At 49.0% G+C, this 144179-nt stretch overlaps 1 protein-coding gene across 4 annotated transcripts; it reads right to left on the minus strand.

The window, feature by feature from the left end:
- Nucleotides 1-24299: 24299 nt before the first annotated feature.
- Nucleotides 24300-107822, minus strand: SYK (spleen associated tyrosine kinase). 4 transcript variants are annotated; one of them, XM_041746494.1, is made up of 14 exons: nt 107697-107822; nt 75882-76341; nt 73748-73908; nt 61008-61146; nt 57355-57436; nt 56977-57026; nt 55186-55254; nt 47790-47871; nt 46271-46448; nt 43394-43603; nt 42207-42396; nt 31406-31546; nt 30631-30743; nt 24300-26503 (listed from the first exon to the last, which is right to left on the minus strand). In XM_041746494.1, exons 2-14 carry the CDS (start codon nt 76293-76295, stop codon nt 26431-26433), a joined length of 1902 nt encoding a protein of 633 aa, XP_041602428.1. In that variant the 5' UTR covers nt 76296-76341; nt 107697-107822; the 3' UTR covers nt 24300-26430. The 4 variants fall into 4 exon arrangements, with proteins under 4 accessions (XP_041602428.1, XP_041602430.1, XP_041602431.1 ...); XM_041746496.1 differs by having other exon boundaries at nt 75882-76337; nt 107697-107791; XM_041746497.1 differs by lacking the exon at nt 55186-55254.
- Nucleotides 107823-144179: the final 36357 nt, after the last annotated feature.

Consider the following 144179-nt stretch of genomic DNA (forward strand, 5'->3'; position numbering starts at 1 on the left):
CGTTGCACTCCCTGCATGGAGCCTGCTTCTCCCTCTGCCTCTGCCTGTGCCTTTCTCTCTCTCATGAATAAATAAATAAAATCTAAAAAAAAAAAAAAAGAGAAGAAGAAGAAAAAACAACAACAACGGCAGGCAGAGTGCTGGATTCGGCCCACAGGCCCACAGGCTTGTGAACTCCTCTTGTCAGGAGCTCACCAGCTCCTGCTCTGTGCCAATAGGTAATACTATTTTCTACGGGAGAAAAATGTTGGGGAAACTGTGCTGAATTGTTCTTGTGTCTTACTTAATTCGCTATTTTTTAAAAAGATTTTATTTATTTATTCATGAGAGACACACAGAGAGAGGCAGAGACATAGGCAGAGGGAGAAGCAGGTCCCCTGTCGGGGGGAGCCCCATGTGGGACTCAATCCCAGGACCCTGGGGTCATGACCTGAGCCGAAGGCAGATGCTCAACTGCTGAGCCACCCAGGTGCCCCTTAATTCGCTATTTGATCTAAACACTGGTTCATGAGATTTTTACTTCCATTTTTAGTAAACATGATGCATTACATCTTAATCTCTTTCTAGTTGGCCAACAAAGGAGAAAGGCAACCTCAATCTTCCTCCCCACCATATGAAACACCTGCTCTTCGGGTCCAATTTGCTGCCTACGTTAAGTGCACCAGAAAATTTCCAATGGAATGACACCATGGGTTGGCCAGACTGAGGTAGCTCTTTCTGTTCCTATTTGTACGATCTCTGAGGGGACTGTGGGCCTTCCCGTTTGTCACCCACTATCTTCCTATCCGCCTGGCCTTGCAGTTTTCCCTGGCACCCAGAGCCGGAGCTCCTACACGGTTCTGAGGTGTGGTAAGGGTGCTGACTGAGCGTCACTGAAGTAGAACAAAAAGCCCGCCTGCACCATCTGCGGTGGAGAATTATATTATGTTTGAGCCAGAAGCACCATACTGTTCGTGTGGCAACAATATTTAAATCAAAGCTGGATGTTTTCGCTCAATGAGAAACACCCTCTGCCTCTCCCGGCCTGTGGTCGGTCAACATTTGAGTGGATCCAAGTCGCTGCCATAAGTAGAGGTGAAGAGGTGAAGAAGGGGAAAATACTTAGCCCTCAGCTGCTTGACCAAGAAAGGGCAGGGGACAGGCTTGTGCTGGGAAGGGCAGAGTGAGATTAGGGGTCAGTAAACTCACGTCTCAGGTTGAGCCCTGGGACCCAAGTCACTCAGTGTTCTCTGAGCCTCTCTTTGCTGTAAAATGTGAATGTGAGGGATCAATGGTGAAGTTGACCCCAACTGCCCCTCCCTTGGCTGTACCTACGCCCTGGCTGGTATGACTTTTCAGCTCTGGCCCTGAGAGGTACAGCCTATCTCCCTGCAAGCTGCACCGGGGAGGGGGTGGGGTGGCGGGGGCATGTGGCTGGCTCTGGTCCACACAGTGCCACAGCATGACAGGGAGCCATCTGGGAGGCCGGGACCTGAAGGGCTGGTCCCCTTATTCACCTCTGCTCCATTATCATTGCCCGAGAGCCGGCCTGGGCCAGCCTGCTAGGAGAGGAGCTGAGGTGCGTGGCTGGCAGCTCATGGGCCCCCCCAGCACTCTGCTCAGTGGCCCACAGCTTTCCACAGATACAAAGGAGAGAACAAGTGCTGTGACCACCCGGCCACTCCCAGCCTTCGATGCCAACCAGCTCAACCCTGAGCTAAATAGATGCTGTTTGCAGCTAGTAGAGTCTGGGATGCTTTGTTCTTCAACAATAGCTAGCTTATGCTTGCTCTGTCTCATAGATGTCGTGAAGGTCAAACGAAGCCTTGTTCATTAGAATCCTTTGTGCATGATAAATGGTGCACAGGTACAAGCTGTTTCACCAACCCCACAAGTTTTGATCGGTGTCAAGATGGAGCAACATAAACAGCCCCTTCATTCTGCTCCCCTTTCTGCTCCAACACATGGAAGAGCTGTTTTTTTTTTCTCATCTGAATACTTTGGACAACCTCTCACCTCCCTCAATCCCTCAACCAGCACTCACTGACCAGCTGCCCTGTGCCAGGCACTGTTTCAGGTGCCGAGGATATGGGGGCGGGTGAGACAGTGAGGGAAATAAATGAATGTATACAATGAAAGTATCAGAAAGGCTATGGAGAAGACAAGCGTGGGGAGGAGCAATCAAGTAATTGAGCATCTAGAAGGGATAGTGTAGGAAGGAGGTGGCAATGAGATGATGACAACCAATGGATGAAAGAAGCCTGATGGATGGTCTTTCTCATCACAAGCTTGGAACTGCCAAGCCCCTCAGGGTCCGGTGCTTTGATAACGAGCTGGTGGGCATGTTATTTGCTCACCATTTAATTTTACTGGTGGTATCTCGCCAATGCCTGACATCACTGTATTGCATATCTGGAAATAAAGAGGTTTAGATGTGTATTAATGATGTATTGCTGTGCCAAATGTTACCCCAAACCTTAGTGGAATAAAATGTAAATGGTGTAAATAGTTGGTGGCTCGGTTGGGCTCCCTGCTCAGCGGAGAGTCTGCTTCTCTCTCCCTCTGCTCCTCCCCCTGCTCGTGCTCTCTCTCACTCTTATTCTCAACCTCAAATAAATAAATAAAATCTTTAAAAATAAATAAGTAAAATGCAAATGTCATTTATGATCTCATACAGTGTCTGCAGGTCAGGAATTTGGGAGCAGTGTGGCTGGTTCTAATTTCCCTCTTGTCATTGTGGTCAGGTGTTGGCTGGGACTGCAGTCATCTGAAGGATCAAGCAGGGCCAGAGGCTGCCCTCCTGAAGTGGCGGGATCCCCGGTTCCTCCCCCATGGACCTCTCCACATGGCTGCTTGAGGGTCCTCATGACACGGTGGCCAGCAGCCCAGAGCAGAAGGTTTGAGAGACCGGGGAGGAAGCTGCTACATCCTTCCTGAGTGGCCTTGCATGTCACACACCATATACACACCAGCCATGATTCATCACAGGACTAGTGGATGACAGGAGGACAGGGTCTCGGGGATTGGCTACCAGAGTAAAGTCTCATTTCTCTAAAAAAGCAAATGACATTGGTGACTGCTGGGGGCAGGTGGATGTAAGTCAGATCACTCATGTCTCATGTAGTTCCTCTCGTCAGAGGAGGCGTGCAACCTGTGTCTGGCCCCTTGTCTGTATATGGGTGACATGAGAATCAGGTCCAGAGCTTGATAAGGGCCCCTTTCTCTCCCTCCTCTTAGCTGTCTCCTAGCTGCTTGGTGGCATGCACTGGGGCAGTTGTTAAAGAGGGTACTTGGATTATCAGAGACTTTGCCTGCCACCCTTTGAGTAAGTACACACTGGAGACAACTCCACTCGGGGTGACACCACGTCCAGTGCAGAGGCAAGCAGACCTGCTGACCTGGTGTCCACCTGTGCTCCACTCCTGGTGTTTGCTGTTTAAAAGTTAATGCCCACTGCAAAGTGGGTGCTTCTTACGGTTCATCTTTGGCAAACCCCCTCACCCCACAATCCTCTGTGTGTGGCCCAAACCATGTACTGACGAGCCTCCAGACAGGTGTATAGATGATGCACATCCTTGTGGGCAGCCCCCTGAAAATGCACTTGGGACTCTAATCCACATGGGGAAGCTAGCTCTGATTTTTGGCAAGTTTCAGATATGTTTACAAGTTAGATGTCAGCATCATAATTTGGTTTAAATTATTTTCATTTTTTTCTGAAAATCAGCTTTATGTTTCAGAAGTAGGGAGCCACTGAGGCTGCTGGCCTTCTGTGTTCTGCAAACAGGAAACAGTTCAGGGTAATGTGATGAGTTGATGCATCCTTGGATGGGGTGCTCACTGGATATGCTTCTCTATAGCAGTTTGTCAGTAAAGCTCCCCATACCAGAGGCTGGATTTCAAACACCTGGCCTTGGCCCATGTAAACGAGGTGGAAAAATGCATCCTTTTCTCCAAGTCAGCAATACCAGAATGGGCCAATTTCAGTGGAATGGGACTCTGGGGTGGACAACTAAACTTTAGGGGTTGTCAGCTGCCCTCTGGCAAGCTCCCCCACCCCCCAGCCCCAACAGCTTTCCTCCCCATGGCCTCATGAAGCTACAGCAGGGGACCTACAAGGTCTCACTGGCACTTTGGGTTTCCTAATGAATTGGTTGTGGTGACATGGCTTCCAACAAAAGTTCGGATTATGCAGCCCTATCACATCTTAATGTTCTCAGCAAATATATTCATGAATCTAAGGATAAGCTATCTGATCTGGGGGCCATGCCTTCTTAATTTATTTAATTATACGGTTGAACTCATTGTCCAAAGTGGGAGCAATTATGCGTAAGTTGTCCCTCTGCTCCTGGGTTGGGTAACAGGTGCTTCTATGCCATAGGTGTGGGACCTGTAGGCTCATTACAGCGGGCAGACATCCTCATCATATGTGGTGGTCAGGGACACTCTGCTCCCTCTTTTCTTCAGATATTATTTAACTTGGAAGCTCCCTCTTGTGGAGTATTTTGCACATGGGAGTTCCCTGTTACAAGGCCAGTGGGTGTTTGCTGTGTGGCATGTTGCCAGGGCTCCTGTGACAAAGGACTGTAGAAGGGCAGCTAAAACAAGAGGAACTCATTCTTGGGCCCTTCTGGAGGCTGCAAGTCTGAGATTGAGGGGTTGGCAGGGTCAGTATCTTCTGAGGGTTGGAGAGAAGCATCTGAGCCAGGCTCTCTCACTGGCTTGCAGATGGCTGTCTTCTCCTGGTGTCTTCACATTCCTGTTTCTCTGTGTCCACATCTCTTCTTCTTAAAGGACACCAGTCATAATGGATTAGAGCCTATTTTAATGAGCCTCATTTTATTTTAATTATCCCATTAAATGTCCTGTGTCCAAATACAGTTACAGTCTGAAATTCTGGGGGTGAGGACTTCAACATGTATATTTTTGGAGGACACAATTCAGCCCGTAACACTCTGCTCATTGTGGTCCAGCACTGTTTTGGGAACCATAGAGGGTGTCTTCCAGGATGCAGATAGTAGGACCATTGCACCTGTGTGATGTGGCTTCCGATGGGGTCTGTAGCTAGGTTATTGTAGCACGAGGAAGAGAGGGACTTGTGTAGATCTCGGGAATATGAACAGAGGCCGCTGTGGAGGTGAAACCTTTGCAGCCGTGAGAATTGCCCCAACACTTGTTAAAGCCCAGACTTCTAGGCTCACCCCCAAAGTTTCTGCCTCAGGAGATTTGGGAGAGGCCCGAGAATTTTAATTTCTTTCTAGTTCTTGACATTGATGCTAATGGTACTGGTGATACTGGTGCCTTGGCTTGAGAAGCCTGGGACCATCCTTCCCAGGGACCCTGGGAGGCCCCAGTAGAGAAGTCATGGCAAGGGGGGGGTCTTACACAGGGTAAAGCAGTGGATTTTCTTCCCCTTGGGGTATTGACTTCACAGTTAAAAATCTTGTTAGCATTGATGGGCAGGAAAGATGCAATGAGATAGGTCCAGGAGGTGGGTGTCCCTGAGCTGAGCATGTTTCAGGCACAGCCCATTGAGACCTACAGTGGCATCTGTGGCTCAGTCCTAGTGGGTTGTAAGCTTCACTTTCATTGTTAAGGGTCCTTGGCCTGAGCTGGGAGATTTATGGGTTCCAGGTTCCTGGTGGAAGGAGTACAAGGCGAACCCCACTTGGTACTTCCCCTCAGGTTCCACCCAGCTCCACAACTGCTGGATGCAAAGATTTTGGGAAAATATCATCCCCACTGAACTCAGGGTTTCTCTCCAAGGGCAGCTAATACTACTGACAGAATTATTCAGAATTTCTTTCTACTGTCTGCTAGCCCTTGAGGGGGTCAGTCCAGAGAAGTGGTTAATGAACTTTCTGCCTGATTTTGCCAGAATGTTGTCAAGCAGGTGCACCTTTCCTATCAGTGCCACACCTAGCAGTGTCCATGCAAAGTGTCACCACCATTGAGCTTCACTTGTGGGGTGCAGGTCCTGGTCTGAGGCAAGAGAAGACAGTGTCCACCCAGGACCGTCAGGCACCAAGCATTGGCCCTTCCTCTGCTTTTTTGTTGTTATTATTTTCCAGGCATTCAACTGATTAGATGTGGCCCACCCACACTGGGGAGGACGATCTGCTCTACAGAGCCCACTAGTTCAAATGCTAATCTCTTCCTGAAACACCCTGGCAGATGCACCTGGAATCACATTTCATCCTGGCATCCTGTACGAGGTCAAGGTGACACATAAAATGAATATCACCAGGACTTTTCTTTCCTTCCATAGCTCAATCTTGGGGCTCCACCCATTGTTCTGGGGGCTTGGAAACATTCCAGACTGCACGGGATTATTGAGAAATGCTGACCATGGTTTGGACGCCCCCCGAGAGCATCTCCCATGGGGTAAGCAGTGTGAGGGCAGCTGAAGTGTCTTCATGAACCCTCGAATGTCAGGCTCTTTCAAGTGATTATTATTACTTAAAAAATATTTTATTTATTTATTCATGAGAGACATGCAGAGAGAGGCAGAGACACAGGCAGAGGGAAAAGCAAGCTCCTGCAGGGAGCCAGATGAGGGACTTGATCCCAGGACCCCAGGATCATGGCCTGAGCCGAAGGCAGACGTTCAACCACTGAGCCACCCAGTTGTCCCTCAGGTGTTTATTTCTTCAGGTTAACATGCTCTTTTCTTGCAGAGGAAAGCTTTGGCTGTGGATGCTGTTGTCTAAAAGTGGGCTTCCCAGTGGGAAGTCAGAGTCTGCCTGTGGCTCTTCCTTCTTTGGTAAGTTCCTTCTGCAGTCGCCATCCTGGAGACGGAGAACCTCCGTCTGGCAGGCGGAGGCAGGGACAGGAGATGCGGGTAAGGAAAGGCCACCTAGTAATACAAGCACGTGCTCTCCCTGCAGGAGGCTGGGGCTGGGGACGCTTCTGCCACCTGGAAGGGGAGCATCTTCGAATGTACAGCCAGCACTCTGCCCCCCTCATTCCCCTTATGTATTTCGTGTTTTTATGAAGCTCCAATCTTGTGCACAATTAGATAAAGTGCAACCTGGCGGGTTTTCTCCTCTCTGACGGGTCTACACGTCACAATGCATGTCACTCTGGAAGGGATTTCTGCACTCCCCCCCCCAATCCTTGTGTTTCCGCTTTCACCCCATTTACTTCCTCTTCTGATAATGCTTTTAATGATGGGAGCTTGAATGGTTTCTCCAGATTCTTCCGTTCTTACATGGTGGGTGGTCTGACGCTGCTTCAGTTGTTAGACTAAAACCGGTATCCTTCTGTTGCTTTTCCTCGGAGGCCTTCCATCCACTAGGTTTAGAAGGAAAGAGGCTTTTCAATCCTCCTGCGGCACCACCACCCTGCCCCTTAGCTCTCACTGTTGGCTTGGAAGTCAGGAACATACTCCAAACATGTTATTTTGCAGTCTGAAAACATGGCTCTCTAGAGTTGATCATTTTGTACTCTGGCTTGGGGTCAGCGGAGAAAAACAGTGGTGTAGCAGAGACAGGAGCCACGGTGGTTGTGAGTGACGGGAGGAGGCTTGGACAAGACGGGCACTGACCCAAGGACAGCAAGCCCATGCCCGCAAGAGGACAGCGGGACTCCTGTGTGAGAATGGGGCACATCCTGGGAATAGATCAGACCTGGCCGTGCCCCTGGGACTGCATGGCCCTTGGAGTCGGGAGTGAATCACATCCTGAAATTCAACCAGATTTCCAGCTGGAGGCCAGGTGAACCTGCGAACATAAAGTCCCTCCCTCATTAAACACATCCATTGACTTTTGGGTTTGCTGGGTGAATTGACAAAATGGTGCTTTCTCGGGGGGCCGGGGGGGGGAGTAACCCACCCTGGAGCCTGCGAATACCACATAATAGCATGTGGCTAGTGTGCGTTCGACAGCAGTAGTAATAGAGGGTTCTGTTAGCACCAGACCAAGAATACACCCGCTCGGAATGGGAGTTCTCCCCTGTGGAAGCCTCCCGTGACTGCCTGCCTCTTAGCGCGCCGCCCGGGCTTTATCCTCCTCCTGCGCTGACAACCGGTCACTTGTGGGACTGGATTGGCTGGTTCCTTCCGTTCTGGAGACAATATTAGCCATTTCAATGTGAAAGTACCCTTGAAACTGCCAGCCGTCGCCCGGCGGAGGAGGAGTCCACACACGAGCGCCACCATCAGAGGAATGCACCGCCCACCGGAGCGAGCCCCAGGGACAGCGAGGACACGGTGCCCTACAAGTGCCCGGCACGAACAGATGGGGATCCTGCAGGCGCCATCCGAACCCGAGGAGCTGGGAGACGAGAGTGAGGTGCAAGCTGCATGATTCCACTCACACAAAGTCAGGGGAGACCGTGTCCCGCTGTTAGAAGTCAGGGTGAGGGTGACCCCGGCGCAGTCATGTGGCCGGGCGGTGGCCTTCTGCGGGGCTGCAGCGTGGGATAAGCAGCACCGAGCGAGCCCCAACTACCTGAGCGCTTGGGAAATGTGTCTTAGATTTAAAAATAGGAAAAGCGAGGGCTGCCTCTGTCGGGGGGTGGCGGGGGGTGGGGGGGTGGCAGGCAAAGCAGAGCTGGAGAGGCCTTGGCCAGAAGCCACCTTCCTCTGCCCAGCCCTGCTTCTCTCCGGCCTGGGCTCTGGACGGTGTCTCCTTCCCGCGGCTGCACGCGATGCGCTTGTGATACAGGAGAGCTCGGTTCTCGTCCCACGGAGGTGAAGACTGAGTTCACGGGCGACAGAGAGCGATCAGAGCCATAGAGGTTGATGGAGCAGAGACATGGAGAAAGCTCTCTCAGAAGTGAGAGAGGCCGGACAGGGCTGCCACTGGGGGCTTTTAGGGTCTGTCTTTTATAGGAAACTGACCAGGGAACTTGGTGAATTTCTTGTCCATATCAGGGTGGATCATAAATATCATGTCTACATTTAGAACAAACATGGTGACCTTGGAACCATCATAATAACAAACAGGATGTTCTGGTAAATATCAAGGGCCAGGACCAGGTGTTCCCTTCCCTCTGGTTAGTTTCTCCCCTATGCTATGTTGCTATAGCCAGGGTTTCCCTGAGCCTAGTCAGGGAGCCCATGGCCTTGAGATTCTTGGGCCATCTGGGTGTGAGCCGGGACTGCTGATAACCCCTTAATGACATATTTCTGTGATTACTTAGTAACCATTAAAGGGGGAGACTCCCTCACATTTTGGAGCTAGGGAGCCAGGTTTGTTTTTTCTGTTTTTACTGACTTATCTTTGTCTTCTTGGGATGGGTAGCCCTTCTCTTTCCCTTCCTAGCCCTGTCTGCCCCTAACTCATTCCTATATCACTTGGGGACAGGCAGGGATGGCCAGCGTACACTGAGGTGGTGTCTCTGATTGCCCCCAAGGTGGGGTCATGGCTTTGAGGTCCCCAACATAAGGGGTATTTCCAACAGGATAACCCCAGATTGTCCAGAGCAATGAGCACCCCCAAGAGCATCTTGGCACTTGAAGCGGAAGATCCAGGGTTCTTCTAGAATGTATGTTACCATACAAAGAGAGCAGCATGTGAGAGGAAACGGAGGCATGAGGGGCAGCCCTGATCCCACGGCTCAAGGAGGAGAGACCTGGGGGTGGGAAATAAAGCTGGAAGCCAACCAGAGCCCAAGAAACAGGTTTCCTGCTGCAAACTCTTTGAGGTTTATATTCCAGTATTTGCTATTATTAGTAGTGGTGGTAGCAATAGTAAGTTGTAGTAGTTTGGTTCATGCAAAACTGATCCTCTTAAGAGGAAGCAATTCAATTTCTCTCTCAGAAACCCTTAAAAAAAGAACCATGCTCCCCCGATAAAAGAAGACAAACCAATTCAAAACTCTCACTTCCTCATCCCTCTGCCGAATTTCAAGTAGCTTAAAGGAAAGGAAAAGAAAAAAAAAACCCACCAAGACACACAGACCTATTTTAAGAATAGCAGGTATTTGCACATTGGTGCTTTGACTTATTTCTAGATCAGAAATGGGACGGCAGGTCCATGATCCCACCCCACCTGGCACTCGCTCTGCACGGTGGCTGAGAAAAAACAGCTGTGGGTCCAGCAGAAAGGGCTGTTTCATCCTTCTCATGAATAAAATGCCAAGAATTGACTAATTTATAGCATCTACGTTGATGTTATATCCAGAGGCCAAGACTGGAGCTTAGCCCAGTCTTTTCTGGAAACGATCCCTTTGCAATCAGGAGGTCCACTTAAGGAAAATAAATGTGTGACTCGGCCCCTGGTGACATGCATCACCACTGCTATGTGTGACCTCCTTTGCTGAGACTTTATCTGGGAACCATGGATGGGAGTTCTGTTCCCATCCAGAGTGCGAGGGTGTGTGAGTCCCTTTCTAGAATCAGAATGCCAGAATGAATGTGTAGGATGGGATTTCATGGACACTCAAGTCTGGGGATTACCCACAAGGAATCAAACAGTATTGGATCTGTTGATCCATTAGCTGCACAGGGACAGGGTCATGGGCCCAGCAGCCGTGCCACCAGGGTTGGCACCTGCCCTGCCCTCCTACACATTGTCTTACAGTGCTTCCACAGATATGCTTACCCTCAACAACATTTACCAAAGCTAAAAAGAGTGGAGAACCGCCGACCTCCCCGAGGTCTGTATTTCACAAACGAGAAAACCGGAGGACATGCCAATCGTGGATTCACAAACCAACAGGTGAGTGGAGCACCAAGGGCCTCCAAGCATTGGAGCAAAAACGATTGCCGTGAAAAAGCGGCAGCCAGATTCAACCCATGGAAAAGGCAGTATGGCAGGTTGAAGTCTAACAGGTAGTTATACTTAGTATCTCAAAGGGATTGGAGACTGCGCACTATGCACAAACCCAGAAGAGGTTGGTATGAAAAAGAACCAAAGAACTTTGCACTTGAGGGAATAAACCGTTAATGGAACCTCAGTTCTTAGGCTCGCCAGCTGGATAATGCGTTCCAGAGCTGGCTGAGGACTTCTCGCTGCATGAACAAGGAACGACATAGGACATAGACATAAAGACATAGGATGTAGACATAGGACAAGGACACAGGACGTAGACATAAGGACATAGGATGTAGACATAGAACAAGACCGGGGACATAGAAATAGGGACCTAAGGACAAAGAAACAAACATCAGAGAGAAGAGCTGCCATGGGAGGAGAGCTGGAAGTCTCATCGTGTATTTGCCAGGATTTGAGAAGAAGAAGAGTCTGGATGGAAAGGATCGAGTAAGGAAGAAAGGAGCGCTCGTGAGAATGTCGTCTGTCCTCGGCAGGGCCGGCCTCCCGCTGTGTGGCCTGCGGGCACGTGCGCCCTACGCTCTCGGACGGGACCCGCTTGGTTAGATATGCTGAGGTCAGCATCTCGGGATCCTTAGTAATGTGATCGTTGAGTGTGTGTTCACAAGTGAGGTTCCTGGGACACCGGAGCACGTGCAAGAACAGAAGAATGTGCAGAACTGGTGTCTTCGGGTGTCACATGGCCTCGCGAACACAGCGCTCTGTGGACCCAGCATGTGGGGCGCTCCGAGGGACTCAAGGCAGGTACAGGGGCGCGTGGCACCCGGACAGTTGCGCAGGTGGACCACTGGAAGCTCTTAGGAGCCACACTCTGTCCTTGAACCGGACATAGACAACGAGACACACACCATCCTGTCCTTCCTCACCCTGGAGGTCCCTGCGTCAGTGACTGCTTCCTCTGAAGTCATCAGAGCAGGAAGGATGAAGAGACCCATCGCACTTTCTTCTTTGGTCCTTCTTACCTCCCGGCAAGCTGAAGGCTGAGCGCTGGTGAGATGTGCCCGGCTCGGGGCGCTCATGAATGGAGTGGGGGGGAGTGTCTCTGCTGCCTTGGGAAGGGTACACGGACCAGCTGCGAAATGCAGACTGCGCCTTCCGTCGCTCTTTGTACGTGCCGTGGAGGCTGGCCCCGCACACTATAAGGGTGAGAGCTGAGATTCACGCTAGGCCTTTAAAACATTCGTCTTTCTGTGTCGGGGCTGGCATTCCATGACAAATGCACTGTGACAGGTCGGGTAAGCCTGGGGGGGAAAGGCAAGTTTTCTACTTTGGAAGCTTTAAATACACAGTTGTCCTGCTTTTTTGAACGAGGGTACCACGTCGAATTTTGCCTGGAGTCCTGCAAATGAGGTGCGTGGCCCTGTTGTGAAGGCCTGGCAAATTCACACACAGCAGAACGAATCTTAAAATTCCTGTTTTGGAATTCCAGAGGTAAAGAGGAGCTTTTGAGGTTTCCAGAGACAGAGGAGTCCGTTTACAAGAAATGGAAGGGACTGCGGCGAGGGTAGGCTGAGCGAGGGTGTCCTGTCACTGACAGCACTGAGCCACGTTGGGTGTGGGAGCTGGGGGGCCCCTCCCCAGGGCTCCCCAGGGGAAGCAGAGATGGTGGAGGAGTCAGCAGCCTGAGGGGGGAGTGGGCGGGCTGGTTGTGTCCCCCCTTCTGCTCCCCCAGGGGCATCGCCTAGGAGAACCGGCAGGGCAGGCTCTGGAGGGAGGCCAGGCTCTGGGACAGGTGGAGACGAAGCTCCTCTGCTGGGCTGTCCCGCTGGCAGGCCCAGCCTGACGACTTGTTGGGACACAGCACCCCAGTCTTCGGGCGCCCGGGCCCCACGGCTCAGGCCAGAGTGGAAGGGGCATGGGGAGGCCGTGACAGGCCTGGCCAGGACTGAGGGACACGCAGGCCGCCTGGGGGGACCAGGTTTCCTGTGTCTGAGGCAAGGCCAGGACTGTGTCTGTGTGCCCCGGATTGAAGAGCAGGTGGGCAGCACATGCAGATACACACACATTCACACTTACGTCTGTAGATATGAGGACAGACACATGCACACGTGCAGACACCCATAGGAATGGAAATGTCACCTCTGGCTCTTCAAATGCAGACATGCATGATTTGCTCCAGCCAACCAACATCAGGGGTTGGCAAAGGACGCAGGGAGCCTGGGTCCTGCCACACATCCCTCCCCTGGGTCCCCTGGCACGGGTGCTGATGAGCAAAGCCACCCTCGCCATCCAGAAGGAGAGACACCCGGCAACCGAGTGGGGGGTGCCCCAGCCTGGCCCTCACTCAACTCCCGCTCACTGCCTGCATCCAGCGACTCTCACCCTCACAGGATGTGCAGCCCGATGTCCACCAAACATGCAGATGGGAGGGGACACTGCAGTCTAGGACCTGCGGAGCCAAGGGAGTGTCAGGGAGTGGACGGCAGCCGTGGAAGGAGGGGAAGGTGCAGGGCCACACAGGAGAGAGCAGCCAGGGTGGGCACATGGGGCACCCTCATGGGCAGGCTTGCAGGACAGCTCCCGGCCAGACACCCCGGACACTCAGGGTAACAGGACCTTGCATGGGTTTCCGCGCTGCAGGAACGTTGGCTGCTTTCTGGATCTTCTGGGGGTGGGGCAGGGGGGCGGGGACCATGACCTACAGAGGTTTCTGAGTATTGAGCTGCGGACGTTTGCTTGTCCGCTCAGCAGAACATGGTCCAGAAATGCTGATGCGAGTATGTGGCACAGGCTGTGAAGTTAGGGGGCAGATGCATCTGGACCACCCCCTCCGTGGGGGAGCAGGTGAATCGGGTCTGCCCCCGGCCTCAGCCCGGTGCACAAGCCCTAACCGCAGACTCTCGTGCCACGCCGAACACGAGCAGAGGTTCCGAACCCCGTTCCCCTGCCTGTGGCCGGGAATGTTGCTGGGAAGTGAAATGGTTGGAACTCAGTTCTCGTTGGGGGTCGCTTGGAATGCGGCACAGAGGGGCGCCGGAGGGTAGGCGGGGCTGGAGACGACACATTTGGGGGCTCTGTGGCACGTCCCTGACTGCCGCTACTTAGCTGCAAGGAGGCGAGCAGATATGCAGAAATACATAGCTTTTCAACAGCCACTCTTCTCGACCTTTCTCAAATCTTTTCCTGGGGGTTCAGGGTGGATCGGCCGTGGCCTTGCTTCCTGTCTGGGAATCCAGAGAAGGCAGGTGCTGGCCTGGCACTGGGATTCGGGGCAGGTGCAGAGGGCCCGGGCAGCCGCTGCTCGTGAGGCCCACTGTGACCATCCATCCCTGTCATAGGGTGCCTCAGGTTTGGGGAACATAGTTGCCTCCCCTGGAAAACAAGGTGTATCGGACTGGAGCCCCTCATGCTCCTGCTTGAGGCCCCATGTTCAGAAAGGGCTGGTCCTCCATATGGTGTTGACCACAGGGTCACAGTCTGTGCTTCCAGATGTGCCCTTCGTCAGGGCCTGGACTGCTCAAGTCCCATTAGGTGCCCCAGTATTTCTGAGGTCCTGGTGGCTTTCTCCAGGGACATGGAATGTGTCTTTCACTTTCCTTGGGGCTCCAGGCAGGAAACAACCAGGCCTGGACGAGGGGCCCTTCCGGCTCAAACATGCAGCATCCGCACTCACAGTGAGCACATGGCCAGGACCGGCTGGCAGGAGTGAACATGTGCCTGGCCGCTCTTTAACAAGAGGGGATAAAGAAACCTTTCAAATCCCCTTTACTGGCCAACATCTAATGGCAAAGATTAGCAATTGCTTCCCCGAATCCAGTAGCCAGCTGCCAGCTGCTTACTTTGAAAATAAATCACTGACTACGGTCTTTTCACCCCTGTCGCCATGTGATTTCCAGGAGGGGATCCAGTTGGCGGCTTTCACACGTATGTGCAAGTAAGGCCTAGTCTGGATGCATGGCCAGGACTGGAGGGCCGCTGCCCGGGTGTCGACTGCCCCCCAGTGGGCGCTCGGGGAGGGACATGGCGAGCTGTGGTCGGACCAGCCAGGCTTCCCCTTCCCCTTGTCTCCCTCGCCTTCTGCCTCCTGGAAGAGGCTCAGCCCCTGAAATGAAGCAGAGGCGGAGGCAGTTCCTATTGCAGGGGTCAAGGTTTCTCATTGCAGGGGGGCTGCTGCCCACTCTCGGGCACCACCCTGGGGAATGGCCTGGCACAGGGGGACTCAGCTCCAGGACTCAGGGTCACTCTGCTCCATCCCAGAAGGCAAGCCCCCTCCCTGCCAGGATCTCGGGAATAAGGCTCACCTGGAGGCTGTGACTTTTCCCTGCTCCTTCCTCCAGCCCATTAGGTCCCTATAACAAGGCCCCAGCACTTGGCCTAACCAAGTTGTCCCCTGGTGGCTTCAGAGGGACCCACCTGCCAGGCAGGTGCCATCGCTGAGCGTGGTCACTGTGCAGAGCCACCATCTGAACCTGGATGGACAGGCTGGCGGGGGGCGGGGCAGGGATGGGCGGGCTCTGGGGAGGGACTGAGGGTCCCACCCGGGCTCCCTTCCTGCCTTGTGCCCCCATCAGTCTTTGCAGACAGCATCCCATCCCGCCCCGCCCCCCCCACCGGGTGCCCACAGACGCAGGTGCAGGGATTCCAATTGGTTTACCTGCCAGGGCAGGGAGAGCATGGTGTCCTACAATGAAGTGGGAACGCCATTCCACAAGCCACAGATGGGACCCCGAGATCATGACCTGAGCTGAAGGCAGACACTTCACTGACTGAGCCACCCGGAGACCCCTGTCTTCTGTAGTTCTTTGTCTCTGTCTCACACACGCACAGGGTCTTTGACCTCCAGTGCCTTCAGGTCGTATTACGTAGGAGGGGCCGGCTGCAGGGCAGGGGGCTGCACCCCAGGGCCTGCAGGTGGGGTGAGAATGAACAATCTCCGGTTTCTGGGGCCCTGCGGGTCAGAGGGCAAAGCTGGAGCACACTGACCAGGTCGGGGGCATAATTGCTCCACGGACCTGGCTGGACACACCCACGCAGAGACCATGACGACACCAGGGAGCCGCGGCGTGTGGGGACATGGCCGTGGGAGGAGTTGGCTGTCCATCTGGTCATTACTCTTTTGTCCAGGCCTCCACCTGGGTAATTAGTCCTGTCTCTAAAGGGGCCCGTGTGGTGTGGGCCAGACCCGAGGAAGCAGGAGGAAGCATCCTGGATTCCAGCAGAGCCCCCTCCTCATCCAGGTCACTGTGGCACCTGCCTCCACTCTGTTGGCTGCACCTGCACCGCTGTCCCCTGCTGGCTGAAGGTGGATTGTGCCCGCCGGGGTCCAGTCAGGGCCATCTGGCTGTGAAAGGGTGTCTCTAGCTTGTGAAACACAAGTGTTGAAAGATCAAAGCCTTCAAGGGCCTCCAGTTCTCTGGCCATGAGCACCCGGGACCCACCTGGGGTGTCCTGGAGGGCAGGGCCAACCTGTCCTGCCAGAACTTTCTAGCTGACAGTCATAAGCAACAACCCCTGGTGAAAATGCATTTATTCACACAAGTGGAATCATGTCGGAGGTGGGCTGAATCACAGACTTTCTGAGCAGAGATCAGCCCCCGTGGAGGGGGAACAGAACATGCGGGACATGGTGACCGCACTGGAAACCCCCAGGACCGCCATAGGGAGCGCTTACAGTGGCCAGCAGCCCTGGTCTGCACAGGTGGGGATGCCTCTGCCAGTTCTGAGGGCAAGTGAGGAGACGGGGTGGGAGGGGGTGGCAGGGTAGGGACAGGCGTCCTGGCCTGCCTGGCTCCCAACACACGCCCCAGCACTCAGCACGATGCCTTGAAGCTGCCTGGCACTGGGCATTGGGATGCAGGGGTGGGCAGGATCCTTGCGGCGTGGTGCTCCACCCCCACACCCCTGACCCAGACCCTGACCCAGACCCTGACCCAGACCCTGACCCTGACCCCAACCCTGACGCCTCCAGGCTCAGGGGCTCTATAGGAACGAGGTCATTTCTTCAGTTTGCTCAGGCTGCTGGAAGCCCCCACGTGTGGGAGGCAGTCAGGGGGACAGACCAGACCCCCTCAGTGACCAACTGTTGGGCAACAGCTCTCAGTATCTAAATGCATGTGCCTATGAGCGCCCGGCACTGTGCATACTCACTGCCACGCGGGGCGCATGTGAGTGAAGTGCTGTGGGTACTGGGGTCTTCAGAAGGAACCTCCAGGCAGGTGGTTCTCTGGGAGGCTGACCCTGAGAGGGAGGGTAGGAGCGGGCGCTGACGGCGAGGGCCGTGGGCCCACTCGCATGGGGAGCATGCACAAGAAGGTGTGCAGCAGAGCTGTCCCCGGTGGGCCGACGCAGTCAGGCCTGCACAGCCCCGTCTCCGTCAGGCCCACCCCAGCCTCCCTCACGCACCAGATGAGTCCAGGGCCCTGGGAACCTACGATCCAGCCTCTAGGCCCTGGGATAACCACAGGTGGTGGTGGGAGGGGAGCTGGAGAGACGGAGTGCGGGTGGAGGGGCCTTCTGAGACCCTGATGAGGACTACGGACCAGGGCCTTGGGGAGCAGACAGGACGGGGTAGGGACACAGACAGAACTCACACTAGCGCGTGGGCATGGACCTGCAGGTGACTTCTGTTCCTTGTTTTGGACATTTCCCATCTGCCTCCGCGCCCGCCACCGACACTCAATTCCACCCTTGCCCTCCTCCCCTGTCCCGTCTTCCTCCCTCCTCACCACCTCTCTTTCTCCCTGTCTGTCTCTCTAACAATACTCAGGTTCTCACTCTCCTGTTGGCCGTTGGTGGAGACGATTCTGTTGGCGGAGACGATTCACCAGGAAGCTAATACAAGGTATCTCAGTGCTCAGGGTTGGAAAGGGCTGCTCCGAGGTCCTGGGAGAGGACCTAATAATGCAGGCGTGTTGGAAAATAAGATTTCCTGGAGGACATTGCTGCTATAAACAAACCGTGGAAGGAGCCATGACGTCTTCCGACAATGGATGGATAAAAATGTGGCCTGTATGTACGACGGAATATGACTCAGCCAGCAGAAAGGATGAATACCCAGCATTGACATCTACGCGGATGGAACTGGAGGGTATGATGCTGAGTGAAATAAGTCAATTGGAGAAGGACAATTATCATATGGTTTAACTCATAAGCTGAATATAAGAAATAGTGAAAGGGATTATAGGGGAAAGGAGAGAAAATGAGTGGGAAAAATTAGAGGGAGACAAAGCATGAGAGACCCCTAACTCTGGGAAATAAACAAGGGGTAGTGGAAGTGGAGGGGGGTGGGGGGTTGGGGTGACTGGGTGACAGGCACTGAGGGGGGCACTTGATGGGATGAGCACTGGGTGTTATACTATGTGTTGGCAAATCAAATGCCAATAAAAAAAATATAAAAAAGAAAAAAGAAAAGATTTCCCAGAGGAAGATACTGTATCTGCAACCTCTCAAGATGGCTGTCTCCTTCCCCTCCATGGTTCCCGGGGCAGCACTGCTAAGATTCTGAAAAGGAAAGATGTGCTGGGGGTGTGGACCCCTAGGCCCTGGGGTACAGACTGCCTGGCCCTGGATGCAGAGCGCCTGATCCCTGAGGTGCAGAGTGCCTGAGCTCTAAGGTGCAGACCACCGACCCTGGGGTGCAGGGTGCCTGAGGCCTGAGTGCAAAGTGCCTGGCCCTGGGGTGCAGATCACCCGGCCCTAGGATGCAGAGTGCCTGAGCCCTGAGGTGCAGACCACTGGGCCCTGGGGCGGGAGACTGCCTGAGCCCTGGGGTGCAGACTGCCTGAGCCCTGGGGCCGTGTCTACCTGGCCTCCTGCATCTGCAGCTTCTGCCAGCTGCTGGGTGCAGCCAGACCACCGCCCACTTTCCTGAGCACCTGGCTCAGGATGGGCAGGTGGCATGCGCCCTTGTGGACGTGCGGGAGGAATGCGGTGGCCACGTGCAGGGCCGGCCTCGTGACTGTGGACGTTCCCTCAGGGTGTGAGCAGGGACGTTCTCACCTGGCATCGAGAGCCCCCTGGCGGCCACACACCTGGCCCGACACAAGTTACACAATCCTAGGCGCACTGTGCTCCTGCTTTTCTTTTCCCATGGAGATTGCAAAGAATGGAATCTACCAGAATTTCCATTCTCATGAGCCAAACCTGCAGCCGTGCCGCACTCAGGGCCGTCTGTCGGGGAGGCGCACACTGTCTGTCTCCGCAGGGGCCAGGCCCTGTCTTAGCTCCGCGCGTACCTGCAGCCGGCTCTGGTGGCTCCTGTGGAAGGGGCTTTCTCAGAGCTGGCTCTGCCATCCTGTGCGCGCTTCAGACTCCGCAGCCTGCCCCTGCCCCGGCCTCTGGGGAAGCCGTCGGAGATCCTCAGTCCCTGCTCAGGGGAGTCTTTCACATGAGGCTCCCAGGACTGGTGACGGCTCCGGGAGATGTTTGTGAGAGCATGGCTTCAGGTACAAATTACCTTGGCCTTTGTTCCCTGCCGGGCATCCCCACACCATCCAGGGGCACGGGTGCTGGTTGCAGCTTTCGAGGCTGGTGTCTCCTGGATTCTTCTCCCGAGCAAGGCCCAGGTCCCAGAGTTTCCTTGGTGTCATCTTGGGCTGAGTGTGGTTCCGATGCCTTCTCCCCTGAGGGTTTACCCCTCTTGTAAGACTTTGAGCTTTCCATGCTATACCTTTCCCTGTTCTTCCACGAAATGTTGGAACTTAAGTCACCGACAGTGATGAGGTTTAACAGTGAAAATTAGTGATTTCTAGTCAATTTCTATCAGTCAAGAGAACCCAAGACCCTTATTCATTGCTGACCTGTGGTGGAACTGCTGCGGGCCTCACTCGAGGACCCAGCATAAAAATGCTGTCAGCACCACTTGGCTTCCAACAGAGAAGCCAACCTACTGGAACTCAGGTCTGGCTGTGACCCTCACCATCCTGCCCCACATCCCTGGTGGCTCTGTGTGCCCCAGGTCAGAGCCCCAAGAAGAAGGGTGGTGAGTCACCTACCTCTTGGTGCCTCTGTGTAGACCGTCAGGGCCTATGGCCTGGGCCCCACCTGGACCAGCAAGGCCATGCTCTAGGAATAGAGCCTGGGAGCCTGCACTCTTAAGGTTCCATTTAAGATTCTACGGGGCGGTCAGGCCTAAGAGCCAGGGGTGTGAGATAAGAGATCTGGGTCAGCCTCTTTTCTGAATCATGGCCTCTTATTTGTAAAATGAGGAATTAATGACAGCTGTCTCAAAAGTTGGTTGTTTTCAGACCTCAAATAAACCTGAAAACACTCTGCCAGCTGTGGAATGTACAAAGGAAAGATCCGTGACAGAGTCCACCACACGGCATCCATGGGTCCAAGGTCTCAAACCAGTTCACGGTCGGCATGTGTGGGCAATGCTCGGGCCTTCACACCCTGTGTGCTGTTTTGAGCACAAAGCCCCCTGCTCGCAGGTCTGCCGGTGGTCAGAGCCTGGCCCACCTGCTGAAGGGCATCACGTAGGCATCCCTACTTCTGACCCCCGAAAGCTCCGCCGGGTGCTTTCCGGAAGCTGAGAGTGGAGAGAGTGTATACTGTGGCATCCACAGATTCTAAGGCCACTCTCAAGTGCCGTGGTCGAGGGTGGGTGGCTGCTTTCTCTCCTGGTGAAGCCTCCAGGATCCACCGGAGGCCTAGGGCTCGGGTCCAGCCCTGGGAGGCATCCCTGCCTGTCAGCCAGCAGTGCAGGGAGTGCCTCTGGGACTCAGCGGCTCAGGGGAGCACGTGGGGGATGCAGTATTTGTTGTAAAGCCTGCTCTGCCAGTTAGGCTGGTTTCTCTGGGCCAGGAGGGCTGGTCCTTGTAGGGAAAGTCCAATTCCTGCAGGTGTGCAGAGAAAGGCCCCCTGTCTGGGCCTCTGCGTCCCACACCCACACCCTCCCCGGAGCCAGAGCGGGCGGTCAGTGTCTGAGCGGCACAGGGAGGCAGCCCTTGCATAGGAAGACCTGCCCTGGGGAGGGTTACCTCTGCAGGGCGGGGTGCATGCCCCGTTCTGCATGTGCTGGACTGACCTGGGGGCATAGGGACCAAGGGGGTTCACAGCAGAAAGTGATGGTCACGTTGAAGGGGGTCCTAATATGGACCACCATAGGCTTAGGAAGAGAAAGACAGTGCTTAACACGGTCTCATACACGCACGCACACACACACTCGTTTGTGTGCATGTACTCGCCCACGCACATGAGCACACACATGCTTGTACACACACGTCCACATACACACAGTCCTGAGGGAGCAGTGCAGAAGGACGGGGGCCCCACTGGCCAACTGGGGTTTGCAGACAGCGACCAGCAGAAGCAGGGAGTCTGAAGGGAAGGAGGCGGGAGGCGGGTGCCCATCACAACAGCCACCTCCAGGGAGGACCTCACTGCAGAATGTGAAGGGATGGGTTGTGTTACCCCTTTTAATGGGAGACCGTCCCCGAGTGGACAAATGTGTAAATGCTTAGGAGGCAGACATAAGTCCATCGAAATGGCTACATGTTCACTGCCGCTGTTACCAGCAAGGCTTCCCTTTGGGGGAATCTCCCCAGGGTCTCCTGGCCCAGCCTGGCGTCTGAGTCAGTGTGGATGCTGGGTGTGTGTGTGTGTGTGTGTGTGTGTGAGTGTGTGTGCGTGTGTGGCTTTCTGCCTGGACTCTCCTGCCCTGTGTGTGTTCGCACATGGTACCAACTTGAAGAGCAAGCATCTGGCTTCTTCTTTCTGCAGGGTTGACGTGGGGAGCCTGCTTATGGGGCGGTGCGGGTCCCGTGGCTGTGACGGCGGCCTGGATGACAGCGTGCGGCTGTGGAGGCCTGCGCAGGTGGCAGCTGTGCGAGCACGGCCAGTGTCCAGAAGTCTGCCCCACCAGACCCTTCCGTATGTGGGCGCTGTCTGTGGATTTCCAGGGGTGCCATGTGATGGGAAATCAGGGCCTGGGTGCAGGTGGCTCGCCTCCTCTATGAAAATCACTGTCTTTCTGGCACAGCCACGTGGTAAAGGCCCCAACTTAGCCAAACGGTCCCCCACCCTGTCCCCTGTGTGCGTGGCTGCGGCCTCCTCCCCTCTGCCCTGTGTCCGGGAGGGAAGGTCCCCCTCCCCTGCAGCCAGGCCCGAGCGGGGAAGGTTTGCAGCCCCGGGTCGCCGGGTCCCAGCATGCTCAGCAGAATCCTCAGTGGCTTACGGAAATGCGTGATGTCACCTGGAACCAGTACCACACACTAGCACTTTATTTTTATGAACGAGGAAGAGCTGCTTATGAACATATGCATTTTCCATTCATTGTTCCACAGTTTAATGACATGGAAAACTGAGTCATCTCGAGACCTCAAAGACTGCCAGGCATAGCATCTTGTGACTCACGGCTTTGGTCAAATAACGCCTAGCTAAACAAATAGCTCCTGGAACCGTCCCCGGCCGAGCGGCATGTGGGCAGAGAGCGTCACCTGGTCATCCGACGCCCTGCAAGGGGGCAGGGACCAGCAGCCTTCCCCACCCCCACCTGCCAGAGAGACAGACGGTCGTCAGACAAGCACAGACCTGTGGAATCCGCTCGGGGTGTGCAGGGCGTCCAGGCGGATGTTACTGGATTGGGCGGCGGCTGTTCCAGAAAAGTGGTTTTTATTTTTGCCCCCTTTAGGCTAATTCTGCAAAACTCTAAAATCATAAGTGGCCCACGAAAGAGCTCTAAGCAGTGAAACACCAAGTTATGTGCCCTGGGCAGCCCAGGTGTCTCGACATGCTACCATTTCTTCTTCTTCTTTTTTTTATTTGAAGACATGATTGATTGTTATGTGTCCTGGGGGGTGTGCATGTGTGTAGATGTGTGTGTGTGTGTGTGTGTGAGAGAGAGAGAGAGAGAGAGAGAGAGAGAGGATACGGTGCATAAACAACCAACATTTGAGATCAACGGGGCTGGTTCTTCAGCTCCTAGGACAGCTAACTGCCTCCCCCACTGACACCCGGGACAGAATTACCTCCATACCCACGGCCTGTGTCCCCCAATCTGTGCGGGGCTGTGGTCAGAGAAGCCGGGGAAACATTGAGCTGGCGAGAATGCATGAGGTGGTGTCTATTAGGGAACTCCTCCAGTCCGAGTGGGCTACGGGCTCCCGGGGCCCTTCCCGGGGCAGGAGTGACCCTTGCTGCCCAAACTGCTCTGTTGGGGCAAGTGCTGGCTGCACCACACAGACTCACGGGTGCGGGTTGGCCCCTCCGGGGCCATGCCAGGGGGAAGGGGCTGAAGTAGGGCTGGGGCGCTGCCTCTGTCTGGCTCACATCACCCGGGAAAATGCAGAGACTCCGGAGGGCCCGCTGTCCCTGGCCGCCCACGGCCACAAGCAGTGTCCAGGAGAAGCACGACGCAGGAGCCGCCAGCACCGTCCATCCCTACTAGGACAGCACACGCAACAGCAGGACCCATTCCTACTTTTGAAAAGGCGTCTGCCTTCCCTGAACCGAGGGCGCGTTTACGGACCTGGGCATGACAGGTGCGAGCCCCAAGGCCCCCCTGGCCCGAGCTCACTCAGCCACACAGCTGCTTTGCGTCCTGGCTGTGGCTCTGCCCTTTCCCTGGTGTCGAAGGCTCAAGGTCAAGGTCCCTGGCTTCCTGAGCTCCCACCCCGCTGGCTCGCGGGTCCCCACGCGGTGAGGCCTCCCCTGACATTTTCAGAGCTGGGCCCCCGGTCTTTGCGTCTGCACTCACGAGTGCAGGCACAAGGTGGCGGGTGAGCCTCCCCTGCGTGCAGGGGACCCACCCCTGGCCGGTGCTGGGGACAAGCCGACCGTATTGCTCTGTGCCCCTACGGCTTCCAGAATAACAGATGCGTTCTGTGTTGACCCCATCTCTTGCTGTCCTGGTGTCAGGGTTGCCGAGGGAGCGTGAGGTCAGCCCACTCCAAACCTCTGCCTGTGTTGGCAGGAGGCCCATCAGTGGGACCTCAAGGGAGGCTGGGGCCTAGAGAGGCACCGACCCTTGACCTGTGGTCCCAGGCCTCAGGCGGCGGCAGAGAAGTGAGTACAGCCAGCAGCGCGTCCCCCGTCCCCCCCGGCAGGACACCTGCCCCACGCTGGCACTTAGGAGGTCCCTGGAGGTGAGGCCCAGTGCGTGTGGTGTGTGGGTTCGTGTGCTATGCGTGTCTGTGGCATGTGCATATGCACCTGTGACATGTAGGAACATGTGTCATGTGTGTATTTCTGTGCTGTGTATCCATGGTATGTGAGTGAGCCTGCGTGACCCCCTTAAAACAGCTGGAGACGGGGGGTGTGATCTAGAACTCCTCCACTCCCCACAGAGCCCCGTAAGCTGTCCTCACACAGAACGGGAAAGCCCACAACCCCCAGCCGGGCTTTGGCACTTGCCAGGATCTGTGGGATCATCGTGCCCCCCCTTCCCTGGGGGTATGAGGCAGGCTGTGAGGCCCTCCTCGGGCAGACCCCCACCCCGCCCAGGAACAGGGGTGACAGCCAGCCAGGGCCCTCCTCGGCATGCCTTTGCACAACAGAAGCTCACGGACCTGCTCCCAGGGATCTGTGTGCATCCAGCTTTTTAGGACTCACCTGGGCACCTAACACTAAAAATAAACAAAAAAAACCACACCTCGCATTTAATGATGCTGTTTAACACTGTTTATTTGACGGTGCGACCTACAGCATTCTAGTAACACCCATGAAAATCATCACAAAGCTACTTTAAAAACTTTTATTTAAAAAAAATCATAGTTAAAAAAAATGTGGTTCTTCTGAAACGGTGGTGCGTGCTCTGTGGGAGGGAGGGGAGGGAGCCCCAAGGACGCAGCAGTCACCCCTGTGCCGGACACCCAGGCGGAGCCGTGGTCGCTGGGCTGGGGTCAGTGGGAAGCCGCCGTCCAACAGGAAAGCCAAGGCCCGTGACAGCCCCTGAAACAGTCCCTGTGACCCTGTCACCACAGCAGGGATCACTGCTGTGTTCCGGGAGCCTCCAAGCCCACGGTGGGGACATGGTGTCTGTGGCATCGGCACTGATTGGTTCTGGCCTGAGTGGCGCATCTGTTGGCTGAACGAGGAGTGGGCAATGGGCCCGGGGCCCGGGGGGCGTGGGGGGCAGAGAACCGTCGGGTGGGCGGTGAGCGTGGGAGGTCCAGCCCTGGCCAGCGCCCCGTGAGGATCCGGACCTCACAGACGTCGCCCGTTCACACCGCGGAGCCTCCTGTGGCGGCCTCGGCCAGAGACACGGCCCGGCGGCAGCAGGAAGCCATTCAGAACACGGCCTCTTGCTCGGCTGTCACCGGTGCTTTGTCCCAACCCTTCCGGGGCACGACTCCAGCAAATCTACATACAGCCTGGCCGCAGAGATCCGGTCACTCACCTTTTTAACTTCAGGGACTCCGAGTGTAGGTTGCCACTGTTTTGAGTACGTGCTCGGCACGCCAGGGCTTCCTATTCAGCAAAACGATTAAACTGCCAGGGAGCTTGACCCCGAAAAGTCTGGGTGGGTTCTAAACGCTTCTTCCCACCAGTTTGATGAGTGGCTCAGGTCCCTTTCTGGCTCAGCAAGGGTGCCAGCTTCTGCCTCTCCCCCTGCCTGGCCCCCGGGGTGCGAGGAGGGACCAGTCGTCTCCCCACAGCACGGACGTGCACATTACGATGTCCAAGGGCGGCCCAAGTTTGTGGGGTCAGGGACCTCGGAACGACGGCTGATTCTTTCAAACTGGCGTTCATGAGCCAAGGGCACGTATGAGCTCACTCGCTACTCGAGGGCTCACGCCCCCTAGGAGACTAGCACCGGACTCCCAGGCATGTGGCTTTGCCCCAAAGTCCACTCGGGCATGCTCGTGGTGAGGCGCCGGGTCTGTGGCTTTATGATGGATAGAAACAAGCTTAGGAAACTCATCCGTGGTGGCCGTGGCCACAGGGCTGTCCCCTTCACCCCCACACCATGAACACAGAGAGAGTCGGGGGGGTTGGCGGCACCGTCTCTCCAGGACACGGAGCTGGGGCCTCCCCAAGGAGAGGACAGCCTGCTGCACGGTGCCATCTGTCCTTGCTCAGGCCTGAGGGGACAGACGGCCCCTCTCCACCACCTCCATGCAAGCCCTGACCGGGGAGGGTGGGCTGGGCGGAGGCCCTCAGCGGGGAGGCACACCAGGTCAGCTCACGCCGACGGCCCCATCTTCCACGTGGATGGGCGTCTTGAGTCTCTGGAGGCACAGAGCGAAGGCGCGACCCGCACCTGTACTCCCCGTGAACTGGCCCCACGCTTAGAAATCCTGCTGGTCCAGCCTGAATTTTTTTTTTCTTTTTCTTTTTTAAAACCTCAAAGCACTTTCATCGCCAGGAAAGCTGTCCTGCGGCAGGACTCCATCTTCAGACCTGCTGGAGCCACGTTCTGGAGGCAGCTGAGCCCCCGTCTGCTCCCCTCTCGTCCACTGCAGGCGGCGTGGGCGCCCGGGACACCTCCAGGCTGCGGGACGTCAGGAGGCAGACACACAGCCCGAAGGGAACCAACCTGCCAGGCCAACCGCACACACAGGGAACACAGAGCCGTCCACGGGCCCCCGGGCCTGGGGTCTGTCTGTCTGCCCAGGCTGTCGGGGGAGGGCGAGTTCCAGGACAGGCTCTGGGGGCAACAGTCAAAGGGCATGCTGTGCGCAAGGCTGGCTCTCCTGTGGCACAGAGAGGTGGCCGCTCTCAAAATCTGTTTGCTGGGCGGGCTGTGCTGTGACGGCTCCCCTCACCCCTGGCAGCCACGGAGGGTGTGGAGCCATTAGTTCACCACGTCGTAGTAATAATTGCGCAGCCGCAGCTCCACGGCTTCAAACCCCGGCCTGCGATCCACCCTGCAAAGGGAAGAGGTGCATTAGCGCTGGTGTCTGCGCTGCTCTGGAATCCAGCCCCCCAGCCCCCAACAGGGCAGCAGGTGCCAACGGCCATGCCCCCTGAAGGTACCTTCTGTCCCTGCTCCCCACACCGGGTGACCAGAAGCCCCTGCAGAACAGAGTCAGGCCCACCCGACCTGCAGGGCCCAACCTGCACACAACGGGATCGCCACGCGATGCGCGTCGGTCTTCACCTTGGGAGATGTTTTGCTCTCAAAGCTAGGAGCTCTGACCCGCCCAGTTTGGAGACTCTCTCCTGCTGATCCAGCAAAACAGAAAGCACCTAAACATACCTACTGGGTCAGTGGGCCCCAGGCCCATATTTCAAGTTGGACTCCGACTCTTGTTAAAAATGGATGGGCACAATTTGAACTCCCCCCTCTCCTTGACAAGATAGCTCCGGATCTTCTGAAAACGTGCTGTTGATACGGGATTGTATTAAACTCAAAACTTGGGATGCCTGGGGGTTCAGTGGGTGAGCATCTGCCTTTGGCTCAGATCATCATCCTGGGGTCCTGGGATCGAGTCCTACTTTGAGCTCCCCACAGGGAGCCTGCTTCTCCCTCTGCCTGTGTCTCTGCCTCTCTTTGTGAGTCTCTCATGAATAAATAAATAAAATCTTAAAAAAAAAACCCACAAATCTCAAAACTTGCCATGGCAGACGCAGAGGTGGGCCCCCTATTACAACGCTCAGCACAGCAGGGTGGTACTTTATGTCACTGTTGGGGGCAGGTCACGACCTAAGCAATGATGTGCAAACATTTCTAACAATTCGTAACTTCTGAATGAACTTGTATGGACTTCTCCGCTTGCTCCCCCATGATGGGACTGGCTGGAAGCAAGTATGTCTTAAAATTGTGAGAACCTACTCAGGCATGGAAGCTATTTTGCTGACATTATGGCATTTGGGGCTTTCCTGCTAGTGGGTAGAGTTGCCCAGTAAGTGAAACAGAACTTGGGGTTCCACGAGGTGCCGCATGCACATTCAGACTGTGATTTCCAGAGGTGGAAGGCCCAGCACGGGTCTGGTAGGGCAGCCCAGGGGGCCAGGCTCACGGGGACCCAGAATCACTTACTACTGGGAGGAAGCTCTGTTTCTACAGAACCAAACTGGGTTTTGTCAAATGGCATCAAAATAAATGGTTTCACCTACAGCTTTCAGGAGCTCCCGAAATCCAGGATGAACTGCGGGACTTTGTCAGAGGTCTGTGGTCATGGCGGGGGACGCGGGCCACCCCAGGCTTCAGGGTGGGGGCTGTGACTCTGGCCACCAAGCTGTGGTCAAGGAAGGTGGGGTGGCGGCTATGCCCTGTGCAGGAGCCTGGGTGGGACCCATGTCGACCCAGACGGACAGCCTCCCTCCTTTTACACAGAACACACCCCATCATCTTTGCAAAACCCAGTGTCCCTCTCCCACTCTGGGGACCAGATGTACAGAGCTCCCGAGTCTCTGGCCACTCAGCAACCAGGCACTGAGCACACAAACCAATATAGGGATACAGGCCAGCCCTCAGCAGAGACACCCTGTGAGGCTTCCTGAGGGTGGGGAGGACCCTCCTCTACGCCCCTGGGATGATACTGAGCATTAGTCAGTGTGGCCAAGTGCCCTGTACGTGTGCCCGCTTCCTTCCCGTCCCCACTTGTCTGTGTCACCTCCCCAGGCCTTGGGGGGCTTTCTTTGCTCGGGCCCTCGTGCCAGTGGCCCCTCTTTCCTCATTGCCTGCACCCCGCCCCCAATCCTGGGGTCCTCAGGTGGAACACCGCTCCCTAACGCAGGCCCACGTGGACCTCTAATGACAGCCCCCGTGATTCCTGACAGTGGCTCTATGGCCATCAAATATGTAATCTTGGGCTAAAGTGGGGCTGACGTGGGGTAATGTGTGGTATGTTTGCCCCACACACCCAATCCTCCAGCACAGCCAGCCTAGGGCTGTAACCTCCACCCAGAAAGTGTCAACGGGTGGACTGGGGGCGGGTACGTGGAGGGTGGTCAATGGGATGTGTCAGTGATAAATCTCAAAGTGTGCACGTATATGTCTGTCTAAACATCTCCCAATCTGCCCATCCATCATCTGTCTATGCAGCTATCATATGTTAACCAACTCATCTATCTAGTTGAATGTTTAGAACAACAACAAAAAAAAGCCTCAAAAAGCATGAAGAATACATAGGGTTTGTTTGTATTCATGTTGGGGACCCCACCAGGTTCTGGAAGCTCACTGTGCTTCTGTGAGCCAGGCGGGTGCTGCATCTCTTTGTGTGAGAAAGTGCTTCCCCACAGGAGGTGTCCTGGGACACCCCCATCCCCACCCCATGTGAATCACACCCTCCAGGGCCCTGTCCTCAGCGCTGATGTGCCATCGGACCCATCACCTTCTTAGAGGGCATGGATTCTTTAGCTCACTTATTGCCTGGTCGTCCCCCACCCCAACTGCAGGCTCTAGCAGGGCAGTTCCGTGAGGCTTGCTGACCCCTGCCCCAGGTGCAGGGATGGTGGCTTGCATGCATGAATGCTGGGAGCTCAGGGGAGCGGCTCTCAGGGATAGTGAATTCAAGACTGGGGCTCTTAGGGGAGGGGGCATTCGGGATGGGGCATTCAGGGATGGGGTGCTCAGAGGACAGGATGCTCAGGGATGGGGTGCTCAGGGATGGGGATGCTCAAAGGATGGGGTACTCAGGGATGGGGATGCTCAGAGGATGGGGATGCTCAGGGATGGGGTGCTCAGGGATGGGGTGCTCAGGGATGAGGTACTCCGAGGATGAGGTGCTCAGAGGGAATGGACTTGGCACTGAGCAGAGCAGGGATGCAGGGGCAGGCCTCATGATAGTCCAGGCAATGTCACCCCGTTGCTCATGTTTACTGATCTTGAAGCAGCATGTTGGGCCCCATCTAGAACATTCCTGACCTCAGAGACACTCGTGTCCATGCTTTTCTCCATTGGGCAGAAGTCCATTTTTCAGGGTAAAGAGACCCAACTTCTCCTGATTCACAAGGGCTTTCCCCCTTGGCACCCCTAATTACAGGGCAGGCGCTGACTCTGTAGAACATGACTGAAGCCCCCAGCCCTACCGCTCCCTGTTTTCGTGGGGGCTCCTCTTTCCTGCCTGGCTCTGTCCGTGCACCTTGCCCTCCGTGTGACCTCTGCAGGTGCTGCCTCGAGTGCCTTATTCTCCTCTGGAAGGGAGTCACAGAATCAATCCCAGGCCACATCCGAAAGCACTTGGAACATTCTGGAACCATCAGATGCTCCTGCTGCACCGGCGTGTGTATCTGACAGCACAGCTGACCCCGCGGCACTGAAGCCAGGACACAGCATGCACACAGGCTCCTCTAGATCACACTCCCGCCACATTTCAGAGTTATGGGGAGGGGGGGCTCACCGGCACACACCGGGGTCAGACACACAAGGACCGGGGCCCACGATTCCCCACAGCCAACTCACAGGCTGCCTGTTAGGCAAGGTCAAGGCCACTTCCCTGATTGGCAGCTGGGACGAATCCCCGACTCTCGTGTGTGACGTGTTTCTCTGGCCCGCTGAGGTGCCCTGCAAGACACCTGCCCACCCCAGGCCATGGGCGACCCCCCCACCCCCCTAGCAGGATGTGTGACGGCACCCAGCAGACTGTGAGGGCCACTTCCAAGGGCTGAGTCACCGCTGGGGCAGCACTCCCTGGGCCGATCCCCCGTGACTTGGAAGACACCCAGGGTCTCACCTCGACAGCTGGGCAGGAATCGGGCAAGTATGACATCCCCTTGCTGAGGACCCCTGCCGTTCACGACCACCACAAGTGGGTCATGGACCGGCCCAGACTCCCACGGACACCTTTTGCGCTGACCACCCTCACCCCCCGGTGATACGATCCACGTTTAAATGTTGATACACTGGATTAGAGTTAATTGTCTAAACTTATTTTTTGGACCAAAGAATACGAGTGCATGGTCCAGGGAGCAAGCCACCTCCACCCCTCTTTGTTTAGAAGAGAGCACATCCCTGGTTCATGAAAAGGCAGAGGCGGAGCTTCTTTTCCGTGCCTTCCCATCTGCCCCAGGGCCTTAGCGTGAACTGCAGGCCATGCTGGGTACTCACTCATACGTCCAGCACAGCTTCATCAGCTCGTACATCTCCCTTGGACACCCCGCGGGGCACCCCATCCTCTCTCCTTTCTCCAGCATAGCTGAAACTTCACTTCCTTTCATGCCCTAAAATGCAGAACACACCCGAGCTTGTTAAAGGCAGCATTCAGCAACACAACATAACAACCACAACACAACACAACAGAGCAAAAGAACAGAGGGCATGATTTCACGAATAAAAAATACAAAAGTGGGAGCACCTAACCCATGACCTAGAGGTCATATGGGGTTACCCTTGTGGGACAGGCTATAGGTGCCTGGGGTGCTGTTGTGTTTCATCACCTGGGGGCAGGTTTCATGGGCACACCTCGTTTGTGAAAATTCATCAAGCTGTATTCTAGCACATGTGCACTTTTTGGCATGCATGTTTTGATTTTTAAAAATCTAAAATATTTAACCAAACTATAAATTTAATCCTGGAAATAGCCAGGATGAAATATCTCTATTTCCACCCTAATGAATGCTGACTTGGATCTATTTTATGCATATTTACAGGTGTAATGGACAATGAAAAGAAGTACACTGTGCAATTAATATCAAATATATACATTTTTCCAGTCTATATTAAACTGAGGTCATATTAACCTCTCAGGGTCACCAGACAGAGAAAGTCTCCAACAGAGAGCCCAGATTTGATAATTTTATGAGTTTTCAGCACCTCGTAACAACAATCGGGTGCTTCTCTGTCCCGATGGCCACACGGCTGGAATGAAAGAGCAGGGGCTCACCCGATAGGGCTTCTGCCCGTAGGAGAACGCCTCCCACATCAACACCCCGAAGCTCCAGACGTCACTCTTGCTGGAGAACTTGTAGTAGTTGATGCACTCCGGGGCGTACCACTTCACGGGCCACTTCCCGTGGGTCTGGGCCTGAAAGCAAAGCAGACAGAGGCTCTCCATGACACCAGAATTGCGGACGCCCATGCTTAAAGCAGCAACAGGTGCGCGCCACCAAGCGTCCATCACCCGAGGAACCGATGAACAAAGTGTCAATATCCATGCAATAGGGTATCATTGGGCCTTAAACAGGAAGGGGACCTGACCCTGGAGGTCACTCTGGGAGGACAGACACCAAGGCAGGTCTCTAAACGACACACACATTGTGCCGTGGATGGAGCTTGAGGACATCACACTCAGTGAAACAAGCCAGTCAAGTCCCTACAGCACAAATAGTGCATGAAAGCAGGCACCTGAGGCTCCGACACGGGTCTTATTCACAGAGACGACTGCCAAGGACCGGGGTGAGGGGGCTCACAGGGGGAACGGGGAGTAGCTGTCTAATGAGGACACAGTGTCAGAGAATTCTGGAGACTGGTCGTACCCACAGGGAATAACACTTAATCCAACTTAACTTACCATGAAGTTAACATTACTCAACTGCACCCTTAAAAATAGTTAAGACGGTGTAATTGAGGTTAGCAAATGAAATTAATGTATATTAACCACAATTAGAAAAAACAGGAATAAAATGACTCACAGAATGCCCTGTGCACGTGTGCATGTATGTATTTGTTCTGGAGCTTAAAAATATGTATTTAAATCTTAAAAAAAATAAATTTTAAGTTTCAATTGTATTTTTAAAGATTCAGACTGTATTTCTTGTACTTTTTTGTCTTTTTCTCTTACCTCTTCTTTTGGCTACTCATAGCTTCATGGAGCCTGTTGTAACTACTGAAGAGTCAAGCCCGAATATTACCTTCATGGTTGCGCTCCAAGAAATACTAGACTATTCCTAAGTATATTTAACTATTACTATGTATTTGTCTATGATTTTATGCCAATGTTAATTATTTTGTCACAGGCTATTAGTATCGCTGGAAAAAATGTTTTAAACTTTTTTAAAAAAGATTTTTAGAGATTTTATTTTTAAGTCATCTCTACACCCAATGTGGGGCTCAAACTCATAACCCTGAGATCAAGAGTGACATGCTCCACCAACTGAGATAGCCAAGCACTCCAAGAATGTTTTTAAACTTTCTAATTTAAAAAAGTAAGTGGTAGTAAAAAGATTGAGGCTATGTCCAGCAAAAACCCTTTCCTCCGGGGTTTGGAGTTCGGTGCACAAAAGTCCTGCTCTGTCCTGTGGAGGACATTCTAACCAGCACCCTTGGGGCGGAGGAGAGATGGCCTGCCCTATGGTAAGTCAGTGGGGTGCAACCCTGGGACGTTGCTCTGGGAGGACAGGCACCAAGGCAAGTCTCTAAATGACACACTGATTACACTTCTGTCTCAATCATGTAATGCATCATTTTTAGATTCTGATTTTTCAAAAGTTATGAACAATATAGTCATGCGTGCTATTTCCATTTTAATTTGAATTTTGAGGTGATACACATCTTCAGCCATTGGGATGGCCGCGTTTGATCATCTTTTCTGAATCCCTCCAGAAAAATCTATATCCAAGTACAGGGGGGTAATATATACCTTTGGGGACGTAGAAAAGCTAGGGATATACGTTGTCCACTTTTAGAAGCATTGATTGCATGCTTCCTATAAATCTACTACGACTTAACCAGCCTCCTACTGAGAGCACATTACGTAGTTTCCTGATTTTTGCTGGGACGAGTGTGATCAACAGTGTGTGTCTGTGCCGCATGCAGGGCAAAGACCTGTGGGATCAGAGGGCCTTTGTGTCTACGGTCGTGGTGTGGTGCAAGGTCATGGGGCCACATACAGATCTGCTTCGATCAGTATCAGTATCCTTTCTCTTTAACACTTTTTACTCTGGATTCTGTGCCCCTTCATGTTGTTTTCTTCAAGAAATCCCCCAAGTCCCCATCTTTTCAGTGATGTGCATTCTCTCTGCTCCTAACATGTACGGTATGATGACTGAGACACATACATATAGCAAAATGTTAGGATTACACACAATAAGGTTAGGTAGCACATCCTTCATCTGACAAAATGACTGTTGTTTGTTGTCATTCTGGTGAGAACATTTAAGATGTATTCTCTCAGCAGCTTCCACGTATATAACACAGTCCGTAGACTATGGTCACCATAGGATACAGAGACCCCCCCATAGGATACAGAACTTATTCCTCTGATAAATAGACGTTTATGTTCTGAGGCCAACATCTTCTCATGTCTGTTCCCCTTGGTCCCCGACAACACAAATCTACTGTCTATATGAGTTTGGCTTTTTAGTTTGCACATATAAGTGGGGTCATGCAATAGTGATCCTTCTGTCTGACTTTTCACGGAGCCTAATGCCCTTAAGGTCCATCCATGTTGTCGCAAATGGCAGCATCTCCTTCCTTTCTTATGATTGGTATCCCATATATTTGCCTACATTTAAAAAAATATTTATTTAAATTCTATTCAGTTAACATATAATGTATTATTAGTTTCAGAGGTAGATTTAGTGATTTCATCAGTTACGTATAACACCCCATGCTCATCACATCACATGTACTCCTTAATGCCCATCACCCATTACCCCATCCCCCCTAACCATCTCCCTTCCAGCAACCCTCAGTTTGTTTCCTAGAGCTCAGTCTCTTATGGTTTGTCTCCCTCTGTTTTCATCTGACTTTATTTTTCCCCTCCCTCCCCCTGTGATCTTCTGTTTTATTTATTAAATTCCACATATGAGTGAGATCATATGGTGTTTGTCTTTCTCTGACTTATTCCACTTAACATAATACCCTCTAGTTCCATCCATGTTGTTGTAAAAGAAAAGATTTCATCCTTTTTGATGGCTGTATATATGTACACACACACATCTTCCTTATCCATTCATCTCTCGAAACATCTGTGCTCTTTCCATATGTGCACTATTGTGGACATTGCAGCTATAAACATTGGGGTGCAGGTGCCCCTTCAGATCACTGTGTATGTATCCTTTGGGTAAATACCTACAAATGCCATTGCTGGGTCACAGGGTAGCTGTATTTTTAACTTCTTGAGGACCCTCCATACTGTTTTCCAGAGAGGCTGCACCAGCTTGCATTCCCCCCAACATGTAAGAGGTTCCCCTTTCTCTACATCCTCACCAACACCTGTTGTTTCCTGAATTGTTCATTTTAGCCACTCTGACCAGTGTGAGGTGGTATCTCATTGTGGTTTTTGATTTGTATTTCCCTGGTGTTGGTGATATTGAGCATTTTTCCATGCCTACATTTTAAGCCAAATACATACATATACACTCCCCCCCACACACACATCACATCTTCTTTATCCATTCATCTATTGCTTGGTATTTAGGTTGTTTCTATATCTTAGCTATTGTGCATAATGTTGCAATAAACGTGAGAATGCAGATAGCTCTACCAGATAGCGATTTCATTTCCTTCAGATAAATATGCAGAAGTGACACTGCTGGATCATATGGTAGTTTTATTCTTAATTTTTTGAGGAACCTCCATACTGTTTTCCACAGTGGCTGCACCAGTTTACATTCCCATCAACAGTTCATGAGGGTTCTCTTTCCTCCACATCCTCATCAACACTTGTTATTTCTTGTCTTTTTGATACTAGCCATTCTGACAGGTGTGGTTCTGATTTGCATTTCCTGACGATTGGTGATCCTTTATATTGGCCTTTGGATATCCTGTTTGGTTACGGAAATATAGAAAGAGAATAGAAAATGTCTAGTCAAGTCCTTTATGACTTTTAAAATATGATGTTTTCTTTTTTTGCTATTGTTTTACAAAATATATTTTGGATATTTATCCCTTATTTGCTGGTTTGCAATTTTTTTCTCATTTCATAGGTTGCCTTTCCACTCCTGTTTCTTTTGCTGTACAAAAGCGCTTTAGTGTGATACAATCCCACTTACTGATTTTTGTTTTTGCTGCTTTTGCTTTTGGTGTCAAATTAAAAAAAATTATTGCCAAGACCAATGTCGAGGAGACTTTTTTGTATGTTTTCTTCTCAGAGTTTCACGGCTTCAGGTCTTATGTTTAAGTCCTTAATCCATTTTGAGTTGATTTTTATGAGTGGAACAATATAGAGGTCCAATTTCATTCTTTTGCATGTGGACATCCAGTTTTACCAGCACCATTTATTACTGAAGTGAGTGTCTTTTCTTCACTGAATATTCTTGGCTTTCCTATCAAATATTAGTTGGCCATGTATGCATAGGGTTATTTCTGGGCTCTTGGTTCTGTTCCATCAGCCCACGTTTCTTTCTTTTTTTTCTTATTTTTTATTTTTATTTTATTTTTTTCATTTCTTTCTTTACATTGGTACCATATTGTTTCAATCCCTATAGCTTTGTGGTGTAGTTCGAAGTTAAAAGGCATGATGCCTCCAGCTTTGTTCTTTCTCAAGAATGCTTTGGTTACTTGGGGTATTTTACGGTTCCATATGCATTTCAGAATTTTTTTTTCTATTTCTGAGAAAAATGCCATTGGAATTCTAATAGGGATTTGCATTGAATGTACAGGTGGCTTTGAGTAGTATGGACACTTCAACAATATTAACTCTTTTGCTCTATGAACACAGGATATCTTTCCATTTTATTTGTCTTCTTCAGTTTCTTTCACCAATGTCTTACAGTTTTTGGTGCATAGATCTTTCACTTCCTCATTTAAATTTATTCCTAAGTATTTTGTTGCTTTGGTGCGATCATAAATGAGTTTTTCTTTATTTCTTTTCAGACAGTTCATTGTGGATACAAAGAAATGTGGCAAATTTTTGCAAGTTGGTTTTGTATCTCGCTACTATACTGAATTTCTTGATGAGTTGTAATATTTTTTGGGTAGTGTCTTTAGTGTTTTCTATATGTAAGATTGTATCAACTGCAAATAGAGACAATGTTATTTTATTTAAGGCATGGATGCTTTTATTTATTTTTCTTGCCTAAATGCTCTGGCTAGAACTTCCAGTGAATACCATGTTGAATAGGAGTAGTATGAGTGGACATCCTTGTCTTGCTCCTGATTTTAGAGCATGTTCCTTTTATACCCACTTTATTGAAAGTATTCATCATGAAAAGATACTGAATTTTTTCTAATGCTTTCCCTGCATCTATTGAGATGACCATATGATTTTCATCTTTCATTCTTTTAATGCAGAGTACCATATTTGTTGTTTTGCAGATGTTGAACCATCCTCCTTTTTCCATTTTTGGAAGAGTTTGTGAAGGACTGGCATTTATTCTCCTTTAAATGTTAGATAGAATTCATCTGTGAATTTTGTTAAGGTCCATTTGACCTAAAGTATAGTTCAAGTCTAATGTTTCCTTATTGATTTTCTGTCTGGATGACTTTTCTATAGTTAAAAAGTGGGGTCCTGAAAATCCCTACTATTCTTACATTATTGTCTATTTCTCTCTCATATATGTTAGTATTTGTTTATTCAGGTTATACTAAGAAAGTTCTCCAACGTTGGGTGCATATATATTTAAAATTGTTATATCCTCTTAATGAATTGACTCCATCATTATTATATAGTGAGTTTCTTTGTTTCTTGTTACAGTTTTTTACTTAAAGTCTGTTTTGTCAAAAAAAAAAAAAAAGTCTGTTTTGTCTATAAATGCATCTACTTCTGTTACTTTTTGGTTTCCATTTTCATGGACTATCTTTCTTTATCCCTTTACCTTGAGTTTATGTGTGTCCTTAAAACTGAAGTGAGTCTCTTATAAGCAGCATGTAGTTTAGGTCTTTTTTTAAAAAATTTATTCTGACACTCACTATTTTTGGTTGGAGAATTTAATCCATGTACAATTAAAGTAACTATTGATAGATAAAAACTTATAAATGTGTTTTCCAGCTGTTTTGTAGCTCCTTTGCTCTTTTATTCCTCTCTTGCTGTCTTCCTTTGTGGTCTGATGGTTTTCCATAGCAGTATGCTTAGATTCTCTTCTATCTTGTGTGTATCTACTGCAGGTTTTTTGCTTTGTGATTACCCTGAGGCTTACATAAAACATCTTACGTATGCAGCAGTCTGTTTTCAAGTGATAATAACTTCACTTTGATTGTATAAAAAACTCTACCTTTTCATTCCTTCCCACCATATTTTATATTTTTGATGTCACAATTTTTATCTTTTTATACTATGTATCGGTTACAAATTATTGTAGCTATAGTGATTTTTAATACTTCTGTCCTTTAATCTTTATACTAGTTAAGTGATTAACACAAAACTATATTACAGTATTGGGGTATTTTGAATTTGATTATATACTTACTTTTACCAGTGTGTTGTATATTTTCATATGTTTTCATGTTACTAATTAGCATTCTTTTATTTCAGCTTGAAATACTTCCAGCATTTCTTCTAAGGCAGGTCTAGTGGTGATGAACTCCTTCTGCTTTTGTCTAGGAAAGTCTTTATTTGGGTATCTCTGGGTGGCTCAGTGGTTTAGCGCCTGCCTTTGGCCCAGGGTGTGATCCTGGAGTCCCGGGATCGAGTCCCGCATCAGGCTCCCTGCATGGAGCCTGCTTTTCCCTCTGCCTCTCTCTCTCTCCCTCCATGTCTCTCATGAATAAATAAATAAAATCTTAAAAAATATATATATCCTTTAAAAAAGAAGTCTTTATTTTACTCATTTCTAAAGGAGAGCGTTGGTGCATAAAAGTATTCTTGGTTGGCAATTCTTTCTTTTCAGCACTTGGAATACATCATCCCAATCCCTCCTGGCCTGTAAGGTTTCTGCATAATATTTGGAGAAGATCTATTTGAACTGAGTTTATTTGAGGACCAATGAACTTCATGAACTTGGATGTCCAAATTTCTCTCCAGATTTGGGAATTCTCAGCCACAGTTTTTTTCAAAATAAGCTTTTGGCCCCCTTCTCCCTCTCCTCTCCTCCAAGGACTCTAATAATATGTGACTTTTTTCTCTTAATGGTGTCCTGTAAGTCCTGTAGACTTTCTCCCTTTCATTTTTTCTTGCTTTGTGTTCCTCTGACTGGATGATTTCAAATGACCTGTCTGTGAATTCACTGATGCTTTCTTTTGTTTGGTCCAGTCTGAAGTTGAAACTCTGCATTGAATTCTTCAGTTCAATCACTGTATTTTCTAGCTCCAAATTTTCATTTGGTTCTTTTTTATGCTATCTCTTTATTGAACTTCTCATTTTGTTCTTGTATCATTTTCCCAATTTTTGTTTTAAATTTTTAAACCTATGTTCTTTGTAGCACTCTGAACATTTTTAGGACTATTGTGAATAATTTTTCAGACAATTTAGGCATCTCAATTTCTTTGGAGTCAGTTGGGGGTCAGTTACTGGAAGTTTACTGTGTTGCTTTCATGGTGTTGTGTTTCCCTGATTCTTCATGATCCTTGTAGTCTTGAGTAGGTATCTGCACATCTGAAGAAGCAGTCACCTCTTCCAGACTTTATGGGCTGACTTTAATAAAGACTTTCACCTGCAGGTGGGAACATACTAAAGTATGCTCTGACTCTGGGTCTCGTGGCGCAGAGGTGGCAAGTGTAGGTTGAGTGATAGGTCCAGGTTGTGGTCCGTGTGTGATCTCATTGACTTAGGTCTCTGAGGTCCACAAAAATAATAATTGCATGATCCTTAATGATAGCTGTGGTTCTGCAGTGCCTGCACTGGTTGTTGGGGTCCCCAGCACCACCTTGAGACCCAGCAGGTAGGGACCAGGCTAGGTGGTGATGGTGGCTAGAGTCAGTTCTATGCACAAACTCACCTGTGGAGGCCACCTGCAGGTGCCCATGAAGTGATGGCAGCCAGCTGTGGACACATACGTAGTGGGGCTGGGCCAGCAGTATGGGCTGGGGCCAAATGTAGATGTACTAGCAGCTATGGGGTCTCTGGCTATTGGAAAGCTCTTACACGGCTGCAGGGGCTTGCCATTAGTACATGCATGGCTGTAGAGGTTGGTGATGGGAGCTGGGCTGCAGTATGCAGGCGCTAGCGGCAGGTGAGCCCAGCACTGCAGCCCAGTGACAGGGAACAAGGCCAGATCTAAGCCCACAAAAGCCTTAAGGGTGTTGGCTGTCTGTGTGTACTCCTGCAGCTGCACGGGTTCATTCCAAACACAGGCACAGCAGGGAGGCCAGTGAGTGGACGTGGGCTTGCAGCATGCAGGTGCAGAGATGCAGGTGATAGCAATGAATGTGTGCATGGAGGTGGAGGTCAGCTGTGGGGGTCTGGGTTGGTGTTTTGCACCCATGCAGCTGCAGCAGACAGAGCTGGCTGCTGATGTGGATTCCTTGATGGGCTGGGGAGCAGGGAGGGAATCAGGCATCTGCTCTCTGTGAATGTGAAAATATGTGGGGTAAAAATCTAAAAAAAGAAAAAGAAAAAGAAAAAAGAAATATGCCAGGAGTCTGCAAAGGCTGTGCTTGCTGTTGGTTTCTTTAGCACGGAAAGCATCTGGGGTCCTCTGTGGAGCAGTCTGTTGGGGCCCATAATGGGATCCTCAGTGACAAAAGCTGGGGACATCCATGACAGCCACAAGTCCTCAGCAGTGAAGGCTGCTGGGGGCCTCTGCAGATTAGGTTGCCAGGAACCATGGTTGTTCCCACTGTGTGGCTGACAGGGGTAGCCCGGGCATTCCTCCTGGCTCCCAGCTGTCTCCAAAAGGCCTCAGCCTTGTTGGTGTCTGGGTGGGATGACAGGAAGCGAGTCCTTCAGGCCATGCCCCTAAAGGTGGGGAGGCTGGTAGCTCACCCCACTCTCCCTTTCTCCATGGGAGGAACTCCTTCTAGGTGGCTGTTCTCACATGATACTGAGCGATGCCAGCCTGGAGATGGTGTCGTGCAGGTAAAATGACACTCTTCTCCTTTCTCTTTGTGCAGCTATTCTGAGGTCTGTTGTTGCCCCAGAAGCTTCTGAAGTGGATTCCCACACTCTCCTAGAGGTGTCTCCTTCAAGAATGGCTGTCTAATTGTTGACCTTTTGGTGGGATGGAGGCCAAGGTCTCCTACCTCACTATCTTGATCCAGATCTTTTGGCTTGTTATTTTTTAGTGTCTTCAATATTCTCTTCTTCTTCATTAGTTTTCAGAGATTCACTGGTTTAGTTTTCAACAGTGTGCTACTGAATATCTATGGCAGTTTGAAATATTGGCCCTCATGTTAACCTTTGTCCTTACCAGGGGTGGGGTCTGTCCTTCCCCCTCCCTTGCATCTTGGCTGGGCTGTGGATGCTCTGACCTGTGTAGCATGAGGTGGGTGTGACTCTGAACCAATTCATGGGTCCAGCCTTAGGAGCCTGGTGGCCTCACTTCCTGCCTCTTGAGTAACTGACTCTCAGGACCACCCACGGTCACCGCCATGCTGTGAGGAAGCCAAGGCGGCATGGACAGGCCACGTGCTGGTGAGCTAGTAATGGATGGGTCCGCCCCAGCAGAGGTCCCAGGCCTCAGTCCAGGTGAGATCAGGCTCTAGCTGTGTGAGTGAGCAGAGTGGGTATGAATCTTTCCACCCTCCTGGGACAGCCCCTGAGACACTGTGTGCAGCGGAGATGCGCCCTCCCACCAAGCCACGCCCACACTGCAGAACTATGGATAAATTAACACTTGGTATTGTGTTCAGGCACTAAGTTTGGGGACGATTTGTTATCTCCACTTCTCTATGTCCTCTGTGAGTCTTTGTTTCAGTGCCTAGATTTTCTTCTCTCTTTAATTATCATGATGAAAGTTTCCAAAGTGCCCCCTGATGGAAAACCTACATCTCTCTGGCATGTGCTTGTGGCTGTCACTCTGCTGGTTCCTTTGCTCCAGTTCCCAGCCGTCTCTGCAAATGGCTCACTCGGTGCTTTTTCTAACCCTGGCTCATCACTGAAGGGGCTGTGCTCTGGGACCAGCTTCTCTATGGACAATGGAGTACTTCCAGACAGCTCTGCTCCTGTCTAACCTTCATGCTGACCCCAAGCTGAGGTCTGCCATCCCCATCTGCCATATGCATGGTGACCCTCTCAGAGAGGAGCCAGTGGTTGGGGGAGTGGGGGTACCAGGCACTCCACAATGTGGGAGTGATGCTCAGGCTCAGGCCAATCCCACCCGCCATCCTGCCATTCACAAGTGAGACTTCAAGGTGTGTCATCAATTCCTGAGGATGCTGGACATTCCCAGGGACCTGGAGAGTTGGAAATCTGTCCTTGGCTCCCTCTTCCACTTTCTAGGTTCCATTCCCATTACATTTTCCAGTTGATCCACATAGACTCACATACACTATAACTGAGTTCATATGGGGCTTTCTTAAATTTTTCCTTTCCTTTAGTTACTATCAGTTCATTTATGGGGTCAGGGAGGAGCTCTGAGATATCCTACAAGAATCAACCTGTTCAACCCATTTTTCCAAAGTAATTTAAGGAAGGAATTCTATTCTTGTTTTCTTTAAATGAATTATCAATTAATACCTTGATTCTTTTTTGTTCCCAGGAATATAGTTTGAAAGCTAATATTCTGAGTGAACCCAGTTCATGATATTTTAGAGTATTACCATTTTTAAAAACAATATAATCAAAGCTTAACAAGAATATTTTTTACATATTTTTCATAGATAAATTGCTTCTTGAGACCCTTTCCATAATCAAATAAAGAACACAAACACTTGCATTTCAGATTCTCACCACCTACTGCTTGGCATACTGGCTAAGTTATTCCTACCTTGTAGTAGTTTTCATCAGCACGGAGTGCTTTGGAAAGTCCAAAATCACTAATCTTGGCATAATGTTGAGTAACCAGCAATACATTTCTTGCAGCCAGATCTCTGTGCACAAAATTGCTCTCCTCCAGATATTTCATTCCCATAGAAACCTGATGAACCAGCTCTATAATGTTCTTATCCTTGACATGCCTGAAAGTTACAGATGTGTCATTAGTGGTGGTGAACAGTACTCCATTTGGGACCAACCAATCGTGCTCCTTGTGTAGGCAGAGGGATCCACTCATTTCCTGTTCTTCTTAAGAGTAACAAGTGGTGACAAACAACCTTGTTGACTTACAGCTGCTCAAATCCGTGCATCATTAACCTGGTATTCAACTGGTACGATTTTCGAGGTGTGCTTTGAGTTACATGAAAAGTAGTATAATGGAATGGACAGACCTGACTCACAGACAGGTAGGCTTTGGCTGGAATCCTTGTTTCAATATTGGACTGATAACAAAACCAACTCTGAGTCTCAGTTTCTTATGTGTAAAGTGGGACTAATGGCACCTCTCTTCTGTGCAGATTAGATACACAATCTAAGTAGAGTACACACGTGATGTAAGTAGAGTACACACGTGATGTATCAAATTGGACAAAGTAACCAGTGGTTATTATTGTGACTTATTCCATGTGAGTTCCTTCATCTCAACAGTGGCTATAGATGAGCACAGCGTGAATATCCTACCAATGGTTGTAATCCATTAATAGCATCAGATTATTTTTGGAATTACTCATGGGAATGTAGAGGTCAGCTAGATGAGTAAGACGTCACTAGTTACCCCTTTTAAAATGTTTATTTTAATATTTCTCTCACTGAGGTGGGCATGATCTGCCTAGTGAGGGGAGACTGATTACTGACATATTCTAAGGCTGATTCTATCACCAGGCAATACAGAGTGAGCAAGGGAGAATGAAGACTAAATTGTAGGATTAGAGTCTTCCTTAGCACAATAAGGGTTAAAAGAGTATCTGATCCAAAGACTACGACTCTCTTCCATCCACCCTTAAGGTCACTGAGTTTGGGCCAACACAAGGAAGGCATGGGGGGAGAGAGAGCCTCCCACAGAAATTAAAGCTATTACGTACACTGGGCAGGAGGGCTCTGCCCTATCACAGTATCAGCTTCTGGGGGACTTAAAGATACCTGTTCTGCTGTAAATATTTATTGAGTGGACCCAGTTCTGCCATTTCCATGACCAGCATCCAGGACTCGGCTTCACAGATCCCAATCATGCGCACAATGTAAGGGTTGTCAAGCTGCTGCATGACGTTCGCTTCTGCTAACAACTCATCTTTAAGAGCAGGGTCATTAGCCTCGTTCTTCAGAATCTTCACAGCTACTGTTTTCACGACTCTGCATAAGAAATCATAACCCTCATAAGAAACTTTTCAAAGCATCTAAGTTCCAGGTAATTATGAAGCATAAATGCTGTGGTAGAAATGATGTAATGGAGATACCTGCAACTGTGTTCTCTCTTCTTATAGACAAAGAGAGAAGCACTGCATTGATTTACAAATAATGAGGGGGTGCTGAAGAATGTCCCAACCAAGCAGAGCCTCAATATTGCAAGATATGTAAATGACTTTCAAATAAACCTCACAAACTGTGACATGCATGGATTCCTGCAGCATTTTCAGATGTACCATCTCAGATTATCTGTAATGTAACTGAATATAACATTCCTTTAATATATGTTAAAAATGAATTTCCAGATGCAGAGTTTAAAAACCATATGTTGTTAGAGCTCAAAATTTACAAAACACTTTTTAAAACTGAGCATTGATAGATTTAAGGAAGTTTCAACAAGCGTGCAAAAAATTGTTTGTCACTTTATCAAAAAACATTACATAGGTCATGATCACCTCCTGAAAATATTCTGATATAGTGGGACTTAAATAAATAAATGAATGGAACTTAACTGTGTACCATTTGAAAAAAAAAACTGCATTTCTCTATGATAGAATTCCCACACATGCAGGAAGTACATTTCATTTGTCGAACTCTGAAACAGGAGAATAAAAACAGAACTGTCCAAAAAAAAACAAAAACAAAAACAAAAACAAAACAAAACAAAACAGGTAAAATAAGAGAACAATGGAGTAAGTTTAACATACATTCACAAAAACACAGACCACTTTGGTGTAGAGTTTAACCAGTGTTTCCACACTGAGTGCAAGCTGCAACTCCTACATGAGCGCCCCAGGAGCCCCCGTCACCCTCCTTCAACCATGGAACCACCTCCCTATGCTCCCTCTAGACAGTGTATCACTTTACCTTTCCATATTTCTGTCTATGATTCCACCTGGAACTGGTTCTGTATACCATGCGAGGTAGGAGTCAAAATGAATGAGAGAAACTTTTCAATTCTTCCCCAGAGAAGAATTTCTCTTCCAGAAAAGGGAAGAGGAAGGAATCCTCCCAAATCATTTTGAGGCCCGCATTATTACCCTGACGCCAAGACCAAACAAACTTCCAAGAGAATAATTTACTGATGTCTCTTGTGAATATAAATGCAAATATTCAAAGAGAAATATTAGTAAATTCAATTCGGTAATTTATGAAAAAGAAAGAGTATTTAATTCACAAACTAGATGAGTTTATTCCAGGAATGCAAGGTGGCTTGAACATCTAAAAATCATTGACTTCACATAAACACAATAAAGGAGAAAAACCATAAGGTCATCTCAGCAGAGGAAAACAAGTACTCAATAAACTATAATACATATTCATGATTAAAAACATCTCCTTGGGGCACCTGGGTGGCTCAGTTGGTGAAGCATCTGCCTTTGGCTCAGGTCATGATCCCAGGGTCCTGGGATAAAGCCCTGCATTGGGCTCCCTGCTCAGTGGAGAGTCCGCTTCTCCTTCTCTCTCTGTCCTTTCCCACAGTTCATTCTCTGTCTCTCTCTCAAGTAAATAAGTAAAATCTTTTAAGAAATAAAATTAAAAACATCTCCTCTCCTTTCCCCAAACATAGTTGAAATTACATTTCCATAGTTCTGTCTGTGTTAATATATGTATTTAATTAAGCAAGGAATTTAAGTGTCACGAACTAATTAAAGAAATTTATGCCTTAATACAGAGTAATTTATATTCATTTCACAAGTGACTGTGAGATGCATGCATAGATTTTCAAATGAGCATATCAGTCAATTACACGCACCCAGAAAAAATGGGATTGAAAGCAAGAGTTTCTGTGCATATTTTGCCTACATTCTTGACACTTGAGTAATGTATATTTACCTAATCAAGAAAAAAAAAACTGTATGTCTTAAATTCAAAATAATATCAAACAACTAAACCCAATTGTATTCATATCAATAACATATTAACTCAAACATACATATTCAGGATTAGTGTCTATTTCAGAGGACTGTATAGACCAGCACTTTTACTGAACGCTCTGTGCAGGACATCTTCTAAAGAGTAAATGAGGCACAGAGATTTCAGTGACACAGCAATTCTAATTATTGTGTGCTGTGTGTTATTTTCTGAAACTATAAGGAAAATCAAATAAATAATTACACTAATGATACCTGTAACCAGCAACTTTCTGGGTAAGAGAAATGAGACACAATTTAAAAAATAAAATAAAATAACCAAAAATGCCGTGTGGTCATCACCGAGAAATTGCATTTTACTTAAATAATACATGTGTGTCTGTGTGTTGGTGAAAAGACCTAAATAATATATATATGCTACTCGTAGTTAAGGGTAGCAGTATCTGGGTGGGATGAATACAATGTTCTCATTTTATTTTGCTTGTTTACACTTTCTAATGCTCAACAAGGTACAGTTACTAGACACAAACTAATATATATCATTGATTTACACAGAGTTGATACACACAATGGATGCTTTCATGGCAGTTGTACCAGACACATTGACACAGAAGGACTCAGGCGTATTGGGTTGATCCTGTGTCTCGGACTAAATGCATGGGAAGGGCACGTCATGTGCTGGTTTCTAGAACTGCAGCTGCAGGAGAATGTGCGGTGTGACGGCGCAGCCACGACTTACTTTTTCATCTGGTAGTAGCCCTTCTTCACGGTCCCGAAGTTCCCAGAGCCCAGTTCGTTGTCCTCCAGGGTTAGCAGTTTGCGGTCCAGGTAGACCTCCTTGGGCCTGATCTCCTCAGGGTCGGCATACGGGCTTTCATACACTTCTGTGTCCATGGGCAAGGCCTCTCTCTGGGCGTCTGCAGTGCGGTCAAGAAACACACGACCCTAGGGCTGGGTCCCTACTGAAAATCCCACCATCTCCTGCTCCTGCCTCCCGCGGGCTACACCTCACCTTTGCAGACCTTGGTCGGCCCGGACGGTTCTGTGGTCAGTGAGCACTCAGGCACAGTCCCTCCCAGTTGTTAGGGGGGCAGCAAGAATCCCCGTCCCCACTGGACAGGACCCCGTTCTTGCACGAATGTGCATAGAGAAAGGGTCTTTCATGCCAGGAGCCAAGAGGGAGGAAGCCTCCCTAATGGACGGCTTTCAACTGTCTGAACATTCTGACATTCCTTCTATTGGGGACGAAGCCTATGTCTCTATCCCCACCCACCCCCAGGGGCTTTTGTAACTGCATCAACCAATAGAATACATTGGAAGTGACACTCGTGTCATACTCAGGCCAGGTTATAAAGGATCGCGCCCCTCCCCACTGTCAGCTGGAAAGCTGGCTCTTGAGCTTCAGACACCATGCAAGGTGTCCAGCTGCCCCAACACTTCCCGTGCTGCAAGAAAGCCCAAGCCAGCCCTCCAGCCAGGGGAGACTGATGGAGACACCCCATCGAAGTGGAGTCGGGGATGTGGCCGGCCCCGTGCTCTGGCCTCACCATAGCCTCCTCGACCGCCCAGCCTGGCCCAAAGTCCTGACCTACAGAGACCACTGAATGGCTGTTGTCATTTTAAGCTACTGCATTTGGAGGTTGTTTTTGTATCAATAGACAGACCAAGATCACCAAAAAAATGTAACCCGGAGTCACCCAGAGTCACTCAGAGAACCCAAGGAGGTCCTGCAGAGGCAAGTCGGCCTCTTCTGATGGCAAGCTCTATAGAGGGCGACAGGGTTCATGGAGGGTGGCTCTCCCTGAAATGCACCATGCCTGGCCCTAGAGTTGCTGCAATTACCCCAGCCACCCAGACACTGCTCCAGTTCTGACCAGCCAGGCACACCTGCCCATTTTGCTGGCATGTAGTGAACACACACCCCCTCTGCAAGGACACAATCTTAGCCCTGTGCCTCCGGACACCATCGGCGGGATGAGATGAGCTACTGTGAAGCAGCAGCACGGAAGCTCCCTTCCAGGGAGGCCGGTTCCCCAAGAGTGAGGCTCTGGAGAGCATGTTGGGCACCAGCAGGCCACTGTGCACAGACGGGGGGCCTCCACTCCCTGCTGCCACACAGCAGCATAACCTTGGGGCTGCGTCACCCCAGTGCAGCACCAATAAGTCATGGGGCCAGGGTGAGGTGGCCACCCACGTTGTGGCTCCTGGGACCGCTGGGGAGCTAGTGGCCAGGAACTCACTGACCGTGCATTTCTCACCTCTGTCCGTGGCCCAGGGCCCCCTGTCTGGCTCGTAAGGATTGAAGGAGCTCTCCGGCCGGCTCCCTGTAGACGAGGCAGCCTGCAGCACACAACGACACATCACAGTAATTCATCTGCACGATTACTCTCATTTTCAAATAACCACATTTCAACTTAGGTGCATAAGACAAAGGAAAGAATCAGGAAAAAAGACAGAAAATAACGACCATGGCTTATCTCATTCTTCAGGCCACTGCCTGGACCCCACGGGGGTTATACGAGCCCCTGTTGTTCGACGGGCTACAAGGTCTCAGAGTGTCCGTGCTCAGAGGTCCCTACCTACGAACGATTCCCTGGGATTCGTTTTCTTCCATCAACTCTTTGTGTTCAATTTTATGTCCTATGAAGTTACGTAAGGAGAAAACACTGAATATCTACTGCTGCTTCCCCCGTCTACTCGCTGCCTCCAAAGCATCTACACAGTCCTGGTTTCAGCCTGAACTTTACCTTCCACAGAGACCTAGCTATGTGGGGAGGATGCCGGAGGATGGCACCTGCTGTGAGCTAGGGGACCCCCACGGAAGTGGCTGCCACCAGCCCAAGCCCAGCGCTCCTCCTGCTGCTGCTGCTCATGATCCTAATCACAGACCCCGTGAAGGGGGAGAAAGTCTGTTTTGCTTCTGTGCCCATATCTTCCTGTTACGCTCCCCCTGCCCTGTTAGTCTACTCCTTACATCCCTATAAACGTTGCCCTTTGAAAGTCTCTATCTTGAGTCTTCCTGGGTGACCTTTTACCCCCTCAACATAAAACAAGGGTACTGCTGCTAAATTTGATTTGTGGAAAAAGAAATCATAACTCAAAAAAAATTTTTTTTGGTATAATTGAGTAGAAGTTCCACAAACCCGATTACCTTATCTGGGCTCAAACACTGGCCATGAAGAAATGAGATACCACCAGGTTTTGGAGAAATTTAAAGAAACAGACATCAAGCTTGATCTCACACTTCCACTCATCTCGAGGCACACACGGAGTCCTCGTCTGCCTTCCTGACATCACAGGCCCAGAAATCAGAAGTACAGTGACGGAGTCATGGGGCGCCACTGCCACCACCTGTCTCCGAAACCCTGGCCCCCCTTCTTCAGGCCATCGGCCGAGCGCCGCAGAGCCGCTGTGTACGGAACTAAGGCCCAGGGGCCCGGCCTACAGGCATCTGCTCTCCTGAGTTAACGGACATTGGTGCTTCCCTGTTTTCTTCCTCTCTTGGTGTTCCCACCTCGCTCCTTCCACCCTCCATAGGAGCGAAAACAGTGTAAATCCCAGCGGCACGGTCACGCACTCATTGCACTTGAGCTTTGCCTTGTCTGCCGTTGGAGCTCCATAAAAATGTGCCAAACACCCACCTCCATTCAATGAATGAATGAATGTGAATGAATGAATGGGTATAATGTCTTAAAACTGGGAGATGTGGATTATACGTCAGCATGATTTAAAAAAAATGAGTCATCCCTCCAGTCTCCATCCTCCCGGAGGGAAACAGGCATGGATGATCCCAAATGATGATCCGCCTCTTTTATAAAACTAGCCTGTGATTACAGGGCAACTGGATGTCCTGTGAGTCTACTTTGCATTTATAAGATCATTACCCCATCTCGACAGGACCGTCCTCAGGGAGACCGGGGATCCCAAGGCTTCCCATCAACCCTCTGCTCAGCTGCAATCAAACTCCAAGAAGGTGGAAACAGTATTCATTTTTTTAAAAATAGCCTCTGTTAGGTTCACATATACAATCATTTCAAGGTCTCTGATGTCTGTAGGGAGGAAACTCTGAGATCCAAAGATGAGACTTCAGGACCCCAGGACTGGCTGTCATAGACAAGGAGAGGCCACCAGCACCCCTCCTCCTGGCCTTGAGGTCTACCCCCTGCCCACCTAGGACAGGGTATCTGGGGGATGCTGCTGCCCTGCCCTGCGTGAGTGCTCTCCAGAGCAGCAGGACTGCACAGATCAAGCCAGAATGCAATGACCTGACATGGGAAACCTGTAGGGAAGGACCTCAGCACAGAGGTGGGAGTGTGTAAAAGAGTGACAAGGATACCACCAGAGCATTAAGAGTGAATGAGAACTGGTAGCAGTAGACACACTGAACCTCGAGCCCTAGACAGGGTCAAGCACACTCCAATGGGCAGCGTGGCGCTCACCCCTCTTCACCCTTGGCTTTGGATCAGGAAACTGGGTGAGGTCTCCCTTGGAAGGTCAGGCAAGCCCGTTGCCAGCCAAAGTGCCCGCGCAGACCCTGTGCCATTACGAGCCCCCGCAGCCTGGCTGAGCCCTACAAGTCCCTCACTGACCACATCCACTCCCTGCCTCAGGCCCCCTGGATCCCCTCCCTGTGCAGCACTCTCAGGAGAATGTTCTTTGCAAGACATGGAAGATTTTCTGTTGTGCCTAATTACAGGGTGGCGGTGATGTTAAGATGAAGGTAAAGGTGCAAAACACAAGTTCCGTCTGCCATAACGTGTTGGATGGATGTGCCGCGTGGTTGGACGGCACCAAACAGCCTCTGGGATCGAGTGCCCCGTTGAAAAGAATTCAAAGACGTTGCAAAGAATGATGCTGAATTATAAGTGTACTGATGAGCGTTAACATTTAATGAAATCTCATTTAATGAAAAACACGTTGCTGGTCTATTATATCCTTTGTCGTTATTCTTTCTGCTTTATAGTTGATGATTTATTATGCCCCGGTCGATACCATCACCTTTTCCGTGGAGAGAATAAGGTGTGAATGTAATGGGAGCAGGTGCATTTTCCCATGTTCACTGATGGTCAAACTCACAGGCCACCACTAGATGGCACTGGCTACCTTCGTGTTCTCCCTCCCAAAGAACAATTCGTGATTTTTCTCAAGTTTTATAAATTGGGGTAAAATAAGTTATTACAGAGTAATAATAATAATAAAAGGACCAAGTTAGGTCCACAATTATGATCTCTGACCTCTTCCTGGCCAGGCTTAACTGCAAATGGAAATGTGTTCAACAAATACCCTTTGGGTGCCTATGTTTTGTTTTGTTTTTTTTCTCCACCCTTCCCAGGTGCCTATGTTTTAAGTCGGGCTTCAGAAGTGAACCAGATGTTCCACTGGAGACAACAGGTAACTCAGCTTCCCGATCTTGGAGCATCGTGGTGTGTCCTAATATCCATCTCTAGACCTTCACTCTTGGGCTTTTTGACAGACCTTTCGCAGAGTAGCAGCAAAGATGACACATCCGACTCATAGCTGTAGCGATGGAGAGCCCGTGGGCTCAGAACACGGGTTGTCGTGCCGTACACCACTCTGGTCTCTGCTGGAGTGGCCGTGGTCCCAAGGCAGGGGATGGGGGATGGGGACGAGGCCCCACAGTCCAGTGCAGACCCTCCACGGCCAAGGGCATGGAATGATACCGAGTTTGCTTTAGGACCACAAAAACCACCACCCGACCTCCACCATGGATCTCCTAACCGGAGGAGCAGAGGGCAGCAGGTTATGTATTCGCAAATTAATTAAGCGAATGATAATGACCTGGTGACACATTTTCTCCAGGGTCTGCCCTACTGCTTGGGTGTTTACTTCACAACGCGGTTTTCCTCCTTTTGCTCTTCCAACTCGAACCCAGTGAACTGTGCATTTAAATACAAGCCTTAAAACAACCCAATCATCCATGTAGGTGTTGGACTAGAGCATGAAAAATGGGCTTTAATTTGAAATTCTGGAACACATTTCCACCACTGAGCTATAGGTGAGTGCTGTGTTGCATCACAGGGAGCTCGCCTTTGAAATAGGAGGTTGATGTGTGATCCATAAAGATGCTGTTGTTCACACTCGGCCAATTTCCTTCACGAAGCAAGAAAGGATGCTCCCATCCTAGTATCGGGAGGGCCTTCACGCAGCTAAGGACGTCCAGTTTTTAGTGAGTGTTTGCAGGGAAGGGGAGCGGGTGAATCATACATTCCTTAGTTAACTTCATTTATATTTTTTTAAGGACCAAAGTGTTCCTAATATCTAAGGAAAACTTTAAAATAGGCCTGCCCTTAAGTTTTTATCATGAAATCTCTAATATCTAATTAACAATCCTCTTCAAGTCAAAACATACTTTTCAGTAGCTACCCACACACTAGAATTAATTCAAGTCCTGGTGGGTCCTTTCTGGGCCTGAATTATTAAAAACAACTATGTACAGTAATCAAATAAACACACTCAAGAGAGTCATTTGCACCTTATCTGAACAGATGGGCTCTCGGACACAATTCCTGCAAGTCCTTTCTCGCGACTGCTTAATTAATTTGCAAAAACATAAACACACCAGCTCCCCTAAAATATTTCTGATTGACAATTAAAATACATTAAATCCATCATGCAATCCTTCTTTGACAGATATTCTCAGCATTTATGAAAATTCAAATTGAATATTTCAAAGTTGTTATAAATTTAAAAATAGGCAACAACCTTTTTTTTTGGCCAGAAAAGTATTTTTGTGGTATTAACCAGATTATTACTCTCTAATATTTCATTCTTTTTTTAAAAAAATGATTAAATTCTAGAGGTACAAATTTAGAAAGGCACAGTGGGGTTTACAGGAATGTGAGTCTCCCTGACACCCCGATTTTGTGCTCTCACAGCAACTACCGTTACCACTGTGTTTCTGTATTTCTTGCAGAATATTTTACGTTATATCAGCACATATCTGTTGTAATTAGCACTGGATTTTGGAAATAATTCTAGACCTCAGCTGCCTCCCATGATGTGAATTTTACCGTGGGTTTGTCTCCCAGTGACAGACTTTGGTTTCCAGACTTTGTCAGGGACACCAGGCTGGAATAAACACCTTCCTAGACACATGATCCCACACAAGTGCGAGAATAATACACTTAGAAATGAAACCGTAGTCAAAAAGCCACACGTGATTTTCCTTGGGATGGATGTCATGAACTTGCCTTCTTTGGAGGCTGCATCATTTCACACTTCTCCAGCAAAGTGCGGGAGGGCTTGCTCACCACGCTCTTGCTGCACAACCTGTCACTTTTAGTTGGGTCCACTTCACAGGTGGATGTAACGGGGCACCTAGTTTTAGCTTGCATTTCTATACTATGAAAGGGAGCAGCTTCTCCTATGTTTATGTTTTCCTACATTTTTCCTATTTATATTTGCTTTTGCTAAAAACGACCTACTGACATCCTCTGCCATTTCCCCGTGAAGACTTTTATTGACTTGTAAAAATTCCTTTATATATTTAAGATCTTAACTTTGCAGAGTATCACCGTTGCTGATACTTATTCCAAGTTTATTATTTCCTTTGATGATACTTCTTTAATTTTAGGTGGTCTTACTGATACTTTAGGTAGTGTAATAGACTTTAGTGTAAACATCTACTACATCTTTTCTGGATATTCCTCAGTTGCTGTGAGTGATGTAAGCTGGCTTCAGCCTACTCGGAACCATGACAGGGTGGCAGTGAGTCTTGTCTCCTTGCCAGGCTGGGTTACTGTTTCTTGATTTTTTGATGTGTCCATGTGGCTAGTCTGAGGTCTGGTCCTCCAAGATCGAATCAAACTGGCACTGAGGGGGGCACTTGATGGAATGAGCACTGGGTGTTATTCTATATGTTGGCAAATTGAACACCCATAAAAAATGAATTTATAAAAAAAACTGTCATCCTGCTACTGCTATGCAGGGATTCTACAGACGTAACTAAAATCCCTAATTCGTTGATTTAAGTTAGGGAGACAATCCTGGGTGGGTCTAGCTTAATCAGTTGAGAGTCCTCTGGGGAGACTTGAGGCTTTCCAGAGCTGTTCTTTGAAACTGTCAATGCCACATTCAGTTAAACACTCCTGCATCTTCTGTTTGACTGCCAAACCATGGGAGCAAAGCCACTAATTAGAATGAAATTTGTAATTACCACCTTGAAAAGAAGATGCTCTGAATCACTTCGGCTGACAGGTGTCCATCTGAGCTCTTTGCAGCTGGGCCATGGGCCTATGAGGTGCTGTCTTGGCAGTGCATGGAGCCCTCTCCCAAGGGAAGGGACAAATGCCCACAGGATTGCTGGGCCTCACAGGCTGGAAGGTGGCAGGCCAAGAGTTCTGCTACGGAGCAAGGTGGCTGTCAACCTCTTTAGAGCCACAGCCTCAATCACCTACTGGTCCTGGTGGCTTCAAACAAACACCAAGCAGTGGGGCCGAAGGGGCACCAGACACAGGGAATGTGTTACCTTGACAACCTGGTGCCCGGTCCTAACACGCCAGTCCCGCTGGCGCTCCCCCAAAGCCCTGCCACATCCTAGCTGACGCTCCCTGAGAGCTTTCCACATCACCTGGCCACGTGATGTTCAACTAGACAACCGTTCCACTCTGGCTTATCAGAGACCTTGCCCTCCACTGTCAGGGTAAACCCTCTTGTCTGCTCTGTGGTCAAACTGGGAGGACCTTGAGTTTGACTGGCCACGTGGAAAACTCTTCCTAAATAAAATCTCAGGGATGTTATTCCCAGCAAGTACTTTAGGCAACTGAGTTGATGCCAATTGTGCAATGGATATGTTTGGAAAAAATGCCAATTGGTATGAACACGGAAAGAATTATTAATAAGAGAATCGACTTTCTACCACAAATGATAAAAGCACAACGGGAAAGAAAGGCAATCCATGCATATTATCTATATATACACACATATATGTGGAGATAATTCATTATAAATAAAAATCATTGAAAAAAAACCCTTCGTTTTTCCCCTTACTGTTCAATCACCTGGCCAAACACAAAAATGCATCACAGATTAACCCAACTGCCTCCTTAAGAAACGAGGTGCTTCTAATCCTCGAATTCCACATTTGTCTTTACACATGTTCTATAGAAAGCTCCATGTTCTAAATCTATAGGCACAACGCAGGTGCCATGGCCCCTGGTACCCACAAAATAAAATAAACAGCCTGCAGTGCCCCCCTGTGCAGCATCCACAAAACCCCAGCACCCCTCCCATTGTATGTAGTTTATGTAACCAGCTATACCGTGCACCGCAACTTGCGATGCTGGCAGCGGAAGTCACTTGGCCTGCTCTGGGGAGGATCTCCCACATGAAGCTCCCACCTCCCACGCGACCCCAAGTGACTTGCATGTGCACAGTTAGCAGAGAGAGCACGCAGGCGGCGGCGGCGGATGGGCGGCAGGGACAAGGACCCACATGGAAAGCACAGCGAGTGCCTGGGCCAGGCTGCCTGGAGGGGCCACACATGGCAGATGCAGGAGCGTAGCAGCAGGACACAGGGTCAGCGCAGCGCACATGGAGGGCAGCCGGGAGGACAGCCAGGTCGGGGTGCAGGCGCTGTGCATGAGTCAGTCCTACCACTCAATCAGGGACAGCAAACAGGGGATGCTTTAGCACCTTTCTGTGGCCAGGCTTTGGGAAGGTGTAGGATTTGATCCTTGAGATTATTCCACCCGCCGACCATGTCTAGAAACCATAACGGCAAAGAGGAAGAGTAAGTGTTTCAGAAAAGCAAACAGGTGATACGCTACTTCATCTCGCTTTATGATCACACGGCCAACCCCCCTCTACACTCTGTTGGGGAGATTCACCGCCGGCCACACTTGATCCTTAGGGATGCTTCCGGCAGGAAAAGCCTACCACCTGAGCAGAAGGATCTGGACACATATTTTGGTTTATGTTTTCCATAGAAAGCTATAAAATTAGGGCTGTCACATTGGACAGCCTGTTTCATATAGATTACTAAATCACAAACTCGAGCCAGAACATCATTCTGTGTCTGATGTTGTGACTCCTTCTGGGTCCTGGTTCCATGGCATCTGGGGAAATTCATTGATTTGGACACATAGCGCATGCGCGTTTTTTCCCATATGTATTGATATACAGTCAATAACAAGATTTTCCAAAACATCTAACTTCTTGAAGCTACTGGGTGATGCACGGCTGCATATTGGGCTTGATACTCTGGTAAGAGTTCTCGACCCTGGGATGCCTTGGTGGCTCAGTGATTGAGCGTCTGCCTTTGGCTTAAAGCGTGATTCTGGAGTTCCAGGATCGAGTCTCACATAGGGCTCCTTGTATGGAGCCTGCTTCTCCTCCCTATGCCTCTCTCTCTGCCTTTCTCTGTATCTCTCATGAATAAATAAATAAAATCTTAAAAAAAAAAAAAAAAGAGTTCCCGGCCCTAGGCGTTCAACCACCTTGGAGGAAAATAAATCTGTCTCATGGAGCTTATATGTGCCAGTAGACTTGCCCAGCCCAAAGCCCCATAAAGGGTAAAATAAAATGATGACTCCACACAGGTGCTATAGTTTAGATGCTGGTGCCAAAGTTCACTGGTATTTTAGCAAATTCCAATTCCCCCCATCTGGGCATGGGTGCTGTCTCCCGGAGATCCTCTCTGCTTCCATGTGGGTGCAGCTTGTGCGCTGTCAATCGTCCTTCCTGAGGGCAGAATATATATCCCGCTTCTGCAGATTTTGCTTTTTAAGGGTTAGTTGGCAACTAGGGAGATGTGGAGCACACAGCTCATGACGGGGATTTTCATGCTTTATAGATGGCATTCAGGGACACCAACCGTCTACACTGAGGTCCCCAGGAAGGAGCAGGACCCAATTCCTCCTCCGAGTATAAATCTGTGTGTCAGCTTGTGGAAGCAGAATTCTCTCCTCGGGGGCCTGTGTTGGGATAGGTCACATTCTGGCCTCCTACTGACACGGAGGGAGAGGTGAGTTTCAGCCTTCTCCAGAGGCTTCTCTCATCTGATGCTGCTCAGCATCCCAACCCCACCCCACACTTCTTACCCTAAACTATCATCAAACCCGTGCCACCCAAAAGGTCGAGTCTCCTGCTGACAATGATTTAGCCAAGAGAGCCGGGCGGACAAGCTCAGTGGGACATCTGGCACAGCAGACTCACTCCAGCAACCAGGCGCACGGTCTCCTGGATCGTGCACATCATTTCCCAGACCCGCCAGAAGGCATAATACTGGGTAGTTGGGTCTAACCTACGAAGAAATGAACTTGGCTAGACTGGAACTGAGAGTAAGTTGATTCTAGCTGACGCTCCTCAGTCCCAGTTTATCAAGTGTGGCAGAAATAATGGTCACGGCTACCCTGTGCCCTAAACCGTGCCTTTCCTTGAGCTAGCATACAGCTGCACTGCGGGGCCAGCTCTAGTGACACTCACCGCAGGATGGGCACCGGGGAGGGGCGCACGGGCTCCGAAGTTGATGTTTCCTGGGTGGAAAGAACGTGGACAGTTATGGCTGAAGCCCCAAAACCCAGCAGCTCCCTCCCCGGCTGCAGATCACCCAGCCTGACCATCAGCTAGCCTCGCCCAAGAAGCCATTGCTCCTCATCCTCCTTCACTCCACGTCCTCACCTGCACCATGAGAACTAAGAGCGATCAGCTCCAGCTTGATTAACTGGAGTTATCCAACATCATCTTTTATCAACCAATAAAAACCAGGCCTCATCCCACCTGGATCTGGGACAGGCTGAATGTAAAGCTAGGCTGGTTACTGTCAAGACCCCAGAGACTGAGGCACCAAGGTCAGGGACTCACCTGGCTGCCCACCAATTTTCTGGCATGGAACTGTGAGAACTCTTAGCAGCCCATCTGGTTTATAAGAGTAATGCTCCACTAGCTGAAACAGAAGAGAGAAGAGCCATGAACAGCAGAGGCAGAAGTGGGGAAATCCTACTTGGAGTAGCCAACTCTCCTTGAAGATCTTAAATGTGACTCGAGGACACCCTGAACAATACAACATGCTTCCTTGGGAGGTGGTCCTGGTCCCTCCTCATGCCTCTCCCGCCCTGGACTCACATCCTGGACCGGAGTCCACATACCATCTCCCCTTTGGACTTTGCCCCACTCTCCCTACATCCCTCTTTCATCCACTCATCTCTCCATCCATCCCTCCATCCATCCATTCATCTCTCCATCCATGTCTCCATCCATCCCTCAATCCATGTCTCCATCCATCCCTCAATCCATGTCTCCATCCATCCTTCCATTCATTCCTCCTTTCATCCATCCATCCATCTCTCTATCCATCCCTCCACCCATCCCTCCACCCATGTCTCCATCCGTCTCTCCATACATCCCTCCATCCATCTCTCCATCTATCTCTCCATCCCTCCATCCATGTCTTCATCCCTCCCTCTTTTCTTTTTCGGTAGCAAGTTCCATTTATTTGTTTATTTCTCTTACATCTGTGCGATGTTATCAAAACAAATTCTGCATGCTAACACTTACTCCTTTACATAGACATTCAACAAACATTCTAAGCCTCCAGACAGGACCGAAGGCAAAGGAAGGTGAATGAGACACATTGCCCACTCCTGAGGCACTCTGAGGGAGAAGACAGCAGAGCTGGGACCCAGGGGCAGAACGTGACTGTTCTTGGCTGAAGGCTCCCAGAAAATTGACACATGATGTCCAACTGGTTCATTAAAAAATTAATGACTGGCAAGTAAGTATTTATACTTCCTCAAACTTACACAATAAAAACACAGTCTGGGTATTTCCCATTTTCTTACAGACATTTCCTCTTCAGACAACCTGGAAGCTTCGTATCTGGTACCTCTTCCTTATCTGCTTATTGGTTCCTTTTTCAGTTAAGGATCCTGCCCCTGAATCATCTCTCCTCTTAAAACTTATGTGCTTGGGTGAATCTTTGTTGAATGAAAAAAAAAGTATGTATCTTTTTTTTTTAAGGAGGTCCCATGCCCAAGGTGGGCTTGAACTCATGACCCCAAGACCAAGAGTCAGATGCTCTGTCGACTGAGCCAGCCAGGTTCCCCTGAGTGAATCTATCTCATCCTTCCAGGAAGCATTGTCTTTTTTTAAAGTTGTCTTTTAATGTGGTAGGATCTACTGTCTAAACAGCCACTGCAGTGTGACTGGCCCTAACACGCTTCTGAAGAAGACATGGAAGCCTTGCCTGCTCTGCTGAGTGTAATCGTGTGTTCTCAGGCTGGAGGTATCAAGGTCCCTAGAGCCGTGAGGTGCCCCACCTGGCTCTCCAGTGTCATTCTAATATCTTCTGTTTTTGGGCACCTGGGTGGCTCCATGGTTGAGCGTTTGCCTGTGGCTCAGGTCATGATCCTGGGGTCCTGGGATCAAGTCCCACATCGGACTCCCCACAGGGAGCCTGCTTCTCCCTCTGCCTGTGTCTCTACCTCTCTCTGTGTCTCTCAGGAATAAAGAAATAAAATATTTTAAAAGTATCTTCTGTTTTCTGACAATGTGCTGAATGGGGTTGCCTGGGAGGTGGGCATACATGTGAGGATTCCCTGCTCGGGCAGACATCAGTGGAAGGGGCTGAATGCCACTATTTCGGGCTTCTCCAGGCCTCATACCTGGTCGCACAGTCCTTTACTTATTTATTTTTAAAAAACCCATGGTTTGAAATGAAAAAAAAAAAAAAAAAAAAAACACTTCTTCAGGAATTACACCAAAACAGGCCAGGCAGCCAGACTGAGTTCCTGGTTTGCTGACTGCTTCTCCAAAGTAAGGAATTCCACCAAGGGCAGCCAGGAGCCACTCGCAGGGGAATAGCCCCGGGCCCCTGGGGCAGGGCCGGGGACAAGCTGCCTCATGGTGCTCTCTAGAAAAAAACAAGGAAGTCACGCTTATAAAAACAGAAGGTAGTGCTGGCATCTGGAGGCTCTTCCTTAAACCCTGGGGCTGGAACATGTACAACAGGAAGGATTTAGTTTTATGGCTGGACAATCACGATAGGCCAGAGGAATCGGTAAGTCTGGGAGAGGCTTGGGCAGGAAGTTTCCAATGATGAGAGACAGGTAACGCCGCAGGGAGCGTGCAGACGTTGGCACCGCGTGTGAATTCACACCAAGACAGGGTCATTCAGGAGACGCCCGGTGGCTCTCCTGGTTGCTGCACCGGAGCTTGTAAGCATACGTGTGGCAGGTGGACCAGGGCCCGTGCACGCACACCATCCATGACTCTTGGACCTGAGAGACTTCGGGAGGACATTCATACCATGCAACGTCCCCTCCTCATCTCTGACCTGCACGGGGCACTCGTACCGACAGGTCGCATACTCGCTCAAATTGATGCCACTAAGGTAAAGCATGGCCTGCGGTCGGTAAGGAGCCACACGCTAACGGGCCACTCAGCACAAGTCAATGCCAGGGTTATGACTAACGTGAACAAATGTTATAATACCCAGTGTGCAGAAAAGAGGTATTTTTTTTCTGACTATAGCATCAAGAACCAAAACGCAGCAGGTGGTTGTCACTGTTTCAAGCGAATGAGAATCCCTGCTCTCGATGCTTAAACAGATGGATTTTGAGTGGCGCCCTTTTCTACCATGAGCACATGTGAGGTGCTGGGTGTGAACCTATGTACACAAGCCCGATCAGGTGAGGAACGTGAAGCTCTGCGTAGCTGTCGCTCAGGCCAGCTATTTATAGGGAGTGTGGCTGAGATGGTGCACACAGCACAGCCACGGCCAGCCACCGCCACGGCCATGGCCACGGCTACCGTCAATAATGGCTGTGATGTAAGTGAAGATGAGCTGCATGTGCTCGCCTCGGCCCATGGGAAAGTGCGACAGTGTCAGTCCTCCACCTCTCTGTCCCTATGTGCCTCCCCTATTAGGAGCTGTTTTGGAGTTTGTTAATAGTTGGTTCAAGAACAAACCCTTTTCAGACCAGAGCTGAAAAATCTCTCAACAAGAGCAGAAAGTGGGGATGCCTGGGCGGCTTAACAGTTAAGCATCTGCCTTCAGCCCAGGGGTGATCCTGGAGACCCGGGATTGAGTCCCACATCAGGCTTCCTGCATGGAGCCTGCTTCTCCCTCTGCCAGTGTCTCTGCCTCTCTCTCTTTGTTTCTCATGAATAAATAAAATCTTTAAAAAAAAAAAAAGAGCAGAAAGTGCTGAGCCACTTTCTAAGTTGCGTTAATTTCTCAGAGGTTCCCTCTGCAGGTGGGTGAGGCTCCTGGACAGAGAGAGATGCTCCCAGCTCCCGAGCCAGGGCTCCTGGCTCACCTGGGAGCATGGCCCTCCATGGGCTCCTCCGGGGCTCAGTAGCCCTGGACCTCCCATAGCCTCGTGCCCCTGACACCCCTGCCCCCTGGCCCGAGGCCTCTAGGCACCTGCGGGTTGAGAGGAGCTCAGCCTGGCTGGGTCCCTGCCTGGGACCCCACCTCCCTGGTGGGCTTTCTCCTTTGTGAGGGCTGCTCCTACCTGCCAGAGTGTGTCGAACTTCTTCCCATCAGGGATGGACAGCTTCCCCGTTTTGTCCTTATCGATGCGGTAGTGCAACACCTTTCCCTCATGCAGCAGGCACAGGGCGTAAGACCCGTTGTCATTCCTGTCCCTGATCCTGGAAGACAGGAGACCGCACATCACAGCTGGACCTGCCCCGCCACAGCCACCCTTCCCACCCGCGCTCAGGGGCTCTCCCGACGGGTGGGTCATTGCTTGTCTGGGCGGCTCTCAACCAGGAGGTGCTGTGGAGGTGGATGGCCTTCACCCATGGGTGGGCAGCAGGGGAGCCTGAGCTTGGCAGGTGAATCTCAGTTCCCCTGGAGCCACCAGCACAGGAGACCCACAGGACACCGACTGTGCATTCACCTCCCTTCCCTGACGGCCACGTTCCCAGAAGCCGCAGCTCCCCATTGCTGGCCCAGGGGTGGGTGTGGGTGCTTGGTCAGCCCTGCACCGTGAAGCTTCCAGACCACGGATGGAGGGGGTGGGGGCCCCCCACCCCAAGGCCCTTCATTCCCTCCCATTGTCCCACTGCACGCAGGGTGGGGTGGGGTTGGAATTAGAACATTGTCCCACAGGATGCTGCCACATGATGTCACAGGGAGAAGGTGCCATACACCGCGGGTGGGGACGAGCGAGCCGAGTCAGGGCTTTGGTGACCCCGAGGCTCTGCTCTCAGGTCCCTGCAGGCTCTCTGGGGTGCCACCCCCTTCCCTGGGAACAGACCCGCCAGCCCGACCAGGAGCCCATGCTCGCCCGCTGCGGTGCATGGAGGGGACCTCCACGCCCACAGGGAGGAGATGACCCAGGAGGAGGCCTGAGAGTTTGGGGGGCCAGATCCAGGTGGGGGCTACAAAGGCAGGACTTGGCCATCAGCCCCTCCCCCAGTTCAGCTTCTTGGTCTCCTCTCCCCCCACTCCCTGCAGCATCTCGAGCCCCCCAGGAATCATCAGCTCTGAGAGAGTGTGAGTCAGGACGCTTCCAGAAAGCCTTTCTGGCCCTGAGAACATGGAGACCCCAAAATGTGTAGCAGATGCTCCAATGCACTGCATTTTTAGGAAGGGTTCAACTCATCTGGGCTGCAAGAGGTCACAGCCCCGAGGTGGGCTTTGGAAACAGACGTGTTTGCACCGTCCTCGCCCATGGATTCATCTCCAAAGGCCACCTGAGCCAGAGGGCTGAGCCAGCACTGTGGGGCTGGAGCTGTTTTAAGAATAACGGTCTCATACAGTCATGCGTGGCTGTGCACCAGGGGACAGTTCCGTCCCCAGCCCACTGCTCGGGCAGCTGGAGCAGGTGGAAGGATGCTGCCCAGACCCTCCGTGTCCTCCGTGGGGCCGCCTCTGAAACCTTCTGCACCTTGAGAAATGCTCCTTTCCTCCCAACCCAACCAGGCCACCAGCACCCCAGGTGTGAACCTGTCTTCACGAGTCCCACAGCTGGTGAGGCTGCTTGCTGTCAAAATAAAAAGCCACCACATAGAAAACGTAAGACCTGTTTTCATATGGGAGGAGAGCTAAGGCTATTCTGTAGGAAGCTATTTTATACTGGGAATGGGGGATGACGGCTCATAGTTTGTGCATTTCATAAGCATTAGTGCCCAATGCAGAGGACAGTTTGGAGGAACTACACAAAACAAACACTGAGCATTAAGAACTTCCGCCAACGTGTACGTGAGGTGACGGCGGGAAGATGATGCTCACGAAGATATCATTCTCCTTGATTTACAGGCTTTCCCATCTTTGACCTCAGGGTCCTGGAAACAAGAAAAGGAAAGGAATCCAAACTCTGGTTTTCTGAATTTGTGCCCGATTTCCACCATTACACCTTGCCTTATGCCTTGATTGATCTTTTCAATCAAGAACTGAGACAGAGGATGGCAGGTTGTCAGGTGAGATCATGCAATGACCTCATCAGAAATCTGGAAAAAAAAAAAAAGGCCAAGGAAGACCACAATGGAAATACCTGGGCACACCCTTCACCCTGGCAAAAATTAAAAAGGATGCTAATACTGAGTGTTGCCGGAGAGCAGGGCAATGAGTGCCCTCTGTGCTGCCGTGGGAGTGTGAGTCTGACCATTTCGGGAGACAGTTTAGGATTCTCCATGAACATCATGCCTGTCGATCCTCGTGAGGCAGAAATCCCTCTATATCTACACCCTTTTCCATATCTGTTAAATATATAAAAATTTATGCCCCCGCCATGCCCAGAAAGTAGGCTGGTGTGTTTACCAGCAGCTCTATCTGTGATTGCCAAAAACAAAACAAAAAACTGCACACATCCTAAATGTCCACCAACTGCAGAATGAGTGTGTCAATCCTGGGGTGTTCATGTGATGGAATGTCACAGAACAGTAAGAACAAATAGCAGTGACACAAAACCCAGGTGACTCCCATGCACACAAAACACAGGCCACGATTCTATATGCACAAGTTCCCAAACAGGCAAGAGCAAATGGTCTGTCTAGAGATGTACACCTAAGTCCTAGGTGATAAAACCAAAAAAGAAGCATTGAAAAAGGAAGGGTACGCCGGACACGAGAATCCAGGAAGTGGTGGTGTCCTGGAGGTGTGAGTGGGGAGGGTGTCCTGTGATATTTGGTGCTTTATATCTCTTCTCTGAGGGTATTTGCTTTGTAAGTATTCATGAGCCTGCACCAAGGACTGATGTACTCCTTCGTGCATTTTTTAAATTTATTTTTTAGAAGATTTTATTTATTTATTTGGGAGAGAAATAGAACAAGCAGAGGGAGTGGCAGAGGGAGAGGGAGAAGCAGGCTCCCCACTGAGCAGAGAGCCAATGCGGGACTCAATCCTAGGACCCTGGGATCAGGGACCTGAGCCGAAAGCAGACTCCTAACCAACTGAGCTTCCCAAGTGCTCCCTTCGTGTGTTTTAGATTTCACGATAAAAACGGTATAAAACCAGATCTGCAGCAAGGCAGAAAGACAGCGTGTCCTTCTTCTGGACAAGTGGTGTCGGCAAAGGCCTCTTTCACGGCCCCCCAGGGCAGAGGTCCTGGAGGGGAGTCCCTCTCTCCGGGAGCTCCAGCCAGGCAGCCGTGTCAGCTCCCGGGTTGCCAGCAGCGACAGCTACCCGGTGAGCGCACTCCAGGGACAGCAGACCTGCTGCCTGGCAGCCCCGAGGCAGCTGACAGGAAACAGTCGCAGAGAAGGGAAACCCATAGGCCCTACCTCTGTAGGCGGCTAGGACCAGAGTCCTAGTGACAGTAACCGCCAGGAACTGTAAAGAGGCTGCTGGCTTCGGGCAGCTCCTGGGCTGGGCTATTTTAATCTAACACACTTGGAATACTCTGCTTTGGAAGCTGAAGTGGCCCCTCCTGCTGGCCCCCTCCTGCTCCTTGGAAAGCTCCCTCTGCCCCAGCATGCCCACCAGGTTTGTCATACAGACCCCCACAGAGGGAAGGGCAAAGGCTAATAATTTTCCAGCTCCTCTCTTCTTCCTCCTGCCCTTGGGGTCAGCTAACTTCAGGAAGGTTCACAGAGGCCCTAGTGTGTTTCCTCTCAGGGAGTGTCTTGGAAGAAGCAAGCTCACAATGCATTTATGTTTTGCTATCACAGAATGTGGGGTTTCAGTGCTTTGAACCATAGCTATGCTTCGAAGTTGTCCTAACTGGTCTTAAGGCTGTCTCGATGTTGCATGGCTTGGTGACTGTCCTCAGTCAGGTGGGGCGGACACCCTGCTTCCTAGGGTGGATGTCTTAGGCTCTGTGATGAACCACCTTGCACCTCACAGATGGCAAAGCACAGGTGCGGTGTGGGGAGCAGCGTTAGTCGTGCTATCCACAGCCTGGAGGAGCAGAACCCCTTGTCCACCCTCCTATGGTCTCCTAGGTCAGAGAATGTGTACTGGTGATGCCCAGGCCCTGGCAGGGAGGTGAGGACTCTCAAGCCCCTCCCCCACTCCCCAGGTCCTGGGCCACTGTGCTGTGTCTGCTGCGGAGAGAACCCAACAGCAGGGCACAGCCCAGCCAACCCATCAGTCTCAATCTCCTGTGTGCTGTTAGCATGTGGCACAGAGCATGGCTGGCTGGAGGGGAAGGAGGGCTGGGATAACTCATGACAACCACTGTGGCTGGGGTGGGCTGTATGGATAGACCAGGAGGGTTCCCACAAGGCCTGTGCTCCTGTCCAGGGTGGACGCTGTCCTCGGTGGGGCCTCGGGCCAGTTCTCAGCCAACCATCCAGGGAACAGTGGCTTCTAGAGAGCAGAGCAGGAGAGCAGGGAGGGAGTTCTATGAGTGGCCTTCTGAGCCCAACACAGGAGCCCTACTGATGCACAAAAGACCAAAGAATACACACCTTCTGGGCACTGCAGCCTTGCACCATAGCAAGAGGACCATGTATGTTCCTCTTGGGAGAGGAGGCACATGTATGTTCCATGCAAAGCAGGATTGTCACAGAACATGGGTCCCCACCTGAGGCCCTTGCCTCTCCTTCTACTCTAGTTCATGAGGCACAACTAGGTCACACTCCCCTCGTTTAGCTACACGGGGACCTCGGTCAGATCAACGAGCTGCTACTGACATCAATGCACAACCCCCCTGAACTTTTACTGAAGACAGGCATTGTCTCAATGCTGACCTAGACCCACGGAACCACACATGTCAAACAGCCCGCTGCCCTCTGACCAGTGATGGGGGCACTGGAGAGTGTAGACAGTCCTGGGTGTTCATTGTGGCATGTGGGGCTTGGGCCAGCCACACACAACCTCACTCATCAACAAACGAAGGTTAGGGCTTTTCTCAACCCACACTTTGCTTTTGGAATTTAAGTATATCACAAAAAGGAAGGTGAGACTTGAGCAGGAGAAAGTGAGTGGTAAATAAGAACAACAATAAAAATGTGAGTTTGGCATAAGGGCAAACACCAGCATCTGTGCTATGGTGGATGGGGCCAGCAGGTGGGCCCTAAAACTTGAGTCCCTGAGGAGAAGGAGAAGGAGAAGGAGAAGGAGAAGGAGAAGGAGAAGGAGAAGGAGAAGGGGGAGGAGAAGGGGGAGGAGAAGGAGGAGGAGGAGGAGGAGGAAGAAGGGGAGAGGGAGGGAGAGAAGAACAGGAAGAAGAAGAGGAAGGAGGAGGAGGAGGAGGAGGAGGAGGAGGAAAAGCAGCTACTGCTGCCACTGCTGCAGCCCTCTTCCACTCTGGAAGACCACCTTCCCAACACAGGACACTCAGGATTCCCACAAGTGCATATCAATCAAACATGAGCTCACAAATATCATGAAGACCTAAGGAAGCATGAGTTATGAAAACGAGGGGAGGGAGGGAAAGAGCGGAGGAGACAGGTTTATGCCTCCAAGGACTTTTGTAGGGGAATCATCAATCACTGGAATATCAGTTGATGATGTAGGAAATGTTCAAGGAAACAGAAGATGGTATCAAGCAGGCATGAAAATACTCTAATGTGCTCAGGAATATCTGAGAAACCACCACCACAGACTGAATGGCTAGAAATTAAAAAGAAAATGCCATTGGTGGGGGAAAAATGGTGGTTGAGTTGAAAAGCAGATGAGACACAGATGGAGGGACATTTAGTGAACTAGAAGACAAATCCAAGCTATCACACAGTCCAGCACGCGGAAAAAAGATGGCAGAAAATAAGGGACTATATATGGGTCGAATATATATAGGATGAATTAAGGTCTACTACGTGTTTAATAGGAGCCTCTAAAGGAATGAATGGAAGAAAAAGATTAATGTTTGAGGAAAAATGGCTGAATATTTTCCAGAACTGACAAAAGAAAATAATCACAGTCGAAGGGAGCACAGACACTAGTGCCACTGGCTTAGCTTGACGCATGTTATCTGCTCTGTCTCCATAACAACTCAGGTAAAACGTCAACTTCCTTCTCCATCCTATTATTGAGTGATCTCAGCTCAGGGAGGTAAATTGAATCGTCTGAAGTCACATTTGTTCCTTGTTCTCAGGACACACGAACGTGTACCCTTACACGCTATCCTGGTGTCTGACAAATGTACCATACTGTGAATATGTGTTTCTCAAGTGGCAAAAAGTTGTCCTTGCATTGAAAAACATTATTAATACCTACTTCCAAGGTGAGGTCTCCACCACTTGCCATGCAGTCTACCTGGTGAGGCAGGGGAGGTGGGAGGGGGGGCAGAGAACTGGTGAAAGGTACTAATATTCAAGGGTGACAGGTGCGCCGTCTGGTATCCCCAAGCTGGGTCTGGACGAGACAAAGGCCACAGGGCTCTGATCCGCACACCCTGCGTTCTGGCTGGATGCAGCTCTTTGCTCTAGACAGCCGCAGTCACTGAAACTTCTAGTCCCCAGAATGCTGTACACCTTCACAGGGCCCTCCACGCATGTTGTTCACTGCTTCACTTGCAGCACCTCTCATGGAGCCACGAATGGGAGAGACATGAATGTGCACGTGTGCACATATGTGTAAGGGAGAGGGAGGCTGGGGAGGGTGTAGTATGATGGAGAAGGGCATGGGAGGGGAGGGAAGGGAAGGGATAAGAGAAAGGGAGACATAATGGAAGCGTCACGCTCTACCTGGAAATGGCTAAAAAGGTGGGGATGATTCTGATTAAAGTGTTTCTCCTTGGAAGGGACAGGGGAGGAACGTCAGGGGGCACCTGAAATTCAGATGCAAGGCACGTAAAAGCATGCCACGTGGGGGGAAGCTGCTGTTCCAGGAGGGCTGGAAACGAGGTCTGGAGAGCAAGCTGCACTCCTACTTGGCACTTGCTCAGAGGCCGCCCTTCAGATGAGGAGGGGCTTCCTGTCCCGTGTGGCTGCAACACTCAGGTCATTTGGGTTGGGCCCTAAGGCTCTGCACGGACGCTTCCTGCTGCCCCCCTCTGCACTTTTTTCCCTCCTGTACCAGCTCTCTTCTCCTCACTGCTCAGGGCACACATAAATGTCCCTTTCCTCAGAACGAGGGCTCCCGGGGAGGCCCTGCTGTGAGCACTCGGGTTCCACCCGTGGAAATAGCAGCCACCATCCCTGCACTAGTGGCATTCAGAGGAAGTGGGGGCTGAAGAACAATGGACACGTGCACAGAAACACAAGAACATACTGAGTGTCAACAGTGTGCGTAGGTTACACGGGGTGACCGTGGTGGATGGAGCACCACACACTCAGCGGTTTGTGTATCTTTCCGAGTCGGACATCAGCCCCCTGCCTGCAAGCTTGGTGAGCTGGGGGCCGGCGTCCGTCCTGTCTCCCGTGGTCTCCACAGCCCCTCTATAGAGCCTGGCACCTATCTGGCGGAATGCACCATCATTTTGTTGAATGAATGAATGACAACCTTCACAGCTTCTCTCTTTCAATAGCGCACATCTAAAATCAGGAAAGAGATGCTATGGTACATGTGGTGCTGGAGACTGACTGGTGTGACAAGTCTTTTGACAAATCGAAATACTATCTTTTCTTTGTAAAATTAATTCAGGGAGCCACCTTCTGTGTACCGTAAAGGTCATCTGAAGTGGCTCTTGACTCTGTTAAGAACTGCAAGGACTCTAAGCCACAATCAAATACTTACCTGGGGACCAAACCTGAGGAAGTGATGGTTCTATCTTTTTTTCTTTTCTAGAATATGGAACTTTGGGATTGTTTGCATTCTCAGACACTTTACATGATGAAGGAAGGGCACATGCACGTGGGCTGACACTGCCCAGGCTGCACCATGTGCTGAGAAGCACCTCTGCACGCCCATCCCACCCAGGAGGGGCTCAGCACTGTGACCGCGCAGCCTTGGGTTCCTTATGATTTGTAAAAGACACTTAATCACAATCAGAGAAGACCACTCTTTCCTCCATTTCGACTTCCTACCCTGAGGTTGACAATGATCTTGCAGATGTGCCTGCATTGCTACTAATGAGTTGTCCACTCAGAGGAAGGACTATGTTTTCTGCATATGTAGGAAATAACATTATTGCATTTTTGTCCATGGAAGAGGCAGTCAAATGTTACACTGTTGAAAAATGTAGAAAATAAAAGGTACTACAGAGATGTGTTGGGTGGTTAGATCAAAAATTACATTAGTGTTTTCTAAATTCTGTATGTTTGCTATATTTCCCAGCTTAAAAAGATTGTCACTTATTGCATTTTTTTCTAATTCTAAAAAATATACTTTGTACCTAATTTTCTTTCTTATTTTTTTTTAAAGCAGGTCTCCAAACTGTGTATGCTTTGGACCCCACCAATCCTGGGTCCTTCTTTTGGGAGTGGGGGATACGTAATTTTTGGAAAGTAAGTTGTTTACATTTTTTCACAAATTCATTTTTCAGTCATACTCAAGCTGTGACTAATTTCTCAAAGCGGCAAACCATGTTGTTGTGGGGGGTTTCAGAGAGCTGAGGGCCTGCAGCCTCCTGGTCCCTGGTGTCACCAGGAAGGCAGAGCCCTGACCCCTATCTGCAGGCCCATGACAGGGAATGTGGGGTATCTCTGTCCGCACGTCTGGCCAGGCAGACCCCAGACACACACAGGTGTCTTAGAACACCAGCTTAAGCACTGGCATCTCACAGCTCTGGAGGCCAGAAGTCTAAGTCAAGGTGTGGTCGATTCAGTGTCTGGTGAGAGCATGTTCCCTGGCTGGTTGGTGCTACTGCCTGGCTGTGCACTCATAGGGCCATGCCCTGGCATGTGTACGCATCAGGCCCTCTATCCTCCTCTTCCTAAGAGGACACTAACCCTTCATAGGCCACCTCATGACCTCCTCTAACCCCACCCACCTTCAAAAGCCCACCTCCAAGTGCTGCTACACTGGCTCAGATTTACCATTTGAATTTGGGGAGAATGTTCAGCCTATAGCAGCAGGTGATGCATAATCATCTCTAGAAACACCACAGATGACTTCACAAGAGGGTCAGTAGACCCACATGGCCCATCTCTGCAGTAAAGAGCCTCCAATCCTACACCCTTTATTCTTCGAGTATGGTGCAAAGACCCCAACACCTATTTTCCCAAAGTAACCCCTGAGTGGTCCCAGCAGGGTGTGTGGACAGGAGACAGGACACAGAAAAGTTGACATTTCCTGTAGACATGCCCTGGTGCCATGCTTTTCATGGGGACTGGGGGTGGGGAGGGAGCTGCTGGTAGTTTGGGCATTTGTCTCAGTCCAGACCCATCTGTCAGAGCCCTTGGTTGGGCTCTCATCTCCTACTTCCCTGACAACCCTAGGCAAACTCCCTTTTGTCTAAGCTCCTCTTCAGAAAATCAAGGACTTACACCCATGAGCAGTAAGGTGCCTTCCGACTCAAGTCTGCCATTGCACCAATTCATGCGGAGAAAAGACTGGTCCTGAGGTGGCCAGCATCCCCCAGATATGCCCCAGCCTGGAGGTGAGGAGTTTCTGGGATTTATATCCTGCATCTTGAGCTGTTCCCATGAAGATTCACTGCCTCATGCAGGCCTCACACTTTTTAAAACATGTTAACTTTTCATCCGTGTCTTCTATGGGTCACAGGAGTGTGTGTTTTCCCAAGAGAGGGGTCTTGTCACATTGAATCGTAATGTAAAATAGAGGTTCTAGGACGAACTCTTGCACTTCCTCATTTGACTGTCCATGTTGTTATCTAAGTGGAAACTGCAAACATTCAGTGTTGCCCAAGGGTGTCCTTTGGCCTCAACAGTCTGTGTTCGTTCAAGACCCCAAACCAGCCTGTAAACACAGTCCCCAATTCAAGACGGTTCGATTTGTGATTCTTCAGCTTTATGGTGATGGAGAGAAAGTGATAGGAATTCAGGAGAAACCATACTTCGGATTTTGAATGTGGATCTTTTCCTGGGCTGGTGGTATGCGGTACAGTCCTCTGTGTGACCTTGGGATGGATAGCCGTAGCCGCCAGGCAACAACCAACACACTGATAACCATTCTGTGCATCATTTTCCACACAGCACTTCATAAATTGCATGAGACAGTCCACATTTGACTATCAGATATGCTTTGTATGATGGTTTAGCCCAACTCCATGCTCCTGTGAAGGGTTCTGAGCACATTTACGGCAGGCTCGGCTCAGCTGTGGTGTTTGTTCAGTAGGGTAGGTGTATTAGATGCATTTTGGACTTATGATATTTTCCACCTACAAAGGGTTTATCGGGACATAACCCCAACATATGTTGAGGAAGATCTGTATTTATTAGCATTCTACAAAGAGCTAGACATGATGCACCACACGCTGACATGCATTAAATCAAGTTTGTGGATGTCCAGTATTAAGAGTCACAAAAAGTAGGTTTTGTTTCTGGATCTGAGAGCCTCCTTGGTTCTTCTCATTTTGCCAGGTGCTCTGGGAGGCCCCAGGGAGGGCAGGCTGGCTGTGGCAAGTCTCAGACAGGGTCATGCTGGAAACAAGTGCCCTGAGCGAGGCAGTGGGGAGCATGCAGCAGGCCTCTGACTGCAGCCAGACTATGCCCTAGAAGGGCTGGGAACAGACCAGTGTAGGAAACCAACAATGCAGAGTGAGGTCAGCCTCATGTGGGGAAAATCAAGCCACAAGACGAGGTCAAAAAAGGAACCGTAAACATGGGGAAACAGGGTAGACGCGAGGCCCGTTCATCAAGTACAGCATCCCACATGGCCATCCCCACCTGAAATCCCGCCTTCCTTCTCACTGAAACTCATGCCAGGGACACCAGAGGACACAGGGGAGCCATGCTCATACCGAGGGCATGTCTACAGGGAAGAGCTCTGGCCCTGACCACAGCCAGGTGCACAGAGCACAGTGCAGAGCCATGAAGCAGGGCCTTGGAGCCACCGCACCACTGTCTTCCAACAAGCCCTACACACAGTGCCTGTGCTCAGACATGAGAAGGCAGAGAGGCCCTGAAATCTGCAGGAAAACTCACATCACACTTGGGTTCAAGCATGAACATGCACCATGTGGCCTCTAAACGTGCTTATTCCTGCACGTCTGCACTGGCCAGCCAGACAGGTCCCACTGGCCAGCCAGACGGGTTCAGCTGACTGCCCTAACTCTTTCCCAAAGATGCACCGACTGATGCTTCTAGTGCCCACTGGCCCTCTGAGGCCCGGCCCCGCCCAGGGCACATGCTGCTTCCTTGACGGCAGCTCCCCACTGCCTTCAGGTCTCTGCTCGAAGCAAGGCCCCTTGTCTCAGCATAAAACAGAACCCTATATCCCCATCCCAGAGTGCTCTATCCCTTTACTTCTGTGCTCTAACCTACTATACGGTTTCTGTTCAATTGTTCAGTGTCCATTTCTCCCAAGATGCTGGGCTCAGGAGGTGGACAGTTGTGTGGCTCCATCTCTAACATGCAGAACGGTGCCGGCAGTCACTGCAATGTGGATTCTAGAGGATGCTGGCTCGCGGACGGCGAAGCCAGCTCCAATGACTGGAAAGTAGGCAGGAAAGACCTTCTGCAGGGAAGCATGGATGAGGCATGAGAACACTGCCGGGGAAGGAGCCAGCAGCTGGCTGAGCCCTCAGCTGTCCTAGAGCCCCCCGTGTGAGTGGGGAGTGGGCAGCCGTCTCTGAGTACAGTGGTTCCCCAGCAAGCCTGGGAGCAGGTGTCTGAACCAGCTCACTTTTTGGATTACACCGCTTGGGGCTTATGTCACACATCCGGATGCTAAGTGGACGGTTTCATGACATTTGTGCTGGAAATTATTCCTTAGAAGATGGTAAAAGTCCGAACCTCAGGGGAAAATAAGCAAACAGGTACCACACAAGGAAAAAAGCCTCCCCTGCAGGATTTCTGCTGAAGGCTGCCACTGCACCCACTAAATCACCATCCCCGCTCCCACTGTGTGCCAACCCAGGCTACTCTGTTCTTGTTTTACTCTTAAAAGAAGAGTATTGTGTTTAAGATAATTTTTTTCAAATAAAAGATATTACAGTAGAGTCTGATAGACATTCTTTTCGTGGATGGTACTCAGCAAAAAACACTCCTGTTTTTAGAAGAGTTTACAGACTACTTGGTGTGACTCCACATGCCTGACCATGGAGCTAAGTGTTGTTTATAAGTGTCCAAGACAAGAATGTGATGACCATCCCTTGGGGCACCCAGCTAGCACCTGTGGAATTCACCAGGTGAATGTTCCCCTGCCAGCCATACCCCCGTGCTGGCTTACCACCGCACCTGCCTAAGACAGCCTCAAACCGTCCTCCACTGCTGGCCCCACCCCGAGGTGGCCTGTGTCCCCAGGACCTCGAGCACTGAGGTCCATCAGTCACTAGGGTAATAACGAACACAGCTAGGGATGCACACCCTCATTTCTGAATTTGTAAGGCCGAAGTCCACAAACCTGCCTGTGATCAAAGCCATCACAGGAAACCACTCAAACCCTCAGCAAATTTTCTTTGGTATCTACCTGACAGGCATTTAGTTCCACGTGACACCAGAGAAGTCAGGTCTGAGATCTCAGGGTGGGGGTCTGTGAGTGAACGAGCCACCGCAGTGCTTTTACTTCAGAGGGACAGCCACAGATATCGTTACACATCCTCTATTTGCCACGAAAAGCAAAATATGTGGCGGAGTAACATTTCTTTCCATGTTATGTCCCTCAGGACCCAAGAAGAGTGTTTCCTTTGGGGTAGGATTGGGCAAAAAGGATGCCAAGTTATAAGGGATGGCTTTGGGAACGTCTTTTCAGTGGGCCCGCGTCTTCCTCAGGCTCCAGCAATGGGGAAGCTGAGATGCCCCAGCTGTCTGAGCAGGCCCGGCCATAGGAGCTGAATGGAAAACACAGCATACTTACAAAAATTTTCCATTTGTCTTGGAGCCTATCATGACAATTTGCTCAGATTCAACTCGTGAGATCTTCCCGTGGAACCAGGGCATTTTTTCGTGGGCCGTGGTGGCGATCAGCTTCTCCAGCTGAGGCTTCTGGCTGATAATGGCCTGCTCCAGAGCCTGACCCTGCCACGAGAAGGAAGCAGAGTGGTACTTGGTAAAAATGAAAAAAAGAAAGACACAGAAATCATTTCAAATCTGTCCCAAGTCCTGACAGTGGTAATTCATTCATTTTCTGAATAAAACCAGTAAGATTCTTAGATGTGATTTAAGTACCTTTAAGTGTATAAGTCACAATGTAGATTTTGGGAGGTTGGCCTTGTTTTTTTTTTTTTTTAAGATTTTATTATTGATTCATGAGACACACACACACACACACACACACACACACACACACAGAGGCAGAGACACAGGCAGAGGGAGAAGCAGGCTCCATGCAGGGAGCCCGACGTGGGACTCGATCCCGGGACTCCAGGATCATGCCCTGGGCCAAAGGCAGGCACTAAACCGCTGAGCCACCCAGGCATCCCTGGAGGTTGGCCTTTTTAAGCCAAACAGGGCTTTAGAAACCATCTGGCACCATCCCCGAGGTCCAGAGGGATGGCAGTCCTGCATGAATTGATGACTCTGCATCAGAGCCCCACCCCTCCGACCACTCAGAAGCCCCAGGACATGTGCCACAAAGGACACATGGCTTTCCTGGCTGCCCGCCGAGGCCTCCTCCAAGCCCTCACACTGCAGGAGATGTCGCCACAGGACACGGATGACGTGGAAAACACATGGGGAGGGGGCTGACAGCTGGGTGACCTCCCTTCCCAACCGTGCTTAGGGAGTGGAGAGAGTGAGGTACCCCCCGCAGCTGTGAATGAAGACCCCACATTGGATCATTGGAAGTTACGATGAGGACAAGAGGAGGTAAACATTATAAGGAACCCAATCTAGACGCGGGAAGGGAGGAGGGAGGACAGGGAGGAGCTGGAGATGGAAAATCTGTCCTGCTACAGGTGGCTTGAGACACAGAAATCGTGACAGGTGCAACCCAGAGCGGCAGCCAGAACAAAGCCATTCAAAGGGAAAGGAGCGGGATGCTACTTGGCTCTGAGTCGTGAATGCATCATCATGCAGAGGGGAAGAAGGCAGCCCAAAATGCTACAGGCCTGTGAGTCCCTTCCTATAGAACGTTCTGGAAAAGACAATCACTGTGGGACCAAAGGGAGGCTGCTGGGAGCTGGGCTGGGAGCAGCTCATCTTGATTGTGGTGGGACCTACATGGGGCCCTGTGTTGGTCAAAAATCATAGAACTGTACCCCTAAAAGCTTAACATCACTGTGTATAGGTTATAACTCCATAAATCAGATCTGTCTGACTTCGAAAAACGTAAAAAAGATGGTCTCAGGCATATCTAATAAATGCTAATGACAACTCCTGACCAGAGTCCTGCTAACCTGCCTGTAAGCATGAATTCGTGTCGACCCCACTCACGGAGGGAAAGCAGTCACTGTGTAGAACCCTCCAAGCACCTATCCCATCTCACACCCACGTGCATTAGCACCACCAACACAGGGAAGTGCAAGAGAAATACGTGCACACACAGGTCCAAGCGGTGAGCCGAGCTGCCTCACCATCCGGGGCCCTTCCGGGGGACGACTTGTCAGTCTGGCTAATTCAACACCTGTGCCTTCCCTGGGGCTGGCCGCCGTGCTGGGGGTCATCGTGCCCGGGGGCTGCAAATGACGGGCTGAGGGAAGTTCCTGGAGTCACTAAGTGCCGGTCACTGGGTGCCAGGGAGGTGCGCTCCAGGGCGTGGGAGGGAACACCAGGCGGTCAGCCAGCCACAGGTGCTGCAGCCACGTGCACGCTCACCCAGAATGTTCTAACGGAGATGTGGTAGGAAGAAGCTACAGAACCAGGAGCCCATCAGCACGTACCACGCGCCCCCCTTCAGGTACATAAAAGCAGCCGACACCTGGGATGCCTGTCAGGAGGTCCCCCCGTGTGAGCTGGGTGGCTGGGTGACCCGCATCACCACAGGCCAGGCTGCCCTCTCTGAAGTGACCCCCCCAGGAGGGGGGACCGTCCTCTCGCAGCCCCAGGCGCACCTGCAGGTTCCAGGTCTGCTTCACGTACTCCCTGATGAGGCTCTCCTTCAGATCCTCGAACGGGCCGGTCTTGGGCTGCACCCCGGGCGGCCGGTGGAAGGGCTGCTTGAGGAGGCAGACGAGGCCGTCGGACTCCTGGGAGTGGTAGTGGCACAGCTCGGCCGGGCTGCCGTGCGTCCTGCCGCCCGCGATGGCGTAGGTGCCGTTCATCTCGCGCTCGATGGTGTAGTGGTGCGCCTTCCTCCCGTGCGCCACCGACAGCGCGAAGCCGCCCAGGTAGTTGCGGCTCTGGCGCAGCAGGTACAGCCCGTCGCTCATGCCGCCCTGGACCAGGTAGTCCTCCGCTTCCTCCCGGGTGATGTTGCCGAAGAAGAACGGCAGGTGGTTGGCGCTGTCGGCCATGCTTCCCGCCATGCCTGCACCTCCCCGTCAGGGGCCGAGGGCACGCGTGGAGGTCTTCCTGGCAAAAAAAAAAAAAAAAAAAAAAGAAGAAAGAAAAAGAAAAAGAAAAAGAAAAAGAAAAAGAAAAAGAAAAGAAAAGAAAAAGAAAAAGAAAAAGAAAAAGAAAAAGAAAAAGAAAAAGAAAAAGAAAAAGAAAAGGAAGAGAAGAGAAGGGAAGGGAAGGGGAGGGGAGGGGAGGGGAGGGGAGGGGAGGGGAGAGGGGAGGGGAGGGGAGGGGAGGGGAGGAGAGGAGAGGAGAGGAGAGGAGAGGAGAGGGGAGGGGAGGGGAGGGGAGGAGAGGAGAGGAGAGGAGAGGAGAGGAGAGGAGATGGGACATTGGTCAGGACCTGAGCAGCAAGGTCAGGTTGCTCAACTGCTGACCGGGGCCAGGTCCTCCCGACAGGAAGCTCTTCTCTCTTGGGACCTGGCGGTGGAACCAGGTCCTTCCCATCCTTCCATCTTTTGCACAGAATCAATTTCCAAACACGCCCTCTTAGTATCAAGCTCCAATACAGAGCAGTAGACAAATGTGACCAGGTTAACCTCTTTTTTTTTTTCTTGGTAGGGACAGATAATTCTAAGAGACACATCACAAAGGGAAGTCCCATGGGAAGACGGCCTGCACGCTGGCCCGCTGGCCGGCAGGTGCATAGCGCACCTACCATGCAGCCACTTCACCAGGCAGACAGCACCGAGCCAGGAGAGCCTGGCCCAGCGGCCTTGGGAGATGGAGACAGCCGTCACAGACACGCATGGCTGGTCATGGGCAGCAAAGATGTTCCCCAACTATTGTACCTGGACACTGGCCTTCGAGTGGGTCTCATCTGGTAGGCCCTCACCAGACAGCCCAGGCACTAGCCGTGTTCACATACTGTGTAAGACTGGGATGGCTGGCACCACAGCCCATGCATGCCCGTCTGGGCGGGTTGGGGGGTGGGGGGTTCCAGGGACAGGACTGCAAGCCCACACCCCGAGGATGAAGAGGCACAGCCTCTCCGCAGGTGCCTCTGGCCTTGGGCGGCCGGCTGTCCCTTCCCTGTCCTTCTGTAGACCACTTCCTGGCACCCACCATGCACCATGTGCGTGGCTGATATTATAGAACCAGCGCGGGTTCTGCATCTCATGAGGACACCTGTCCCAGAGAAGCTGCTCCTCGCACAACAAGGACGTGTGCTCTTCAGAAGAGTGGCATGGAGGAAGCGGCTGCATCTGTAACCGGGAGGGCGTGTTCCCTCAGTTGTGCTTGTAGATGAGAACGGAATATGCCATTATCCAAAAAATATCCAAAGAAGCCTATATTTTAACCAAAAGGGGCTGGTCACCAATGGAAAATTACCTGGGTAACTCCGTCTGTACACCTAGGGAGGAAAGCGCACACCCCTCTGTGTTACACTCGGACGCGCACAGAACACACACCACAGACATGCACACGGCCATGTGAATACAGCGTCTCCACAACACAGATTTCCTGACAAGCAGTGATCAAACACGAGAATACCTGCCAGACACAGGTAATGACTATCTCCAGCCAATACTGCAAATCTGTTCTCCTGAGTGAGCCCCACCCCCCAAAAAATCAGGTTTATTATAATGTAATGATATAAACAATTTTCCGGCTTTCTTTCTTTTTTTTTTTTTTTTTGCATTTGACTAAAATCATAAGTTTTTTCTCGTCGGGGTTCTAGTAGTTCCTGTCTCAGCCAGGTTTGCTATGCTATATCCTGTCTATACTCACACGTATGTCCAAGGGTGCCATTAACAACAAGACCTCTCTGGGAAGGAGCAGTATTTCTCTTCCAGTGCTTTTTCCCTCTAGGCACCCCCATCTATGGCACTGGTCTCCCCTCTTGGGCCACTGCCTCCTGTCAGAGAGGCCCCTGGGCACACCATCCTTGCACTTGGCTCCGGCCGTGCCATGGAGCTCTCAGGGCCCCACTCTCCGCATGCACATCCAGCTTATCTGCCTGCAGACCCGTGCTGCACGTCATGTGGGCTCCGTCAAAACGCAGAATGCATTGTGCCATCAGAATGTGGCCCCCAGTGTCAACAGGGTGGCTGCCATGCCCCTCGCTGGACCTGCATCCAAGACCCGCACGCGCTGCCTGTTGACTCGCCTCACCTGGCTCGACCTCCAGAAGCCCTGGACGGAGCCCAGCCCCTGCGCTTCCCTGGGTCCGTCTCTCTCCTTTGCAGACCCCCGCTTCCGTGGCTCCTTCCTTCAGTTACTCTGCACCCATTGGGTGCTGGGGCTGGGTCTCCGGCCTCATCTTCCCCCTGCACATGCCCCCCACCCCCACCCCTGCTACCGGCAGGCCCAGCACTTGCACACTCACTTGCACCCACTGAGCTGCTGACCTGAACACCGTGCCCCTGATATTTCCACCTGCACGTCCAACACACAGCTCAGCTTTCGAGGGCCCCTGAGGGGGCTTTGGTTGCTCAGGCGCATCCCTCCCTCGGCCGGCCCTAACCGGGGAAATGACACTGACCTTAAACAGCAGCTGAGGACAAGACCCTGGAGTCTCCAGAGCCCTCCCTGTAACAGCGCACAGCCCCACGGAGGCGGGGGCCAGCCTGCTCACTCCCTGGGGTGTCCATTCCTTTAGGAAGCAGTGAGCTCCGTGCTGGAGGGTGGACCAGGGACCTCCGGGGATCTCACCTCAGTTCTCCTCTAAATACGTCCCACAGCCATGGCTTCTCACCAACTCCCATCGTCACCCTGGTAGCACATGTTGCGGGGTCTTACCAGTTCATCCTGCCACCTGCCCTCCAAACGGTCTGCTCCCTACACGGCAGGTGGGGGAATGTGGGCAGGTCACCTTCCTGTGCCATCCCAAACCCTACTTGGTTCAGCCTGAGCCGCTTCTCACCTTGCCCACGTTGGCCATCCACCCTTCCTTCCTGTCCTCATGGGCAGAGACCTTCCCTGTTGCCAGCCACTGCTCATCCCTCCTCAGGCCTGTGGTCTCCGCTCAGGCCACCTCCCAGAGAGGTGTAAGCTGAGGACCTGCCCCCATTCATCTTTATCTCATAAAACAGTTTATTTCCATCATCGCCTTCCCCAGGAGCCAGGTCTTCCCACTCTAAGACGGGAGCTCCCCAGGTCCCCCAGCACCCCGGGGCTTCCTAGGTGCTCTCAGAATGCCTGTTAGAGGGAAGCATGCCCATCTCTCTTTCTTTTAGAGTTTCTGCAGTAACGCATGACCCCCACCATGCAGCCACTTCACCAGGCAGACAGCACCGAGCCAGGGCCAGAGAACCCAGAGGACAGGCCAGACTCCTCCTGGATCACTGCTCCCACGTGGGGGGACCTGTGTGCCCGACTTCCGGCCTCTCTTCCTCCTGCCCAGCCCCCCATCTGCTGACAGGACATGCAGGTACTTCTGCCTCCCCAGATGATCTTCCCTCTGCTGGCACTTCAGTGTCCTCCCCCCTGCCCCCCGATGTTGCTTCCAGAGCGTTCACCATTCTGGGCACTTCGCCCATACAGTTCCATGTCACTCTTCTGAGACCCCCTTCAAAGTGCAGCCAGGGTTGATGCCACCACCGCAGAGACCTCAACAAGCAGGGGCGCAGGCCACCCCTGGGTCTGTTCCTGGCGTCCACAGTCATGACCGTGGGTGGCCTCAGCACCCCAGAATTCCCACTGGGCTTCTAGCTAATGCATGATGCCCTTGCACAGCAGCCAAAGCACGTCCCCACACTCCTTCTCTTGGTTCCTCGCATCCGTCACCCGACATGACCTTGGCCCAGGGTTTCCGGATGTTCCGTCTAGGTCATTCTGATGTGGGAGCTGTCTTGTCCTGACAGCCTGGCCTCCACTGATTAATGCCAGTAGCACTCCCCCATGTCCCCCACAGTGACAACCTCAAACTGTCTCCAGATGTCTCCAAATGTTCCCTGGGCCAATGCCCTCCTCCACCATGGGCCCTGATTGGAAAACTGAGTTTTGGCCTGACACGTCCCTTCCACTGCATTAGCATCCTCAGCGGTGAATTGGAGGTTCCAATGTCCCCTGGTGTAATTCACTGCCATCATCACTGTGAACGAAGGACAGGGAAGGCCGGGGAAGAGCAGAGTCCCATGGCGGTCAAGGTGCCAGAAGAGAAATCTGGAGTAATCCTTCAGTAATCCTCCTCCTCACAGTAGTAACATTTTTGAGAATTTATTATGTAGCGGGTCCTGGTCCCCATCTGAAACCTGAAGATGTAGGTGGTATCATGTCCATTTAATTAACAGAAAACAAAGCACTGGTTTCTTAACTGCATCAGGTCTCCAGGCCAGGTGGCAAAAGCAGGGTTTGAATTTTGAATCCAGACACTCTGGTTCCATTATCTTTACTCTTGACCACTTGACTGCTCAATGTCATGGCTTACTTGGCTCACCCAGAATGAAACTGACCCTTGGGTCACTTAGGAACACGGCATGGCGCACGGCACAAAGCCTGGGGCCATCCTCAACAAAATCACCAACCAAAAGCGCCAAGAAGTGCAAAAAAAAAAAAAAGAAAAGAAAAATCAATCAATCAATCAACCAATCATGGTAGTAAATCGACCACGAGGAGGACACTTGTGTGCAGCCTGAGCCCGGACAAGGAGGCAGGGGCTGGCCTCGCTGGACCTCAGCTGGGAGCGGGTGTGTCAGGAAGCTTGCATTCTGCTGCTCGGCGTGTCCACAAACCACGCAGACGAGGCGAGCACTGGCTGGAGGTTGTGAAAACAGCTCAGCGAGAAGGCGAAGTCCTAACTGTGGAATCTGTGAATAATGAAGGGTAGTGGAAGGGGAGGAGGGCGGGGGGTTGGGGTGACTGGGTGACGGGCACTGAGGGGGGCACTTGACGGGATGAGCACTGGGTGTTATACTATATGTTGGCAAATCAAACTCCAATTAAAAAATAATTAAAAAGAAAATAATGAGGCCTGACTACCCGAGTTTGCTCGCTTGCCCCTGCAAGGACCCATCGCTGCGGAGGGAGATGCGCTCGCTGCCTGGGCTGAGACCACGGTCCTACACCCGTTACCCCGAATCCGTGTTTGTTTCAGGGCCTTGAACCTTCGCCCGGGTCTCCGTGCTTGCATTCTTCTTCAGCCCTATCCGTCAGGGTTTTCAGGGGGCCCAGACCAGGGCTTCTTAAGACCCACTGAAGCGTGGCTCCTGCCCAAGCTGTGCTCTCTACCACACAGGCGCGGCTCCTTGTACTTCCTGCAGAGAACGATTCCCACGGCGCTCAGCATGCTAACGTGGCCGGTCCACATCCCCCAGCCCCACAGCCTCCTATAATGCGCAGAGGTGACCGTGGCAGAAGCGAATGGCAGTCTGGGGAAATATCTGGAGACAATTTCTGCCAGAGTCCTGCCGGGCAGGCGGGGGAACAGAATCAGGAAGGGGTGACGAGGTACCTCGGCTTAGGACACTCAGAGCCACACAGCCTGCCCCCCTCAATGCAAAGCAACCCTGATAAAAATTTGCCTGGGAATTCCCTCCACTGCTTGCAGCTGAGAAAATTAAGTGTGGGACGCATATAAAAAGAACACCCTCATCTGCGGGTTTGATTCATTTACATAAAAAAGAGGAAAGAGCCCAGCCTGCAGGGTCAATAGGGCTGCCTAGCGGGCGGGGCAGGGGCTGGCTGATTACTGGACACGTGAGCAGGCCCGGCAGGTGCAGTGTGGACCCCCGCCCCAGGAGGCCCCAGAGGAGGACCACCCTGGGCCGGTCTGCAGAGGGCGGGCGGTGGGCGCTGCCTCCTGCAGCAGGATCTCCGGGGGGGCGGGGGAGATAACACGTGGACACAGACGCTGTGGCCACACATGGAGAAACAGAACCCATGGCGCCCCGCCTGAGTCAGTCCCGTGTCCACCGGCTTCCTGAGCGATAGGGGCTCGCCCTCCGGGGGGCCGCGCCGCAGCCCTGGCCCAGCGTCCCGAGGCCTGCCCGCCCGCTGGCCGCTGCTGCAGACGCCGCCGTCTCCCCAGGCCGAGCCCTGCAATGCCGTCTCCGCCCCACGCCCCCCTTCTGCATTTGTGGGAAAGCACAGCTTCCCAGAGTACAAAGACACACATTTCAGAAACAAAAGGTGAATCTAAGGCTGGAGAAAGTGCTTTGTGTGTGTGTGTGTGTGTGTGTGTGTGTGTGTGTGTGTGTTTTACTAAATTTAGAAAGAGAGGGAGAAGTTTCAATACTTGAAAATACCACCCAAACCTTCCAACCTGCGTTCTTTTTTGATGCCTCCAAACTTCAGGTAACACCAGAAGTCCTAACGACGCATGGAGGAAAGATTGATGCATCTTAGCCAACACCTAGATTTTCAGGCTCCACAGAGAACCTTGCTTCCAAGCCGAAGCGATGCTTCCTCCTCGACCCAGTAGCACAAATCACAGATACTATGTGCTGACGTCAACATAAATGTTAACTCTCAACATATTTGGTTGCATGCAAGAGACCAGCCCACCCTAAGTGAATTTAACATTAAAATATAAATCATTTATTCACTCTTTATGTTTGTTGAGCATCTACTATGTGCAAGTGATTTTTTTTTTCTGGGTGCCATGTGGGAAAGAGAGACTCTTTGCACCCCAGAAGTGGCTCCGGGGAGCAGGAGTCTGCTCCGGGGCCCAGAGTTAACCCCAAGACCATGAGAACCTCTACACCTCTCCTGCCTTCTGGTGTTACTGGAAGTCGCTGCAGGTTCAGCTTCTCAGCGGGAGCTCCTACTCACCTACACCCTGAACTGGCCATATGTGGTCCTGAGGCCTGGCCCAGACTCAACCCTGGAAGTGGGGGTCTTGCCCCAGCTCAGGCCCAGCAGGCTTAGCACAGAGAGGGTGGGGTTGCAGCCAGCAGGTTTCCGGACACCCAGCCACTGTGTCCCGAAAGCAGGAAAAATAAAAACAATGAAGTAATAGGCAGGAGAGCACACTGATCACGACTGACAGCTGTCAGCGGCCTCTTCACGTGGCAAACCACACAGGGAAGCCGGACAGACAGTGAAACAGCCACACTCTCCTTGGTTCTGCTCCATGTGACCCTCCTGGTGACCCTCTGGGGAAGCCCCGGTCATCCCACAGAGACTTGGCTTCTCCTGTCCCATCCAGAGGTCCCTGGCTGAGGTTTTCAGCTTCTGGACACTACTTTTGGGGTTCTCATCCCTGCACCTCGTTCACACAAACACAGGGACCCTGAGGCAGCGGGAGAAACCCAATCACCTGATGCAAACACGCAAGGATGCACTAAACTGGGTTAAGACCTCCACAGAAAGAGTCACTTGATATATATTAGAAGTCACTATCACCTTTTTCAAGTCTGTGGAAGGATATTTGTGGGGGACTCATGCTTGCCCCACATCACAGCAGCCTTGGCCGGTGCTCTTGGATGTCATAAACCTGTGACACAAGTATACCCTGTGCTTGAGTAGGTGGCAAAGGTTATGTGATGGGAAGAAGCATGGTTTGGCCACCTGACAACTGCAGGAAGGGAACGGAATGGCACAGGCATGCAATCGGTGGGAGAGCTCGGGCTGCCTCGGGGAGCAACTCAGGTGCAGCTGTGGACCTGCTGAAACCTGTGAGTGGCCCCCTTCCTGCAGACACCCCAGGAGGGTGGGAGGCTGGGGCTCTGGGTGTGCTTGACTCCCACGTGTGCAACCTACATTCCTTTCCTGGATTCAAACGCAGGTCTGGAATCAGAGGTCCAGGCCAGCAGGGAGTGTATGTGTGTGGGAGGGTGTGTGGCAGGGGGAGCCCACAAGAATGGAGAGGAGCAGTCAAAGGGAAAAGAGCGGAAATGAGACAGAGCAGAAGACACGGCCTCTTACAAGCCAAAGGCCTTCACACCACTGCTGCACAGTGTCTGTAATTAGGGAAGTGGGCCTCCACCTCCAGCCTCGACACAAACCCAACCGGAAAGCAGAAGTGCAGATCCCCCATGCCACAGGCTTCCTTCAACAGTACATTCAGATGCAGCCAACCCCCAGGACCCGGATCCCGCCGGAACAGACTCACCTCTGAGGGTGCCAGTGGACACTGCTGGGCCTGTTGCGCTGTGTGCCTGGGGACAAGCAGGGCCCCGGGAGTTCTTACTCAATGACCCCTGTGTTACTATAGGAACCTAAGTGCCAAGCAGGGTACACCAAAATTTTCGTGGGTACTTTCAACGTTTTTGAAAAAGCCCAAAGACATTATAAGTATCCAATTCCCCTGTAAGGCCGGATCAAATAGGAGAAGAATCCTAGAGAAATCTCATCAGGATGCCCATGCCCGGCAGGGGGCCGGCGAGGCTGAGCAGATGTGGTCTTCGAGCCAGGAGGGCCTATGTGTGGAGTCAGAGCTCTCTCAGGCCCCGTCGCAGATCCCCTGGGGGCAGCCGCTCGCAGTACCAGTGGGAGACACAACTTTACAAGGGTCGCCGTTTGAGATGGGAGGTACTTTCCAAACATCTGTACACACATGCTCCGTGCAAAGAGCATGGCTTTAAATGTCACACTCCAGGCTGTGCCATCTCCCACACTTGGAATGAGAGCTGGGGGAGGCCAGACTCCACTCCGAAGCATCACCAGAGGTGCAACACTGAGAGACCACCCCTGGTGGGGGTTTACTTTGGTGCGGCCAGGAGACGCACAAGGATGTGCTTGGAAAAGTAACAGAAGCCAACCTGCACCCCAAGCCTACGGAAGCCACAGCTCTACACAAGAAGCATTGCCATCTTACAGATGACAAACTCGGGCCACCAAAAGGCCAGGTATGCACCTTTAGTGCTGGCCTGGCTGGTGAGAGCCGTGAGAGTGACAGTGGATGATGACCCGGATGGCAGGATGGCAACAGGAAGCTCACCAGCACTGGGTCACAGGGCACCAGCTGGCTTGGCTGCATCCCTAAAGGCGGTGGTACCCGGGTTCATCGGGCCTGGCATCAGGCTCAGGAGGCCTGTTACCTCACAGGTAGGTACCTCCGCGAGCAGGACCTCCATGAGGCCTTCTGGCCAAACATGGAGTCCCTTTTCTGTCCCCTCACAGCAGAGGTTCTCCACGTGCAGGGAAGGTATGTTCCACCTTCTTGAGTATCTACATAAATTGTTCAGGATTCTTCTGCAGAGCAGATGTATCTATTCTTCCCTTCCTGTTTATTTATTCAATCATTTATTTATGTAGGTGTGGACTCAAGGGTATTTATTTTATACTTTAGGTTTTAAGCCAATACTACTTTATTCTGTTGCGCTGACTGTCCCAGTACGCCCACTAGGAACCCTCCTAGCTGGTTCCTGGGCCCTTTTTAAAATGGCTCTATCACTGTGGTTTTTGTTTTGGTTTGGTTTTGGGGGGCACTTCATTATTTCTGGCACTAAAGATACAGCAAGTGTCTCAAGTATGTTTCTTACTCCACTTCTACACTCTCTCATTTCTCTGTCCCTTGCGATTGACAGTGGTATCAGAGACCAAGATCTGGGCACAAGGTGTGCTCACTGCTCTGGGATGTCATTGCCTCCAGACCTTCTCAGATGACAGAGAAAGGAAGTCAATATACAAATACACTTAAGCCGTCCATGTGCACTATCTGAAGAATTTCTCTCTCTCTTTCTACATCTGGATCTATATCAACCTAAACATCAAGTCACATCGAGGTCTCTGTCCCTCTGCTTCTATTTTCTGGAAGAGAAAATTGTTGAAAATTGGTATAATTTCCTCCTTCAATGTATGGTATAATTCATCAAGGAAATCATATGAGCACAGTTGTTTTTTGTTTTTTGTTTTTTGTTTTTTGTTTTTTCCTCAGGCAGGGAGGAGGTTATTAAATTATTGACTTAAATTGAAAAGTCAGGACTCTTCAGGCTATTTTCCCTTCTATGAGTCCTGGTAGTTTCTGTCATTCAGGGATTAGTCTGTTTCACGTGTGTCATTACATTGATGAGGACAGACTCTTCCACACTAGTGGGTCATTGTTTCTTTTTGATGTCCATGTAATCTGTAGTGATATCTCCTATTTCTGATACTAATGAATCTGTCTCTTCTCTTTTGTTTACCATCTTTAATTTTAAGGATTTCTGCTCTCATTTTAATTATTGCTTTTTTTCTTACTTTTAGTCTTTATTTGCACTTTTGTTTCGCAGTTTTCTAAGGTAGAAGTATAGGTTGTGGATTATATATATTCCTCTTTAATTTTTGTACTTCATAAATTTCCTTCTAAGCACTATTTTTGCTAAATTTCACAAATTTTAGGTTGCATTTTTATTTTTATTCTGTTCAAAAATGCTTCCACATTCCTCTTCACACTTCTTCTTTGACCCCCAAAGTAATTAAAAGCCTGTTGTATAATTTAAAAATATTTGGAGATTTTACAGCTATCTTTCTACTACTGATTTCTAGGCTAATTCCACCATATTCTGAGAACATAATTTATATTATTTTTTATTCATTTAAGAATGTTTACATATGTTTTCCAAGCACATGCTCTGTGTTGATAAATGGTCCATGTCCGTTTGAGAAGAATGTGCATTTTTCTGTTGTTGGATTGAATACTTTATGAGTGTCAAGTAGATCAATGGGATTAAAGGTGCTACTCAGGTCATCTGTACCCTGTTGATTATCTACTTAGTCTACCAATTATTGATAGAAGGGGATGGAGATCTTTAATTACAATAGTAGATTGGCCCATTTTCCTTTGAGTTTTTTCAGTGTTTGCCTTCTGTATTTTGATATTCTTTGTTATGTGCATACATTTTGAAGATTGCTACATCTTCTTGGATAACTGATCCCTTTATGGTTATGTAACACTCCTCTTTATCCCTGATAGCCCTCCATTTTCTTAAGTATGTTTTAGCTAAAATTAATACAGCTATTCTATCTTTATTTTGACTGGTGTTAGCAGGGACTATCTTTCTTCATTTCTTTACCATTAATCCATATGTGTCTTCACATTTAAGATAGGTTTTTTTTTTGTAGACAACATATGGTTGGGTCACGTTTTTCTTTTTTTAAGTTTTTATTTATTTATTCATGAGAGACAGAGAGAGAGAGAGAGAGAGAGAGGCAGAGACACAGGCAGAGGGAGAAGCAGCCTCCATGCAGGGAGCCCGATGTGGGACTCGATCCTGGGATCCCAGGATCACAGTGAGCTGAAGACGGTGCTAAACCACTGAGCCACCCAGGCTGCCCTGGGTCATGTTTTTGGTTCACTCCTATAAAGTCTGTACTTTAAACTGGTGTAGTTAGACCATCTATGTTGAAAGTGATTGTTGATTTAGTTGGATTGATGTCTAACACATTTGTAACTTTTTTTATTCATTGCATTTATTGTCTCTTCTCCTCTTTTTCTCTTTTCTCTTATGTTAATCATTTTAGGAGATTCCACTGCAGATCTTCCCAGCATAAATTTTAAAATTTTTAGTGGTTGCCCTGGAGTTAAAAATATACATTTAAAATCTAACTTTTAAATCTAACTTTCAAATAACACTATCCACTTCATATATGGTACAGTTACTTCCCATTCAGGATGCCTGGGTGGCTCAGTGGTTGAACATCTGCCTTCAGCTCAGGTTGTGATCCTGTGGTCCTGGGATTGAGTCCCACATCGGGCTCCTGACAGGGAGCCTGCTTCTCCCTCTGCCTGTGTCTCTGCCTGTCTCTCATGAATAAATAGATAAAAACTTTTAAGAAATGAAAATAAAAGAATTCCCATTCTTCTCTCCCAACAATTGTGACAATGCTTCCACTCCTTCCACTTATTCACCAGTGTGAATCACTAGTATACTGTTGGTTTTATTACTTTAAATGAATGATCTGCCTTTTAGGTCAATTTCAAATAAGAAAAGTAAAATATTTTAATTGACTTTTTCCTCCTTTGATGCTCCTCCTGTCTTCAGGCAGACCTAAATTTTGGATTATATCCTCTACCTTCTATCTGAAAAACTTCTTGTAATATTTTTCGTAGGACCAACTAGTGGGGAATCTTCTAAGTGTGTGTTTGTTCAAGAAAGTTTTGATTTCTCTTTCACGTTTGAAGGATACTTGAGCTAGATATAAGATTCTAGGTTGGTGCTTGTGTTTTCTTCTCCCTCAACACTTAAAATATTTCACAGCACCAGTTCTGGTTTCCACAGTTTAAGATGAGAAGTCTTCCATAAATAACTCTGATCCTTGTTCCACTGTGCATAGGGTCTCCATCCCTCTCCGGCTTTTTTCAAGATTTTCTCTCTATGTTTAGTTTCTTTCTGTGAGTTTTCTGGATCCTTGTGATGACTGTATTTTCACTTCCCTTTTAGCATGCCTTGTAATGTTTTTTGAAACCTGGACGTGTTTGGCTTTTTGTTGTTGTTGTTGCTGTTGAAACCCTGGCAGTGTTGAATCAGATAATAGGAAGTGGTGAACAGCCCTTCATGTGAGGATTTACCTTACGTTCTACTAGGATTTCATGTTTTCTCACGTTGCATTTGTGAGACTTCACATTCTTCGGTCTTATTTTTGTGTCTTCACTTGTCTTTGGGTTTCCCCAACTACTCCTTCTCAGAGGAGTGTATGCCCACTGTTCTCTCAGCTGCCATCCAGTGTTATGCCATGCCCTACTGGTGGGGAGGTAAGGCATGCAGGACCCTGCCATTAACTCTCAGGCTCTCAGTGAGCCAGGCCAGGAGGCTGTGACCTGTCCAAGTGTTTCTCCAGTGGTATAGCTGCTTCTCCTCCAAACCCCCTACTCCCTTTCCTGCCCACTATGTTCCAATCAATTTACCTAAAGCCTTACTCTCATTAATTATAGGTGTGTGGGGTTTTATCCTTCAGGTGACACAAGGTGGAGTACAAGGAATCCCTTTGCTTCAGCTGAACACAGTGGTGACAAGATCTTCTCCTTGGAGAGGAGCCTCTTGTGGAGAAGGCTCTGGGTGCGTTTCACAATGATTCTTCTCCTCCCCCTACCAGTCACAAGGGGTGCCTTCTCCGTTGTCACTATGACAACCTCATGACCTCATGAGGCGTGTATATATCATTTTCTTCTCGTTTTTTTATTCTTTTTCTTATTTTCTGTATTTCTGATGTTTTGATGCCTGGGTCTTGCTGATCCCAGAGAGAGGCTGCCCCCTGCATGGTTGGACAATTTCTGCAGACAGTAGTGGCCTCTCCTACAAATGAGGAGCCAACCCATCCCCCATCCCCTACTTGACTGGGCCCTCACACACTAGGGCCAGGTGCCAGGCCACAGTGGACAGCCCTCACACTTGAGAACCCAATGAAATTGTTCAGAGGAGCCTGTTTCAAGCCTGCTTGCCTCACCTCGCCTTTCCTGCAAAAACCACAACAAGGGCTCTTGCCCACCTTCTTCTCCCTTTCCCTCTGCCTCCCTACCAACCCTGATATTTCCCCATGTGGCCATGCACACGGTACCTCCTGTTTCTATGGATCTGTGAGCATAAAAACGTCTTCCTCCATGACAATCGTGTCAGCGTGTCTTACCATACCCGTGTAAAACATTTTCCAGGTATCTTTAAAATGAGACTTTTAGAGATAAAAACCAAGCAAGCAGAGGCCTTCCTAAGGCTGCAACTCGGAGGAGTTTCTATCTCTCAAATTAGTCCACGTTCAGCCTCCAGAGAGTCACCAAAATGGCCATTTACAAGCTCCTGTCCTATCCCCTAGTTTATAAATTGCACGTGCACTAGAGGAACTCAAAAGGAGCTCTGGGTCGTGGGTGGTGGGGACCTGGGCACGCTCCAGGTATGGACGTGTTTCCTTGCACCTGAAGGAAAAAGCCCACGGCTGCCCTTATGTGCCCCCGAGATTTCGGCCTCACACCTGAGTTAGCCTGTGACAAACATAACCTCCGATGACCTGCAGGTCTGAACAATATGAGCCACAGCCCCTCCCCACCCCCAGCCCCACCACGGGTGCAATTTACTATATCATCGCCAGTTGCCAGCTTGTGGAGTTGGAAGTAAACCAGCCATAAAATTACTCCCCGGTTATTAAAAAAATATTTACTTGGAAATATTGGCTATGAGGGCGCCTGGGTGGCTCAGTCTGTTAAGCATCTGCCTTCTGCTCAGGCCATGATCTCAGGGTCCTTGAATCGTCAAGGGCTCCTCTGCTCAGGGGGGAGCCTGCTTCTCATTCTCCCTTCACTCCTCCCTATCCTGTTTGTACTCTGTCTCTCAAATAAATAAGTAAAATCCTTTTAAAAAATCCTGGCTATGAAAAACTATTCTTTCATAAGAAAAACATTTGTGTGAGAATTTGAATATTCTTGTTTGGGGAACTCATTGGGCTTGTTACAAATTTAAACAGAAATACCAAGTTGTCTACACTGCTTTCAATCCTGGTGTTTGTGATCTGACCTTTGCACCTGTTCATTGATGTCCCAGGTACGAGCCTGGTGCCAGGCATGTTGTGGGAGCTCAAGAGAAATCTGTCAATTAATGAACAAGAAATGCATGACTAAGGGATTTTCACTGTATTTGTAAAACAGTTCATTTGTTTCAAAATCACGTCTCTTATAAAACCCATCTAATCCAGCTTGGTTTTGAAAATTATTTCCAGGGGCACCTGGGTAGCTCAGTGGTTGAGCATCTGCCTTTGGCTCAGGGCGTGATCCCAGGGTCCAGGGATCTAGTCCCATATTGGGGTCCCTTCAGGGAGCCTACTTCTCCCTCTGCCTGTGTCTCTGCCTCTCCCTGTGGGTGTCTCATGAATAAATTAATAAAATCTTAAAAATATATATAAAAATTAAAATCATTTCCCTGCTGTATATAAAAAATAAAATAAAATACAGTCAATTCTCATTACGTGTGCTAATTATGTCCTAAAAAGTTTCCCTGAACACTGCGTTAGTGAATAAGGAACCACTGCTTCTAGGGGAAACACAGGCTTGTTCCTGGGAGTCTGTGGTCACACAGTGCCATCAGCCAATCAATGCACAGGTTTGTTCTAAGTGTGTTTCTGGTCAAAGACACGTGATTTAACATCTATCGTTGCTTAACTAACACTGAACCCATGACCAGCAACACCGCAACGCCTGCCCAGAGGAAGCCCATCTCACATGTATTTTCTCCAGAAGGCATATCGAAGCCTTATGCGCCACACAGCACATTAGCACTATGGTTACGGGTGGTTTTAAACTGCAAAGTCACCAACAAAAAGCAGAAAAGTTTTGAAAACGTGGGACGCGATTGACACAAAAATGACACCTAGGCAGAGTGCGCCTCATCTACCTCAGGGGCGAATCAACGCTCTTCAACGCTCTGATGCTCTGTGCGTTTCCACAAAGGGCCGCGGAAGTGCCCAGAGCTCTGGCTATGCAGTCGCAAGACCATTTCAGCGAGTAGGTGAATTTGCAAACGGTATCTGCGGATAATGGGGATCCAGTGTACACTACCTTATATCAGATGCTAAATGTGTTAGATTCATCCTTCACCCATTTTGAGTGATTTCTAGAATGTTCACAAGAGCATCCATGGTCACTTGTACACAAAAGAGATGTGAAAGTACAGTTATTGTAAAATTCATATGATGGTAAATAGATGCTAATATGTGCAAAACTTCTATCTTATTAGTGTTAGCTCTTGACAACCCCATCCCACTGTATTTGTTGGCTCTACACAATTTCCTGGCATCCTCAAAAATAGAGCTTTTATATGCATATATCAAAAAATAGTCATGAAGCACGTCTGTCTGGTCCTCTGTTACAGGTGTTGATATTTGCTGCAGGTGAGCCACACAGTGAACAGGGCATCACCAATGTGTATTTAAAAAGAGACCCGTTAAAGTAAACAAGAGAATGCACAGCCTTTGCCCCCGGGGGGACCTGAGCTTGAAACATCAGTCCTGCTGCTCACCAGCTCTCTGGCCTCGGGCAAATTACTCACCATAAAAAGGAAGTAGCCTTCACTTTATTTGGAATGTCCTTTTAGGAGAAATAAGGGCAAAAACAAGGGGTGGGGGGAATGTCAATATTTGTTTACTGTGAGTGTGGTTGCACTTTTCTGTACTTTTAAAATTTCCCCCAAAAGATGGTTGTCATGAGGAACAAATGAGGTCATGTCTGCTCAAGGCCTGGGGCTGGGCTCCTGCTCTTTCTTTCAGTCTCACCAGAAACAGGGTGAGAGCACAGGGAAGGATCTTGGCTACTGCTATAGTCCCAGCACCTAGCACTATTCCTGGCTGGCAGGAGGTGACCAATAAATCAACGTGCTGAATGGATCAAACAGCCAGGCAAGGAAACAGCCCTGGCTGGCCACTCAGAGCAGAGAGGCTGACAGAGGCAGAGGGTGCTACATGAACGTCTGTGGTCATTCTGATCATGTCTTCTATTCATTCTTTCCTGTTCCTGCAGAAACTTGGTTGTTCAATGAAAATAACAAATGTTTTAAGGTGCTCCGTAACACAAAGACCAAAACATCAGATAACTTTGCTGTTGCAGAGTAGAGAGGCCATGGCTGCCTCCTCTCTGAAACAAACTCACAACAAGAACAGGAGAGAGAAATGCCAGAAAATTAGTGGACTCCTCTAACCCCAAACAACAGTGTGCAGGGAGCAGGACCCACTGCAGCCGAGGCTCACCCTGGGAGCATGAAGACCCTCAGGGAAGATGAGTATGGCTCAGGGCAGACCTCCGGCAAAGCCCACGGAGCGGTGGGGTACCAACCAGTTTTTGAGGGTGGAGAGGAGATTCTGAATGGCTGGCAGCCTCCTTGGGAAGAAGTAAATGTTAAGCCAATTGTCTCCCTCCTCCTCCTCCTCCTCCTCCCCCTTCCCCCCTTCCGCTCCTCCTCTCTCTCTTTCCCTCCCTCCCTCTCTCTCTCTCAGCATTACTGAGAATGAGGAAAACACTCTGTGGGCCTGGCACACATCCTGGGCCACTTCCGAACATGACTCATTTTTCCAAGAGGAGGAACCTACCCCTGGTCGACACAGTGACACGGACAGAATCAAAGGAGAGAAGCCATAGGAGAGACACGTGGGAGGCCCATAAAGTCATGGCTGCACATACAGCCATGGAAGCCAAGGGCCTACTGGGATCATTGCTTGGTTAAAACAGTAGCTCAAACCGGGAGACACAAAAGTGAGTGGTGGTGGTGTGGGGGGGTGGTGGTGAGGAGGCAAGAGTCAGAGAAGTCAGAGGTCGGCGCAGGCGGGAAAGGCGGCAATTTCAAACAGCGGAGGGGGGACAGGTGCGCAGTCAGAGAGAGCAAGGGGAATAGGGTGGCGTAGGTTGCGAAGGATGGAAAGGAACTCCACACGGAGCTCCGCACAAAAGTACTAGAGGGACAGAGGAGACGCCAAATATGCAAGATCAACATTCCTGAGGCAGAGAAGTTCCATGAAGGAGTGGAACAGATGTCTAGAGCTTTAATTAAAGCCACTTCAGGGACACCTGGGTGGCTCAGTGGTTGAGCATCTGCCTTCAGCTCAGGGCATGATCCCGGGGTCCTGGAATCGAGTCCCACATGGGGCTCCCCCCAGGGAGCCTGCTTCTCTCTCTCTCTGCCTGTGTCTCTGCCTCTTTCTCTGTGTCTCTCATGAATAAATACATAAAAATCTTTAAAAGGAATAAAGTCACTTTTCAGAAACCAGAGGACTTTCCCCCTGGACTCTGTAGTTGGGGAGGAGCCTGTTAGGGAGCCTGTTAGTTGAGCAAACTCAACCTCTCCCTGGCCACCCTCGAGGCCGGAGGAGGATGGGAGCCTGTCCCAGATGGTCCAGGGGCCTCGGGGCTGGGGGGCTGGGGGTGATTCCAGCATCAGGATGACAGTGCTGTGGAAGGTGGGGAGGCTCCGATGGCCTACAGAGGGTCGGAAGGCTGGAGCAGGGCTGTCCCCCCCACCGAAGACATGGGCTTCAGACCCATTCCAGATGCATGTCAGCGGTGTAGACGTCCCAGGATTCCTCATCCAGAAATCCAAAGAGGTCTACTTTCCTGAGCTCCTAACAAAACAAATAAAGTTCTAGATGGCAACAGTTCTTCTCCACCCTGACTACAGCTCAGGATAGCGGGGTGAGTCACTGTGTAAGGTGCCTGGTGATGGAGCTTCAGCCCAAAATTGCTCAGAGCTTGGGGGGGGGTGTGGAAGGGAGAAGGGGGTTCTGGAACCTCTCCAGGTGACCTACCTGGCCAGGTGGGGGCACCGCTGCTCTTGGTGGAAGGTTCTGGGGCTCCCGGCCCACCCAGACAGAACTGCCCTGGGGGGTGAGCAGTAACCAGGCTGGGGAAGCAGTGGCGATGATGTGCAGGCAGCTTTGAGGAGCCCTCTGCCCACACAATCGATCGTCGCCCACGTCCTCAGCCACAGTAGCCCAGCGAGTGCAGGCCCTCAGGTGAGGGCACCTGGCCCTGCAGGCCTCAGAGGCGGCGGCACGGGCAGGTGCACAGGAGACGGGGTGCGTGTGCTCCCCATCCTGACAACAGGCTGACGCATGAAAGAAAGTTCTAGAATTCCCAAGCTCTTCAGAGCTGCTGTTCCCCTGCTGCTTTATCTCCCTTCCCAATGAGCAGCACAGGAAATCCAGAAACAGGCAAGCTGCCCAGAGGGAGGCGGGGGCGCAGGGGACGGGGACAAGCTGGCCCAGCGGGTCGGGAGCACCTGGCAGAGGGTCATGCACCTGGTGGACGGTCACCTGTGCCCTCATGGGCTCCCGCAGGCCCCGTCCCCCAGGACACCCGCCTCTCGGCTCGCACGTGAGCACACTGTCCACACTCCCGGAGACAAAGACCCAGCTTTCTTGCATGGCAGGGTACAACGTGTCATGAGATCTACATGCATTTCCTTCATCCTGCCTCAGTATGTGTTCCCTCTCCAGACAAGCATCCCTCGGATCCCAAATATTTTGAGAAAATTAAGTTGGATTTTTTTTTTTTTAGAGAAATGAACAAGTACTAAGGTTTTCTCCATTACCTCAAAATCGTCTTGAATAAGAAACTAGCTTATTCTGCCAGAAACTACACCGAACCAAGTGTGTTTAACCCAAGGACGTGTTGGCTAGAACTGTCCTCCAAGGCTGTGTTCCCACTGGATGGCTCCAGAGCAACCACTGGAAACCACTCCAGTCTCTGTGTGACTCATTACTGACCCGTCACTAAGCTAGACTAAATGGGTGTATGTGTCTGAGTGTGCGCCTGCATGTGTGACAGATGTGTTCCGTGTGCTGTGTGTATGTAGACGTGTGTGTATGCACACGTGCATGTGTTCTGCTTGTGTGATGTGTGTATGTGTGTATGCCCCTGTGTGATGTGTGCATGCATGCTAATATGCACACATACGGTGTGTGCACTATACATGTGTGTGATGTGTGTGTGCATGTGTGTGTCGGGTAATATTGAGTAGGAAATGTCACTACTGCAGATGAAAGGGCCAGGCCAGATCCTGTGGACGAAACTCGGGGTCTCATGTGAAGGATGTGGGCGCCTTGTGGTCAGAGCCCTTTAAGGAAATGGGAGGCGTCCAGGTCCACATGTGAACAAGTGGCAAGAGTTACAATCCACTCTCCGCAGGCAGCCCTGGGTGGGGGCTGGGGGTCGAACATGTGTCCCCTGACCTGGGGAAGGAACGGTGTGGGGCTTGACCATGCTGTCATGATGGAAAGACTGTTCTATTCTGTTCTGCATGGAGCGATGAGCCACGTGTGGCTACTGCCCTTGAATGTATGGCCTGAAGTGTGGCAAAGACTGATTTTAAAATTTTATTTCCAGGCACCTGGGTGGTTCAGTGGTTGAGAGTCTGCCTTCAGCTCAGGGCATGAACCCGGGGTCCTGGAATCCAGTCCCACATCGGGCTCCCCAACAGGGAGCCTGCTTCTCCCTCTGCCTGTGTCTCTGCCTCTCTCTCTATGTCTCTCATGAATAAGTAAAATATTTAAAAACATATAAATAAAAATAAAAATTTATTTCCCTTTAAGTACTTGAAATGTAAATGACTACACATGGCTGGTGACCATGTACAGAATTACAGGATTCTAGATCCTTGGTGGGGACACTGGAGAAAGGCCTCTGTCCCCACCTGGGTCAGGTGTCAGCAGCGGAACAGTGCGCACACCCCTGGGACCAGTGTGATGGGACTGTTGTGATCATCTTACAATTTCATACCTGGAGGAATGGGCTGTGTGGCCCAGACACCTCTCCCTTCCAGACATCTCTTCTCCTTCTGAGGCCAAACGTGGGCTCTAGGTTTCTTTTTATGAAGGAGAGACAAATTTTAGATCAAATACCTACTCCAAATATCAAATATTCACTGGATCCAAATCATACGTGATATACTGAAATATAAGGGAGGCAGTGAGAGCGCCAGGTGCCGGCCATGCTGGGAGCACAGAACACACAAAAATGTCTGTCTACAGTCTCCAAATGGACGCTTTAAAAGTGCATGACAAGGACCAAAATAATGTCACAAAGTGCTTTAGTGCTTCAGGGGAGGAGGGAGGCCATAAGCCGGTGAAGAGGGGGGTCCCTGTCCACTGACATTCCCTACATGCTTCCTGGTAAAACCCAGCAGGCTTTCCAAATGCATCCCCAGAGAACAGCTGGATTGCTTCAGAGTCAAAGTGAAACCGTTGGGTAAAGGCCACCCTGTTTCTGTGACCCTCCCACTGTCTTCAAAAATCATTTTGCCCCTAAAAGACCCTCCCTTTTTTTTACTCCCCAGGTGAACAGAGGCTATGTAGCTCCTGCATTTCCCGTTACACCGAGCCACCACCATTCTGCAGGCGGCTTCTTTGCAAGCCAGACGGCGGGTGCTCTGCACGGTGCATCTGCAAGCCCCAGAATTCTGCAGCCAGAGCAGGCGTTTCCAGCCTTGCTGTGGAGATGAGCTGCCAAGAGCTGAAGAAGTTTCAGTGGATGATGGCATCCAGCCCCATGTGCCTGGTCTGCCTCTACCAAGCATGCCGCCCCCAGAGAGGGGCTTTAGGACCACTCGTGGGAACTGGGCATTTATGGGTGAAAGTTGTATAACAAAGCATAAACTTGGACACGTGGGATGAGGCCTGGGGGCTCCCGGCAGGAGTCTAGTGCTGTGCCTAAGAGGGTACGTGGATGGGCAGAGTCAGGACCGGGTAGGCCACGGTCGCAGACTGTCCCCAGATGGCCCACTGCGATAGCAGCCCCCTTGTCATCATCCGCTGCAGACAGTGAGGCCCTAAAGCCAAGCCACAGACACCAAGAAACCATGACCCCAGCTCCCCCGGAGAGAAACTGCTCCTGTCCTTGTGAGAACAAAGCATCTCAAGTAAGTAAGGGGACCTGGAGTCATGCTAAGGAGTCATCTTGGAGATGGAAATCGTTCCAGGCCCTGGTGTAGAAAATGCTACAGGCCAGTTTCTCTGTCAGCTCAGGGCGCACATTCTTTCTCAGGGGATCGTTCTGTCTGCTTGTACCTCCTACAAGTCTGATGGCTAATGCAGAGATCGCACTGACGGGGCTCACATCCCTTCTTCCCCAGGTCCCGACATCCAGGCCTTGTGATACAAGTGCAAAGGAAGGAAGTGTCCACGGTGTGAAGACAGGTGAGCTCTTTCTCTTCTTCACGCACACGCACACGCACACGCAGGGGTGGACCAGGGTCTTTGCTGTCAGAGGCGAGCACGGCTGCTGTTATACCCAGCACACCCCTAAATTCAAACTCGATGGCAATTCTGTTAGGCTTTAAGAGGTGCCTGTGTGCTCTAAAGTCCTGCTAACCTGGTCTCGACCTGGGCTGCTGCACCTGGCAGGGGAAGGGGCAGGAGCCCTCACGAATGTCCGAAGGCAGGCCACCTGCCTGACCATGTTCGAATGTGCAGGGTGGGCAGCCTGAGCAGCCGCGGGCAGGCCGAGCCTGGGCAGCACCTCCCGAAGCCGGCCAACCCCTGGAGGCTCACTTACATCGTGGGGAGACCCATGTCCAGTCACAGCTGATGCTCTGTTTTGCTCTAGCTCTCCTCCAGCCTCATCCCGCTCAGGCCTTCTTTTATCATGATCACCCTAAATACCAAAGAGTAAAGAGTCTGCAGAGTAAAGAGGTGACTTGGACATCTTTATGTGTTGGTCTATGAAGATTGCACATTTTCAAAAAGACCATCACGCGGGATCACAAAGCACGGACAGACCAGTTTATTCAGACAGTCCCCTTCTGATATGTATTGCTTTTTGCCTTTCCTTTCCTTTCCTGTTCTTTTTTTTTTTTTTTTGCTATTACAAAATGAAATGTTGCAACGAATTACTGTACTCATATATATTGCTTCATTTTCGTGAATTTATATGTGTAAGAAGTTCCAAAAAGTAAACTGCATAGTCAAAGCACATGTGGGTTTTAAATTTCAGAAGACGATGCCTGACGGCCCTGCCAGTGCCTATGTGAGTGTCTCTCTTCCCCACACCTTGTCGCAGAGCAGACCCTTAAATCAACGCTCATTTTGGAGGGGCAGGGCACATCCATGCACTTTGGGCTCATCTGTCCTTTTTAACGGCTTGTGTGTATCCTTGGCGGAGGTTTCTATTGGGCTGTGCTCATTTTTCTCATTGATTTGAAAGAACTCACTACATGTCAAAGCTACTGGTCTTTCAGCACTGGCACTGAACACAAATACCTTTCATACGGTTTTTGCCACTTGTGTACGAATTTTTTTTTTCCATATGTATAGAGATTTGCTAAAAATTTTAGGAAATAATACTCATCAATCCTTTTCTTGGTTTCACATTTTTTAACATATTTAGAAAGGCCTTCTTCACACCATAATTGTTTAAAAACCTGCCCCAGTTTTTCTTATAGCCCTTTTAGCCTCTTGCTGTTATATTTTTATTTTTATTTTTTGCTCAGCCTGAAATGTATTCTGGTATAAGAAGTAAAGCTTTTCCAAGACCCCTAATTAACCCCATAATCCCCTCCCTGACTAATGGCAGGTGCCCTGCCTGCCCTAACATTCCACACTTGATTCTCCACACTCCACTGCACCTATGCCTTAAGACCCTGGGGATCCTGTTTCCCCTTACCCACCCTTTGTTTCATTGTGTCCCTTGGTCTTCTCATGGTGAGGCCTGGAGAGTTCCCTTGTGCTCCTAATGGCAGCAGAGCAAGGCCACCATGAGGAGGGGCCAGGCTTCATGTCACCACCTGTGATGGCCGACCCATCACATCCCAAGATTCGTGTGCTGAAGTCCTAAGCTGCCAGGACTTCAGAATGCAATTATGTTTGAAAGCAGAGTTTTTACAGAGGTGATTAAGTTCACATGAGGCCATTACCATAGGCCCTAATCTAATAGGACTGCTGTCTGCATAAAATGGGGGGAGTTAACACACAGAGGCAAGGTGTGAGGACAGAGGGAGGAGACGCCATCCACAAGCCAAAGAGAAAGGCCTCGAAAAAACCAACCCTGCTGACACCTGATCTCAGACCTTCTGCCTCCAAAACTGTTATTTAAACCCCCTGGTCTTGGTCCTTTGTCCAGCAACCCTAGCAAACTAATACCATTCCTCTATCAACAGGTACCCACATGGTTTCCAGAGTTTTCTGAGTAGAGACAAGCTTGAAGGATGAGCTGGCTTTTCAGCTAATGCGTCTTTGCAGACACCGGTGGTTCCTTGGCCATAGCTTTCTGTCTTCCTTCTAGAGCGCATCCTTTCCTGCCAGCTCTCAAGCTGCCTTCCTCTGGCTGAATCCCAGAGTCCCGACTGCACCACAAATGTTTCCACAATGGGACACAACACGACTGAGTTGGAATATTTTCCTTCTCCCCTGCTCTATTCCACGAGCAGCCCCAGCGACACTAACACATGCGGGGAACAGGGCTTACCCCTGGCGGGGCAGCCTGCGCTGTGGACATGCAGACAGCAGCTCAGTGCATCCTTCCGAGCCTGCTTTCCCGGAGCTCCGGTTCACTCTGATGGAGACCTGGGAAGTAGGCTTAACGTGTGTGGAAAGGACATAAAATGTATAAAAGCATCCGATGTTCTCCTATTAGCCTCTCACCAATTCAAGACTTTTTGCCCAATTCCTATTGAATGAGCTTAATGTCCCAACACAAAGCTATGACACTAGTAAGGACATGGCACAAAGAGCTCCTGTCCTCGCTCTGCCTTCTTGGGCTTCCTTGTGTCCCCTTGCAGGACGTGCCACCTCCCACACGGCACGACGGCAGATCCATCTACACTCCTTATCAGGGCAGTAAGTAGGAATCATTGCTCTGGAGGAGCGGCACACAAGTCTGAGGCTCTGAAACCCAGCAACACCCCTTAACATTTGGAAAAGTCACTTCACCTTCTCAACAGGTGAATTAGATGCTCTGCAAGGTCCCTTCCACCCTAACACCCTGGGCATCCTGAGAGGTGCCTCTGAGCAAGTCCTGCTTCGGGTCCGCCCCACCCTAACCATTCGCGTGGACAGGACCCCGCGGCCCTCTCTGTGGACATACTTGCTGCCCAAGTGCCAGGGTGGCTGGCACAGTGCCCAGGGCAACAGGGGACGCCAAAGCCACCCCCAGCCTGCCACCCAGCCAGTTCTCGCGAGCTCCACCCACCCCCTCCCACCGTCCGCTGTCACATCCTCACGCAGCTATGACCATCAGCTGATTGGGGTTACTCAGAGAAGGAAGTGGTGGAGTTCCTCTCCCAGCCTGGGCAGCAGCCATAAACACAGAGGAAGGAAAGAGCGTGAAAACAGGAATGCAGGCTAGGAGTCCATGAGCACGATGGGAAGCGAAGGAGGCAGGGTGCCAGGGGACTGCACACTACTGCCCACCCCAGGGGATGAAGCAAGGTGGGCTCAGCGTGAAGAGGGAAATCACGGTCCATGTGCAGGCAGGTGGCAGGGGTGGGCTGCGAGGTGGAAGCGGGCCCTCAGGTGCGGTGCCTTGGGGGTGCCAGCGCCCTGGGAAGGGGAGCAGAGCAGCGGGGCAGCCCACAGCTCCCCAGCTCCTCGGCAGGCCCTGTGCAGGAAGGACATGTGTCTGGAGAGGCAGGGCATGGCCATGTCTGCGAAGGGCAGACAGCCTCTGTGCCAGCCACCTGGTTCCTGGATCCTGGCTCCCCCTGCCCGTGCACACCCCACCCCTCTGAGCTCATGGGGGACAGCTTAGGAGAGAGCCACAGAACAAATGCAGACTCAGGAAATGAACTCCTGGGGCTGCTTGAAAATAAAAAGACCAGGATTCACCCTAGAAACACCAAGCACAGCATGAAAGCTCACCCCATAAAGGAAAGGCAACCAGATGAGCTGATGCCAAGGGAAGACAGAGCAAGTTGGAGCAAGTTGGGGGCCATGGTCCCCCCCACTGGGACCAGTAAGAAAAACCACAAAAGCCCAAGGTATCACTAAAAAAAATAAAGGATTAACTACATTCCCTGGAAATGAAGCCCCTGCTTGCTGGAATATAACAGCCCTTGTAGATGGACTTGGTAACAGGATGGACAGGGCTAAGATCTTTCTGGAGATGAGGAGTAACATGCTGGTCTTGTGAAACGATGTAAAGGGCAAAAAGAGGGAAAAAAGTGAAAGAAAAAGTGCATTCACTGCAACTTTCTTTATAAAAATTAGGTAGCCAGTCAGCTTGCTTGGTTACAGGTGTGGTATTAATATCAAAAATTTGGTGAGGGCGACCCTAAATGTCTGTCGGTAAATGATTGTATTTTCTAGTTTGTGGAATAAAACACAACGATCAGTGATAGGAAGACCTCCTCAGTCACAGAGATGTGGTTGATTAGAAAAAGAAAGTTGCAAAACAATATTGGTGTTAAGAACATGCAAACACACACACACACACACACACACACACACGCTCACGCACAGCAGCAAAGGCTAGAATAAAAGATACCTCCCTTCCCCCCCCACCCAGAGGGTGGGCTGGGGCAGAGGGAGCGGTCAAGGAGAGTGTTAGTGGTGTTCATCACATCTGAATTCTTCCCCAATGGGGACACCTGGGTGGCTCAGTGGTTGAGGACCTGCCTTCAGCTCAGGTTGTGACCCCGGGGTCCTGGGATCCAGTCCTGCATCGGGCTCCCTGCAGGGAGCCTGCTTCTCCTTCTGTCTGTGTCTCTGCCTCTCCCTCTGTGTCTCTCATGAATAAATAAATAAAATCTTTTAAAATGAATGAATGAATGAATGAATGAATGAATGAATGAATTCTTACCTGTACTGGTGCATTCACAGAGACCAAAGCTTAAAAGAGAACAGGACTTGAACCTGAAGGAACTTCAGGCCCTTACTCTCAAACACCATTGATAAAGATACTCAGTAAGACATATTGCAATCAACCGATTCAAATATTCTTAGCATCAAGATGAAAATAACCACAGCATTGTGCCTCCACCCAGGCTGCACCCGAGGCTCTTGTACAGAGGCAGCAGAAGGCTGCCAACCACTTCACTAGAGTGGACTCCAGAAGCTCTGGTCCCCCAGATGCCCCAAGGACAATGCAACCTGTGGCCATGGAGGTGTAAGTGTGCTGACAGGTGCTCTCCCCTGCAAGTCACCTGCAAGGGACTCCTTGCACCTCCATGCCCACAGCCACTATCTGCTCATGAAACCTCATCTGGTCCAGCATTTTGTGACTGGGGCAAGGAAAGCTTCTCTGGGGAAAACATTTAAAATCAAACAGCACCTGCTCCAGGACCAAGGGATACAGGCCAGAGCATCTGAAAAAAAAAAGCACTGCGGGCTCCCTCCCCGTGCCCAGGGAAATTATACATTCCCATCGATTGGATAAGAAAACACCCATGTCAGAGCAAATACAGAAGCGGGACTGAGATTGATTTAAAATTCCCACGCTGGAATTCCTATGTATGATCTAGAACATACAGATCATCCGTACATACACATCCTAGAAATATAAAGTTTTGAGGAGATGTTTTTGACAATTATTACTGCGGATTTCTAATGGCTCAACTGCACGTGAATGCGGTTGTGAGCTGTGTGTGAAGACGCCACAGGTTGGAGCAGAGGTCTGGCAGGCACTTTGCAAACAATGTGGGCAGTCAGCCGTCTCCCCGGGACAGGACAGGTTTCCCTCACGAACGTGTGTGTAGTGAAGACCAGAGCGGTGATCAGACTCCAGTGGGGAGGTTAGTTTTGTGTCGCAGAGCTGGGGAGACCGTTGTCGCAGGCAGAGAGTCACCAAGAAGACACAAAGAGTTTACCCGGGAAAAGTGACAGAGGGCTCCAGGAAACGCACTGAAACTATATTGCACACCTTGCCTTCGCAGTGACTACGATCACCATAAATACCAAATGGGCTTCTCATCCCCGGGGGTTACAGCAGGACTGGGGTGGGTGGAGGCGGTGGCCTGGCACTGCCACGGGCTCCCTTCTCACAGCAGGAAGTTGACAGACACTGTCTAAAACCGATACATCAAAAACAAGAACAAATGAGCCTATCATCAGGAAATAAGGTGGAGAATTCTAGAAGAAATAGCTACAAGGGTCAAAAGATCACTTTGGGGAACAGCTGTAGAGGGTGGGAAGGTATTGGCATAAATTAGAATTTCGCAAAAGTAAAATTTAACTCTGGCCACAGCAAAACATCCCCATGACAAGTCAGCAGAAACAGTCTTTTTCTTTTTAAGATTTTATTTATTTATTCATGAGAGACAGAGAGAGAGAGAGAGGCAGAGACACAGGCAGAGGGAGAAGCAGGCTCCCTGTGGGGAGCCCAATGTGGGACTCGATCGCAGGACCCTGGGATCATGACCTGAGCTGAAGGCAGGTGCTCAACCACTGAGCCACCCAGGCATCCCAGAAACAGACCACCCTGAGAAATTATCAGACTGACCAGAATGGAATGATGATTTATCAATTAAGACAAACAACTGTAGTGGGAAAGCAGATGGTCACATGCTGGAAATTCCAATGCTTTCTGTAGCCACACAGAGCATAGATAAACAGGCCAATATCTAAGTTGTGGCTTTTCCCAAAACTGGGCCCTCACTATCCTTCCTCACTCCCCCCAACTCATCGTCCTCACCATCCCTGGGCCTGCGCCTCCATTACCCTGCCGCTGGCCTTGTGACCTTCCTGCCAGCTCAGCCTGCACTGGGATCAACGCCTCCCATACCGTGGGCCAATCGGGGAGGAGCCCAGAACCCTCTGGCCCTGGGCCCCCTATAGTGCTCCAGCACAGCCTTGGGAGGTGGTGACCCTTCCAGCTCCAGGGTCCAAGCACCCCCTGTGTCAGAGGGAGGCACCCTGGGACAGGGGATACTACTCACCAGATACCAGCCACCATAAAAGCTGTCAGAGCCCCTCTCCTGAGTAATCAGGGTGTTAACTGATACTCCCTCAATACTCACTTCCTCCTCCTACCATCAGCCTCTGGCAGCCTCCAAAAAACATTTCTGGTGGTTTCCAGAAATGGACAGATGCAGAGCGAGCCACTTCTGATTCGTTAGCCCTAATACTCTTCCCTGGACTGGTCTCGTTGGCCTCAACTAGATGTGACTGCACTTACGATGCCAATTCAACTTTTCAAGATCCAAAGGGCAAAACTTAACAGAATTCATTTATAAAGACAAACAGGTTTCAAAGAATGCAAGCTAATTTTTTTTTTGTCAGATGAAACTATAAGCTCGTAGGAAACGTGCCTGCTAATGGAACACCAGAATGAATGAATGAACTTCTCCTTTCAAATCCGCTCTGTCTCCTTGTGTACTCATCTTTGCCTAGTCAAAAGCAAAACAAAACAAAAACCTGGTTTTTTTCTAAGTGAAAAAGAACCAACTTATTGAAACGCAAGGTGGAAGAGCAAGAGATGAGACACAGTTAATTCAGACAATTTAATTCCAGGCTCTTCTAAGGACTTTGCCTTTTGATTTCAGTTGCTTTAAAAGAAAAAAAAAAAAAAAGTTCAGTGCATGAACATTAAAAAAAAAAGTCCTCTCCCAAGGGCTAATTGTTTCTCTACTCATTTGCACCCAAAACAATCCAGAAATAGAAGATGTTAAAACTTTGCAAATGGGGAGCAAGGGGAGGAGGGTGAGGATAAAGGAAGAATTAGCTCGGATTTTAAAAAAGTGCTCTTCCATTCCTTAGGGACAGATAACACAGAGACAGTGAGCCTGCCGTGGGGGGAACAGGAAATACTACTTCTTCCAAAAACATACTGTGGGCACAAAGGATGGCAGTAACCTCCCTGCATTCTTGCTCTAAAATCATCGATCTTGGGGCCCCTGGTGGCTCAGGGGTTGAGCGTCTGCCTTTGGTCCAGGGCATGACCCCTGGGTCCTGGGATGGAGTCCTACATGCCCCTCTCTCTGTCTCTCGTGAATAAATAAATAAAATCTTAAAAAATAACATCATTTATTCTCACTTGGATCTGTATTGTGATGGTTATCATTGAAATTTCAATGAGGTCTTGCTCCCTGAAAAGGGGCAATTTGCCCATTTAATCACAGAAGGTATAGTTACTGGACAGGAGAAATGCGATTTATTTCCAAAAGTAAACAAAAGGCCCTAGGAGTCTCATATGGTCCCAAACGTCCTGATGCGTAAAACCCCTGAGAAATAAGGTTTTGAGGTAACTTTTAGGGAACTCACTCAGTGACATCTGCCCTAAACGGACACACAGCTATTTATAGTGTGTTTATTCCACTAAATGCGACAAGTCACAGTGTCTGTGCAGACATATGAACGGGTGGGAGTATGGGAGGCCGCCCAGCGTGTACCAGAGTCTCTCATACACGGCGACAGTGTGGACACGTATCTCTCTAAATTCTGAGAAATGTTTTTCTCAATGCTGAAATTTAGCTTCCCAATTTGAACTCTAAATTGTGAAAAATCCAGGATTCCAAAACATATCTTAGCACATGGGTTTTGGAAAATAATTGTGGACGTGCTATGTGCTGCATAAAGTAGATACTGTACTAGGGAGTCTTTGGTTTAAAAGCAGAGAAATTTTTTAAAAAAGGAAAATAAATAAAACTGAGAGGTCAAAAAAAAAAACTGAGAGGTCAGACTTCTGCTTAGGATATTAAATATGAGCCTAAAGAAGGTGAAAGTGAGTTATTTCTTAAGTACAGATCTAGCAATAAGATTATTTGTCAAGTTCTTCCCTTAGCAGAGGTTAAGACCTAAAGTATACGCCTCATTTTTTTATCCTAGCTTAAAACATTACATTCTAGTTACTAAGCCTATTTATAAAATCCTACCTATGAAAGCACTCCACATACAGAGACTAGAAATCTATTTCTATTTTACTGCAAAATCTCCTCTAAACATAACAAAACAAAAGTATAATGGAGATGGAACAAAATGACTTGATAAAAAATTTTAACGGAGAAGATTTCTCATTTAAAACCCCTAGTACTCTACACCTTTCTAAAGGTGTTAGCTCAAGGATAAATATATTCATGCACAATAGGGACTTTTTTTGGGGGGGGGGCGGAGAGCAGATCAATGAATTTAGTTCTGTGTAATTAAAATTCTGCCTTCCTAGTGGCAATGAATTTCTTCATACTAAAAAAAAAAAAAAAGGCTTCAGATGCTAGAATCATTTCCATTCCTTCCAAGAATTCCAAGTCATCACAAGATGAACTCTTTTTTAACTAGAAAATTCCGACGTGGGGCATCCCCAACTTTCAAACTACCCACTGACAGCGCTTCCAGGGCTTAAGGAAAGAACACCTGCTGCTCAAGGTTTGCTAGGGATCAACGGAATCTTTGGTCATTCAGTCAAACGGATAAAGATAACCTGCAACACTGTCTCCAACATCAAAAGCCTCAAACCGTGACTTCTCCAGACTAGGTCTTCCTAGTTCTGGAACATTCGAGTAAACCCAAAACTGAATCGCCTCTGTTCAGTTAGGTAGGCGGGCTGATGGTTTGGGAGCTATGCTGCCAAACTCCAACTGACAGGGCATCGGGCGGGCATCGCACTGCACCGGGCTCTCGGCGTCACTTACTAAGTCCCCGTACCCTGAAAACGCGTCTCAACGACCGACCCTGCTCCATCCCGGGGGTGGCCCGGGAAGTTCCTTGTTTCTACACAACTGCTCTTTCCGTGCGCGCGCTGGACCCTCCGCAGGCCCAGGAGCACTGGCACCTGGAGTCACCCTCATCAACAAGGTGGAATTTCCCAGGCAGCGATAACATGGCCAAAGGACCAGGTGAGCCTCCTGCGCCCGCGGACGCGCGCCCGCCGCCGGCACCTGCGGCTTCCGCACCCCCGCCCGCCCCACGGGCGCCCCGCCCCGCGTGCCCCGGCAGGCCCGACGCCGACCCGACCCCGGGAGTGCTCGGTGGAGGACCGAGGCCCGCAGCACCCGCCCGTCCTGACCCCAGAGACTCGCTCAGCCTGTCCCTCCCGAGGCCCTGAGCGCACCTGCCCCGCCGAGGGCCCGGCGCAGACCCGGACTCGGGGCGGGCAGGGGGGCAACCGCCGTCCCCTGCTCCGGCGGCCTGGGGCTCCGCGTCCCTGCTGCCCGGCCCGGGGCGCGCGCCACACCTACCTGTGCCAGGTGAGCCGAGGGCGGGGCGCGGGGCGCGGGGCGCGGGGCGCGGGGCGCGGGCCCGGACGGCTCGGGGCGCAGCACGGGACCGCCCGCTGCTCCTCGCTCCTCCCGCCGCCGCCGCCGGAGTCTTCTCAGCCGTCCAGCGCGGGGCGCTTCCTCATTTCGGGCAACTTCCTTAACGCGCCCGGGCAGGCCCCGCACTTCCTCCCGGCCGCCGCGCCCCAGCGCCGGGGGCCCGCCCCCCCCGCCTCCCCCCGCCCGCCCGTGCGCCCCAGTGACCCCGCGCCCGCCCCGGTGCCCCAGGCGCCCCCAGCGCCCCAGACCCAATGCCCCTGCCCGCCGGTGCGCCCCAGCGACCCCGCGCCCGCCCCGGTGCCCCCAGCGCCCCCGCGCCCGGGGCCCACCTACCCGCCCGCCAGCCTGCGGGCGCGCCCCCGTGCCCCTGTGCTCCCAGCGCCCCGGGCCCACCCGGAGTGCCTGCGGGGACCCCACGCCGTGCCGTGCCGGTGCGCCCAGGACAGGCTGCGAGCGCCCCTAGCCCCCTGCGCCCTGCCTCCCAGGCCCAGAAGGCCCACCCCAGGGGTCTTCATCTACACACAAGGGGCCCTGACAGCAACAGGAACCTCCGGCCGCCTTGCCAACCTGCCACCTGGTCCTTTGAACCACCCGCAGTGCTTAAAGGGCGCGCCCATCGCGCAGGGCCCTGGCGTGGGAAGAGACTCTTGCTCACTGCGGGGCAGACTCCCTCCTGTTCACCAACCCAAGACGCTCCTGCTGACCTGTGACCCCAAGGCCCTCTGCACCCTGCCTTTAGAGTTAGGCTCTAGGTGCACATGGGACTTCACTGCGCTCTGCTGGATGGGCCCGGCTTGTCCCACGCCCTGTTTTCTGAGGGCTCTGGTGATTTCAAGGTTCTTGACAGTGAGCTTAACTTGCTCCCTTCTGCACACAACCGGTTCTTATGCCTGGACCTAAATAAATTAAGTTTAATATTTACCGTAGTATTGGGGCACCTGGGTGGCTCAGTGTGGAATGTCTGCCTTTGGCTCAGGTCCTGATCCTGTATTCCTGGGATCATGTCCCCCGGGGAGCCTGCTTCTCCCTTTGCCTGTGTCTCTGCCTCTCTCATGAATAAATAAATAACATCTTAAAATATATTTACTGTAGTTTTATTATTATTTTTTTATTTACTGTAGCTTTAAAAAAATATTTGTAAAATGCCCTATCCCCTCTCCTTGTTTTTCTATCAGGGAACCCTCTTTAAAATTTTCCCATAAAACAGTGCCCAGATCCTCAGATTCTTGGTAACAGGTAGCAGTAAGTGTTTTAAAAGGCTGTGCCCTGAGCCCCAAAAATCAAAGTGAAATATATAGTGTGTTAGATTATAATTGCCATGGAGAAATACGAGGTGATAGGGAGTATGGACACTCATCACGGCCCCTCAGTCTTTCCCACCTGGACATTCTCTTCCATTCATTTTTAAGTCAAGTGAGGGATTTTTATTATGGCTCTATTTGATAAGCATTGGACTTAAATTTTGCTTCAAACAGCCAGTGAAATAGCCAGCATTCTCTAAACAGAAGCTGCAAAACATGTACACAGGAGGTTTCCAGAGTGGGTAATATCATTGGAAATGGACAAATGGGATTTGTTTTGAATCTTCATGAGAAGAACAAACCTGGTGTTAATGAAGATGATGAAGAGGACGTGTTTCCCTAGGGGCGGCTAATGGCGATGAGGTTCTAGATCGGTCCCTACACAATGCCTTCCTGCACTGCTGTGTGGTCCCTCTCACCTTTGGGGCATTTAAGTGACTGAGAATGCTTATGATGATTTGGGGAAAAAAAATGTTAAAGTCATTACACAAATACCTAGGAAAAAAACCTTTCAAAAAGACAACTTCAAAATAAAAATTAAAAAAAAAAAAGTCAATACATTTCTGCCAGCGTTTCTTCCTTCTCCCCATGGTCTTCTCCCTCCAATGGCTTTGCTGTTCACCCTTCAGCCAGTAAATCTTAGCTGTCATTATCATCTGAGTCCTGGATCCCCCCCTCCCCCATGAAACCCTGTACTCTGATGGTCTCTGGGACTCCCCATACTGCTACTTTTTAAAGTCTCCTGTTCCCTGCAGTATCTTTTATTTTTTTTCTTTAAGAATAGTAACTCTAGGGGAGCCTGGGTGCCTCAGTGGTGGAGCATCTGCCTTCGGCCCAGGGTGTGATCTTGGAGTCCCAGGATCGAGTCCCACATCGCGCTCCCCACAGGGATCCTGCTTATCCCCCGCCTGTGTTTCTGCCTCTTTCCCTGTGTCTCTCATGAATAAATAAATAAAATCTTAAAAAAAAAAAAAAGAACAGTAACTCTATTTCCTGGTGTTGCTGTGTTCATTGACATCTGAAACCTCCTGTCTGTTGGCCTTGTGTGTTTCCACTGGTTCTGGCTCATGGTGTCAGACTTCCTTGTAAACTTGGCTGCACTCACTGTGAGCCACTTGCCACCTGGGAAAAACTATTTGTGGACATTCACTGAGGTCTAGGAAGAAGACGTTTTCTTTCGGAGACAATTTGCCTTAGCTTTGGTCAGAAGCCTAGGGTAAAACTAATGTTTGGACAATTAAAAGTAAATTCTCAAAAAAAAAAAATAAAATAAAAGTAAATTCTCAGCTTATGGTTTCTTTGGACCACCTAGGTGATAGGAATTTGGGCTGGAAATTTGGGCACACTTTTGGTCAACTTGTGGTTGCATGGTTGCAGTCTTTCAAGGATTCATCTCTTCCATTCCCTCTCTGTGCTTCCTCTCATTTTCCTTGTATCTTGGAGTCTGTGTTTCTTGTGTTCCGTGTCTTCCTCTTCCTTGGGAGTTCACTGCAACACTTTGGAGGAACATGCTTTCCCTTTGTTTCCTGAAACTTTGAAAAGTTTCATATCTATCCAGAAGGTTCTACCCTCAAGTTCAATGGTTTGGATGGTAAAGAATTCTAGCTCAGAAACCATTTCTCTTTACAACTTTTAAGTCAAGATTCTCTGGGTTTCTTGCTTTAAGTGTTGATGTCAAGAAATCCAAACCATTCTGATTCTTTGCCTTTTCATTCTGATTCTTCATCCTTGTGAGCATAGCGACTGCTTCGCTCTTTTCACCTGCCCTGGCTTGGCAGTTTTTCCAGAACTTCTTTTTGCTCTCCTCTTCTGAGGGTGACAGTTCCTTGATCCTCACAGCTGATCCTTTCTCTTTCAGGACCACAGTTTGAAGGTTTCATATTCCTTTCATGCCTAATTTTCTGTAACTTTTGAGCATAGGGGGATGGGCTTAGCTGAAGGTGAGGTGCATCAGTGGGAGGTCCCCCTACCTCCCTACCCCCACCCACAGGACACTGGGTTGGATGCAGAAAGTCTGCTTCTCCCTGGCAGAAGGAAAGGGAAGAAGAGCCTAGTCCTTTGGAGGCACCATTGGGCATCAGGTCGGTTCCCCAATTCTGTGGGCCGTGGCATCTTCACACTTGTGACAAAGCTGGGCTGGAGCGCTAACACTTCTCTTTCTCACCTCATCCACACCATGGCCATTTTCGCTACCCTGAAGTCAACAACTCCAAAAACTAAGAATATGTAATGACTCCTTTTTATCCTATCAAGATTTGAGTGAGAGCTGTCAGGATTTTGTAGACTGATGAGATGTGGTTTCAGGGAGGTGGGAGTGTGACCTCACCATGATACTCTCCAACTTCCGTTTTTCATATGAGCCGAGTTTGTCTCACAGAGTGGTTCTCCTTTTCTTGTTTGGTGACTCTTGGTAACTTTTACACTTTTGTGTTCTACCCCTCCCTTTTTTCTTGGGGAGCCATGGGAGGGGGAGGGAGGGTTCTTTTTTCTTTTTTCTAGGCAGTGAAGATTTCAGTGCCTTTATCCAGAATTTAATGACACACACATAGTTTTTAAAGATTGTATTTATTTATTTGACAGAGAGAGAAGGAGTACAAGCAGGGGGAGCTTGAGAGGGAGAAGCAGACTCCCTGCTGAGCAGGGAGCCCAATGCGGGACTCAATCCCAGGACCCTGAGATCATGACCTGAGCCGAAGGCAGACACGTAACCAACTGAGCCCCCCAGGTACCCTGACCCACATTTTTAAACCATAGATGTACAGAATGTGCAGGGTATACATCATACATTTTCATATTTAGAATGCAAGGTCCACATTTTTCATCTCTTTCAAATTCAGAAACCCAAGTTGCGTGTGATCTGTTAAGATGGTTTAGGTTGCAAATAAAGGACTCTTCAGCTCTAGCTCTTGAAATCATAAAATTTTATTGGCTCACAAAAGAGTAAACTCCAGAGTTAGGATAGTATTAGGTGGATGGGTGAACTTTAATACAGATTATTTTAAGTTAAAAGAAAAATCACACAACGCAGCATTTCACCATGTTAACTGTTTCAAGGGGGAAGGATACCTTTTTAAAATGAAATAATTCACTATCTTGTCTTATGAAGCAAGTTAATTTTGAGAAGTCAACGCTGCTGAATCTCAGCAACTTCCCACCAAGGATCACATCTACCCATCAGCAGAACCGCTTTTACAGAACATGGCAGGAGAAACATCATTCCTCTGGATCTCCTTCACCAATTCAATTGGGATTTAAAAGTGACCTTTGAGCTGCAAATGGTGGGCTTCCTTCATTTTCTGTTGCCAGTGAGGTTTTGAGAAAAAAAAGAAAAAGATAAAAAGTCACTTAATGACTAAGGATAGCACTTGAACACAGATCGCATGGGTTTAAACCTAGTGCTGATGACACTGGCCAGGGCAAGAAAGCAGGGGCTCCTGTCCTGATATTTCCCTAGATGTGTGTGGCTCCTCTGTGTGCCTCTAATTTCTTGTTTTCAGTGAAATTCAAATCAGCAGACAGTTGCTGTGTGTCTATTCTTGCTAGGCATGATCTAAGCACCGGAGATCAATAAGGATCAACTATTCCGACAGGTGACCATGTATTTGGCTAAAAGACTACTCTTCAAAAATATAATTACTTAATTGGAATTCAACTTCAATTAAATGTACTTAAATATAAAGCAATGAACTCGATATATTGATAAAGCAATGAACTTGATATACTGATTCCTCAATATATGGCTGTTTTAGGGTAATCTCCCAATGTAAAGCATTAAGTGAATTGGTGTGTAGTCCTATTAAATAGTGCTACCCTGTGAGTCATAATCTGTTTTAAGTGTACCCAGAAAAAATATGCTTAGAGACAAAGAACAGAAATGATGTTTTCTGATTCACAATATGTTTCATTTCCACGAATGGGCATTTCCCACTTGTCCATGCAACTACTCTATCGATAATGCTTGCAACTTGGTTGACTTTAATGTTCAGGTTTGATCCAAGGTTGAGGTTGCCACCTTGAAACTCAGTTAAGAATGAAAAATCTTCATTGTTTTCATTTGTACAGTTGGTTGACATGTACGTGAAAAGATGCCCCACATCATCATCGTGAGGGAATTGCAAATCAAAACCACAATGAGATGTCACTTCATTCCTGTTAGAATGGCCATCATCAAACGGATGAGGAACAACAAGTGTTGGTGAGGATATGGAGAAAAAGGAACCCTCATGCACTGCTGGTGGGAATGTACCCTGTGGGAAACAGTATGGAGGTTCCTCAAAAAGTTACAAATAGAGCTGCCCTGAGAGTTTGCAATTGCCCTTTTGGGTATTTATCCAAAGAACATGGAAACGCTAACCTGAAAAGATTTATGGACCACCGTGTTTTTTGCAGCATTATTTACTGTACACAAGATAGAGATACAACCTATGTGTGCTTCGATGAATGATTGGATAAAGAACACGTGAGATCTATATACAATGGAGCCATATTAAGCCATAAAAAAGTCACAAAATCTTGCCATTTGTGACAACATGGATGCACCTCAGATGGAGAAAGACAAATACCATATTTTTCAAATTCCAAATTGCATAAACACTTGGGTCTATTTCTAGCCTTTCTGTTCTGTTTCCATCATCGGTCTAATATGCTAGGACAGTACTGCTTTAATTGATTAGCTCTGTAATTTTGCTTCATGATACATAATGCGTCCTCAGGATTTGAAAACCTCTTCTTCAGTAGCCGCAGGCCTCCCTCAAGATGATGGGATTTTCACTCCTATTAGCAGTAGATTCTGAGCAAACACACATGTGTGTGGATTCTCCAAGCACAGATTCTCCAATTCTGTTGGAATCTGAGGAGGTAGAGGAAGGAGATGAAGGGGCATTGTTGTCCAGTTTGTGGCTTTCAGGTAGTCTGGAGACACATCACAATTCTCTACCGGTGATCTACTTTGAGCGTTAAATCTTCCCGATGTTTCTGGTGACCTGAGTTAGGATGAGCAGCTAAAAAAACAAACAGAGACCACTCTGTACCCTGTTGTCTTTGTACAGATCCAGCTGGACACGTGTATATTTATTATAAGTTTGTTACACTATAATTTGTGATAGAGAATGAGTTTATGTTAGTTGACTTTGTAATCCAGAGGCCAATGGTTGTCTTTTTGACTAACTTATTTTTTTTTAAGATTTTGTGTTATTTATTTATTCATGAGAGACACACGGAGAAAGGCAGAGACACAAGGCAGAGGGAGAAGCAGGCTCCCTGTGGGGAGCCAGATGCAGGACTCAATCCCAGGACCCCAGGATCACACCCTGAGCTGAAGGCAGAAGCTCAACCACTGAGCCACCCAGGTGTCCCTTCAAGTAACTTATTTAACTAACTTTCCCCCTCTCAGTGTTTGACATGATAGAGACTCCTTGATAGGAAGTGAGACCAGAGCAACCTTTCTGTTAAATAAAACAAACGTACCTGCCACATAGAACCCAAGCACTGAAAGTTCACTGCTGTGGATCTTCTTCAGTCAAGAGGACCACAGCCTGCAAGGTGACATGTAAACACGAGATCTACTGTTAGCTTCTGGGTTAGAGAAGGTGCATTTTGGAGTGAAGTGAGACCCTTGAGGACTTAGAAGGGATAGTGCCTGAAGTCACAATCAGAAGACGGGCAGCTTGGAGCAGCAGGAGGCAGGAGGTGCGTCCCTGTCCTGCATCTTTGCCCCATTCCTGGGGAGGCACCATCGGCTTTGGGGCCCTGTAAGGTGTGGGTTGGGACATCCCAAACACAGCCCTCACCCTGCCCTCTTCCTACTCATCCCGAGCACCCTGAGCTTTGGAATAACTCACCATCAGTGATCAGGGACAAGGGATGATGGTTCTGTTGGGAGGGGACAGTCCCCTGCTGTCAACCTGGTCTCAGCATCCCCCATGTTCAGGAGCTTCTCTGTGGAGAAGCAGCAACAAGAGCTCTGAAGGTCTTTCCTGGTGTGCTGCTGCCCGAACGGGTCAGAGAGGGCATGGGGAGGACAGGGGAGAGCAGGGGAGGGCAGGCAGGGGGGCGGCTGGCTACTAGGCTCAGGTGAGTGAGCAGCAGGTGAATACCTTCAGACTCATAGCACCACGTGTGATGGGAGATGGCAGGTCCTCCAACCTCAAAGCCTGGCGAGCCCCCGGGTCCCTCTAGGCCTGGATGAAGGTCCTTGACCAGTGGTGGTGTGAGCCTCTTGCTGTCTGCACAAACCCCACAAGCTCACAGACTTCCTGCCCTGAAACTCAGAGGCCCAGGGTCAGAAGAAGCCCTGCCCCAAGAAAGGAGATTCCTGTAGATCTAGGGATCTTTTGTCATCTCACCGAAAGGTGTTTTTTTTTTTTTTTTTTTTTTTTAAACAAGGTCTTGTCATTTTGTTTTTCCTTTGAGATATTTTTATAAATCGTAAAAATGAAAGATGTTGTCGGTAGCCATCAGGGAATTGGCAATCCACAGCTACAGGCCGAGTCTGGCCAGTGGCCTCCTGTGGCAAGAACAGCTCTCCCCACGGCAAGAATGGTTTTTACATTTTTAAATTGTTGTTAAAAATACACACAAAGCCTGAACGAAGGAGACCATGGACCAGAGATTCTAAGTGGCCCTCAAAACCTCACATTTTTATTGGCTGGTTGCCTGCAGAGCTGGGGTGCTGACCTCTGAGGTATATTAAGATTTTTAAATGTTTCGAACCCTTTTTTTTTTTTTTTTTTTCTCACGGACAACAATGAGAAAGACGTTTGTTTGTTTAACCTTTGGAAATCTTGACTGAGGATACGGATTTACATATACATTCAAGGATGAAAAATGTGTTATTACTCAGTACAGACAACAAATTTGACTCAGAAATCTATAAATACATGGCAATCTGTCCTTTATTTTTTTTAAGGTTTTCTTTTTAAGTCATCTCTACCCCAATGTGGGGCTTGAACCCACAACCCCAAGATCAAGAGTCACATGTTCTACGGATTGAGCCAGCCAGATAGGCGACCCATCTGTCCTTTGTTTTTGGTAAATGTTTAGTTTGGGAATAATTTATTTTTTCTTTTAAAGATTTTATTTATTTATTCATGAGAGACACACACAGGCAGAGACACAGAGGGAGAAGCAGGCTCCCTGCGGGGGGGGGGGGGGCCCGATGCAGGACTTGATTCCAGGACCCCAGGATCTTGCCCTCAGCTGAAGGCAGAGCTGAAGCCTGAGCCACCCGGGCGTCCCAAGTTTTGGAATAATTTCATTCATAGAGAAGTCGCACAGATGTGGCTCAGACCATGGTCAGGCCTCCCTATGCAGGTTCCTTGACCTTCGCCAGCATCTCACGATCCTTCATCAACATTCACCCACCTTCATGGTCCTTGAAGGCCGTCACCAGCCCGGTGCTGGGACCTGCCCCACGAGCTTGGCTGGATGTCACTGGCTTTTCCACACACCTTCTCCTCCTGTCTCGTCGCCCGAGCAGGGCCCCATGCCCACTCGGCGTCCCTCCGTGTTCACCACCGACACGATCGCCTTCGTACTCGGGTTTTGAAGCAGGAAGGCTGACCTCCTGTGTTGGAAGCTCTCTTCCGGATCTGATTTTCTTTGATTCTAATACAGAAAAACCACATGAGAGAAAGAGATGAAATGTTGCCCTGCTTACGTTTAAGCGCAATTAAGCAACCCGGGATCCTCGCACAGACGTCCTGCTCATTACGATAGAAGGAAACCCTTCTTGTCTTTCTTAGAGACGCCAAACCCCGTGGCTCGAGAGTTCTTCCTGAATTCCAAGTGAAATCCCTTCTGCGGGCATCTAATGGAGCAGGAACAGCACAGAGTTTATCTTTACAATACTTAAAAGTGTGTCGTGGGAGGATGAACCCTGGCTGATACCCAAGATGTTGGAAAATCAAATTTAAAAAAAGTATTTTAAAAGATGGATCACAGGTTTTGTATGACCCATCCTGAGGATCGGGGACCTGGTGGCGTGCTTGGTGGCCATCGGAGGGGAGAGCAAGGACCACAGGCAGGTGGTCCCCGGGCTGTGGCAGGAGGCAGACAGGCGCGGGCTCCCGGGGTTCTTCTCACCCTGCGAGTAGGGGCGAGGCCCTGCAGCTGGTGGTGTCCCTGCCTCAGGTCAGCCTCAGGCAGTGACAGAAGCAGCCCAGCTTGTTTGGTTGCAGATGCCTGGAAATGGAAGCCAGACGTCTGCAACCTAAACACATGCTGAAAATCCCCCCCAAAAAGACTTCTTAGAAACGGCGGCCGTTACACCACACACCAGCTTCCTTGTGCCCGCTGAGCCTTCAGGGCGAGCACGTGCTCTTATATTTGAAATTGTTTCCCGTTTTTCTATCAGTGCAGGAAACTGGGCTTGAAGAAAGCAGATTCCGGGCAGCTGCCACTCTGTCCGTGACCTTGGGGACAGCCAGCAGGGATGCATTCACAGCCCATCACGGAGACGCCAGTGTGCCAGGCCTGGAGGGGGCGCCTGGAGCCCTGTCTCTGCCTTCAGAGTGCTCCCCCTACCCCGGGGGAGGGGGGCGGGCCTGGGCTTAGCTGGGGACACCCCTTCCTGACTCTGCCCCAGGGGTTTGCTCCCTGCAGGGGGCACAGATGCATCTAGCACTTTCCTTCCAAGAGGCTGTGCCTAGAACCCAAGAAGCCCTAGGGTTTCTGTGCCACTTTTGGGGGGAACTCCAATTTTTGCAGAGTTCCTTCCTGTGTTGATTGACACTTCCACTTCCTGAGACTTCGGTCCTTGTGTCCTCCTGGGGCTCAGACTTAACCCTCCGCTGTCACGATGCCACAGTGTGGAGATTGCTGTCACCCTCTTCCAACCTTTTCATTCCTTTGACATCAGTTGTCACATCTCCTGTTTCATTTCTGTCCTTATTTACTTGTTTTCTGTCTTTTGTTCTTAGTCCAGTTAGAGGTTGATCACTGGCTCTGATTTCCCCCACTTTCCTTGCTGTCTGCCCTGCTGTTCCGTGTATCTGTTCTCTGCTAACTTTGGGCTTTGCTTTACAGGTACTACGCACTATTTCCTTAAGCCTGGCCTGTGAAGTGGGCATATCTGCTTCATAGATGAGGACACTGAGGAGGAAGAGGAGTCGTGCCCAAGGTCATGCAGGCAGGAGGTCGTAGAACCAGGATTCAAGCTCAGGTCTCTCTGCTCCTAGAGCCCTGCTCTCATTTTTGTTATTCGATGTCCTGGGGACCAGAAAGTGTGTCCATGGCAACCCAGAGAACAGTTTTCAGGAATAAGCAGACGATGCTTTCAGAACATCTGTAATATATTTTTACAGCTCAAAACAAAGCCTCATCACTATGAATTAATTCACAAAGTAATAGGGACAGCGTGGGGTAAGCGTGTGCTGGGTGGAGGGGGGTGATGTGCAGGGACATTGAGCCAGGGTGTCTGGGATAGCGTGGGCATGAGGGTGAGTGGCTGGGGATGAGTGTGCACAGGCCAGATGCCAGATCAGGCCCATCGTGTAAATCACAGCAAATGTTTTGGTTTTGTCTTAAAGTCAAGGACAAACCATAGGAAAGTTTTGACAAGGAGTGGGGGCTTCATCTGATTATTTTTTAAACTACTGGACCCGGGAAACTGAGGCCTTATAAAATTCTAATCTCACTGGGTTGGCCTTGACCTGTTTATAAAATCAGTGTCTTAGAAGGAGAGGCAAGAGGACAGGGCAGGAGGACCGTGAGCTCACCTGTCCCACGGACACACAGTCTGAAGTCTGGCAGACCTGAGCTTCCATAGCTAGGGCTAGAGAGGACGCCTCACCCAAAGGGTGAGAGGGCAGACACCTGGCCAGGAACCAAAACCTCAGCCCGAGATGAATCCCAAGCAGGGAACATCATGAACACGGAAAAACAGAAGGGTCCTGCCCCCTACCAAGCACCCCAGCCCTGGGGACCTGCACTGGGAAAAACAATCCTCAGAATGTCTGGATTTGAAAACCCATGAAGTTTAACTCTGGGAGCTGTAAAAACCAGCTGGGCTTAGCTTTGAGGAGAGCCAGAGAGTGATGGGAAACTGAGTCCCTGCCCTTGGAAAGTGGGCACGCTACATACCTGGGCCTGAGACACAGCACAAGAGCAACAGTCTGAAAAGCACCCGGGGAACGTGTGAAGCAGGTTCCTTGACCAATCTCCGCATGTGTGCTGGAGGGGCAGGGGTCTGCAGGAGATTTCTCCAGGACAAAAGCGCTGGTGGGCGTCATGTTTCCTGCCCTCCCCCAGCCTGGAGAGCTGGACACTTGCAGGAGCCAGCACTGACACTCTCCATCTACCTCACCAGCATGATGTGCCCACCCCGGGTTCCCCTTGCAGTCCCCCATGATCTCCCATCCAACCTGCCTGGTTCTCAGACTTCCTCCAAAGCAGCTCCTTCCCCACCACACCCATCAGGCAACTCCAGCCTGGACTACTACATTTCCAAAGGAAGTCTTGACCTGGGGAGTGGGGGTGTGCCCCACACACCAGTATCTGTGCCTCTGTAGCCAGACCTTTTAGATGGATGCACAAGGAGCAAGCCCTGCCCTTCAGTGTGCCTGCAGGGGTCACACAGGCTAGCTGATGCAGGCAGCTAGGTTGAGCTCACCCATCAGTGAGCCCATGATGGCTCCAACCAGGCCTTTCAACAGTGGAGGTGGCAAATCCTGCCCAGTGCACCCAAGCAAGTGAATCAGTTCATTGAAACCAGGCCAGCTGAAGGCCAGCCTTACCCAGCAGCATGCTCACATCAATGATAGCCTGAGGGTGCATGCACTTTCCATGGGGTAGGTTCTGGTGACCATGTGTGTGCATGCTACTGGGAACCACACGATCCCTGCTCCACAAGACCACTACTTTTAGGATTGGGAGATGTAGCTGACATATATCTAATACATAGAAACAAACACAGAGAGTGAGACAAAATGAGGAGACAGAAAAATATGTCCTCAATGAGAGAAAAAGACAAAAATCACAGAAAAAAAAGCTATTTTGAGGAGTCAGCAAAGGCAGTTCTAAGACAAAAGTTCATAGTGATACAGGCCTGCCTCAAGGATGAAGAAAAATGTCAAATACATAACCTAACCTTATACCTAAAGGAGTTAGGAAAATATGAAAAAAGCCCAAAACTAGAAGAAGAAAGGAAATCATAAAGATTAGAGCAGAAATAAATGAAATAGAGACTAAAAAATCCAATGGAACACATCAATGAAGCCAAGAGTTCGTTATTTAAAAAAAAATTGGTGAGCCTTCATCCAGACTCACCAAGAAAAAAAGAGAATCCAAATAAATAAAATTTAAAAAATGAAAGAGAAAAAATAACAATGAGCACCATAGAAATATGAAGGATTATATGAGAATACTAGGAAAAACTATATGCCAACAAGTTGGACAACATAGAAGAAATGGATACATTCCTAGAAACATACAGTCTTCTAAAACTGAGAAAAAAATAAAAAAAATAAATGGAATGAGGTAAAAGTAAAAATCTGAACAGATGGATTATTAGTAACAAAATTAAATTGGTAATCAACAAATTCCCAACACACAAAAGTCCAGGACCAGATGGCTTCACAAGTAAATTCTGCCAAATAGTTAAAGAAGAATTAATATTTATCCTTCTCAAACTATTCCAAAAAAAACAGTGGTAGAAGGAAAACCTCTGCTTCATTCTGCAAAGGCAACATTACCCTGATACTAAAAACAGGCATAGAACTGCAAAGAAAACAAAAACCAAACTAAACAAACAAAAAAGTACAGGCCACTCTCCATGATGACTATTGATGCAAAAATCCTCAACAAAATATTAGCAAACTGAATTGAAAATTAAAAGGATTTTTCATCACAATCAAGTCAGATTTATTAGAGAGATGTTAAGGATGGTTCAGTATTCACAAATCAATCAATGTGATATATCAACATTAACAAGAGAAAGGATAAAATCATATGATCATCTCAATAGATGCAGAAAAAGCACTTGACAAATATGACATCTATTCATGTAAAAAATCAACAAATTTGAGTTACAGGGAACATATCTTAAGATGATAAAGGCCGTATATGAAAAGCCAAACAGCTAACATCATAGATTCAAAGTTGAAAAACTAAGAGCTTTTTTAAGATGAGGAACAAAAGAATGTCCACTCTCTCCATTCTTATTCAACATAGTACTAGAAGTCCTAGTCATAGCAATTAGACAAGAAAAAGAAAAGACATACAAATTGGTAAGGCAGAAGTAAAATTGTCATTATCTGCAGATGACGTGATGCTCTATATAGAAAACCCTAAAGACTCCACCAAAAAGCACTAGAACTAAAGATGAATTTAATAAAGCTGTACGATGCGGGATCCCTGGGTGGCGCAGCGGTTTGGCGCCTGCCTTTGGCCCAGGGCGCGATCCTGGAGACCCGGGATCGAACCCCACGTCGGGCTCCCGGTGCATGGAGCCTGCTTCTCCCTCTGCCTATGTCTCTGCTTCTCTCTCTCTCACTATGTGCCTATCATAAATAAATAAAATTTAAAAAAAAATAAAGCTGTACGATGCAAAATTAATATACAGAAATCTTTTGCATTTCTATACACTAAGTAACAGAATGAGATGTTAAGAAAAAGAAAATCCCATTCACAACTGCACCAAGAAAGAATAAAATACCTAGGAAAAAGTTTAACCAAGGAGGTGAAGATCTATACTTTGAAAAGCATAAGACATTGAGGAAAGAAATTGAAGATGACACAAACAAATTGAAAGATATCCCATTGTCATGGATTGGAAGGATTAGCTTTATTAAAAACGGACATACTACCTAAACAAATGTACAGATTCCATGCAATCCCTACCAAACTACCAATAGCATTTTTACAGTACAGAAAAAAAATCATACTAAAATTTGTATGGAATCATGAAAGACCCCAAGTAGGTGAGGGTAATGAAGAGGTATAAACTCTGTTATAAAATAAATAAGTCACAGAGATAAGTACAGCATAGAGACTATAATCAATATTGTAATAATGTATGGTGATAAATGATGACTACACTTACTATGGTGAGCCTTGAGTAATGTGTAGAATTATCAAATCCCTATACTGTGTACCTGAGATAAATATAACATTCTATGTCAATTTTTATTTATTTTAATAATATTTATCTCAATAATAAAAATTTTTAAAAATCAAGGGATAATTTACATATAATAAATACACAAACCACATGTGCCTGTTTTTATTCGTTTGACAAACACATATAAATGTACATAGACAACCACCACCACAGTGAGGATATAGAGAATTTCCGTCACCAAGAAATTACCACATCGCAGCAAGTCTTTCCTCTCCTAGAGTCAATTATAATTCTGATTTCTGTCACCTCAAATAGTTATCCCTGTTCTTGAGCTTTATTTAAATAAAATCATACATTTATATACTCATGTATATCTGGCCTCATTTCTCCAATGTCAAGTTCTAAAATTCACCCATGTTGGCTTTCCATTTTTTAAAATTAAATATATATTTATTTGTCCAATTTTTTATTGATGGATATTTGAGTTGTGTGTCCAATTTTTGGCTATTCTGAATAAAGGTGCTACAAACATTCTTGTATCAGTCTTTTTTGTGGACTTCCATTTATATTTATTTTGAGTAAATTTTCTAGGATCTAGAGGAAACTCCAAATCATAGCGTCTGTTGAACTTTAAAGGAAACTTCCAACGAAGTTTCAAAATTGTTTCATTTCATGTATGAGATTTATGCAGAGCTCCAATTGCTTCCCATCCTTGCCAACAGTTGATATTACCTGACTTTCTTTAAACCATTCCTGTGGGGGTGTAATGGAATCTTGCTGTGATTTTAGTCACTTTGATTACCAATGATTATTGAACATACTTTTAGGTGCTTTTTAACCTTTCTTTTATTTTTTTATAAGGTGCTTGTCCAATGTTTAGCCCATTAAAAATATTAACACACTCATCTTTAGATGATTGATTTGTGAGACTTTTTAAAATATATTCTGGATTGAAGTCCTTTGTCAGACATACATGTGAAAAAATTTTTTTCTTTTTCTTTTCTTATTGTTGTCTTTTAAAAGAACAGACTTTGTTTATGTTAAGTCAAATTGATCAGTTTTTTATTCTAAGATTGGTGCTGGCTTTGGTCTAAGAAATCTGTAACCTCATGAGATATTCTCCTAGATTTTTTTGAAACTTTATAGCTTTAGGTTTAATCAAATTCTGATCCATCTGGAAATACTTCTTGTGTATGCTGTAAGATAGAAGTTCAGGTGGTTTTTTTTTTTTTTTTTCTATACAAAGATCCAGTTGTTTCAGCATCAGTTCTTGAAAGGGCTTTCTTTTTCCCCTTTCAATTGTTTTGATATCTTTGCCAAAAATCCCTTAACCATATATATCTAGACTTTCTATTTGACTTTAATGATCTATTTATCCTTAAATACTATACTACATGTTTACTGTATAATAGTAAGAAAAAGCATAGACTGCAACTTCTTCATTGATTTTCTTCTTTTTCTGAGATTGTCTGAGTTATTCTAGGTCATTTTCATTTCCATATAAATGTAAACATTTGGGGCACCTGGGTGGCTCAGTTAGTTAAACATCTGCCTTTGGCTCAGAGCATGATGCCAGGGTCCTGAGATCAAGTCCCACATTGGGCTCCCTTCTCATCTGGGAGCCAGCTTCTCTCTCTTCCTCTGCCTGCTGCTCTGCCTGCTTGTGCTCTCTCTCTCATTCTCTGGCAAATAAATAAATGCATAAATACACAAATAAATAAAATCTTTAAAACACAGGAATATAAACATTTAGCTTACTTTTTCCTCCATGGATTTTGATTGGTAATGAATTGACTCAATGGATCAATGTGGGAAGAAATGACAGTTTAACAATATTGAATCTCCCAATTCATGAACATAGTATATATCTCTCTATTAGTTGAGACCTCTTTAATTTCAGCAGTGTTTTATAGTTTTCAGTGAATGGGTCCTGAACAGCTTTATGTATTTCAAAACATTTAGTAGTAGTATAAAATTATATAGGTTCTTGTGAGTTTTATTGCCCAATTTTTGTTAATGGTATATAGGTATACAATTGCAAGTTGTACATTTACTCTGTGCCCTGAAACCTTAGTAAATTCACCTGTGTGTTATGATAATTGCTTTGTAGATTCCTTAAGATTTTTGGTGTAAACAATTACATCACATGCAAGCAGAGGCAGTTATATTTTTTCCTTTCCTATCTTTATGCTTTTTATAAATATGTTTTATTCCCTTTTTTTCTTTCTCATTGCAATACTTACAACCTCTAATACAACAGTGTGTAGAATTGGTGAGTACGAACATTCTTATCTCCTTCCCAGCATTAGGGGAAAGCATTCCTTATGTCAGCATTAAGCATGATGTCAGCTACATGTTTTCTGTGTTCTTGATTGAGAGAGTTTTTGTATTGTCAAGAGTAACTTCTCCAAGAGGCATTGGCATCTACTTTGAGTTGAAGGGGCTTTAAAATATCAGTAAAATCAAGAGCATTATTTCAAAAACAATAGCAATGATGTGCTAGGTCTTAACTGATTTAATCTTGAAATAAGATTGGGGTGTTATCATCTCCATTTTACAGTAGAGGAAACTGAGGCAGCATCATCTGAGGTTGATGGGGGAACTTGCCCAAGGTCAGACAGCTGAGAAGTGCTAGAACCATACAGTCTGGCCCCTGAAATCATAGGCTGGCTGCCCCTGTGACCTCATGCATGAGGTTGCAGTCATCATAACTCCCTTCTGCCTTCACTTGTCCATCTGAAAGTAGCAGGTGCTCCTGCACAACACCTTCTTTTGGGGGTGGTGAGGCAATGACTTCTAAGTGTGTCAGGAGCAATGGATTTCTACAGCGCGCTTATAAGGTCCTACGCTGCAAACAATGTAAGTCAGTCAACCTAAAATATATTCCCATAGATGAGATCTCTCTTTTATTTCCTCAGGATACCGAAGAAGACAAATGAGGGGAAACACTGATTTTATTCCTTAAAACAAGTTTAAATATCATTTTTACATAGTGGTTATCTCTACACCTTTCCATAAAATACATTTCCCTTGCCTCAAGAGATGAGAAAGCCACTGTCTTCATGCCCCAACAGCAATGTCTCTTCAATTTTTCATTTGGTTAAATAAACATATTTACCCTTTAAAATCTCAAGAGTGCATATTCTCTCCTCTTCTCCAGTGTCAGTAAAACTTTTATTAAAAAAAATCAGAAATTCTCATGGATGTTTTTATCTGCACCAGTGTATATGTGTATGAGCTTATGCTACACAGTCCATGTGTCTATTTTGTGTGGGTGAGAAATGATAGCAGGTGGCTACCACTTATTTAGTGCCCATTCTAGGTGGGCAACCAGGGGCTTGACACTCACGGTCTCTATTTCTTACTACTATTTTGCAAGGTAAAAATTATCATTCTCATGGCCTGATGAGAAGTTGGAGACAAGAAAAATTAAACTTGGCTGAAGGTGGCCCAGCTGGGATTATTTCTGTAATTCCAACCCAAACCACGAGTAGTGATGATTTAGATCCATCCTTGTGCAATGCCCAGGTGCCGGGAGGGCTCGAGGCGCTGGGCTCATTGTGCCTATGGGATCTATTGAAAGCACAACCCTGCTGTTGGGACACTGCCTGGATGGTCCATGCTAGCACGTATGTGGCTTGGGTGGCATATGGTTGAAGTCAACATGAACTCTCAGCTGCTTCACTTGTTTACGGAGGGACCGTTCACTTTACAGATCTTCTGGTCAGGCCTTGGGGGGTTTCAGACAGTCCTGAGGCTGTGACAAACCACATGAAAGGGGAACCAGTCCACCCAGCAGGTGTGCGAGGGCGTAGCAGAAGCCATCTGGAGCCCCATCAACATGAGCGCCAAGAAGATTTGCTTGGCAAGTGCTGTTAATAAATATTGTGAATAAATGAATATAAAGTAAACGAGTGAACATTTGTATGGTTCAGTAAGTTCCATCAGCTGATGGTCCCTGCTCTTGGACCCCACTGCTCCAAACCGACTGTGCAGGGTGCATGGGAATGTCTCCCCACCCTAAGAATTGGGCTAGCTTTACATGGGTCGCTGTAGAACAGAGCCTGTGGCACCCCTGGCGCACTGCCCTGCCCAAGAGAGGTAACATCTCCTTGCTGGGGCAACGCGGCTGCTCAGGCAGACGGTCAAGGCCAAGCGTCTGTGGAGGCAGCAATAGAGAGCCCAGGGAGCTCACTGGAGCCCAAGGCGGGAGACTGGGGGAGGGTGGAAGGTTCTGGCCTGGACTTTCCCCTCCTCTGTCCCTAAGCAGATAGATGACCTTGGGACCCTTGGCCAAGTGCTCCAAGTTTCTGCCTTTTTAAGGGGGTTGGAGTAATGATAACCAACGCTTATTAAACATTATAATAAACCAATTTGCACACATTTTACTCTGTAATCTTGGGATGTTCTTATGGATTATCCCATTTCTAAGATTAGGAGGCTGAAGCTTAGAGCAGTCGACCAACATGCCCAAGATGGCACCACTAGGACAGGCCCAGCTGAAACCGAGCTGTCCTTGAAAGTCTTATGGTCCCTCCAGCTCCAAATGCACCACTGAGCTCCTCTGTTTGCCTCTCAAGATGAGAGACTGTGCAACTGTAACAGCCTCCCTCTACTCTCCACCCAAAGTTCCTGTATGATTTTCATCAACAGGGACAATGAATTTCCCTGCCTGACCTTGGCCCGAGCGTCCAGCAGAGGGCAGGGCAGGCTCATACCTGCACTCTGCCTTCCCTGGGTGGAACTGCCAAAATCTAGCCGCTTCCAGCAAAAACCAGTCTCCACTGAAAAAGGCCGAATCTGGAGAGGATTTGCAAGAGGGCTCAGCTAGCAGACTCGGATGAGATCTTGTCTTATTAGGAGACACAATTTGAACATCGTTCCTTGGAAGGCTTTAGAAAAATGCTTAAAAAAAAAAAAAAGAGACTTCTTGTTCTATTTCATGCATGAAAAGAAGTGATGAAGGTTTTGTGCTTTCCCTCACTGCTATTTATAAATCTTATTAACATGCCTGAGATTGAAGCAGTGTCGCCTTCACTGGAGTGGACGGTAACCGGATGACAGAGCACACTGGCACCCTGTTGCCAAGCATTAGATATGGCTAATGTCTCGAAATCCAAGTTAAAGAATTTATGCACATCATAGGCTGTTGTGTAAAACCTTTTTTTTTTTTTAAAGATTTTATTTATTTATTCATGAGAGACACAGAGGGAGAGGCAGAGACATAGGCAGAGGGAGAGCAACTCCCCGCAAGGAGCCCGATGCAGGACTTGATCCCACGACCCGGGGATCATGCAGAAGCTTTTGGTGACTCACCAACACAGCGTCTGGCCTATGAGCTTGGTCCCAATTCTACCTGCATTTCCTCTATGCCCAGCATCCCCTCCTGACCCTCAGGAGGCCTCTGTCCGCATCCATGTGGTCTGAGTACTAAATTCACAGCCTGGCAGTGCCTCCCAGCTGACCCACTGCCAGTTGGTGAACAAATGCCCGTGTCCCCGGCCGGGCTGAGGTGGGGGCTCCATATGCGGGTCGGGCGGAGCTCCAGGGACCTACATGATGCCAACCTGGTCATGCCCTTCACCTGCTGCCTTCCGGTCTCTTCCCTTCCCTGTTACACCCCTGCTGGGTGCCCTGTACCTGCCAGAAACCACCTGCCCTGGGAAGGAGGGTGGCAAGCAGTGGGTCTCCACATCCAACAGGTGTCTGGGACCTTTCTGAAGATGTCAGAAGATTTATGGGCACTGACTTACAGTCTGGGAGGAGAGCTACAGTCAGTTAAAGAAACACTAATAAAAATCACAATCCAAGGAAGAGAAACAAGATCTCTGGATTTCCCTGCTGGAAGCCAGTGTTTTCCCCCTGTTGAGTGGTTAGGGTGTGGGGTCCAAGTCACTTCACTCAGGACCCCTCCCTCCCCATCCCGCCCCAAGGACCCTGTGGTTAGTGCCAGACAGTGGATCCAGGAAGCACTTTTGTGTGCTTGTAGCGCAGGGCCTGGCTGCTGTGGGGCCCGGCTGCCACACCTGCTCCCCATTCTCGGCTGGGCGGCCCACCTTCCGGGCGGGGCACACATCACAGGTGTATCTGGAGGGAAGAGTCTCTCCTGCTTGGATTCAGAGCTGACAAGCCTGTTCCCTCTGATGCCCACTCTTCGGCCCTGGACTGGGCACGTGGTTGATGGTGGTGGTAGTTAACAGGTCGGTTCTGAACCGTGGTCCCCCTGATAATAAGGGTCGGGTCTGCGATGTGCATCACTGAGGTTGGTGAGCGGGGCCGCCCGGCTGTGCACACGGGCTGCTGTGCCAGGGCCCCCGCGGCACCTGCCCCCCCCCGCCCCATGTCCGGTGACGGGAACACCACGGAAGGCGGAAGAGCTTCCTGAGCTCCCCTTGTTCACGCTTCACCCTTTCGAGGAGCACCCCGGGCAGCGTTCCCCTATATGTCCTTCTCCGGGAAGACACCTGCACCTCACCGGTTTTAAAAGAGCAAATCAATGCAGACGATGCTAAAGAGAATGTTTTTGAAGGACGGCCTCCGGGGGCCACCCCAGAGCAGGAGGCGTGCAGGTGCCAGCACCAGCTGCTCCCCGGGGGCTCGCGCCTCCAGTTTCAGGAAAGTGCACCGGACGCCCGCATCTCCCGGTCCCAGACTAGGGTCGGAGCATGTGCACCTTCCCGGCCAGGTAGTCCCCGCCTGGACCACCCGTCGTGCAGGGACCGCCCCCCCCTCCCCCCGCCCCCAAGGGCGTCCTGGGCCCGCACACTACGCACACTAGGGCTCCTGGATTTCCAAGAGATGCAGCCTTGCTTCCTGCAGGCAAAAAAGGGGGGTTTGCAAGGAACAGGGTGGGGTGGGGGGGTGGGGGGTGGTCCAAAAGGTGCTTCCCGAAAGGAAAGCACAAACCAGCAGACGGACAGACACCACCAGGGCAAGGGAGGCAGGGAGGGGATTTCATGAGACAAGAGAGAATCATTAATTCCGCCGGGGGGGGGGGCGGGGGGCGGTTATTTCCGCAGGTCTGCCGTGTCCTGGGCTCTCTGTCCTGTTCCTTCCCACTTCATACATCCACTCAGCCCCAGTCCTGAGCTGTCTTAGCTCCCCTTTCTTTTCTTTTCTTTTCTTTTCTTTTCTTTTCTTTTCTTTTCTTTTCTTTTCTTTTTTCTTTTCTTTTCTTTCTTTTCTTTTCTTTTTTTCTTTTTTTCTTTCCTTTCCTTTTCTTTCTTTTCTCTTTTCTTTTCTTTTCTTTCTTTACTTTTTTCTTTTTTCTTTTCTTTCTTTTCTTCTTTTCTTTTCTTTCTTCTTTCTTTCTTTCTTTCTTTCTTTCTTTCTTCTTGCTTGCTTCATTTCCTTCCACGTTTGGCAGAAATTCTTGTTTCTCTACTGGTTTTCCAGTCACTGTTTCAGACCATATTTCTTGTTTGGTCCATTTTGATGTCACCCCAGATGCCCCCATGGGCCCCCCACCGCATCCCATGTAGGACCAGAGGCTTGCCCCTTCCACCCCATGTCAGTTCTTCCCACCCAGGCCTGTGCTTCTGCTGTCTCAAGCCTCAGGATTCTTGCACTTTGTTTGCATACCCCTTGAAGACAGAATAATGGCCCCGAAAATGTCCCCATGAATTCTTGGAAGCAGTGTGGGATTATGACAGGCCCAGAATCAGCCCAGAGGCTGAGGAAGGTCCTTTTAAGGGAAGGAAGAGGCAGGAGCAGAGGTCCCTGATGTGGGACCAGGAGCCAGGATGCAGGCAGCCTGCAGAATCCAGAAAGGCTTGGAAACAGGTTCTCCCTTCGGGCTTCAGAAGGGCACAGCCCTGCTAATACCTTGATTTTGACTAGGGAGACCCATGTCCGACTTCTAACCTCCAGAACTATAAGATGAGACATTTCATGTGGTTTTAAGTCACTAGATATGTGACAGTCTGTTGCAGCAACTATAGGAAACTCATTATGGTGCCATAGCTAAGCCTCTTGGAGCTTGGTCTATAGGTCACACATTATTATGTCCTGGAGGGGGGGTTACATGTGTCCCTCATTTAGACCACCTCTAAATCACCATTACTCCCATTCTATAGGGGAAAACCATAAAAGCAAGCTTTTACTTCCTTGGTAAATGTCCCACAAATGACAAGTGGGTCCAGAGCTCACCCATGGCTGATTGGGGACCAAGTCCCAATGCCATTTGTCCACTGCTCCCAATGGGAGATGCTGTTGGGTTTACAGAATAATGGCCCCCATAAGAAGGGAATTTGGGAGAGTAGAAAAAAAAATTCCCAAGTCTCCAAGGGAAGGATGCTGTTTGTGGGTGCTCTGTGACCACCCTGTCCGTTGAGGTGACCCCAGGCTTGTCCCTTTGATGCACACAAGTGCTGAGGAGACAGGGATCAGCTGGGGACACCCTGGCTTCTCCACACATGGGTGAGCTGAGCACTGGGCATGCAGGTCACGCTCTCAGAGGCCGCAGGAGTGCCAGTGTAAGGTCTCCTCTCTCTGCTGCTTTACTGGTTCTGGGCGACCAGGACCCCCCAGACCCTGGCTATGCCCTGACCCCACATGTGAGGCCCCTCCTGGTGCCATCAGACTGCCCTTCTCTGGTCTGTCTTGCTGGGAGAGGGTCAGCACTCGACGTGGAGGACAGTTTCTTGTTTTCTTCCTCCTTCTGCATCTCATCCTCTCTCCCTTTGTCTTTCTTCTTGTTTTGCTCTGATTCAATATTTGCCTTCATCTCCTGACTATGTCTCTGGACTCCCAGCCCTCCAAACATTTCTCTCTGACTGAGATACCCTTTCTTCCTGACTATTCCTCCCTCTGGGTCATCCCCTGAAATGGCTGGCACCACCTGTACCGATGGAGCAGCACTCCTACACCCCTCATGGATCACACTCTGCTCAGCCTAAATATCCCAATAAAACAATGACAATCCCCCCCGAGAACATCTAGGGATGCCCCCCCCCGCCACCAATTTTTCCCTTATATTCCCCACATTTTGCATTCTAAACTCAGGTAGGGGCTCATTGCTGTCATTGTGTATTCAAAACATTTGAAAAAAGCCCCTTAATTTCTCAGGTAAACTGATGTAGGATGTAAGTTAGGGTTTGAAGCTGACAGCCAAGAAAGAATCCTTGAGAGGTCTTTGGTGTGAAAAGGTGGTTTTATTAAAGCAGGGGGACAAGACCTGTGAGCAGAGAGGGCTGCCCCGGAGTCACAAGGAGTGGTCAAGTTGGGAGGGGGGTTAAGGGAGAGTGTGAGTCTCTAAGGAATTTGGAAGCAAGGTCTCCAGGACGCTGAGAGGACCAGCTATTGTTGGAAAAAGTCATTTGTTCCATCTAATAAAACCCGAGTCAGGAGACCCTTCAGGTGTACATCGGTGGGTCCTGTGCTTGGGAGATGATCACCAACATGTATCTTGGGGGGGGGGGGTTAGAGATAAAGGGAATTTCTAAAGGAATTTTTGTGCTAGAGCAGACTCCCAGGGTCCTGGGGGTCAGGCTAAGGTTCCCTTCGCCCTCAGCAGAGTGTCCAAATTGAGGCAGCTGAGTCCCTGGAGGAGGGTCCCCCTGCCTGTGTCCAAGGCAGTCAGTGGGTGGTAGGGAGGAAGGGATTCTAATAATCCCTCTCCTGCCTTTGCTTCCCACATCAAACTATGCTTCTTGTAAGAGGCTGCGTCTTGGTTTCTCGCCCCCCCAAAGTCTGAGGAGTTTCCACATTAAGTGAGTGTAGAAAGCAGCCCTTTCAGACTGAGGGCACCGCTTACTCCACCACCCCACTGGTATTTGTAGAACCATCCATATTGTCATGGCAATAGCAAGGCTGCCTGCCACCCCCTAGGATGCAGCACTTCCCCATTTCAGCTGAGCAAATGCTTCTTCTGTGTCCACTGGAATATGTGAATAACAAAGACGAGTGCGGAGGGAGCGAGCAGATTGGCTGAAGACTTCTCCCTGAGATATTCTTAAAACAAGGTGGTAGCCCTCCCTGGGGGCTCAGCGGTCATGATGGGTGGGGGGGACAGATCCAGCAGGAGCGCAGGAACCCTTGAAGCAAATACCAGTTCTGGCTTTTGATAAGAAGTTGAAACCTGTGATCTTGGGACCTCACCTCTAAACCCATTCTATTGTTTTCAAGACTTAGTTAAAAAAAAAAAAAAGAAAAAGAAAAAAAAAGAAAAGATACTGCAAACACCTCAATGTAAGCATGGGTGCGTGTGTTGGAAACCAGAAGCTGTGGGCGCTGATGACGATGGTCACTTGACTTCAGAGCATCCTCCGCTCTGCAAACAGCCCCTCCGTGGCCTCTTGATCATGTGAAGATGAGAGGCATTCGTCTCCTCCAGCTGCTGCAGCAAATTCCCACAAACCTAGTGGCTCACAGGAGCACAGTTCTGAGGTTTAAGGGATCCCACATAGGTCTCACTAAGCTAAACCCAAAGTGTGGGCAAGAGGCATTACTTTCCGGAGTGTCCAGGGGAGAATCTGTTTCATTCTAGAAGCTGCCTGTGGGCTTGTGACCACTGCCCTCCTCCCCAAGAGCTGCAGTGGCTCGTAGCACCCTCCTCACGTGGCTTCATGGATCTGGTGACGCGCTCAGGGCCGTGAGTGGAGAGAGCACCCTGAGTGGACCTCTGGAGACAGACACATGTGCAGTGATTGTCGGGGTCCCAGGCACCGGACCCCGAGGGGCGTGCACCTGCCCGCGCTGTGTGGATGACTAACACTGGCCACGGATGCCCTGTTGTGCATTGGTGGGACGCCCACCACACAGACGCGGCCCAGGAGAGTTATAACCACTGACACACAGAATTCATCCAAGTAAACCTGAGCATCCAAGTGGCTTGAATGATTCGGGCAGCAGCCCGTCTCGGCAGGGAGGGGAGCTCCATCAGGCTGTGTAGGAATGAAGTTTGTAAAGGCAGAGAGGGGGCAGGAAGAAGGAAACAATTAGTACAGAACGGATTGTTTTGGGCAAGGTTCCCCCCTACCTGGTCGTGCCAAGGGAACTAGAAGGGATCTATCAGTAGGTCACCTCACAGTGCTGACCAGGTAATTCCAGATTGGCTGGCTAAAGGTCACATTGCTGGGGGGGTTAAACTGACCCTGGCATGAGTGACTATATATATATATATATATATATATATATATATATATATATATATATATAATTTTATTTATTTATTTGAGAGAGAGAGAGAATGAGCAGAGGGGAACAGCAGAGGGAGAAGCAGCCTCCCCGCTGAGCGGGGATCCCGATGCAGGACTCCATCCCAGGACTGTGAGATCATGACCTGAGCAGAAGGCGGATGTTTCACCCACTGAGTCCCCCAGGTGCCCCCATGAGTGACTCTATTCTGGTCTCAGGGTTGGCTTTTTACGAATCCCCCCTTTGAATCAGATTGTCAGCTAACCCGAGATGTGACCAATGTGAAGGCATCAGCACCACTGTCCACTTTGCTCCATGGTCCTTGCCACTTCTGCTGCTCCTGGCATGCGGGGTGTTCACAGGATGCAATGTTTTGTTCCTTCTCTGTGATAATCCCAGCTCAGGACTTCAGGTTCACTACTGTTGGGTCGGTTGTCCTCGCTGTTCTTTTCCCGATGCTGCCGTCTCGGAGGGTAAGGGGGGATCATGTGCTTGGTGGTTAGAGGTCATGAATATGCACTTAAAGCTTTTGAGAGACTATAAGGCACCAGGGAGATTATTGTGATTATTACAAGTAGGAACATTCCCAACGTCGGGGGTTGCTTTGGAGCCATGGTCCCCAAGACCCAAACCGATCACAATCACGTCAAAGAAAGACCTTGCTGAAGGAGTTACTTTCTAAAGTCCAGTGGCTTGCTTGGTGGCTTGCTCAGTGTTCTTACATAACCGAGATTCAGCTTTCCCAGGAGTGTTAATCCAGGCGCAGCAGGCAGTGTTGGCTACAGCACAGATAGCTCCTTGCTGGTGGAAAGATAACCAGGAGCTGTTTTATTATCGAGGGCAGTTCTGGCCAGGGTCAAAGGGTCTTTATTGGGCACGTAGTCCTGCCAATCTGGACTATGCATCTTGCAATCTGTTTGAGAGGTTTCTGGTCACAGTCTTATTTCTAACCAGGGGAGTAGGGCCAAAGGAAGTGAATCCTGAGTCATGCATGCCTTCTGGTAGGTTTTTTTCTAACTCGGTGCTGCAAACCTGGGGGAATGGACCAGTGAGATGTCTCGCTGCACCTGTGCAGTTGGGGGCACCGCTAGACAGTACAAGAGGCATTGCCTGGCCATGTGTCAGCCGTGTAGACAGTGGAATGTGCAAGACAGGATGGCCACCTGCAGACAGACAGACTCTACAGACCACATCCCCTAGGGACAGAGGGGTTCTAGAGGACACCTCCGGTAGTCTGAAAGGTGAAGTTACCCTTTAGCAGTGGTTGGGGGGAGGCAGACAATGGCATCCTCCGAGTAAAGGGAGGAAAGAGAAGAGGAAAGCCTGTCATTGTGACCTAGTGTCGTGGGGGAAGCCATCTACCTCCATGTTGCTACTCCTCTTCCTTGTCAGTTTGCCTTGAGGACCTCTGGCATTTGTAGAAGCAGGTGGAGCCTTGTCCCAATGCTTTCAGATTCAAGGCCGAAGTCCCTGAAGTCCAGCCGCTGTCTGGTGAGTGGGGTGCAGAGGACCTGGTACAGTCCCTTCAAGGATGCTCAGAGCAGTTTTGGCTCCTCCCAGCTCAGTTATTTGGCTGGACGGTTGTCAGACATCTGTATTCTAGACTATGTGCCAGATTTCCTCCCATGAATTTCTCTGAAGATTAGACACATTTGCAGGGAGCTTCTGAGAAAGCTTCAGAGGACAGCAATGCAAATGACTAAAGATGTCAAGACGGCCATGGTTCAAGATCTGTTGAGGTTCATTGTGAGGCCAATGAAGAGGAAATTCAGCTATTTTGGGGGGACGCACATTTTAAGATACTAACTAGAATTACAAGCTATTATTATATTAGAACATAACAGATTTCCAGAAATTTTGCATGGTTCCTGGAACGTTTATACAGGCACAGTATAAAGAAGGCTTAGTATTTCTTCTTATTTGACTATGCTTTCCATGTAATTTAACCTATCAAGTAAGCGGATCTCATTGAATAGCTTCCTTTTTCTAAGGAGCCAAAACAAATCTTTGAGATGTTGCAGGAAATCCCTAGAAAAACTCAAAGCTAAAGGTCAAAAAAGACTTTATTTAGAATTTGGGCTTTTGAAAGTTTGTCAAAAATATCAATAAGGTTTTAAAACACTTGGTCACGTAGGGTCATAGGTCACTGTGACACATTACTTGGTTACCCATCTAACCAAAGGTGACCGTTAAAGACTTTTCAGACAAAAGCAGAAAGTTAAATAGCCATAAAAAGGAATCTTTGTTTCTCTAGGTGGATTAAATTAGGTAAAGAAAAACTTTTGTTTACAATTTCTTATCAGGACCTAACAAGTAATCTAAGAAAACTTTATCCTTTTAACAGAGAAAAAAACCCAAATTCTAATTTTGTACCAATATTCTTTTGATATTAAAATTAATTTTTAAATAAATTCATTAAAAATAGATTTATGTTAATCTTAGCTAGCTTGATCACACATTAAGATGTCCTTTCAAAGATTCCTTTTGCACAAACCTTCTACAACTTATTATTATTATTTTTTGCATTCAATTTTTTCCCATATCTTCTCTCTTTAAATAACCAGCAGTGCTTTAGGACAAAATTATTTTCTTTTTTAATAAAAATTCTCATATCTCTTATTACCCAAAACCTATCTTACCTTCCTTATATACAGAGTTGTTTCCTTTAGTATTTCTAGTAGCTATAGCCACATATAGAAATTAGAATTCTTAATCCTCAGAAATGAATTCTAGTGAAAATGAAGTAGTAAGCCATTGTGAAATGTCTGCACCCAGAATTATTTAGATTGGGAACTGTAGAAATACACTTTATAATTTCTATAAACATATACTTGTTCATAGCACAATCCTTCAATAAAGCATGAAAAATGTTTACTAATAGACCTAAGTTTATTTTTAGGTTCTGTGTAATGAGGAACCCCAAAGTAGAGAATCCTAGCTCAAGGAATTGACATTTCATTATTTTATCCTACTTGGAAATGATCTAGGCACTCAATGAATTCCCATCATTTAACTTAGCAAAGCTGTACAGTTTCAGATTACGGAAAATATCCCAGAGACTATCTTCAAGTACACATGCCACCAAACATAATTACTGCTAAAAAGTTCACTTAAAAACTCATTACATCCACATAGATTTTTTTGCTTCCAAAAATTATGTTTGAATTACTCATGAAAATTTCAGAAGACATCAGACAAAATCAGCCATCACTCCAAGATATTTTTTGGCTGACAAATTTTGCAACACAGATAGCATGAACCCATTTGGCTAATAAACCAGGTAGACCAAAAAGGGGTGTGTCTGCATTAGATCCAAAATTGATGACTCTCGATGCCTATTTTAATCAAACCAGGGACGATAACTTAGCTTTAATACCAAATGTTTCCTAGATCATATGAACCTGATATTCATGGATTAAATTCCTATTTTATTTTTGAGGATTTTTATGAAAACCAAACTTGTATAAGCACAGGATTTTCTTTAAGCCTGTGAAATAGAGCTCTTTTACACGTTAATTTTGGTAATAACCATCTGGAGGTAGAAAATGTCACACATTACAATAAACACACAAAAAACCATAGACTGATTGTTTTAAAAATTTTAGCATTAAGAAGACTGTGAGATGCAAAACTCTCCAGTTTATAAAAGAACAGTTGGATCCCAGCTATTTTTCTGGCAGGTGGAGTAAGTGAAGGTCACCTGCTGAGGTGGCTAAATTTTTTCTATTAATATTTGCGGAGAAGCCATGGGGTCTTTCGTTTGTCTAAATTTCAAATAACCTTTCCTCCTTTTGTTCTACTTCTGATAAGGATTACCTCCCTGAGGTTCGTACTTTTCATATTTTTATCTCAAAGTCACAGGGAAAGAACGCAAGCTCCTTAGAGAAGGACTTTGGTTTCCTAAGGCCCATAATTTACAAGCGTCTGAGTTAAATGGGGGAGGTTTCGGGGGTAATGGACTCCCAGGGGCCTCTCTGGCTGCATTTCTAGTCTTATAATGATTCGTAAGATACTAAGTTTTCAGTTCCTCAAAGAATTAGCTTCTGGTCTAAACATTAGAGGACTGACATGACCCACCAACTGTGTTGGAATATATAAATATATTTTAATTTTAGGTTTGTCTTGGCTGTCTAAGGGAATAAATAGAAGTTTACTAGAGAATCTTCCGGAGTCCCATCCACTCCAGGTGGAGTTCATGGGGGCCTCCTTTAAAGGTAGACTTGGGGGGGTGAGCAAGGTCATTAACTCATTGGACCGTTGTTTATGTTTGTTAAAGGTAATTTAGACAGAGGTAAGTACACGAGTGTTCAAATGTAGAGGATGGGGGATGCCTGAGTGGCTCAGTGGTTGAGTGTCTGCCTTCAGCTCAGGTCGTGATCCTGGGGTCCTGAGATCGAGTCATACATCGGGCTCCCCATAGGGAGCCTGCTTCTTCCTCTGCTTGTGTCTCTCCTGATTAAATAAATAAAAGCTTAAAAAAAAAAAACAAATATAGAGGATGGGGAAGCATTGACAATGACATTGGTTTTACTTTCTTCCCTATCAGGGATCTGTTGTGCCTCTTTAATTTTTTTTTTTTTTAAACCAGCTTTTGGAAGAGAAACTTTCCATGAAGCTGTTTTTGGAATTTTGAAAATTTTGCTTTCCGGTACACTTCTTAAAGAATCTTAGCTCATCCAGAATGCTCCTTATAATGGCCATTGGAATTCTGCATTGTCATTCCCCTGAGAAGTGGCGATCACAAATGGAATAAACCCATATATCTGTCCAGACACACATAGCGGCAAATGGGGTGCAGCTCAGACTCTGTCTGGCCTCAGCTTTGGGGGCCCCAAACCTGACAGTTACCAGGCCAAGTTATTTAGGACAAAACACAAATTTAGTAAGATTGTGCCATTTTTTGCAGATATTCACACATTGCTTCCAGAACCAGAGTTCTGAGATGTAAAATAAGCAGCTGTGCCAGAAGGAGGCATGCCTCACTCTTTGTGTTTTAAGGATCTTACTTATGTATTTCTTTATTCATTCATTAATTCCTCTATCCAATCATTTATTTATTATTTTTCTTTTAGCTAAGCCTTTGAGTTTCTTGAAGCCAGATGAATCCCCTTAGAGGGACGTGCCGCAGGCATGGGATTGGTGGTGTTTCACAGGGTACCTTGCCACACAGAAGTTTCCTGAAGGTTGGTGGGTGACCTAGTGCCAATTCAACCCATTCCATGGCCAACCAGGAGTCTCTGAGCTGGGTGTGGAGCGCTTTGACAGCTCTTGAAGGCTTGACTCTTGCCCATCAATTTCTGTAGCCTTTTGACCTCTGAGATCTCCATTAGCCATCAGGCTCTACCCCTCATGCCCACCAGCAGAAACTCACAGTAACGCAGGAAGTAAACTGTGGATAGCAGCAGCAACCAATGAACCAGGTCTCCAGGATAGACCTGAACCAGCAGACCCCACAGAGGAGGGACTGTGGACCGATTCCAAATAGATGGAAAGCAAGAGTCCCCCCGTGGGGTTTGACACAGACCCAGGCCTGGGGTTCAGAAGTCAACTTGGGCTGGTGCCTAACAGGCCCTTGTGTGTACCAGCAGTGGTCCCAGCAATTCTGTGCACAAAATCAGCAGACCCCATTGCTGGGGTGAGCACAGACTGGGAATGGGAGAGGGATTCCAACATCCGACGGCCCAACTGAGGACCGAACCCAGAGCTCCTGTCAGTCCAGACTGTCCCAGCAACCCTAGATCTGGAGACCAACACCAGCTCTGGAAGTGGTGAGAACCACAGCCGACTCCAAGGGTGCATGGGGCACCATGCCTGCATTTCTCCTGGCCCGAATGCTCTCAGCAGTTTGCTTCCCATCCTAAATTCAATCAAGCAAATTAGAAGATCTAATTAGGTCTATGACACAATTCATGAATCAGGCAGTATGCCATCCAGCAAGCAGAGGGGAGCTCTGTGGGGCTGCAGAAAAGGAGAGGTTTTGAAAGGCACAGAGGGAGTGGAGGGAGAGAGATTACCAGCAAGGAACACACTGTTTTAGTGGGAGGTGAACCCTCCAAGGGAGAACAGAAGGGATTGCCCTTCGTGCTGACCAGGCCACTCCACTAGGGCTGGTTGAAAGTCACAGTTCTGGAGGCTCCAAACTGCAGGCTGGTCAAACATCAACTCTCGGTTTGCTGACCTGGGACTCTAACACGAATGACTCGATTTTGAGTCTGTGGTTTTCTTTTCTTTTTTTTTTTAAAGTTTTTATTTACTTATTCATGAAAGACACAGAGAGAGAGAGCGTCAGAGACACAGGCAGAGGGGGAAGTAGGCTTCCTGCGGGGAGCCCGATGCGGGACTCGATCCCAAGACCCTGGGGTCATGCCTTGAGCCAGAGGCAGAGGCTCAACCACCCTGATGTCCCTGTGCTTTTCTTTTTAGCATAACCTTGAGGTCTAAGCATGGGAAGCCACAAGGATCCCACAGCAGTGAGCAAGTGTGGCGGGTCTGTACACAGCCAGCCATTTGTAGGGACAGAAGCTGTGGAGACGGTGGGTGGGGTGCATGTTTAGTTCTTCCCCTCAGACTTGGAATTGGAGGTGGACCCCTCTGCCCTTTGGACTGAGAATGTGCAAACCCAATCTCACCTTGGGATTTTGGACAAAGGGAGAAGGTGCAGGGACGGAGGCCCAAAAGGGAACTACTAAATTCCTCACTAATAGCAAAGTATGGATGCTACACACATGATTGAAAACATCACTGAGAAATGTTTCTATTCATACCCAAGCTTGTGAAGTGGACCATACCAGTTGTGCACGGGTATGATACCCATCTCCAAGAAACCTGTTATCACACCAAAGGTAGCTTAGATCAGATCCCAAGAATTAGATTAGTTCAGCTACTTACTGCTAATACCCTTTGGATATCATTGAGCATATTCTGTGAAAAGAATTCATTCTTGGTTTCCATGATTCTTGTGGATCGTGACCTTTCTCTTAATGCCACTATTATAATGCTAAAGGCGAGGGTGATTCAGAATCCAGACCTCAGTTGATGCTCCCTCTCCTCAGCAGAGCTCGGTCACTCCATGACTTCAACTGGGGCATGTCAGTTTTGACTTCTAAGTGTGGCTTTCAGCCCTAACCTCTCTCCTGAGCACCTCTTCTGTACCCCCAGATCCTGCTTGAAATTTCCCTCAGGAAATCCCACGACCTCTCAAACACAAGAAGTCTGAAAGACCCAACTCCACAAAGACAAGCTGAGGTAGCTGCTGGCCAGATGCAGTGAAGTCAGAGCTCTGAGGCATAGCTTCCTGGTGACTTTGGGATGGAGATTTGTCCCTGGGGAATGAGAAGATTGTCATGAATTCATGGCTGTCAAGTGCTGTAGAAGCTTAGGTGTTCTGTGAGAGACCACTGGGGCCATCAGGGGAAAGTACCACACAAAATTTGTCTTTCTCTGTCTGACTTATTTCACTTGACACAATACCCTCTGAGGTCCATCCACGTTATCGTAAATGGCAAGATCTCATTCTTGTGGTTGAATAATATTCCATTGTGTATATATATACATATATACCACCTTTTCTTTATTTATGCAGTGTTGAACACTTCAGTTTTTTCCACATCTTGGCTGTTGCAAATAACGCTGCAAAAAACATGGAGTACATGTATCTCTTGAGTTAGTATTTTCATTTTCTTTGGGTAAATATCCAGGAGTAAAATTGCTAGATTATACAGTAGTTCTATTTTTACATTTTTGAGGAGCCTCCATATATTTTTCCATAGTGGCTGCCCCAGTTACGTTCTCACCAACAGTACACGAGGGCTCCCCTTTCTCCGACATTCTTGCCAACACGTGTTATTTCTTGTCTTTTTGATAATAGCCATTCTGACAGATGTGATTTGCATGTCCCTGACGATGAGTGATGTTGAGCACCTTTTCATGTACCTGTTGGCCACCTGGATGTCTTCTCTGGAATAATGTCTATTCAGATCATCTACCCATATTTTCAATGGATTTTTTTTTTTTTGCTACTGAATTGTAGGAGTTCTTTATATATTTGGATATAAACCCCTCATTAGTTATATGATTGGCAAATATTTTCTCTTTTCAATTTGTTGATTATTTATTTCCTTTGCTGAGCAGACAGCTTCTAGTTTGATGCAGTCCACTTATATACTTTTGCTCTTGTTGCCTTTACTTTTGGTGTCAAATCACAAATTTGTCACCAAGACCGATGTCAAGGAGCTTACCCCCTATATTTTCTTCCAAAAGTTTTCTAGTTTGAGGTCTTACATTCAAGTCTTTAATCCATTTCATGCATGGTGTAAGACAAGGGTACAATTTCATTCTTTTGCATATAGCTGCCCAATTTTCTCTGCACCTTTTATTGATGAGAATTTCGTTTCTCCATTGTATACTCTTGGCTTCTTTTCATAAATTAATTGATCTTATATGCATGTATTATCTGTGGATGGCTCTCGATTCTGTTCCATTGACATGTGTGTCTGTTTTTTATGTCAGTACATATTGGTTTGCTTATTATGGCTTTGTAATATAATTCAATATTAGGGAGCTTGGTGCCTCCAGTTTTGCTCTTCTTTCCAGGTGTTGTGTTTTAAATTTCTAATTCCTATTGTTCATTGATGATATAAAAGAAAGCAATTAACATTTGTACCTTATCCTTATATTCTGTAAACTTTCGATAATTGCTTACTAGTTCTGGGAGTTTTTAAAAGATTTTCTACATAGACGCTCATGTCACCCATGAACAAAGACAATTTTATTCCTACCTTCCAGATCAATATGCCTTTTATTTCCTTTTCTTGTCATATTGCATTAGCTAGAACTGTTAGCAGAGTGTTGAAAAGGGGTGATGAAAGAGAATATCCTTGCCTGGCACCTGATCTTAGGGGGAAAACTTTAAGTACTAAGTATGACATTTGCTGTAAGTATTTTGTAAATGTTCTTTACCAGGTTGAGGAAATTCCCTTAACTTTTTAACATTAAGGACTTTTTAAAAAACCAGTTAAGCAGGTAAGTAAGTACAGAAGCAAATAAGCAGAGTCAGAAACATAGAGGAGGCTGGGAGTAAGGATCTGATTCTGGTGGCTGGGGAGGGAAGGTACTAAGAGCTCTCCCTGATGCCATCTGTCCTCCAAGTGGTCAGCACTGCCAAGATTGTATGGCACTGGTTTGACAGCAAAACTGAACACAAGTAGCTACTAATTTAAGGCTACTGGGGATCAAGAGTAGTTTTCCCTACAATATGGTCTGAATATATTTTTCTTGAGTAACGTTCTAGAGATTGTGAAGAGGAATCTCAGACATTGTGACAGGGTTCAAACCTATCATGTAGTAAATTTAGCATCAACTTTAAAAAGAGTTCTAGAATTCAAGTGCTTGAAAACATGGGAATGTCAGCCTAAACTACCAGTTCTATGTGTGTGACTCCAGTGCCTGTATCAGTTGCTGAAATCAACATTCAAGGGTTTTCTAAATATCTGGAGATGCAAGTTGTATCCATCATCTGACGGGGCTGCCAAAGTATATTCCTAAGTTTGTGATGCAATGCCCCAGGCCAACTCGTCAGTATGCACCTGAACAATAGCCCGAACAGTTTAACGTATTTTACATAATGAGCTAACATAAGAATAACAATGCTTATCAGGCTATTTCTAAGGGTAATAATATATCCAGAGTTCTAGTATAGGATGCCACAGGAAGGGTGCTTTGAAAAACCAAACATGATTAAATAAGTTGATTTTGTGCTATTGTTGGAATCATCTTCCTCAACTTTGGGAAGAAGGAGCCCTGTGAGAAAAATAGAGGGTCTCCCTTCCATTCAGTCCTCAGTTATGGTGAACTTGAGAACACAGTGGGCTGTGCAGGTGCATATTGGGGAGGGTGCAGAGGGAGGCTCTGCCTCCACAGGATCAGCCCATTCCCCACCTAAGAATTTCCCCTTTCTGGATTTATCTTCTCCTGCCACTGACAGCTCTGCTCTGCACCAGAGTAAACCATGGAAAACAGCACTGGATCTGCTACTATAGAGAAAAGAAAAAGGAGCAGGGACACAGTGGTGACTGTGATTGGGAGAAAATTGCTTTTAATGCTTTGGGGCAACTGTGTGTGTTATTGTGCGTATTCACTTTCTGTTGGTTTTATTTTTCTTGCCAATGAAAGCATGCCCGTCAATGTAGGTAGAAAAGTGTTAACTATGAAGGACAAAGGGACACCAGTGTGTGTGTGTAACAGGTGCCGCAGGAGAATTACACGGAAACCAACACCATTAAAGATGTCATGAAAGCAATCTTCTCTGACAGAGTCTAAAGCCATACAGTGTGTCCTAGGAAAGCTAGACACAGAATGACTAGGGCAGATCATAATTGTTCATATTAATAGCCTTTTAAATATGAGGAAAGAATGTGATGACCTGATTAGCACCCAGCCCTCCTCCCTCCTGGGAGAACAGCGTTGCCTGGTGTAAAGAGGTTCAGCAGGCCAGAGAGTCACATTCAATAAGGAGATGGAAGCGTTGTTGGAATATTTTAGGAAAAGAAAAATTTGACCCAGAATATACCCCAGATTCCCCGTCATTAACACACATGCACGCACAAATGACCCAAACCAACTTTTTATGTAGAGTGCAATTCAAATACTAGCTAGCATGAAATCTTGAGGTGCAGGGTGGGTGGGGAGGCAAGAAAGGGATCTCCAGAAAATGAGGGAATAAACGGGAAAGCTTGGTGTGAAGCCTGGGTCGACAGACTCAACCTACACTGTGCAGAAACTATGGTTACAGAATGAAAAGTCAATGTTACCAAAGAGCTGAGTGTACACATCATCACATAATTAACGAAAACCAGAAGCGATGAGGAGGGGAAAGGCAGGGTTCTCAGAAACTTTCATCTCTCCCAGAGTCAA

Source organism: Vulpes lagopus, chromosome 2 (assembly GCF_018345385.1).
Source record: "Vulpes lagopus strain Blue_001 chromosome 2, ASM1834538v1, whole genome shotgun sequence".
Lineage (NCBI taxonomy): Eukaryota > Metazoa > Chordata > Mammalia > Carnivora > Canidae > Vulpes > Vulpes lagopus.

What these genes read in the sequence shown, in the direction of transcription:
- SYK (XM_041746494.1), bottom strand. Translation starts at nt 76,295, where the DNA reads ATGGCGGGAAGCATGGCCGACAGCGCCAACCACCTGCCGTTCTTCTTC. An exon ending in AAGACAAATGGAAAATTTTT is followed by an intron (nt 61,147 to 73,747) that starts GTAAGTATGCTG and finishes CCTGTCTTCCAG; the next exon opens with GATCAGGGACAGGAATGACA. An exon ending in GAAAATTGGTGGGCAGCCAG is followed by an intron (nt 57,027 to 57,354) that starts GTGAGTCCCTGA and finishes CTTTCCACCCAG; the next exon opens with GAAACATCAACTTCGGAGCC.